Here is a 108,786-nt window from a genome sequence, read left to right on the forward strand (position 1 = left end):
AGGTAGCTGGGGGCAGCAGGAGGCATTCGATCTTTGAGGGATATGGCTCTTTTGTACATTAAGAGAGCCAAATCTGATGAATTACATCTCCTTTGTGCCTTGCAGTGCGTGAGGCTGGATGCTCAGCGGGAAGCCAGCCCAGCGCTGCGTGCGTCGGCCGTCGCCGTGGACTTGGAGCCAGATCACCAGCTGCGATACCTGGAAAGAGAAAAGCTGTTTCTCTTCAAGGTCAGTGGATTAATGATATCGCTGGTCACAAGAAGAGGGGAGAAAAGAGACAGTCCAAGATTATAGAAATGGGCTCAGCATGTGGAAGTCCCAGTGAGATTCCCCTGAACTACCTCATAATCCAGATCAAATTAGTAAAGGAACATAAAATACATTAAAAAAACATGAGATTAGAGTCTAGAAATACAGAGGGCCATTGCTGTGCAGTAATGAAAAATGGGCAACTTTGATTTTTATGTTTTTAATGATAAGGATACTGACAGTATGCTTGAAGGCCAGGCTGGGTTTGTCATTTCTTCTGTCAGGAGCATCCCTGGGGATGTCGTTGCCCGGCTTGGCTGCCGAGCGCTGGTGGGCTGAACGGGAGCAGAGTGCCAAGAGTTTCAAACCAGCTCCTGTTGTTCACTTATGTCAGTCCCTTCTGTCTTTTCAAAATAGCATCCTCCCCTCTGACTCACTGCTCCCCCTGGGGCAGCCGAATCTCGGGTGCAGGGGCAGCCGGGGGAAGGCAAAGCAGCGTGTCCAGCACTGCTTTTCTGCCCCCACCACCCTCTGAGGAGCAAGCGAGAACTCTTCTTGCTCCAGGCTCTGAGAGGATTCATTAGATAGTGCAGGTGGGGGAACACAGTACAGCGGAGGGGCGTTAGCAGTCCCCGGGATCCACGCTTTCTCTTGTGCTTTGGTGCTTAATTTCTAAACCAAATGCAAGATCTACAAGCGGAGGATTTTTCAGCGCTGACTTTCACCTGCCCTTGTTGGACCAGCCAGGACGTATAAAGCAGGAGCCGGTTCCCTACGGATACCCCAGATTTAGCTCTGATCCCGATTGTCTGGTGCGCCAGTGGCGGGTGAGACTAATAACTCGTGCAGGGAGGGTTCTGGTTACAAAATGCCTGGAATTAAACGAGCAGGTGCTGGGAAGGTTATCTGAGGAGAGCACTGCGTTAATTCCCTGTCGCTTCTCGCTCCCCCTTGCCTTCTCAGACACAGTGCGGATGGCGTTTTCCACAGGTGAGGCTGTGTCTCGCACATGAGGGGCTGCTGGGTTCCCTGGTGAGCCACCATCACCGCACTGAGCAGTGGCAGTAGCTTGGCTTTCAGTTCCTGAGGCTTGTGCCCGGCCGGAGCAGGAACCCCCACAAAGTGGAGATGGGTCTAAGTCACAGTGGTGAGTGCCGGGTTCCCAGGGTGCTCCCATGGAGGGTGCTCCAGCTGGAGCAGTGCATGGATAAACCTGACTCAAGGTGGGCACACAACAGTCCGCAAGTTACAATAATCGGTGCAACTTTGGCTGCAGGCAAGCTCCTGGGGCTCAGATTTCAGAGCAGGAGGCTCGCTTTGGGCCAGCTGTGATGGTTCCTTATCCTGCTGCAGGAAGGCTCAGCTGTTTGCACAGTCACCGCCACAGTTTGCAGCTCAGGGTATTAAGGTCACCTGAAATGGCAACTGCTTTACCTTACCACAGTGAGCTGTGACTTGCGGTCACAGTGAGCTGTGACTACGGGAGCAGCTGATCTGCCCTCTAAAAAAAGACAGAGGGGACACTGTAAGGGACAGAAGCCGCTCCAGCTGCTCCAAGGTGAGCCGTGCCCGCTGGTGAATACAAACCTGAGGAGCTTTCCTACTTGCACAACCCACACTATTGTAAATTATGCAAAAAATTACAAGAAAACGTGTTCTTTTGCTGTGGCAGCATTTTATTTGAGTGTATTTAGGCGTATTTCCCACTGGTGTAAGCTCAGGCAGGGAGCCCTCTGGTTGAATCCGAAGAGGTGTATAAAACCTTTAAATTAAATGTGGGTGACAAACTGGTGAGCCCTGCTCATCCCAGCTGGCTTGCACCTAGAAATTAAGGCTTACGCTGGCTGGTGTTGGACTGGCCTAACTAAACCAGTTCAAATTTAAGCTGGGGAAAGCCTGTTTTCGTGTGAGAGAAGCCTGGATGTCACCAGAACATCTCACGCTGTGGCGGTTGGTGGCCCGCCCTTGCCTTAGGGCATGTGCAGCACCGGTGCTGTGTTGTACGCGTCTCACCACAGACAGGAGCAGTGCTGCTGCTGCGGCCCCCGTGCTGGTCACTCAGTCTGTAGGAAGCAGTCGGCCAGCGCAGCAGGGGGGGCGCTTGGTTTTGCTGCATAAATAAAAAAGCAAGAGCTACTGGAGATGTGAGGAGAAGGAGCTGCAGCAACGGGCGAGCACCTCCAGCTTCTGCGAGAAAGCAAAAGGCACACACAATTTGAAACGGGATTACCAGGCCCACTGCACGCACCTTACCTCTTCTTCCTGGTGGATCCGAAATACTGTTTTTCTTTGAAAAGTAACTCGGCGGATGTGAGTATTCGACGGTAAGACACTGCAGAGTTGGCTATGACTGTTTATTAACATCACATGGAAATCTGTACTCCAGAGAAGACAAACACCAGGCTGTGAACATACCTACAGAGTCCAGGGAAACGACCCAAGCTCCTTTGCAGCAGTTGAGTGTCTGATGTTCCTCTTCAGGTTCTCTCCAACATAAGATCATCTCAAGTTTCAACATGTTAACAATTTAACTGAATGATCCCAAATAATAAAAAAAAACCCAACACCCTCAGGTTGTACTTAATGCTCTTCTTGATCCGGATTGACCGTAAAAAGGCAAAAGACAACCTCCTGGTTTTGACTTGCAAAAGTAGATATTTGATGTGTTACGCCGACACCTTTCACCGGTGGCTGGAACACCAGCCGTCCCCCTCTCCTGAACCGGCACAGGATACGCCTTGTTTACTTAAACAATAACAAGCGAAATTCAAACCATCTGCATAAACCAGTCGTTCTTACAAGCACAGGCAAGGGTATCACAGTAAAAGAAGGTCACGGTTTCTAGAGAGACCTTTAAAAGCCTCAGTGAAAGAGCAGCGTTAAATACAGTGATAGGAAGAGCGCTGAAGTGCCGGGTGTGAGGGCGGAGGAGACAGCGATAACCTGTCTAACCAGAGACGCATCTTTTTTCAGGTGAACCTGCAGAGCACAGCAGTACTGTCTGAGAAGAGGCACGAGGAGGGGACCACTCAGGCCCGCAACAGCATTTTTTCCTGTTTAATTCTTCCTTGGATGCTGGAAAACTTCGGTTGACACTCCCATTCACCCACAGAACAGGGCATCATAATGACAGAGTAAGGACTTAAATAACCTGCTAATACTGTCACGGTTTTAAGACTAAAGACAACAAATAATACTGTGAGTTGAGGCAAGTTTTATTTAGACTGTACAAAGAGGGCACTGGGAAAAAAAAAAAAATCAGTGGCTTGATGTTGGGACCAGTTCTATGAAATAAGTGGAGTAAGAAATTAAAAAGGCACTAATCTTAAGAAAGAACACTCCGTATATTCTAAGAATATAATTCATTTAATACTGTTAATCTTATAGCACAAAAAATAAAACGAGCTATGATCCCCAAAATAAACTTTAAATGCTTACACTCAATATTATTGCCTGAAGATCATGGTCTTTAAATTACATATTGTGTTTTAAAGTTTACACAGTGAAGACTGTCTCAAATACAAGGCCACCTTTCCCACTGCAATAATTGTATCCTTGTCCCAAAAAACACACTTTCATTTAACACAAGTAAACAGAAAATGACAACTATACAAGAATGCTTTCACTGGTCCCAAAAGGCAGTCTTTTAGGCAGGTCTCACTTTCAAATGCAGGTTATTGAGGAAAATGCTTGAAAACTTGACTAGAAAACAAAGGCAGCCCACTCGTTCCCAGGATGTTAATACAATATAAAAAGTTATTTTACAGGCACATGAAATGGCACAAAGAATGGTGTTTTTCCCTTTACAAAAATAATGCTCAGGCTCTTCAGAGCCCCAACCCAAACAGGATATTCCCTTTTGTTTATTCTTTCCCAATTTGTAAACAATCATGAATTAAATTAGCGCTTATCCAGTGATGGACACTGATTAAAACAGTTTTCATTTAAACTTTCAGACCGGTCAGAGGCTTCAATGTCTATATACACATGTACACGGCAGGAGGAAGTCGAACAGTAAGCCTTTCATGCTAGTTAACTATTGTGGCACCAGGTAATTACACCAGCTCCTAGTTCAAAGGCATGGACAATTTTTAATGGTGCATAGATTGAAGCCATCACTTGTAGGCTCTCACGCTTCACGTTCAGCGTACCTGACACACCCAAGAACACTTACGCTGGTAGGTCATCACTCAAATTTAAGAGGCTTCATAAAGCAACAGACAGCACACGTGTAAGCAAGCAACAAGCGATTGAGAATCCAGAGTCCTTCAAAGAGAAACACAAACTGATCAAATGCAGTCTTTATATGAAAATACTTGTCTTGTAGTAAAATAGCAAAGACACGTTTTGAAGCAAGGTTACAATCGGCTGGGGCTGGTCAGTATGCTACATTTAAACCACGTTTCACATACCTGAACCGCACCACTGCTACTCAGAGAAACACTGTTCATCCGTGGCCCAAAACCAGGTTCACAGAAATTTAAGAATTCTTGTCTTTGCATCAGATGCCACTACACACAAATTTTGCATAGTTTTGAAGGTAAAATATTTTGCTTTCCTGCAGTATCGGAACATAATTAAACATAAAACAATGCTTGTGTTCAAAGTGTATACCTTATTCAATGAGGGGATGAGTCAAGATGTTTATTTCAGTGAAAAAAAAAAAAAAAGAAAATCAAGGTCAAAAGCTGTGCTCAAGATCTCAAATCTCACAGTATTTATTTACCATGCAAAGGAAGAATTCTACAATCAGTCTTCTGAAGAGCCGCCTGTAACTAGGTCAGGTCTGAAATCAGATTTCTCTGCAGCAGACTGAGTTTAGTGCAGTTTCTGTATTCAAAAGATGACTTTCAGTAGTACAATCTATGTAGTAAACTTACAGGTAAGGTTGGGGCACAGGAAAAAACGTGACCTTCTTTAGTTAAGAGAGCTGCATAGCTTTTCTTCGCAAGACAAAATGTCAATGCCTATTGTCAAGAATTACTCTTACAGCACCAAACACTTCAGTCAATGCTACTCTACTTCACAGTTAATTTGGTAGTAAAATGCTCTACAAGAACGTCTAGACTGTCAGCCATTTGATCAATACTACAGAAAATAGCTAATAGATGAACGGAGAGACTTCTTTAAAAACCCCGGCATTTTTCATGTCTCGTTGCAAATGCCATTTTTGCATTTCTTCAGTGCCTTCCAATTAAGGATCTCACGGCACTTTCACATGAGCTAAGAACAACGTGCTTTTATTAGGATCAAGCGACACAAATCAACAAGAAAACATGCTGGAACTTAAGACAACAACTTTTATATAATTTGACATTTATAAGAACTGGTGAGATTCTCGGGTGTCTGAAGTTTCTCATTTTGCTACAATGGACAGCCTTCAAAAGCTGAAAAATGGGGGCTGCTGTTTTCCTGTCAGCTCCCACAACAGGCATTTTTCTTCAACCAGGCTGTCTGAAACAGGAGGGTTTGTAGTTGCAGTCTTTGCAGACGTATATTCTGTTAATTCAGTGTTCCATTATTTTTTAAAAGAGCATTCCAGTTCACCTACAAAACACATTTCAAGAAGGCAGCACAGGATACCACTGTACCCAAGCTCTCATATCCTGTACACAGGCTAAGGCCTTAACCTGCATGGCGTGAATTGTACTTATTTAGCTGCAGCCGTATAGTTCCCTACTGTAAGTACAATTACAGCAGTATAGCTTATGTACAGAAAAAGGGAAAGAAGCTATACTGATAATAGACACCTTTGTGGCCTCCTCCAGCCTGAGCATTAATTTATCACATGGGGAACCCAGGCAGGTGACCCCAATTAACCATTTTCTAGAGGATACTGGGAGGGGGAAGGATCTGGGACACATATAAACCAGAGCCAACTCATTTGGAAGGGTAAAAAAAGATGGCAGCATGCAAAGGGCTTAGAATGCAAGCAAGGAAAAAGAGAGAGGAATAAAAAGAAGGTGAAAGCAACTCTGGAAAAGAAGCACAGCAACGTGGAGACACCCTAGAAAAAAGGTACTGTGTTTGAAAAGGAGCTTTCAACGAGCTGGGGCTGGCGTAGCTAGGAAACTTTGGAGAGATAAGGGAGCCTGCAGAGAAATGGGTATAAAGGGTGTATGTTTAAATAAGAGGATTTTATGAGTATTTATCAAGTTCTTCTGTCCCACTCCTCTCCTACCTCTCCACACAATGGCTATCTGATCAGTCTACCAAGTAACAGCTTGGTGACAAGCACTTCTATACTAGTAAAACTACACTTTAAACACTGCAGAAGAGCTGTGTATAGACCAGGCCAAAGTGTTTCCCTTTAAAGCTCATTTCTACAGTTAGTGCTTGCAAAAATCAACAGAAATGCCTTAAGTATGTCAAAACAGATTACAAGTATCAACCCCTCCTAAGTTTCCTTATAAATAAATGTTTCGGCTTCAATGCAGCTCATTCAATGGTTATTTGCATTTAACACACACTGTTTCAGGAAGGTCAACAACAAGCTTAAGAGTTAACAGAAAAGAGCAGCTTCTAATACAACTGCTTAGAATATATAAGCTTCAATTATTGTCCTTTAAAGAGACCATCATTTTAAATGTACTACCTTAGGACAGGTTCTCTTAAAACTAAGTTGTATTCAGTCCTAAAATTGCATTTTTGTTGTTGCTTTTTGTTGGACAGTAATGCACAAGTTGCATGTTTGATCTAAGATTAGGGCTCTTCCTACCGAGCAAGCCAGAAAAAGTCCATGGAAGTCCCAACAGGAAAGGTTTTCTTCCCATACTTCTCTGCTATGTACTGGTTCAGTCTTCTCCAGCTTAAGGCCCAAGAGAGTTTTAAAAGTGAAACTAAATTCTGGATGACGCAACTATGGTATGAAGGTCAGGCAGTGACTTCAGTTGTATGTATTCCAAATGTATATTAAAAGAACCGTCAAACTGCAGCAAGCTGGAAACTGGGCAATGCTAGCAATGTGCCATTAAGTCATCATCCCACCTCAAACGATGCTAATGATAGCCAGGAAAACGAAGCAGCAGTGTAAATTGGGCAGAGGGAATCATTCATTCTCATCTGGGTTTTGAGGGTCAAATATTTTGACATGTGTGAACGGGAAGAGCCCTTTTCGACCATTGACTTCTCCTTCCCACTGACCGTTGATATTCATCCTTGTAACCTTCACGATATCTCCAACCTGCATAATTAAAAAAAAAAAAGAAAAAAGTTATCACGCATGGGAATCTCACTTCTGATACAAATAAAATCAAATGAAGAGGAACAACAAATACAAATCCATCATAGGTAAGAAAGCCCCACACTCTTCTTGGCATAAGGTTCAATTGAAAAGAAAAGTTACTTTCACTTAACTAAAATACCAACATTTTGCTGCTAAACGTGATGATGTTGTTTGCAGTCTTTTTCAGACTCTTAACTAAATGTGTATTTACATATTGAGACAAATTGCTGAACTACACCTTTTCCTGTAGAAAGCTTACAACTTAATGCAGCAATTTATTTCACTTAGATATAAATTAACACCACTAAAGCTACCGTCAGTAATGAGATGCAACATCCATTCAAAAGAGCACAGCCCTCACACTGGTCTTAGCATCAGCTGGCTTACTTCAAAGGAAATTCAGTTTTTCAAAGAGAGATTCCTATGGCAAAGAAAGCATTACTTGAAGTTCTAGTTCTGACTATCACAGTCTAAGAAGCTTCTGTAGTTTCTAAAGTAATGGTATGCTTCTGAAGCAGGCAAAAGCAATCTCAAACCTCTTTGTTTTTTTTAAAGCATTAGATGTACAGATTCTAGCTTTATTTGTTGTTTTCACCTCTGCTTCCTGTCAAAGAATTTGAAACAGGAACAATGACATGTCAGGCCTTTCCTACCATAACTGAGTCTCTTCCTATTTGGTGGTGAAAGATGAGAAGAGCTAAACTATGATCAAACAAGAAACATCATCCTTTGGGCTGATAAGTTACACTCTTATCATTGTTCAATGCCTGTATTTAATTAGAATTAGCAAAATACCCAATGTGACAAGTAGCATTTAAGACTAACTAAATAGTCATTTCTCCCTTAAATTTTTCAGAATAGCTGAACGTGTGGTTCTGTTGCAGCAGCTCTAACTTTACACCTCCCTTCCTGTTTATTTCATTTACTCTATGTTGTAACTGTAGTAAATATTAGAAAAGTGACATTAGCAGCTAATAACTAATTTCACAAAAAGCAGAACCAGCCTATGACCAATGGCAAACAGTTAATAAGTTTCTTCCCTAACCTAGGTCCCAAGCTCTTTGTAGTTGAGTCTCAGCTGACCAAGCCACTTCTGTGAAATCCAAAGGCAACTAGCACTGATCTTCTTATTTAAGGAAAAACTAGATTTTGGTCCTGATAGACAAACTGTTACACATACTGTATGTTATTTAAATAGTATTAAAATTTAGAACTGATGCAGATAGTTTAAGAACCTTGGCCAAGGGCCTTAGATTAAAACTTTTCAGGTAAGACCTCTATATTTTTCCTTTAAGGAAAGAAACCCCGAGTTTACAAAAGAGTGTACATGTCACTAGATGATCTGAAGCCTGTTTAAACCAGTTACCATTGCTCCAATAGGTATTTTTTGAAGATAATTCAGAAGCAAGAATCCTTAAGTGAAGTTCAAGATACTATAATAAACTCATTGGCGGTCACTCAGTGTTATATCTCTTAAAATAAAATTTCTCAAACTTTTAAATTCTTTTTAGAGATTTAAGTTTTATGTTGCATATTAGAATGAAATGAGATATTTAAGCAAAATGTGTTGCTTTCCCCACCCCAAATTCGAGACTGTCACACTTGTACCGATTGTAACCTTGTGTTTTTGAGAGAGGACAAAACCTTCTGATCTCCCATAAGCTCTTGGGATGTAACTGAGACTATAGCACCTTCTTAAATGGACATCTTTACTTGTGCTGTTCCTAAACTCAAACAGGAAGCCAGCATATCCATTAAGTAGTTATACACTGCCCATGATAGTTAGGACATATAGAAAGCATTAATTTGACTGGTTTTCACCTCCTCACAGACTACTGCAGCACGCTTTAGTCGCTTATTTGCTAAAAAGCACAGTTTGCCAGACTTTTCACTGAAGAGAAAGGCTAGGGAAAGCTTTAAATAGTAACAAGATGACCTAAAGAGGAACCTAACAAATGTCTCTTTAGGAAAAGGCTGATAACATCTATAAATACTCAGAGTTACATCGCTAGATTTAAATAGCCCTTGAAGATAGATCCAAGTTCCGTTTTAGACCCAAATTCAAGAAGACACAACCAACGTTGCCAACAGTTAAAACTTAACAAGAAACTGCATTTGCACCACACCCTAAAACTAATCCACTCTCAAGCACTTCACTCTTAGTCATGGAAGAAAAAAATCACTATCTGTACTACACTGGATCAAAAACAGAGACTTGCATTTTCTGAGAGTCTGACAATTTAATTTTGCTCACGTGCAGCAGAGATCAATCCATTATTCATTTTGATGCTCTAGAAAAAGATATCCTTCAATTTGACTCCAAATGATCTCTACAATATGAATAGGTTTGGAAGTCTTGCTTCAGCAGAGTGGAAAAAAAAATATTTACAATGTAAGTCTATTGCATTGCAACAAACTTCCACCTAGATCAACAATGTAAAGTGTTCTTTAGACTGCTGGGTGGACAAAATTGCTACAAATCAGTATCCGCCATTCAAGAGTGCTAGCTGCCAAAAGCTACGCAAAAAATACTCTCACATGCCAAAAACCATTAGAATAGTAAATTGATTTGCAATAACTGTATTTTTCTTCAGTTTTTTTTTTTAATGAATGTTTCTGAATATCCTCTTATGCTATATTATGAAAAATGTAGTTCCCGTGAAAAGATTAAATGAAACAGCATGTTGAAACAAGATTTTTGGAGAAGATATTTGATGTCATGATAGAGTAATTCACGGATCTTATGTTAAAGGCCCCCATTTTGACAATGTCTGGAAGAATGTGGTCAAGAAGTCCCTCTCTCTATTTTTCCTCAAAGTACTAAAAGCAGTATTTGGTAAAAGCATCTATGATGTGGTCAGCTGAGGTGTGATCTCCCACTAAAATTATTTAACACAGTTTTTTTCAGACAGTTTTAAGCCGGTCAGAAGAAGGACTGTCTTATGATTAGGCACAGGACAGAGTCAGGAGACCTGGTTCTATTCTCATCTCTGCCACAAGCTTCCTGTGTGACTCTGGACAGCTCATGGCCCTTATCTATAAGTTAGGATGATGCTTCCTTAGTCTCAGCATCTCTCAGATAACGTAATTCCCTTGTAAAGCATGCCAGCATGGCTGGATGGAAGTATCAACTGCTGAAGTGAGTAATACTTCTGAAATGCAGCCATTTGGTTCCACCCAAATGATAAAAATCAAAATGTATTTTAGATAGCATCCTTTCATTATGTCCCTGTTACAGCATGAATTCAAAGCCCTGGGGCAACACAAGTTGTGGAACATGCCAGTCAGAAGGGTTACTTCATTCACTCTAGACTCTTCCATACCTGTCTCCCACTTGAAGCTGATTCATACACTGCAAAGGTTTCCTGGGTGCCATTTTAGTCACACAGTCAACCAATTCAACATGTTTTAGAGATATTCCAACAAGTTTATATTAATAGTTCTATGGTTGATAGAGTCCTGTGATATAAGTTTAAGGAGATGAAAATGCATCAAAACTCTAAATTACCATTTTAGCCCACTGGGTCAACAGCTGTCGAAAACGTAACGCGCTCTGGAATTTATGGGGTGTTGAATCTCAGTCATTATCCTAATTAGTGTCACAACTCGCCTTCTTTGGTAACAGTAGCATTAGTACCAAAAATGAAACAACTGTTCAGATGAGCTGCCTGTTCTGGAGAAGAATAAACAAGGCTCAACTGTAAGAAATTACTTGATATCCCATTGTCCCCAAAAGCTATAAAGCTGAGCTACACAAAAGAGGCTGAGTTCAGCGGCACTGCGCACAGGACAAAGTGACACTGAAGCAGCTGGTGCTTGTGTATTGGAAGATTCAAGAAACCAACAGGTTAATTATCCTTAATTTCTGATGTTGTTGCCCAGAATAATGGTTGATATCCAAACCACAGAATCAAGTAGTTCGAGGAAAGATCTTCAACTGTTCTTGAGACATGGAAGCACGTCAAAGGGCAGCAAAGAATGTTGAAGTCCTAGATGCAATTAATCTAGCCTCATCTAGGAACAGAGTAGAACAATAGAAGTTTGCATTTCAAATACAGCTAGGACAATCGCCAGAGTTCGGGTAGCAGCATTACAGATAAAATGCTGCTTTTCATTAAATGATAGTAGCCTGTCTCCATCTGATTAAGCATGCTGTCCTGATTGTACAGAATTTAGAGCTCAAAACTCCCACAGAGTTCTTGAACCACACTGACTCTGGCTGTAGCACAGGATTTCCTCTAGGCGATCCATGTCACTTTCAGTTTCATCTGAAAAACTCTGCATATAGTTCTGAGGGTGAATGTGTATTAAATCGTGAGGCACTCAGCACTATCATGATGGGAAACATCAATAACTTTGACTGGAAAAGGAAATTACAAAGATTAAGATTGCACACAAAAATCTCTGAAGTAATTGTGAATTGTATTTTCCAAGGTAGCATACTGAAAAGTTGATGCATGTCAGCACAGACACGAGTCCTACTGCTAGTGTCACTTTCAATTCGATAGTCATCGGAACTAAAGCTCCCTGATCCACACTTCACAAATATAGGCTCAATATTTTGCTTAACATCTGGATCTTGTGGCTTAGATGCATTTTAATGCTTAACACAGCAATACTAAGTTGGCTTAAGAAAAGCAAAATGCTTGTTGTCTAGTGAAAGAAGTAGCCTAATTTCCTAATTAAGAAAGTTCTATTACTAGCACATTTTGGCCTACTTGTCTCAACTTTCTGTTGAAGAGGAAAAAAGTTAACTGTAACCTAATTGTAACAAGCTCAAGAGAAATACTGTAAGTCAGTTATACAATTATGGTGAGTAGCTATTTACTTCACCAAAACATTGCAGTGACAAGTTAACTCTGTACTAGCAAACACGCACGGATATGTCTGATCTATCATGAACAGATAAACTACTTCATACTATAATGCTGGCACAGAGCTAGAAGAAGCCATCATTAGTATAAAAAATTTGCTATATAATGAAACTTTTGTATCTTCAGAGTCCGTAATACTGTCATGTTAAGTCTGGAGATGAACTCTAGGACTACTACTGCCTTCAGAATGGTCTATGATGCTTATTAGTGTTTGCAAGATACTAAAGGACTGTTTCTAAACACATGGCAGACGTAAGTCTAGTGGCTGCTGCCGGTCCCATTTTCTGGTTCCTTACGCCATTTCATTCAATTTTATAATTGAATTTAAAATTTGTTGTTCATGTCTTGAATCAACCTTCAAACAGTTCACTAATTTTTAAGGAAATTACCAACCATTAGTTTATCTACTGCCTATGCTGGACATAAAGAACTTTTGTTGTGTAGAAGAGATAAGCTCCTTTAAAGTAAAACATACCAGGACTTACCCTACTGGGCACTGCCTACATGTCACGTGGTGGTTTGAGCATGCCAGCTTAAAACAAGGCTTCATTAGCGTATTATTGCTGGCTATAAAACTACAGGTTATTAAATGCCGAGAAATTTTAAGGTAGACTTTGATGCTCTTTCTCATAGTAATAGCACCAAAGAACCTCTGCTCTTACAAAATTCATCACCTTCTTGAAGTTCTATCCTGTATAACCTTTGAATACAGAACTGCCCTCCTAGTTTTCCCAAAGAAAAGCAGGATTGAAGAACAGCAGTACATAACCCTGCAATGTAGACTTCTAGTCCCAGTAAATACATGACACCATATCCCTGTCCTTCATATTCCTTCCTCTAGAGCACCAGAAAGGAAGGAAATGCTTCTTGGCTAAAAGCACACAAGTAAAGAAACAGATCTGGGTCGTTGGTTTTTTGGGGTTTTTTTTGGTGTGGTTTTGTTTTTGGTTGTTGTTTTGTTTTTTTAAATGCAGTACCCATGAAAATACTACACACATTAGTAGCAAAGTTAGTTGTAGTGAGAAACTGCAGGCTTCAATCATGTCATTAAAAACATTAAGTCTGAACTGCCAAGGTAACTAACTCAACTGACAACAGTGTATGTAAATCTTAGAAATGCGTATCATTTATCATAGGCTTTACTAATTGTTCACTGGTGCAGGGAGATGTCCAAAGTTATATGTATACCAGCTGTACGCTCTGAGATAGTAGCTATACTTAAAACTTTTATTTTAGCTTATAAGCAGATTACTAATTACTTGTTTATTTTAGAGCATAAACGTAAGGCATATAATGCAGTAGGACCAAGTCAACCTTTAGATGTTTGTCACTTCAATAATACTGACATGAATGCTAAATAGTTTTAGCCCAGCAAGGTCCAAATTGTAATAAATGCTGTATTTACTAGTATCCTTACAGGAACAACATTGTAGTTGCCCTTAAATCGTCACATTTCAAATACTGTTTAAAAGTTAAACAATCCATCGTTATCCAACCAAACAGATCCTGTTTCAGATTTTCAGTAGAATATTCACTTGTTTCACAAATTACATTTTTCATGTGAGAAATTTTTAAAAAATAGTTACACCTTTCTTACAAAAACTTATCTGTAACAGGCTATGAATCTGTATCTTTTCTTAAAGAAAACTTCTGACAGCTTATGTAAACAATAGCATGACACAGAAAAACTGGACCTGCAAGCAAAGAGCTTGTCCCATTTTCAAGCTGAACCCAGGAGAATGACATCCCTCCACTTAAAAGGAAGTCAAGCAGATTACTACGCAATAGCTTTATTTACTCCAGATGGTGTTCTCTTCCTTTTAAGTACTGTGTGCTGACCACACAAAGCTAGAGCCAGCAAACAGATATTTTGCTCTCATAATGTTTTATCAACTTAAATGAGATTACATGATCAGACATCAGAGTACACCTATACTAAGGTGGAGTACTGTTGAATATTATTATTCTGAAAAAACACCATTAACTTTCTTTCCCAAAATATTCCCATAGCCTGTTCTTTCTCTACCACTAGCTACTTTCAGTGCTCTTACAAAAACAGAAGCTTCAAATGGTCCACGTTATTTAGTGACATGTAGAGCCCTGACAAGGTCAGGATTAAATACATCATCAGGGCCCAGCAGGTGTTAGGCAATCTAAAGGAAGATCATGAAAAAAAGCTGGATTTTTTTTCTTTGAGTAGTACATGTGACAAAAAATGTATTGCTATAATGAGGTTGCTAAAGTTCCCTGTGCATGGATAGGTATGGAGAAGCTGTAATCGCTGATTTTAATGAAAATCTAGATCAGTTCCCAGAATTCTGCTTCTGAAGCCTCTTGAGAAGCCACATTGTGGCTCAGGTGCATTTGCAAAGAAAACAGACTACATAGGAAGACAAAATATGCCAGTGGTGGGAGACCCAAAGACATCAAGGCAATAAGTGATTAGAACTCAGTGGAGGAAAAGAGTCTCTCAAACAAAACTTCTGCAATTTGAAGGTTCAAAACAATTCAAACCTACATGTTGGTCACAAAATGAATCCTACAGGTACAGTATACTAGCTGAAATAACGGAATTAACTAGGTCACTTAAGAGCAAGTCAGAAAAATCTGTTTGTAAGGGCCATCCTTCCAAGTGGTTCTGCTACCCTGCAGCAAAGCAAGTTCTCTGAAGTAATTCCATGACACATTGATAACATAATAAAATCAATTGCTTGCCTTGCTTTGTTTTCAGAAGCATGAGTAATTTTGGCAGGAATCTTCTGTACAGTGCAGTTGGCAGTGAATTTACACTTTGCTCTACGATAATTTTCACACACTGTTCACAAATAACAAGCTGCTAGATTTCATAACACTCAAGGAAAATCCAGTGATACATTTAACTTTTACCCCTGTAAGAGTAATCACCTGTAGAGGTTTTACAAATGCAGGAGGAAAAACACTTAGGGCAACTATTATGAATAACAAAGTCACAAAAAAACCCTTTCAAATTTCAGTCAAAAGTATCAGCAATAGGTAACAGCTCTGACTTGAAAAGTAATTGAGCAAAAGCAACAGGAAAAGTTCAAAAGTATTTTTGAAACTACTATTATTTTACTTGCTAAAATCCTGTTGCTTCCTTTTCTTGTTTCCTTGCATTTGCTCCTTGAAGTATTGTAGCATGCTCAAATTTCATCTTTGAGACTACCACTTTTTCCAGACACTTTTGAACTATAGGTTAACAAGTCTTCAGCGTAAATGTAAAAGTAACAGTCTCGGTGTTCTGGATATAGCTTTAAACACTTCATCCAATCCATCATTTATGCTAATTGAACTAGAACTGTAACATGAATTCTTTACCATTTACAGAATAAAGCTCTAAAGTCTCAAAGACATCCCTAATAAAAATAAAATAAAAAAATGCTTTGGCAGGCACAGGAACTTATTAAAGGTTTAACACAGGTTTAGAGGCTACACAACAGCCTTTCATCTAACCCCTTACCCCCGATTTAAGTCTTAAGATTTCTCAAATTGCACTTCTAAAAACTAAAGTAAAAGGGACTAGAGTACTTCTGATGTATTTCTGCCCAGATACTCAAATGTATCTTACACTACAGTTGAGGATCAGAAAGCCCATGTTTATCAGCAATCCTTACCTTTCTCTGAAGGATGCTACTGCCAGTTCTCAACCTGGAATACTGCCATGATTAATGAAACATCTCTTTCTTTCCCCAAGATTAAGGGGAGAAGCAAAGTCACCCTCTTGCTAGCACTTATTTCCAGAGCAGGATGTATACACTCCACTACCCTTGTAACATATTTGCCATGTTGAACAGGCAAGAAGAGAGGGTAAACACAGGTCCTGAAGTAACTTGGTCACTTAAAGGAAGTGGTATAGATGAAGCAATTTTTGTAGATCTTTCTTCAGAATGTAACCTAACTTCTTCACAGTCCTTTGACGTAGATAAGTAGACTCCACATGAAGTCATCCACACCAACTTTGCCGCTAACAATTTTTAGTTTCTTATTTTATGAAACAATTGAAAATCATAAGACCTGAGAGGAACAACTTACCTCTAATGCCAGCGCAGTCTTGTCGTAAGCACAGGGTACTCTCTTTTGGATAGCTTTGGCATAGACTGGTCCATTCTGTGTTGATGGCAGAGGATTGATCACTGCTCCAGGTGTACTGGATACTGAGGGAAGGGGACTTGCGGTTTGAGGCTGAGCATAGGCATGGGCAGGTTCTGGAATACCGTAACTGTTGGAATTCCTGTTTCCATGCTTCCCATGAGTTGATCTGACTAGCTTTTCTACATAAGGAACAGGAATCATGCCAATCCGACCATCCTTGTTTCTGGCACTCCACCACTGTTCTTCAGGCTTCTCTACAATTAGCAGTATCTCGCCCTTTTTAAATGGAAGATCCTCAGCATCGTTGCCAGGAAAGTCATAGAGAGTCCGAACATACTCCACATTTTCTTCTGCAGTGGACATAGCAGGGGCAGATCCAGATCCCATTGGTGGACTCGGATACCTAAGTTTAAAAATGATTTAGTATAATCAATAGCTATTGTTTTCTATTTCCAGTAACAAAGCTAAGTACCAGTTTTACAGTAGGAACACCAATTAGAAGAGAATTACTTATTCAGCTTTGTAACAAAAGTATTAGCTTGGTAGCACTGTGAGGCATTTAGCAAGTAACTCATGCTCTCAAGCAATTACCTAAATACCCAAATCAAACCAAATAAAGCACAATAAAAAAAAACAGAAATCCAATAAAAATCTATCATGGATGCAGAAAACTGGGGGAAATAATGCAAAATCTTCATCCACCTCATCATTCTTGTGAGGATCTCAGGTTAAAATAAAATTAATTATATAGCTTAAGTTATGAGAGTCATGATACATAAAGTAAAATTATTTGGGTGACTTAGGGTGGAAGGGCTCTCGGAGAGCTAAATAATCCTCTTCAGTTCATCACATCTACATTAACTTCAGCACCCACTTCTAAAGAATTCAGTAATTCTAAATGCCAGACTTGAGGGAGCATAGTGGAAAAAGGGGAAAAAAAGTAAGAGGAGGGTATGATAAAAACTTACAGTTTTCTAACTAAAAGCTAGAAGTCTCATGTTGTATTTCTGATTAGTAGTACAGCATCCTTCTAACTGAATCCTAACATGCAGGATTTTGGGGACAGCCAGTCACGTTTATACAGAAACTCCTTTCTTTAAGAAAAGAGGCAGATCCTGTGTTTTTAGGAGACAACACTTTTCCCCTCTTCTCTGGAGAATAATATGGAATTGAGCTCCCTAATCTTATTTTTGCAACTTCAACTCTCAAGGGGTTGTTACAACATAACAGAAAAAATATTAGCCTCAAAGTACTTATCTTTACTGCATATTTAAATACCTAATAACCTAAAGGTGACATCTTCATAAAAGACAACATGAAATAAATCCACTGGTAAGAATGGAGTAAGAAATGAAAAAGCAAACCATCTAGAAACATCCCTTTGCCTTATTAATCATAGTATTACCTTTAATTTATTCACATCATTATTTATTACTTTGCCCATCATCTGTCCAATACAGTCACATCAGTGTCTGTGACAACATGTAAGATTGTTCATCAAATGAGACTACTTTCACTGCAATCTATTTTTACCATAAACTTTATAAATTTTATTCAAAGCAGCTGTCACAAATCTTAACATATATAGGCCATAGCACATACTTATTATCTGAGCTATGATAGCAAGAATGCATGTCATTAGCCTACTTCAATTCTCTTTCGCTACTTGAAAAATAAGATGGAAGTCAAATCCCCGTGATTTTTGTAAGGTATGCCAGAAGCCCTAAACTGAACGATATGCATGTCTTCAAGACACCCTGTGGCAACTAAAGCCTGGGGAGAGGGGGAACCCTTTAGAGAGCAGCGACTCTGCATAAGCAAGAACTCAGGAACATCTGCAATGATGGTCAGAGCTCAGTATTGGCACAAAACTAACAGAAAGCTTAAAACAGTCAGTTTTCAACTGTTTTATGAGTTTAAAGTGTCATCTCCAAGGGCTAAAAGTATTGTATGGCTAGATACACAAATTACTTAATCCTACCACAAAAACCACCTCTTTATACTGTACTTTATGAAATTAAAAGAATCAACAGCCTTCAAAAGCTCAAGCACCTGTGCATGATGTTCCCCTCAAAACGCCAGGGAAACAAGAATTGGTAATAACAGTCCTGAAGCACATACCTGTCCACCCCTATTCTAAATCTAGTTCATTAACTAAAAATAAATTAAAAAAAAATATCCAGAAATGCCTTCTCTCATCCTCCCTCTTGCAGCAGTAAGTCTCCTTTAAACGGAATTTCAAACCATCAACCATGTAATTGATTTTTAAAAAAAGAGCTTAGAATAAACATCTTGCTAAGGAAAACCACCTAGTTGATCTCATTTGTTGCTTTATAGAAAAGCTTGTCATTTCATGGTAGGCTAGGTCCCATCTGTCTCTGTACGCTGAGAGAACAATATGCAATCAAAACCCTGAAAATAAAGTGATACTGTAAAACATTCATAAAACGTTTCACACAAAATTCCTAACAAATACCAAGTAAGCAAGTGGAATCAGCTAAGTTTTCAAGTGTTTTGAGAAAGCCAAATCAGTCATTACCATAAATGATTAAGTTTTTACATCCAGAAAGGCACAACAATATCCAGGTTAAGGAGAACAGAGATAAGCATAAAGATTGCTTCAGTGTAGACTTTGTTTCCCTCCCAACTGTTCAGAAGTTTAAGCATGCACATAACACTGGGCACCTCCATTTAAGCGTTCCTGCAATGGTGATTTTTTTTCACCTACCTATCTCTCTAGCCATAGCACAATCATTATGCAGAAGACTTCTCAGCAACTGTAATGAGTTCTTGAAGATAGTGCTTTCTATCACATCCCTCCCATCACCTGACAGCTTTACAGAAAGACTTTTTTTGACCACTTGAGTTTTTCAACTTGACAAGCTATTGTCAACCTTTGACAAGTTGCTGATTGTCATTAAGAACTGGCCTATGCCAAGGTTAAATTGTGCCTATAAACCTTATTCTTCCCCACTAAGAACTTGCTAATCTGCAAAACATAGTTGTATTCTATGCAAAACATAGCATGCTTTTAAACTGCAGAATTTAGAAGAAAACCAATCTGAATTTCTTTTTTAATGTGTCACTACTTTTTTAGCTTTTATTTCACTTCATTCTATCCAGGAAGACCAAAAGGTTTGAAATAAGACACTGGAAAAGGCTTTCTTAATTAAAAATAAGGAATGTGTTCTAGAGTTCTTGATAAGCAGTTTACTGATGCAAGTTGCAGGTATGTCCCACGCTGGGAACAGGACAAAGAATGAGCTCATAGCCAAGTCACATTTTCCCATCCTCCTAGAATAGCATTTCTCAGTGTAGTGTATGCAGATACAGATGAACAGTTCCGTAACCAAACTGTGACAAATAGATGTTTTACATTTTTTTGGGGGTGGAAATGCCACTCTGGAAGTTTGGAAAATGCTGTCCTAGAATGTATTAAAGCTGACTTAACATGGTGAAGCAGTCTAATCACATAAAGGCCTGTTCTGTTGTAATCAGTGTGGATGCAGCGGTAGACAGCAACTTAAGCTCAGCAGCTACACTTCAATCACTGAGGAGAAGACTTGTGTACCAGCTTCTCAACCATCCTAGGAACAGAAGGACAATACCAGAAGAAAAGGTTGACACAAAGCACGACCACACCCTCTTGCAAGGCAATTACAGCCAGTGGTAGAGATGCACAAGGTAACTTTAAATATGTGTACATGCACTGTACGGACAGGCCCCATGCATGATTTGACTGAAAGCAAGCCATAATGGTCACTGAGATCCAGAGGGCTAAGGACCACCATCAGAAAGAGCTTCAAACAAGGGCCATAACCAAATGTTTCCTTAGTCTATATAGTGTGGCTCTACATCCAATGTTAAGATCCTGGAGCTACTAGGTTGGACCAAGACACCCTCCCTCCTTGCGCCACCTCGAGCAAAGATGGCAGTGGGTGGGGCGGAGGGAGGGTGGCACTCACCTGGGCGCAGGCTCGATGAGGGTGGTGGTGTCCAGGTAGTGGATCTTGTAGAACTCCAGCAGGGCGGGCAGGTGCTCAAACTCCTGGTCGCCGATCTTAAAGCGGCGGTTGGGCAAGGAGTTAATGATGTAGTGGGAAACCCGGGAGTTCTCGGACACCGAGAGCACGTAGTCCCCCGGGCAGGTGGACGAGTCCCGCACCAGGAACATGCCATGCCGCTGCCCTTGCAACCTCGTCTGCGCCTCCGCCCGAGACACCGGGCCCACGTACCAGCTGGAGCGGTCCGACGAATCGAAACGAGCGGCGGAGGACATGGCTCCGGGCGGGGAAGGGGAAGGGAGGGGGGGAAGGAAGGTGAAAAGCCCGAAGGCCCAGGCAGAGGAAGAGACCCGGAGAAGGGAAGGCCTGGGCAAGGAGGCCTGGGAGGCGGAGCGGGCTGGGGGCTAGGAAGAAGCGGCTAGCGCTCAGCCCAGCGGGTAGGAAGCCCAGGGAAAGGGGAATAAGGGAGAAGGAAGCTCTGTGCCTCTGGAAGCGGAGGACCGAGGAGCGGCTGGGGTGGGGCTGGCCAGACGCGGCGGTCAGGGCCCCCGAGTCTCCCTCAGCGGCGGGGTGTGCAGGGCATCCTTCCCGCCTCTCTCTCAGGCCTGCGGCGGGCCCGGCTGGGCGGGTGGCGAAGAGCAGCGGCGGCTGACAAGGACAGGCGGCCCGGGAAGGTGGCGAGGGTAGCCTGCTACGGTGCTTCAGCGCCGGAGCCAGACGGGGAGGGAGGGGGGGCGGGGGAGGCAGAAGCGCCGGGCTCCCGCTTTCTCCTACGGGTTCCCTCCCCTCTCGGAGCCGAGCACCAAAATGGCGGCGGCGCCGGGCGGTAGGAGTTCTCCGGAGACACCGCCCCGCGCACGCGCGCTGCGGCTCGCGCCGGCGGCCGGCGCGGGGGGCGGCCGCGGGGCGGCTGGGGGCTGTGCCCGCCTCAGGGAGAGGGCGGCCGCGCTGAGGGGGGCGCCGGGCCGGGCCGGGCCGGGGGGATAGCAGTGGCACGGTGCCTAGAGGCAGCGCTCTCTCCTTCCCCTAGTCCCTGCGGTCTGGAGTCGTTCAAACCTTCCGCAGGGCAGTCCTGGCTGAGGGGAGAATGAAGGTGAAGGGCTCCGGTGGCGAGTTGAGTTAGGCGGGGTGTGAGACCCCCGCGCCTTCTGCAGCTCCTCAGACCGCAGGGCTGTCCTTCCTGCGCGCCGCTTCCCTGACGTGATGCAGGCGCGCTTTACCACAGGTCGCCCCCAAAAACCTCTGCCCGGTCCTTGGGCTGAAGCATCTGAGGATGACCCTCCTCCATCTTCACCTCATCTTTCAGCACATTCTCCCTCCTCTGTGTAGCCCGGCCACAGGCTTTGCCACGGCGCCCTGAGGTACACTCACCTTCCCTCCAGCGTCCCTCCTGCCCTGCCTTGGGCCTCCTTCCCCTCCTCACATCTAGCTCGGTGGGCTGCCCTGCAGCGAGGCACCCTGGTTTGGAAGCAGAGGTCACCTTCCCTGAGGTTTTCTCGTTTTATTAGTTGATTATTTTTTTAAGGAACGGAATGGACCACTGCGATAATCTCCTCTGATCTTGAGGTAACTTCCTACATGCTCTAAGAGAGGGTTTCCTGTCTCATACAGCCCTGTTCCCAGATAAGGGGTGTCAAAGCCCTGTGTGTCAGGGCGAGGGCGGGAGGGAAGATGGTGTTGCAGCTGCTGAAGAGGAAGGAAACCCCGGAAAGGACTCAGCAGGCCTCAGGGGCTGGGCGAGTGCTTGGCGGGTGGTGCAGCATGAGCCGTTTGAATTTTAGAGGGAGGCTGGCGCGGGGTGACCTCAGCGTGGGCCTTTGCCTGGTCTGACTCACGTTTGGGAGGGCTGGCGGTGGCAGTCAGCGTATCCAGCTGCAGTAGGCAAGGGCGCGACAAAATAACTGCACTCATTCCCCAGATATGCTAGGAACCTTTGCAAATAGTGTGATTTTTAGCTCAGTCTCATGACTTTGTTTAATTTGTGCTTTTGTTTTTTCATTTTGCGTTGGGGCTGGCACTGAAGCAGCGCTTGAAAGCAAAAAACGTTTTAAATGGAGAAATAAATTTAAGATGACTGCCGTGAAGTGCCTAACTGGACTGTTGTGCAGTCTTGTTCCAGCTCTGCTGTCTTTCTTTCATGCTCTGCCTTTTCTGAAAGCTCAGTCACAACATGGTCATTTTTTTTCTCTTTGTTCTTCCTACATTGGTAACTACTGCCAGCTGAGGTGTTTGGATTGGAACATATGGGCTGTGTCTTTGTAGATGTTTAGCAGAGTTCACATGGAAGACTCATCCAGTGTCATTCTTATGTTTTAGACAAAATCATCCAGGAAAGTCTCGTAACATCAATAACACAAAAGGATCTTACAGTAAGCCCTGAATACGTGTACAGGTATCACTTTACCAGCCTTTGAAGTACAGCCATCTCCTGGGTAGAAAACAACAGCTGTTCAATCACGTACAGCAATACTAGCAAAACAGTAGACCCAGAGATGAATAATACCATGTGAAAATTCACATCCATGCAAAAATATTTCATCCATTGCTAGGGAAGCTTACTTAGTAGCTATACCTTTGATCCATTCCTACTGGTTTACATGCTTGCATCTGCCAACGAGAGTCAGTTTCAAACACATGTAGATAGGCTACAATAGATATGAAGGTTACAATGTTTTCTTCTGTCATTTGAACAGACCTGGATCGCTTTCTGTTTAGCCATGGCCAAAATATGTATTAAAAGATAGTACTTGGACTTGCAATAACAGGCTAAATAATGTTTAAAAATAGTTACAAAAGCCACAAGTTAGCAGCAGAATTAGTAACCCATACTATATTAAAAGGAAATAAAAATTCCTATTGCTGCATTTTATTGAATTATAATTTTTGTTATAATAAAAATAAAATGTAGTAGGTCAAATGCATAGTGATTTTGCTTCCATTTTGTATGGATAGTACTAAAATCTCAAAAGAGTTGAAACAGGTCAGGAATAAATAGTATTTAATTATAAAGCAGTTTTTGTGCAGTACTTCATGGGGCTGGACTGATGCTGGAGGACCAGCAAACCCACCCGCCCATCCAGAGAGGATTCTAAGGCATGGAGAGGCTTTCATTTGGAAGGAACTGCCACAATTAGCTGTTCTGAACTTGTATTCGTGCAGGGTGTGTGCATCCTTCCAGTAATTCCCCCCTCGGTTTCAGTAACTGTGGTTGAACTAGGCCAGATCTTCTAGGTAAAAGATTCCATGTTCTACTTACATATAAGAAAAAGGTGACTTGTTCGAGATCATTAATGTTGTCTGATAAGACTGGCCTTCAACTTCCTAGACTACAACCATCTCAGGTGTATTACATCCCTACAACTGCATTTGGTTTAGGAAGAATGGAGACGTGGTACCACTTTACCTTTTTATTACATATAAACACATTTATGTTCTTTGTCTTACCTGTTGGCAGCTTCCACCCTCAAAGCATGGCCAAATAGTTGTAGCACAACTGAGGAGGTGGGGAACTCTTAAAGTGCATCATCTGCTGGTGAAATAAAAACTCAGTTGGCAGAATATTCCCTTGAGAAGATCCTGTCCCTCTTTCTCCATGCCCAGCTGCTCCTTCTTCCTTTTGCCAGAAGCTTCTGACCCCATCAGTTGGGCTGAATGCCAAATAAATTGTACATGTGGCTGGTTTCTAAGTAAGGAGAAGTACATTTCTGTTAAGGGTTTAGAATGAGAATCCTTTTTTATTTCAAATCAAGTACTGGGTATGCTTCCAATGCAAAATGAATGACCCTAATTTAAACCATGAGGAAATGGGAAAGGATATGTTGGATTTGGAGGTAGACAGCTGGAGAAGAAATACAGTAGTGAAAGCAGTTATGAAACAAAACCTGAAGCAATTATAATCACTTCTCCAAATGTGGAAGCCTGAAATACTTTAGGATACAATTGCACTAATTACAAGTCTAGCAAATATGCCTATACAGCTTTACCTCTGTGCTGGCAGGAAATAGGAAAATAGATCACCAAGAAACCTAGTTATTATTCTTCTGGACTTCCTAATATATCAGCAGTTTAAGTGTTGGTATTTTGATCATTCAGTTCTGGAAGAGTTGTTTGGCTATTCAGTTAGAGACCAGAAATAACTTAAAGCTTTCTTAGTTGATTGTCCATCTGTCCACAATGTCTCGTGCTATATTGTCTCTGAGGACTCGCTGTAAAAAATGAATGCTTTTTACTGTAAGATGCAAGACCGACATATTTAGGAGGTCAGATAATGTATAAATCAAAAAATACGGAATCAGTCTAGAATCCCTTTGAGTACAAGTTTTTCTTAAGATAACACTAAGTTTAAGCGGGCTCTTGAAGGCTGAGTTCCTGAAGCATCATTCCTGATACCCACTTTTAGGTTTTAGTTCATGTAACTTAGGGGTTTTATACCAGTAACTAAAAAAAAAAAAAATATAGAAAAAATAATGCAGCACTTCTCGCTAAGGTAGATGATCTGCTTTAAGGACAAGTAATGTCCTTGTAACTGCATTCTAAGCCTTATATTGATATGCTTTGCACAGCATCCAACTGCAACATTTAATAAATAATGCAATCACAACATTGCTTATACTGATAAATGGAAAAACGGATCACCTGACTCTAAAAATCAGTATTCAAACACAGAAGAAGTGATAGGGTAGAAGCTGGGGAAAAAAAACCAAGCCAGGAGTTTTCTCAAGATGTTTCTTAAGCTTAATAATTACTCATGAATGTCTTATATTCTCCTATGTAATCTAAGAATTAGCCTATCAGCTTGGTTATTTGTAATAGTAAGTAATACCCTCTAGTGGTATACATAGGAAAAAGAAAAGAAGCCAAAAAAATTTTATTTTTTTTTTTATCGTGAAAGAGGCTAAATAACATTTTCAGTTGTAAAACATAGAGTATCACTGGTTTGTTGAGAGGTGCTAGTTAAAATGGAAAATGCACTGCAAGCATTAGACTTGTGTTAGATTTCTGGGTTGCATTAGAACAGCTGGGTCTAGCATACGACCTGGACCACTAGAAGTCTTGTATTGCTTGTTGTTTGCAGACAAACCAAATTGCCGTTGCAACGCTTGCAGTCTGGAAGGAGTGGTTCTAGTGATGTCCAGGTCAGAGAGATCTGTCCTTACATCTGAGGACCACATTTAATTTCTACACATTAAAACTAACTTTCTAGGCAAAATAGGAGTACTCATCAGTCTCCAATATTGCAGTGTAATGAAGTCTGTATTTCCAGACTCCACGTGCAGTTCAGAGTTCATTATAAAAAAAAGATTTTCTGAAGAAGCTCATATACAGGGTTTCCTGCAGTTACCAGGTCTTTTGGTTTATTTGCCAACTGGCAAATATTCAGAGATTGAGGTGAAAACTGACAGTGCTGGAGAAAAAAAATCTAACAAACGCCCCTCTTGCCAAGAAAAAGCTGTTGAGCTTATTAAAGGAAGTGTGCAAATACTCTTGCATCTTTTCCAGAAGCCCAGTGTACTAGAGTCATTTAGGTCCATTTTGATATCATCTTTGTTTCCATAAACAAAATATCCCTAAGTAATGGTAATATCCAGGATCCTCTTCCATTTCTTTAAAGTCACTGTGCAAGGTATTTGTAATGATGTGATGATACTTGACTGGTATCGTATCATTCTGATGGTCACTTCAGTTTTACTCTTCTCTTACAACCCCATTATTGCTACAAGATTTAAAAGCTTTTGGTAGTTTGTTGTGATTTTCTGGTGGCACTGATTACTTCCCACCCTTCCAAGAGGAAGGTTCCCATACTATTCAGGTATCCCAGTGGTTCAGAATTTAAATCAGCTTCTAAACTAATGTTAAGCAAGATGGTAGTCAGAAGCCAATTATTTTAAGGCCTCATGAAGGAAGGATTTACTATGCCTTATCTTTCTGAGTTGCAGTAATTCTGTATTATGTTCCTGGCATTAATTCAGCTGCTGCAGTGTAATTTTCAATACCTCTAGTCATTTTTTTTTCTTATGCTGTAGCAAACCAATCTCTGCTCTCTTTATCTTCTTCTAAAGCATATAATCATAGAATAAAAAAACTGCCCATCTCCCAAGCTGGTGTAACTTCACTGATATTAATGTACTATTATAGGATCTAATTAAACTCATTAACTTTCAGACTCCACATCATGGTTAATAAAACTGAGACAGTAGTTAAAAAGAAAAAAGTTCTGACAAGGGTTTATTGATTATGCTTGTGAACAAATATGTCTGACAGTTGAACAACAGGATTGCCATACTCTGTACAGAGTTTTTTCTAGAAATCTCCTTTCCACTGTGTTGACAGAACTTGCTGTATAGAAGTTCAGGAGTGGGTGTCAGTTCACAGACTCTAACCCAGTTAAAAAGATGGCTGCATGCCCAGATGAGATGAAGGTTCAGACTTTCTTGCTACTGTTCCTGTTTCTGTATGTTCAATCTTGCTGAAAAATCAATCAAGCTGTCTGACACCTGGCACAGGAGGGAGACACTAGGTGTTACCTTCCTGCGTTAAGCTGGCTAGGAAGTTTTATTACCAAAAAGAAAAGGAAAAAAAAAAATCTCAAAAAGCTCTTTCAAGCTAAAAGCTGGAAGGGAAGAAGCTAGTAAAGCAGAGCCTTCTTTGCCTTTTTTTCTCTCCATGCTGAAGGTTGAGAAAAGTCTCCTTCAAAGCGATAGAACCTCTATACTTTAACTGGGGTAAAATGGCAGTTCTGTGGTTACTTTAAAAACACTGCTTTCTGGCAGGTGAGCAGATACTGACTGAAAGTGGCATTTTGCGCAGAAGACTTGCAGATGGGCAGATGTTGACTGTGAATGGCATTTTGTGCAGAACACTTGTTTTTCAAACCTTTAAATACTGATTTATGTATATAAGAAAGACATATAAAATATCTAAGTATTTTCTCGAAGCCTTAATTTCCTCATCCACTGGCAAAAAATAAATATTAAAGTTCTCTAATCTTCACTTGAATTGTCAAATTCCTCCCAGTCTGATACGCTCATAACTTCCGATGGAAAGTCAAGGTGATACTTCACGCGGTCTGCATGCCATTCTGAGAACCATTTCTCTGTTTCCATTAAAATAGCCCTGGGCAAAGTGAGGACACAGGCAGCCATCCCAGAAATATCATCCTCCAGCTGGGGTCCTTCCTCCCAACAGTCTCTCTCTGCATCATAAATGTGGACGTAGTCCATGCGGATTCCTCTGTTGTGGGATCTGCCTCCCAAGACATAGATCCTGTTGTCTAAGACCGCAATACCTGGCTCTCCATGTCCTGCAGGAAGTGGACATACATTTGTCCACTGATCAGTGCTTGGCCTATAGCAGGCAACCTGTGAAAAAAAAAAAAAAAAAAGAAAGATTAGCCAAAATCGAACTTGTATCTTAGTGACAGAGCCTGGCCATATGGAAAACTATTTAGGAAGCCATGCAATATCATCAGTCTTCTGACAGGGTGTTGATAATGGAGAGAGCATGTGACTATGTAGTAGAAGTACAGTAAGTACAGTGCTCAGCAGAAAACTGTGCATAGTTACCATATAGTGAATCTGACCCTGCTGCTGGATGACAGCTGTATGTCATTCAAAACATGTATACAAAAGTGAAAGAGATGGGGACACATGCTAATATAAGTTCAGACATAATGCATCTGTTTGCATTAGGAAAAAATATGCTGGAACATACAAATGTGACAAATCTGCTAAGCTGTCTCTGCACCATAAACATACGGGAAGTTCTAGATTTCATTGGGTACCTGCTTGGGTAACTGCCTTTATTTGTAAGCACCTTTTTATCATTCATATACATTTTTCAACTAGATTTAATTCTGCCATCTTCATTTGCTTTGTAAAAGCAGTAACTTTTTGTGTCTTCTTTTCATGTCTCTAGCAGTTCTAGAAGCTGGAATAAGACTCGAGAGAATTCTCTCCAGCCATCGCTTATCATCAGGTACTGTATATTTAATTGCATTATACAATTGCCACCCAACCTGTCCTTAGCAACTCTGTCCTGCAACTAAACATTGCTAAGTCAAAAGTCCTCAACTTAGAAAAAAATGCACATGAGAAGACAACACAAAATAAATTTAGTTGATGTGCTACTTATTTGGTATGTGCATCCCAATGAATGTTATCCTTCAAAGATGATTTAAAATTGGTAGGAATTCCAAGTGCTAGAGCTTTAATGCTTTATGAGTTAGACAATGCATTCAAGACAGACAGCAGTAAATAAATCATTGTAAATTCTGCAATTGGGTGGGGGAGAGCTGGTGCAGTAGCTGTTGCTGGGCAGACAGTTTTATTTGCATACTTAGTAGGAGGAAGACATTACCTCAGAGTGCAAGCATCCATAAAAAAAAAAGACTTCCAGGAAAGATACAGGTATGACATGCTCTCACCTGGTGAACATCCCTTCTGTAGCCAGAATCATTGTTGCTTCCTCCAATTACATAGAGCTTTCCTAGCAGTGCAGCCATCCCATGCCAAGCACGTCTCACTGGGCCATCTGCTAAAACATCCCAGCGGTCAGTCTTTGGGTCATAACATTGTAGCTCCTTCAAATAGTCTTCTCCTCTCCTCCCACAAGTAATATACATCTTCCCATCCAGTGCTGCTCCAGCGTGTGCGTATACCTGTATCACCACATGGGAAAGCAAGAGGTTGAGGTCTGGATTTATGTATTTTTCACAGTTTCAAAGTATGGAATAGACAATAAGAGAGTGACATTCTTCACAAGTTACGCAGCTATCAACATCTGGAAGGATTTTCTTAGAGACAACTCCTTTCGAGGTGATTATGCTGTAAGTGTGAATTTCTGAATGAAATACACTAGTATTTATAAAAATTCCAGAACTGCAGTGCGTTCTCATTCTTTATTGTTGCTTGATTAGAAGATCATTCCTACTATTACTTTTCTCCCTAGTCTACTTAGAAGACTTTCTGTTGGAGATTATTCTTATACAAACAATGTTATCAAGAATGCAAGACATCCTACTTAGCACTCAACTAGATCTTTAGGCTTTTTATTTTCTCAGCATTGACACACATTTATTATTTGTGACCTCGTGCAAGCTGTTTATCCTCTTCTGCCTCTGCATCCCTTTTGTAAAATGGCAGTAATATTTATATTTTTAAGGTGTTCTGAGATTTTCAATTGAGAGGCATTATGAAATCACAAATATTTTATGCTGGCCACTTGACCGTAGCTTTGAAAAGGTGTAATAAAAATCAGCATAGTTTCTTGAAAGGAAATTCAGGATTTTAGTTTTCTTCCCAAACCAAGATTCATCAAGTGGTTGTTTTTATTTATCTTTCTCCTTTGCAATGCTTTTAACCCAAAAATGGAAAATCTTGCCTTTTTTAGCAGTATTAGAACTTTGAATAAACTTTTCCACTCATAACCCCAATTCCCATGTCACTACACCATTTCCTGGTTCCTGGGGTCACAACTGCTGTTCTAGAAGGGCAAGTGGTACTGATGACAAAAGATAGCCATTCACTCACATATTTCAAATGAGTAATGGTCTTACGTTAGCTGACTGAGACGTGATTCTGCATCACATCAGCTATTGTCACTGGAACTTGTTACCCAATCTCAGTTCTCTGTGCAGGAACTAAGTAGTCTAAAGAAACTGATGTACCTTCTTACTGAGGCATTATCTCTTCTGATCAGGAGTAAAGCACGTTGTCAGGATTGTAAATGAGAAGCTTGTACTACCGTGGCTCATAGTTTACCTGCCTAGGAGAAATGGGAACTTCCTGTTCAATTTTTTTCAATTATAAATGGTTTTAAGGATTAACACGATAAAGGTGCAGGGGAAAACAACAAGAAAACAGGGAAAAACAAGCATTTTACCTCAAAATGGAATTTACATATGTTATTATTCTCCTTTCTTGATATTTATTTATCCCATATACAGAGACTACTTTTTCCCATCTGAATATCAGTAAATTAAAAGCTACACATGAAAAAAACCATCTAAAAAGATGAAATCAGGAATTGGGTAACTGTAGTAGTGTGTGTGGCTAATGTACTCCTTACCTCCTTCTTCAGAGGTGTCACATATTCCCAAGTGTTGCTTTTAGGGTCATACCTCTCCACTTCCCTCAGGTCTTCATGGTAATCTCGGCCTGCGACGGCATATATATAGTTGTCCACAACACAAACACTGAGGTCAGCATGCTCTTGCTGTAGGGATTGGATCTGGAACCATTTGTTGTGTCGTGGGTCATACCTTATAAAAGAATGGGATCAAAGTAAGCTATTCGTACAGCCACAGAATCATTGCTGGAATACCAGACAGCACCACAGATGTGGGTTACTGTACTGTCTTTGGTTGAAATTGAGCTCAGCTGTAAGTTTGGCCTTGTCAGCATTTTATTATTAGCAAAGTTGTTTTATGCTATTTTTAGAAGATGTATTTTAGCTGATATAATCATGCTATGAAAGCCTAGGTTTTCCATTATCTTACACACTGCTGTCAGGTTATACATCAACATCTCTGCTTGCACAAAGCCATTCTACAAGGTAAAACAGTCTAAAAATAGCACAAAGACTGAGTATGGATCTTCGAGAGGCCAAGAAGAGCATAAATATGTGGTGGGTTCTTTGATCCTTTTCCCCAAATATCTGCTGCTCAAAGTGAACCTCATGATTCATTTTCAGATCAAAATATCTATGTGGTCTGGAACTTTTAGTTACAGAGGAAACTGGTTGTGAAGTGAAACTATGCATGCCATAAAACAAGGGCAACTCAGTTAAAACTAGTAAAAACGACCACAATATAAAGGCAAAAGGGTTTATATCTGTTTTTGCAACATAATGAGCATTAAGATCTAAAATTGATCCTTCCTCCTGCTCTTTTCCCTGGCACAGAAGCATATAAGGGGACCCTGGAAAGCTGCTACTGTACACATGAATTCTTAATAATCAACCAGTAAAAGCATTTTATTTAAAAATCCTTTTTGTTAGCTAAATCCCTTTTCATTGGGACCAAAACTACACACAGAAGACTTCTTGAAAATCCTAGTTCAACAGCATCTAGACAATCTAGGGAATTCTGGTTCATTATTGCTTCCCACACCTTTAATACTTGCCCCCTCCAACAAGGCAGAAAGGAACTGCTTAGTTCCTAATTGTTTGGCTGGCAAGCGTGCAGACTGCACTACTGGTGTACTGACTCAGAGATGGGCAACAGGGTGGTAATAAAAATAATAGCAGGATTATCCTTATCTTACCTCCAACACCTTGACTCTGCTCGAAAACCACTTACATTGTTGTCTCCACCAATTAAATACACAAAATTATTGAGAACAGCAATCCCTTGGTTGGACATTCTGGGGGCTAGTGCAGCTGTAAAATGCCTCCACTCTCCCAACAACGGGTTCAGATACTTGGCTTGATCACTGAGGACAATGGATGGAGTAGAATGCATCCCTCCAAATCCCACTACACACTGGAACTCGGATCTCAGCTGTGTCTGGGAGCTCTGAAGCATTGGCTGAAGACATTCATTCTTGTGGTACATTAATGCATCGGCAACCGTATCTTTTAAAGGACATGGACTTAATTTGTCATGAAGCCTTTGCAGGATCTGGGGTTCCATCAGAGGAAAACGAACTGTCTCAAGTAGCTTAAGGGGCTCCATCAAGGAGACCTGATCTGTCTCCAGTTGCTCTGGAGAATAATGATAAAAAAGTGCCCCTTCATAAACTTCAAACTCATAGTTAACCTCCAAACGGTTGCTGCTGAGAAGGGAGTAGACCTTCTGCAAGGGCAGCTGTCGGTACACTTGTGTCCTTGAGAAAGCTGCAAAGTTCTTCAAAATGTAGGAGTCCAGTTGATCACTCAAATGTCTCAAGTCATAATGGTCTGCTAGTCTGTATACGTCGAGGATGTTCTCTTCGTCTACCCAGGACATGAGAAAATCACAACAGAACTTAATGACTTCCGGAATCTGCAAGAGAGAGATATTTTTCATTTCCGACACCACTTGCCTCACAATCAGGAGACAGAAGCCTGGGATGACTGTAAGAAAGTTGTCCACAAGACGACTGCTCTCCTCACAGTCTGATCACCATGTTCACTTGCGCCCAATTCACCTTTCTCCAGAGGAAAAGAACAACTCATCATGGGTATGTAGATGAACAGAATATAGATCTTATAGCTACATTATACTGCAAGCCCCTAAGTTTGGCTTCAGGTGCAGCAGCAATGTGTCTTCCAAGACCCATGGGACACTGGACAGCCAGGCTGCCTGCTTTGTTAGCATAGCACCAAGCTGCAGGCTACCCGGCAGGCAGTCATGTCAATGGAAGGCATAAAGGACATGGTGAAAGCCAGGTTTACAGCCACTCTGTAATTGTTCTTTCAGAGTATCAAAGACTGTTATCTGTAACAAATATATCTGCATCACTCAAGAGCACAGGAAGCCATTTGAAAGGAAAATTAGTATTTAGTGTTGTCTTCTGAATATGATTTGAAGTTGTATCTGGCAGGAGGGACTACTGGCAAATAACTAACTAACTGCTGTCCAAGAGCCCCTCTGCTAATAAAGTGGTGCTAAGTGTATAGAAACCAACCAAAGCAAGCACCCAGAAAGTTTAGGATTTAGCACCAAAGCCTTGTGCAGCAATTAGCTGCAGAGGAAATTAGAGAAAAAAACCCCTTGTCTTAAAGGCACATGAACTCTACATTTAGTGCAAAAACCATAGTGGTAGGATTTCCTGTAGTGACGGGGTCAGGGAAGGTTATGTGCCTGTAGATTCAATCTGGGGAAGTTCTTGGCAGGCTCGAGCAGCACAGCAATTTCTCAGCAGCAAGCCCTGTCCTTTACCATAGGCCAGAGTTATTCTGTTCTAGGGAAGCTTTCATAAGCAGATCACTGTAAGCTGTACTGTATAAGACAGTCCTCTAGATGAAATGGTAAATTTTTGTAAGTAATAAAACCATCGGCACAAATGAGATATGCATGCACTCATTCATTGTTCCTACCCTTCCATAGTTAGTTCCAGTGGATACAGCATCCCAAATAAATTCTTCTCATCAGACCCATGCTCTTTTTCACCCCCTAACCCTCCATCTAACCAAATATCCATGTTTTCTTTTTCTTTCATTGTTGCTTTTGCTTCTTGCTTCTTTTTTGTCACATCTCCCAGTACCTCACCTGAAGCTGACAGGCTGCGGCTAAGGTTTCCTGTACACTGTTCACACTGAGTTCCAGCTCAGAAGTGTAAATGAAGTTCAAGATTTTACACATTGCATTGTAGGAGATGCCATGAATATGAACTTCTTCTTGTTCCATCTCTCTCAGTCCTCCTGCAAACATTCCTCTGTAAAAAAGACAATGGCACATGCTGTGGCAGATTTGCATTGAAGCTATATTCAGTTTGCTTATCTTATGTTGTCCTGGGAACATAAAAAATATTCAGAGAGACAAAAACTAGCCAGACACTTCTATGGGATTACCTCTTCTCTAAGCCAAGGATAGAAAGAGTACAGGCATTAGGACCTAAGAAAGTAACACTCTTCATTGTGCAGGAAAACAGTAGGGGCCATCTGAAAGATATGTTTCACAGCTGAAGAAGGACTTAAATACAGACCCAATACATATGGATAGTCAATGGGTGGAGGCAGATACTCTGGGTGTCGGGGAGGAGGAACACAGGAACCTGGGACTGTAGGAATTTTTCTAAACTAGAACAGTTCCTCCAGTTAGAAGTTTGGCTGGATTGCCTTGGGATTTGTTTGTTTGCTCTATGAAAATAAAGCCAGTTCAAGAAACTGCTAGTCAAATTGACCAGGGAGTGCCTGATTTAATGGACAAGTCACACTATAGGCATGTAACAGAGGAGTGACCCACTTCCAGTGTCTTTTTGTGTATTATGAGGTGGTCACCACAATGGACAAAGTCTTACAATGCTGAGAATATATTAAAAGCCACCCAGAGTGCATTTACACAGAAGACACCTGTTTAGATAGTCTCTTCTCTTTATACACCTCCAAGTACCACAGGCAGTGAATTTAGTGGAGGTAAGCTCAGTGTGCAGGAACAAGAGCTTTATTTCTGTAGAGACATAACAGAGAGATGAATAAAGCCATACTTAGTATTTTGAAACCCATTCAGCTCCATCTTACGGGTCTAATTTTACATCCAGAAGCAGTGTGCCAAGACAGAAGATTTGGATGTTGCAGGTTTGAGTAACATTCAGACACATGCTTGTTACTGCTGTACTGAAGTGTACCTGAAATAGTCACAGGATGCAGCTAGAAGTATGCGATGAGCCTCAATAGGTTTCTCTTCCACTACCAGAACTACATCGAAGAGGATGCTGCTGTCTCGGAGAGATACCAAGCCACTGAGCAGGGCCTGAGAGTGCTCTGCACTGCGGTATGTGTTGCTGGTGCGCTGCTGAAGGGAGGGCTCGAGTTGAGCTTTGTGTGGCTGAGTCAGCTCCTGATCCTCCGCCATCCCAGGCAGAAATGCTCAGCCACCAGCTGTAGCAGAATGAAATCTGTGAGACAACAGAATCAGCAAAGGTTTGTACCTTTTGCTTTATGAATGATCCTCTGACCCCTGCCTGTCACAGTTAATAAATCAAACCAACTCTTCAGTCAATGGAGAGACAGTTCTACCCTGAAAAATTTATTCTGAATGATGATACTGGAAATAGACAGGTCTATATCAGCACACCAAACTGGCAGAACATGTTTTTTCAAGCAAGTATTCTGACTCTTGGGTTTTCAGTCTAAGAATATGTGGGGATATTCTTTTTCTTAGTAAGAGTTTCACTTCCCAATCCATTACCAGAAACTAGTTTGCTTTGCATTTCTGCATAATTTATAACAAAGAACAAAACTGACAATTTTTGCCAAATTCCAAGTTGCTTAATACCTGCTTAATACCAAAGCTGGTAATTTTGCTGCAATATAAACTGCACCTTCACTCTTTCTCTTGATATTTTACCCCAGAATCTGAAAGCTCTCCTCCCTCCCTGTCTCGTTTTTCATTTTCCTTAGCTGAGCACATTTCCATCTATCATTGTGTAAAATACTATATGAAACTGTAGGCTTCAAAGTGAGTTTCTTTATTGTGACAGCTTCCAGCTGGCATGCACATCTGCTTTTCAGTTCACTAAGATTCCATGCAGAGAGAGGGTATTTCCTCCAGCGTAGGCCCTGTAGAGGGCTATCCTGTACCTTTTTCTAGGGCTGCCAATGACACTGTAGAAGGGTCCCCTACGGCACATGGGGAAACACCTGTAAAAATCTAGCTGGAAATGATTGTGTTTCATGTCTATGGTTTAAGCTCTCAAAATCTCATGAGTCCTCTTCTACCATCCTGTAATTTATCCTTTCCATTGTCTTTGAAGAATGTCAGAAGTTGTAGCATTTAGAGCTCATAGGCTCTATCCAGTTGTCAGAGCGCATTAAAAAAAAACCACATTAGCAAATGGAAATAGCTGATATGGCTGCTTAAGACACAGTTATGTGGCCTGGGAAATAGCTTAGTGGCACAAGTGGTAGTGACAAGGGGTTATCAGAGTCAGTCAGAGAAGCAAAAGCAGAACAAACCCAGCAAATCCAAACAAAGAATAAAGAAAAGGAACCATTGTTTAGTTTTGCCAGCCATAAACAGTGAATGCAGCATTGGAAATCTCTCAAAGTACTGCAAGGTATTCTGTGTATGGTCAGTGAGGAGCTATCTGGATACCACTGAGAAATATGAAAATGTTTATTGTTCTGCCTGAGGGAAGTTACCCCACACTGTCCAAAACAAAAGGAAGCTAGATGGCATTGCATGGTAAATGGGATGGAAAAAAACCTGAAAAAGCATATTAATGGTTGTCTGCTCTTTGCCAGAAAAACCAAGACAACCAGCTCAGAAGAGGAGCCCTGATGAGACAGCCTTCTAGAAAGCACACTCAGGTCGATTACACGAGGGGAACTATCCATCATCAGCTGAAGAGATGAGTAATGGATTATTTTTTGTGACAGGTAGATGGTTTCCTAGAAATAAGATGACTGCTTTTGAAGCAGACAAAACATTACTGTATCATTTGATTTGCTCCTGGAGAATACTGAAACGGATTGATTGAGGCAAGGGAGATAATATAGTAAGAAAGGCAAGCCAAGTGCTACTAGATGTTGATCAGAAATTTCCCATTTCACTAGAAGAGAATAAATGTACCAAAACCAAAGTAGGGTGAGATATGATGCAAATGAGGAACAGATTCAGATAAAACACATTAACTCTGTTAGTGTGGTTAACACTCCAGAGTTAATGTGGTTAATGCCCTAAAAAAGGTTTCGTCTTTTCAGCTACTTAGAGAACTATATGAAAAGAAGCCTCTATGAAAAGTACAATCACTGCATCAAAAAGCAGAAGCACATGTGACAAATGAACTATGTTCTGAATTCAAAGACTTTTGTCGGGTAGGGTAAACAGCATGACCTTTGATACCATGATACGGCGTGTCGTATCATGGTGCCAGTGGGGGAAGAGAGGCTAGAGAGAAATAAGTGAGATATATCAAACTAGACAGGTCATTGAACCCCTGTAACAAGTGTTAGCAAAGAACTGTATTGTAGAAGTGGATTCCTGAGAGAGAAAGAGGGATACATGCAGAGTGGAGTGGGAAATCTGTATAATCACGCCAGGCCTTTATTTAAATCTACCTTTAATTAATATAACTGCAGAAAATTACTATTCAGAATACATTCTGTATCCAAATAACCTTAAAAAGGAACAGAAAGGGGGTGAAGCTTTCAGCAAGTAAAGCTCCAAAAGGGATCCTATCTTACAAATATGGTAACTGGAACCAGGAAGATCAAATAGTACTATGAAAGAGAGTAAATTAAAAAAAAAAAAAACCTTAGAAATAATTCAGGGATTCTGAAGCCTGTATGAACATTAGTATCGACAGAGCTTTCAGTGGCAAATGGGGCTATCTTGGAGATCTGCAGGGAGTTTCTCTCACTGCTCGTTCTACTAGATATGGACTTGAATTATCCCCCAACGGTTAGCAATAGCTGAACAAGCCAGCCCTTCTAGCAGACCTGTGGTAAGCCCGATGTGGTCAAACTTAGATGCTGGGAGTGCAGCTGAACCATTCTCCACAGCTGATTTTTCGCTAGTCAACAGGTATTTTGCTATGCTCTATTTTAAGAATTTTGGCAGTCCTTACTTCTTGTTCTTAACTTCAGCCCCTGGATTGTATCTTGGCTATCACTATTGTGCTGGACTGTCCTCAGGGTGGTCACTCAGGCACATACATCAACACAAGTGCTGTACTGTGTGTTTGGAGTGCAGAGCCACTATGGATATAGAAATTCACCACTCTCTGTAGCTACCTGTGAGTACTTTGCCATCTGCAGCTAGTTGCTGCCAACCAGTTAGATGTAGGTTTAATACTAATGCTGCTGTGGAAAAATGGTAGACTACTACTGAGCAGGTACAGTGCATGTGGTCTAAAACTTGCCAGCATTCATAAGCTCTTTTTGTACACAGATACATGAAGTTTCTTAATAACACTGTCGCTGCTCAGAGAACCTATATCCTGTCATGTGTATCTCCCTGTTCTCCTAAATCAGGCTTCAAGGCTCAAAAATAAGTATAAATGCCTATTGTCATAGTTTTAACCAGTGATAACACACTAGAAAAATTCTCACTGCTGATTTTTATGAATTGTTGCCTACTTATAAAATGAAAGGTGACCATTTATGGTATGAATCTACGATGTCTGACTGCCACAGGTGGTTGTCTTCTTTGAGCCAAAAGCCAAGGAAGGTCCTAGATAGCCTTAGGAGCTGGTAGACAAGACCTTTAAGACAAGAAAGGCTTTGGGGGGGGTGATCAGCAAGCTTAGCTGATTACTGAGTGCCCTCAGCTTTGTAATAGGTGTACAAGGAGCAGCTGGGGTTGGGTGGGTTGCTGAACCACAAAGAGTGGTTGTTGAAGAAGGGTTAGTGGAGTTGTGTTGTGGGCTTCTTTGAAAGAAAAGTGTGGTGGTTTTGGCACTGAAGTTTTCTGGATTAAATGCAGAATGCTTGGTGAGCTGATAGTTCAGTGTATTTCTCTGAATATTGCTCTAAATGCGGACTACAAATTTGCTGGGGAGGGCTACAAGCACAGCACCTTGGTTCTCAGGTTGTGTTGTCTAATTATGGCCTTTCTCCTGTGGGCTTTGTGGCTGTCTGGTACCCTGAACAGTGGAAGTGTGCTATTTTATGTGTGGTGTACCAGCTGGGTGGGGGGGAATGACTGTTAATGTACCTAGGAATTGTTATGCCTTTTAAGTATCCATCAATCTTAAAAATATAAGGAACTTTACTGAATAACCTCTGTATATTTTTAGCTGAAAATAATTTAACTCATCTCCTCAAACTTGTATTTTGCTTAATATTTATTGTCCTTTAAAAAAAAAAAAAGCTAAATGTAGTACAAGCAGTACAGCTCTGGATGGAGACACTGAACAGGTTCGTTCAGCTTCTTGCATGCTGTAGAAATCCTTCTGTTTACTGTCTTTCCTTCCTGACCACTCACAAACTTTGCTGGCTTTTAGGGCTTGAGACAGTATTTTCACAGACTGGCATACCTGTCCCTGTAGATGAAGGAGCTGTAGGCAGGCCCTTGCCAGCTAATCTAAATGAAAGGTCACTTGAACAACGCAGCGAAGTTCCCTCTGTCCTGATCCTCTCAACCAGAAGGGGGCTTGGAGGATGCTCTCGAGGCCTCTGTTCTCTTGCTTCTGTTATCGAGAAACTTGCTCTGTGCCTAAGCCAAGTTCCTAGAAATCTGAGGAATGCTTCCCCCCCCTCCTCTTGTGCAAGTTTTTCAGTGCTGGTCAGCTGTTAAGTCCTTGTTCTCACCACTTTGAAACCATACGGAAAATCAGACTAGAGATTTTCTTAGCTGGCTGCACAAGGTACTTGAGACTGCAGTTACGTGTGTTTGCATTTGTCTTTTAGAGGACATGGGTTAACATAGTGATTAATTTTAGGGTTTTACAATTGAGTGCCCAGTACATTAAGAGGAACAAGGCACATGAGGCCAGTAATTGTATGTGCATTTCTATAGGCAATGCTAATTTAGGAAGACATGCACTGTTTAGTCACTTCATATCAAGGGGTTAAAACAACAAGATAAACAAAAAAAATCCCCCCTAAACAGCAAAACCCTCAGAGGTATGTAGAAAGACATGACTGCTCTTTTTCAATGGACTGAAATTTTCTATATTCTGTACCTGGATTCCATTTAGGAAGCGGGAGAAAGCAGCCATGCCTTGCACTGGTAGGCATGGGGGGAGCATGAAGGATATCTAGGATTTCCTTCTATTTCCTGTACTATATTCAAAGTTTGTGTCTCTTGTAATAAACTATGGACAAAGTGGAAGTTATGGAAGCGGCTTGCCAGTAGCTCTGTGTGATTGTCTTGTATTCAACTTCCATTGCCACAACATGCTTCTGCAGATTACTTGTATGAAAAAGTACAAGTCTCAGTGAGGCTTCCGATTATTCAACTGAGATAATTGCTTCTCCGTACATGAAAAGACTTGTGATTCATACTTATATATATTTTAACAAAATCCCCCCTCTGATCAATGACAGAACACTGGCTTTCGCAGCAAAGGTATGTGGTTTATGCTTGAGGAAACCTCCTGGGACTGGGCACTGGGACAGGAGGAATGGACTGTGGCTTGATCATTCAAATGGCAAAATAGCAAGAGACTAGTATGCTGGCTTTCCCTTGTGCTCACTGAAAATCCTCATCCTTTTAAGAGCACAGGGTACAGGAATGGAGTAGCTGAACTAGAATGGGGAAAGGAGAAGTTAAAGGCATGGTAAAATAGATGCGGTGGAAGAGAATGCAGTGGCAGTCCTACCTGAGTGTTTAGGTGCAGAGCAATTGTTACACCAAGGTATTTGTGTGCTGCTCCTGTAAAGAACGTTCTGGGGAGTGGGAATTCAGATGGCTAACAGCATATGCTTCCTGAGATTGAGAACAGTCCTGCTTCCCTAAGAATATACCTGTGTTGTACCTGCTGGGGGCACTTTCCAGCAGCTGGGTCAGGGCATATGTCCTGGATGCAATCTGCTGCCACTATAGAAATACTCAGCCTTTATTGCCTGGTGAGATACGCTGTGCACTGATCCTGTGCTTTAAACAGTGTAGATAATTTACAGTCCTGAAAGCTGTTATTGGTGTCGCCTGGTATGATATACACCTAGGCAAGTATTCACCCCTTCTATGACTAGCATGTGTGTCATACAGTGATGCTTACTAGTGTGTGGGTGGTTTGGGGGATTTTTTTTGTACAGTTGTGCTGACAGCCTTGATTCTCTACTGTAGAGAAATGGCTGGGTACAGGAAGGATTATCCAAGTTAGTTTCTATGGAAACTCAGACATTTTTGTGTTGAAGAGCTCATGGCTGTCAGTTACATCTCTACAAAGAGATGTTTTATGCAGATAGTGGTATTTTCTTATGCATCAGCTTGTGCCCAAAATAAACTAGAGCTTGCTGGTGTCGGGTATCCAAATCTGTTTAGCTCATTTAATACGTATAATGGCAAAACTCCCATGAAATGTATCTATGTTTAAATATACAAATATTTAAAAAATCTTTTCCCCCATGAACAGTAGCATAACCTAAAGAGTATGAGCTTTCTAACTTGAATAAATCTGCCTTATCCATGAGTAATTTGCGACTTACCCAAATTCATAGAATTGTTAAGTTTTCTGTGGTGCATTTTTGGGAAGTGGCCTGCGGCTCAAATGCTACTAAGGAAAACAAAAATTCAATACAGTCCTGAAATCCTTTCTCTTATGGCTTCTTCATCTTTTTAAGAGTTTGATTATCTTACTACTTTTTTTTTTTTTCTCTCTCTCTCTTTGTTCCTAATCTTGTTTCAATATTTGCTTTTCATCTGGGTCTTTCAATAGTCATGTTCTGGTTTGGATGGAGCAGCTGCTTGTCTCTGAAGGAAGGAGTGTTAACCAAGTATATCCAGGCAGGGTGTACCTGCCTACCCTAAAAAAAAAGTGGCTACATTAAGGCTCCATCTTTTTCCAGAATCAGGAGATGGTATTTAGTTCTGTGTCCAGATAGATCTGCTTAACTGTGAGGAATGTGTTCTTTTGACAGAATTGCTTTAATTATCCCAAGAACTCTTAGAAAGCCCTTCAAAAATACTAAAGTCTTTTCCACAGTAGGAACAAACCCACTTTTTAAAATGTAGCTTCTACAGGATCAAGCTCTCTAAGTAATAACTATGCCAAAATTGACATTTTATAAATTAGCCACTAGTATATGTTCTATAAATCTTGAGAGGTGCAGCTAGTTGGCAAGACTTTAACCTGCTTTGTTAAACTGGTTAAACCACATGATGAATTTTTCATAGTCTAAAACACAAGGACGAAAAACATTAGAAAGTAATTACTTCTGTGCCAAATACAACAATTAAGTCACTTGGAAGAGAGCAAACGGCTCTTCCAGCATGTTTCAGCTCCCGTTTCTGTATCAAACATGAATTCATCCATATTGTTCACCATGTTAAATTCATTCCTGAAGGGATCTGTGGGGTCATGTCATCGGGCCACCCTCCAACCCCCCCCCCAGTAATTTATACTTTTCCCCATCAGGAGCACATAACGAGGAGTGTTTCTCTGCAGGGGATGGGCTGCCTGGAGTTGCACATCACTACAAGAGCCAGCAGACCCCAGGCTAACCCCGTGACAGAACTGAACGCCAGTGCAAGCACGCTTAGGCTTTTACTTTCCCTTCCCCTGCGGAAAATGCCTTTGCAGGCCCTGAGACCCAGCATCCCCCCCTCCCCGTGCGGGCAGCCCCAGCCGGGCAGTTTTGCGCAGGGACGGGGTCTTGGCGTCGGCCTCGCCGGGACAACCCTCAGGGGCTCCGTGCAGGCAGCAGGGCCTTGGCAAGGGGCGGCTTTGGCCGGCCGGTGAGGCGGGGAGACCCTGCTCTGCTGCCCGCCGCGCTGCCCCCAGACCCGTTCTGGCCGTCGCACCGGGCAGCCCTTCGCCCGTGCTACCCCCCCTCCCCCCGCGTCCCGGGGTATCCCCGCGGCGGGACAGCGCCTCGCCCGCCGGGCCGAGCCGGGACAGGCTCCCGCCGGCAGCCCCAGGGCTCGCTCGGTTCGCCCGGGGGGAACGGGTAACGCCGGGGCCGGCTGCGGGGCACCGCCTACTCGGGAGCAGCGGGCGGCCCAGCGCTCCCTCTCCCCCCTCCGCCGCCGCCCCAGCCACCTACCGACAGCGGCGGCGGCTTCCGCCTTCATGTGCGACCCGGAAACAGCGGCGACGGCGCGTGACGCGCCCGCCCGGCGAGGGAGGAGCGGCGGAGGCCGGAACCGGGGCGGGCGGCGGGGGCGAGGGTTCCCAGCGTCACCCGGGCATCCGCCAGCCCGAGGGGCCCCGGTGGCGCTGCGGTGTCCCTGGGCGCGGGTGCGCCCGATCGTGCGGCAGGGGCTGGGGCTGCGGGCGACCACACCGCCCCGGTACCGGTGTCGGTGCCTCAGGTGGTGTGCCCGAAGCGGGACTACATTTCCCAGCGAACCCCGCGCCGAGCCGGCAGCTCTCGCGGGAGTTGGCGGGCCTCCGCGCCGGGACTCCATTTCCCTCAAGCCTTCAGCGCGCCGGAAGTGGGTGCGCGACGCTTCCGGGGTGGCTTGCGACAGGGTGGCGGCGGGGAGCAAGGTGGTGGCGGGCGGCAGCGGCGGGCGGCGCTCACGGTGGAGGCAGAGATGGACGTGACCGGGCCTGAGACCGACTGGCGCAGCACCAACTTCCGGCAGAAGCTCGTCAGCCAGATGTGAGTGCGGGCTGCGGCCTCAGCGCTGAGTAGGCCGCAGGCGGGCCTCCGCCGCTGCCAGAGGGGCTTCAGGGGCTCCCGCTTTCCCCGGGGCCGCCAGCGCCCGGGTGGCTCTGTCTCTCCCGTCTACGAGTCCTTCCCGGTCCTTCCCTTGCTGCCCGGGTTCGTCCGTGGTCCCCGGTGTTTCCTCTCCCCCGGGCCCTTTCGCCGTCCACCGGTGAGGGGCCCTCGTTAGCAGGACGTGCTCAGACCCTGTGCGTGGGGTAGCCGGGCCTGTTCTTTGACTTCGATTTGCCCCTTCTCCTTCCCTTTCGCTTTCGTCGTCCCCTGGAACACCGGCTTCCCATCCCGCTTGACGGCATCTGCTTTAGGGTCGATTCTGCAGTGTCCGTTGTGTTGCCAAGTTTGACATGAATTATGACATTTTCCTATGAAAACTCCTGTGTTATCTTGTATCTGACTTTTTTAGGGCAAAAATGACATAAAAAGCTTTTTGTTATTTTGGACAGGGATTTGCTTCTAGAGCAAGCATCATCGTAATTGGTATCTGCCTGATGCTTCATAGGCCGTTAAAAAAAAACCACGTTCAGCTTGTTGCCTTTTCAGTTGTTGTTTGTGAAACAATCACTTTACTTGAATGACTTTGCTGCTCTGCATGCTTTTTCTATTTTATGGAAGGCTCTTTTACCCTACGAAAGGTGAAAGCACTGTTCAATGCTTCTAAAGTAATGTTGAAATCTTTATGTATGCTTGAAAAGCTTGATCTTGCCGTGTTGCTTATGAGAATCAATATTTAAAAACAGATTGTCTTTTTTTAAAAAACGATATGTGAACAGTGTGCTGTTTGACTGCATGTAGTTTTGCTGCCTACCTGTGGGCTTAAGGTGCTGTCTCAGAATTAAACTGTTATGGTATTCATTAAAGAAATACAATTATGTGCATCTGTCAAAGCTGTGCAAACATTCTTGGTGCTCAGAACTGGTGTTTTACTTTCTGCAAAGTCATTCATCTCGTTAGATTAATCCCTTGCTTTTTCTTCTCCTCTTCTACTCCTTCATCAAAACAAGCAAACAAGAGTGCCCTCAAATGCTGTGTAACTTTGAGGAAATACATATGAGTAAGCGGAGAGAAACCTTAACATAATAAACATTTGGTTTTCTGTTTGCTTGACAAACTTTTTTTTTTTTTTTCCCCCTGAGCTGGAAACAATACTGATAAATGTTTCAATGGAAGCATACAGCAAGAGATAAAAAAAATTACTGCTACTGTCCAGGAAAATCTTTGTACTTAATGCCATATGAAGAAATGACAGTAATCTTAAACTTTCAATTCTTGTTGTGCAAAAGCAGAAATAAAATGTCCTCGGTTTATTGTCTTTCACATATGTGCGCAGATGTCTGTATATGATCTGTGTGCTTTTTGTTACAGATGTATTGACACAGTCTTCTTATTTTTTAAGATTGTGCCTGTAAGTGATGTTTCTTCCTTGTGCTCTATCCAGTTTTATAGTATACATCATATGTTTGTATTCACTGTCTTGTTTGAAAAGCAGACAAGCTTGTTACTGAGATAAGTGTACAATGACTGCAGTGGATACTTTTTTTTTTTAGAGATTAATACGTGCCAGATATCTGAAAACAACTTGGCGTGGTTTCATGTTGGTACTTGGTATAAAGTGAAGCCAGCCAGATGTAAAGTTCATGAGAAATGGAAGCAATATATTGCCTAAAAAGACTGGAGCTCTGTATGCAACAAATTCATATTTCTTTCCATAAGTTTCCAGTTTTACCATTAGTGAGGTTTATGTAGTAGGTATAAGAGGGAGGTAATTAAAATAAAAATCTGGTGAATCATAGAATCATCTGCAAGTTTTCTTAATTTGTGGGAAGGTTGTTCCTAACAGTTATGAAAATACACTGTCTTATACCTATGTATATCTTCCAGTTCATCATGCAAATACCAAGTGATATTTGTCAAGACAAATATTAACACTTGATCTTAAAAGTTAACTTAAATGTATGGAACCATTCACATTTTGAGCACCTTGTTATAGCTTCTGGATACAGAATCTTAATGTGTTGCTATTTCACACTTGTGTTTCCTTTACAACACTGAATTTAAGTTTTGGGGTTTTTTATGTTTGGTTGTTTTTTTTTTAAAGAGTGACATTATGTGGATGAGCATTTCAGGGATGCTGTGCGGAATAGGTGTCCTAGTGAATGTGTCAGTGGTCAGTGTGTATGATTTGGTTATCATCATATGAGGCCATAACTTCATTTGATGACCTAAGAAGCCCCCTTCAGTGATAGGCTCTTGTGACTGCAGGCCCAGGCAGGACTTTCATACTGTTGCTCGATGAGCTCAGATGACTGAGGCCAGGGAGCAGCTTTGGCTTGTCCCAGGATGTTCCAGGAGACAGCGATTATGTAGAAGTGTGATTATATACTTGTGCTTACCTTTATTCTGGTCCTTATAGGTAGCAGGCACATAGTGGTGCCTTGGGAGTCTCCTTTCTAAAAGCCTTTCCTTAATATGGTTTTAAATGTTGGCATTGCCTAAAGGACAAATCTGAACTGGGTTGTGTGGTGGTAAACTCAGTATGCAGTTGTGTACTGTTCCTGCCCTGAGCTGCTTGTAGGCTATGTTAAAAGGGACGTAACTTAAGTTGTGTCTTAAGTCTATTAATTCTTAAGTGTGTAACTTAAGTCTATTAAGTTTGTGTTCAGTATTTTGCTTGAGATTTTGATATGTATATTTTCACTTAAGACTGAATAGGTTTTAGCTAATGGTTCAGCTAGATGAGAAGAGTGTGCGTGAACAGAAATAAGGATGGGAATGTGAAGACTGGCTGAAACTTTCAGGCATCACTACCCTGACAGGAGCTTAGTGTAGGGTAGCTGCTCGTGCAACTGCAGATAGTGAGAAAGAAGTTGCTGAGATGTTAATTACAAGGTGAAAGTATTTCCTGGTAACTTGTTTGTGGAATTTAGACTGTAGCTGCCAGGCTGCTTTAAAACAGAACAGGTTTTGCAGTGAAGTGAAATGTTTCCAAGGATGAGAATGCCCAGAGGATTTGAATAGGGCTGTTCACCTGACCGAGCTCCTTGTTTTAAGACATCTTTATCTTGTTGCACGTTTCACAGTTGAATTGCTTGCTATTTCTTGACGTACTGAGAATGCCCCTTCTTTTCTACCCATGACCTTAGCAACATGTCGTTTCGTGTGGGTTTTTTTCTTTTTTGCCTTTTCATCTTGCACGTTCAATATCCCATCCAGAGGGCAGATCGAGATCCAATTTACTAGAGGTGTGATGGAGAAAGGACAGCAAGTCCCCGTGATTCTGGCTGGTAAATGGGAAAGAACAGGAAGGGAACTGAAAGCTTGTATTACCAAACCTGTTATTTTTCTTACTCTCAACTTTCCATCAACAGGGCCTTCTTTTCATCTTATTGCTTCATCTGCTGCTTTCATGTTGGTTCTTCCCTCCCTTGCTGCACCTCTGCTCTTCTCTGCCCCTGATCAGTGCTCCCACTCATTTTTCTCACTCATTGCTCAAAACTCTATGCCTTCAGGCAATCTTTTTTTTTTTTTTTTTTTTTTTAATTCTTCCACCTTATGTTTAGAGGATTCTTTTGAAAATGCCTGAAGCTAGGCAGGCCGAAGCCCATTGTTTGCCAAACACGGATTACATTAATCCTGTCATTCAGCTTTCCTCAAATGAACAGGTCCTGGTATTTGGTCAAAATAATACATCAGTTGGTAAAATGACGACTTGTTTAGCAGTTATTCTTGAATTTCTGCAAAGAATATTTGTGTTGCCTTTTGAAATTAGTTGGCTTTTTTCTTCATTATCTGAAGAAATTTTAAAGGATGGCAATTTTAAATAATGTATGTGGTGGTTGGGTGGGGTTTGTTTGCCTTTAAATCTGTAAACGAGAGAGGGGTAAAAAGCTGTTTTACGGACCTTCCCAACTACAGAAGGTATTTTCTGATGTCCTCAATTAATACCCAGTGTTGTATTTTCCCTTTTTTTTCCAGTGATGATGCTATGAGGAAGGCTGGTGTTGCCCATAATAAATCCAGCAAAGATATGGAGAGTCATGTGTTTATGAAGGCCAAAACAAGGGTAAAGTATCTCTCTTTGTTCCAGAAGTTACTGGGGTATTAAAAAAAGTTTGGAACAACCCGCAGAAATTGCAAACTCAATGCACTTAGTTAACTGTCTCTGCTTAACAGTACATAGTTATGCAAAATTTTTGATTTCTATGTGCTTCTTTTACCCTGAGGGGAAGTGAGGTATTTTCCATCCAATTTATGCATCAAACTGGATTTCAGTCCAAGACAACTGCGACACTTAATGCGTATGTGGGACCGCACTTAACTCTTACCCAAAGACTTGCATGTAGTGAATTGCATAGAATTTCCTTTATCTATGGTGTAGCACAGTTCCTTACGATCCGTGTGGTGGTCGGGAGAGAGTAAGATACCAATGAAAAGGCTGTGTCAGGAGTAAGACCAAGGGAAGTGCTGTGGTCTCTGTGAAAGTTTGATTATCAAGTACCATTCTAGACTCTACCCAAATGTAAACTTCTTTCCTGGAGCTGTGTTATAAGAAACTGGATACTGTTGCTGTCTCCAAATAAGCCATGTTTGAGATAAAACTTCTCTTGGTCAAAGTTTTGTAGTGATGTCACAAATTTATGCTTGTTGACGGCATCCTCACTGGTGAGTTGGTAGTTCCATGGACAGGAAGGCTGTCTCAGCCCTGTGCAGTTTCTCTTACACATTATGAAGCACACTAATAAAGTACTGCAAAGAATACTTGTCTTTTCACTTCTAATGTTTCTATTATATCTTAGTCTTTAAAGTTGTTAACTTGTATTTGTAATACTAACTTAGCTTAAAAAAAGTTCTTGTGGGAATGAGACATAGTTCAAGAACTAAAGTAAGTCCATGTACCATGTAGGCAGGTTCTATCCTTAAGAAAAAAGGAATTAGTGTGGGTAAGAAGTGGAAAATGGATGTGTTGGTTTGTAATTATGTTCACGTATTGTGTGAGTGTCACAGAGGCTTTTTCCAGTGAATTTTGTGGTTTCTTGGCCGCCTTTTACCATCAACTACAATGACCTATGAGTAAAAATATTCTCACTTAATTAATGAAGAGACTGTTCCTTGCAACTGCACTGAAAAGCCCATGGAAATTGTGAAGTAAAATCTGTTATGTTGAGGAAGAATACCGAAGAACCAGAAAGTCACAGTTGCAATGTTTTTTTTTTTTCCTATGCTAAAATACTATTTTTTTCACCTTTAGGAAGAATATCTTTCTCTTGTGGCCAGACTTATTATCCATTTTCGAGATATTCGTAAGTAATTGTTTGGGTTTTTTTTTTTCTTCAGTAATGGGATTGCTCATCCCATCCTCACAAAAAAAGTAAATTTTAGGGGTTTTGGGTGTGGTTCTGCATGTGACAAGTTGCTTTAAAATATCTTTCCTGTAATATACATGCTTAATTTGTAAATACTGTTTCTTTCACGCATCCATCTATAATTGAAAAGTCTTTGAGGAATTATTTAAACTTACTGCTTTTTCCACCTTCCTAAATTTTTTCCTGTATTAATTGTTCTTCCTTTGCAGACAATAAGAAATCTCAAGCCTCAGTCAGTGGTAAGAGCTCCTTTTTTTTTTTTTTTCCCCTTCTTTTTTTTGCCTCCCTCCATTTCTAACCAGAACAGCTTAGAAACCAGGGCTTTGGCATGCTAAGAGTAAGAAGGCTGTGGATTCCCTAGCTGGAACATTAAATGCTGCTGGAGGAGAGGAAAGGTAGCGTGGTAGTCTTGGAGTTGTTCAGTGATGAGGGTGACAGGCTTGGACAGTCAGTGTTTTGGAGTCTTGTTTGTTTCCCTGTTTGTGCTTTTGTTAGCTCGCAACTCTAATGCAGTTGAAAGAACAGGAGTGATTGAAAATAATCTCCTGCTGAGCAGTCCAGATTTCTCCTTGTTACCAGCTTTGGGTGCCTCATTGTGTTGCATCAGAGGGAAGCATGTTTGTGGGGCATACACACTCTGCCATTTGACTGAGGTTAAATCTGATCATGTTCTCTGCCTCTGTGCTAATTCCTACAGCAGTGTATGTTAGGGACATAGTATGATTCTCTATTTTTATCCCCCTATAGGCTAAATATGCAGTGTCTGTGACTGATTAACATCCAGCCTAGACACTTGGAAATTATTTTATAAATATTCTTAAGAGAGATGGGGTGTTGTGTTCTGTACCTGATTGACATTGCTTCTGGGCCCCATGTTGTCTTTTGCCCTCTTGAATTGCCATTGACTTCACTTTTCTGTGTGCCCAGGATTCAGATTATGACAGTTGTCTTGAAAGGCACTGAATTTGTCCACTGCGTAATAAATACCCACTGTACTTCCTCTGGCCTGAGCACTATTTCTTTATGTTGACCTCAGGAGGAAGAGGCTAATTGGATCCGCAGTGGGACTTTCTTCTTGGTTTTTGAGGTTATGAGCTATATATCCTCCTGGAGTTTTGTTGGCAGCTGATTTTGACTTGGATATACATTCAGGGGTGGCTAATAAGTTCCTTTTCTCTGATGTATTTAGAATCTATTTGGAACTTTGCCAATCTGAAGCACTTTAAATAATCTCCACTCTATTTACAGAGAGGCAAAGGCATGCCGGAAGCCTGTTGTGGCCTCACAGGCAGAGCAGTGAATGTTAGATTCTCAGGGTGTTGGATCTACTGATGGTCTGAAGCTGACAGATCAGATAGTGGATGATGGAGAACTGAGGATTTTGGGGAGGCAATTGCATGGCTGGCTACATATTGGTAACTATTTTCTTTCTAGATCCAATGAACGCACTGCAGAATCTAACTGGGGGTCCCCCAGCAGGGGCACCTGGAATGGGCATGGCTTCCCGAGCTCAAGGAGCACCAATGAGTGGGATGAGTGGCCTTGGTCCAATGGGACAACAGATGAGTCTCCCAGGGCAGCAGCAACCTCCTGGAACATCGGGAATGGCCCCTCATGGTATGCCTGGTGTCTCTACAGCTACTCAGCCGAGTAAGTGTTCAGTTTGCGTCAACCACCGAAATTGCTAGATCAGCTTTTCAGCGCATAAATCTTTTCCACAAGGAAGGGGTGCTGAAGAGATTTCATACTTCTGGCTAAATCAGCCAAGTGAACTGCAGGAAGAATTGATTTCAAATACTGCTACGTAATGGGATAAATGTCTTCCTTAGTATAGCGAGGAACAGTCTAGCTGTTATATGAGCAAATGCTTCATTCATCCTACAAGATGTCAAATTTGGAACTTCATTTTTGTAGAGCTCACCTGTGTTGTCTATGGGTATGGTGCTTCCCAGTGGTGACCTCTGTGCCTATTTCCTCCTGCACATTTTCATATTCTTTACCTAGGTTGCTGACTTATTATAGGTGGTGAGAATTAGAGACTGGTAGTAGGAAGTGTCATTAATTCTGCTGCTAATGTGCCTCATCCATTTGGAGAAGCAAAAATATATGCTGCTAACGAAGAACATTAATGTACTTTAGGGATTATTTTAAATTATTATGAATTATACTAGGTAACAGTCTCTCGCACCGTTTGGTTCTCGTGTTTTAAGTACAGTCTACTTTCTTTTTAGCCCAACTTCAGCTTCAGCAGATAGCTCAGCAGCAACAGCAGCAGCAGCAACAATTCCAGCAGCAGCAGGTGGCTTTGCAGCAGCAGCAGTTCCAGGTCCAGCAGTCAGCCATGCAACAGCAGTTTCAGGTCCAGCAGCAGCAGGCAGCAGCAGCTGCAGCAGCCCAGCAGCAGCAGCAGCAACAGCAGCAGTTGCAAGCCGTCCAGCAGCAGCAACAGCACATGCTGAAACTGCAGATGCAGCAGCAGCAAAACCAACAGCAGGTGATAACAAACAACTACAATGGCAATTGAGGTGATCTGCAGTCAGTTACTTGTCAAGTGAAGCTTGGCTTGCGTGGAAGTACTTAATATCAGCTCTGCCAGTTATTGATGTGTTTCCACTTTAGGACGGGGCTTCAGTTTAGACTGACAAGTTAATTGGCAATAATATATTACATCCCAGAGGAAAGGCATAACAGTCATTTCATTGCTTTCTTCTGTCATAGCAGTAGAGAATTAAAACCTTTGTCTCTTTATCTTTATAAACATCACGATAATCTTTCATTCTGAGAAGAACAGGGATGTGCGAAGGAACCAAAAGCCCTTGGGTTACTCTAGAAATAGTGGCTGTTGGAAATTATACATTTCCACTTTAAAAACGTGTGCCAAGCACATCATGTATCCGTATCATCTTTAGGCACAAAAGCAGAAGAGGAAACCAGCTGTCATGCTCTTGTGCAGTTTTTGGTAAATAGTGGTGCTGATGCAGGCTGCTTACATTTGAAGAAGTGCTTCTGAGCCCATTTGTACAGGGAAAGCTGATGGACTTCATCTTTGCTTTTGAGAACTGTTACAGTAGCAAGACAAGCTTGTAATATTGAAAACCGGGATGTGTGCTATGTAGAGTTGAGATATATGAAAAGTGAGTGGATAAAAAGTTTGGACTTTCCCTTTGGTCTTAAAACCTCAGCCTGATGTATTAGGATTCTGTTTGCTCTTAGTTTATGCTATAAAAATAAGGCTGCTATCGCACTGCTTGCAACTTTAGCATTCTGGCTTTTCCTGCTTTTCAGATGCAGCAGCAACAGCAGCAGCAGCAACTACAGCGAATTGCCCAAATGCAGCAGCTGCAGGCAGCACAGGCTATGCAGGCACAACAGCAGCAGCAACAGCAGCAGCAGCAACAACAGCAACAAATACCACAACAACAGATACAGCAACAGCCACCTCAACAAGTAATGCAACAGCAGATGCAACAGATGCAGCAGCAACAACAGCAGCAACAGCAACAGCAGCAACAACAGCAGCAGCAGGTTGCTCAGGCACAACAGTCTCAGCTTCCACCACAATCCCAACCTCAACCCCAGCCCATGGTATCTCAGCCACAGGCAATTTCAGGACAAATTCCTAGTCAGGTTATGCCTGTTACTCTTACGCCCCAGCAATTAAAAGCAATGCAGGTAAGGGCTAGTGACCAGTTGACTGTTGGTTCATTATGATTCTCTAGAGAAATAAAAAAAAAAAAATCTTTAACTTTTGCTAATAATAAAGTAGGAAAAAACGTAACTTATTAAGAGATCTGTAGTTAACATGGTATGAATATGGAGATTTTAAAGGTTTATGTCTGGGCCTGGCAGTAGAGAACAGTTTTGTGTCAAAGAGTAGGACTTCTGTAAATCTGTGAAAATCATTTATGAAGCTAATATTTAAAAATAATTTCCTGTCTTACTCTTGAATGGACAAAAAAAAAAAAAGAAAAAAGAAAAAGAAACAAACTGGTTAAAGGAAAAATCACCTCCTCGATGTTTGCTGTTCTAGGACATGAGCAAGTGCTTTGAAGTGCCTGGTACATGTGGCTGGAGCCAGTTTTGGCTCTCTAGCATCCTGGCTTTTCTTCTGCTGCCGTGTTTAGAGTTTTTGGTCAAAGTTTAAGATACCGGTAGTCCATGCCTTGAAGAGAATAGGAACAAGACAATAGTTTTACTCTGAACCTCTTGCTAGGTCGTCCTCTTAATGGTGCAGCTTTTTGAACTTTTGCATTACAGTCAGTATTTTCTGTGCTGTTGAGCGAAAACTCAGATGTAATCCCAAGACCTGCTTTTCTTTGGGCCTTTCTGGGGAGGAGTGGAGTGTCAGCCACACTTGAGAAATTATTGACCCCACATGCATGAGCTGATACATCAGTGTGTCCCTACTAGCTAAACTAGGAGTAGTAAGATGTCATCTTCATCACACTGACAGTCATAATGAATGTATAAAGATTTGAAGTGTTGATCATTGGTAGGTTCTTAATACAGTGTGCTTGAGAGAAGTCAACATGTATGTGGTTAACTATGTTTGCCAGGAAGTTGAAATATCTAGTATTGTCATAGGGAGACCTAATAGTACAGGGAAGAAGTTGCAAGGAGTAATCAAGTCTTGGGTGCACGGTACCTGTTTCAAATGTTAGAAACATGAAAACTTAACAGAAAGCTCTTTAGAAAGAGTATGAATGTGAGGCTGATCTTGTCTCCACACCCCTTTTGAGTGTAGTCAATGTAGTTGTACAGAAGTGTCATGCCCTAATCAGGTACATATGTTTACTTTTTTCTTTCTTTTCATACTCAAGGTAAGAGCTCAGCTGGTTCAGCAGCAGCAGGCAGCGGCAGCAGTGCAAGCAGCTCAGGCCCAAGCTGCTCAGATGGGTGCTTCAGGGCAGGTAAGGGGCCAGGAGCCAGTGTCACTAATTACAGGCCTGTAGCAAGTGCATGCTAGAGACTAGCATGGAGATGGGTTTCTGGTGGCTTTCCGGTGAGGGGGTCTAACATTGGTCATCCCCTTTATAAAGGGTATATGGGCTTTTATGCTGTTTCTCCTTTGCCTGGAGTCAGAGGCAGGATTTCGTTGATGACCTCTCTGTGCATGCTCTCTGTCCTGAGTAGGTAAGATTGTTGCCTGTACTGACACAGGAAAGCACAATCAATAAGATGGCCTACTGCAGTTACATTGCAGTCTGACTGCTGGTATCCAGAGTATATCACCTCTTCTTTCGTTAAACTTCCTTAGGTGACTGCTTTGTTGTGTAAACTGATTTCTGTACTGTGAATCTTTGCCTGCTATCTTTACTCACGTGTGGTTTACCTTCCATCTCCATGTATAGACCGTAAAAAATAGTATATAGATAGTGAAATCTCTCTGCACTCCCCTTTCATTCCTTTCATCTTTTGTTCTTCTTCTGAGTGAAATGGGCAGTAGATATAGATTGCTCTTGTTCTGGATGTGAATTGTAAAGAAAAAATGGCATGTGTCACAAGTGCAGTTACATTGAAAAAAAAAAAAAAAAAAGGAAGTGCTGGGTGAAAGCTTATTGTCTAACACAGTTTTTTTATCCTGCAATACACTTGTAGCCCCAGTGATTGTTCCTTGATGTGTGTCTGGTATGAAGGAGACATGGGGGAAAAAAATTGGGAATGGCTTGAGCTGAACCTGTCATCCCATTTTCCACAAGAATATGAAATAGTCTTTCGTGGCTTACCTCTGTAGTGTTTCATATTGAGGCATTTTACAGACATGGGTAAGTACAATTGTCACCACTTTGTAGATGAAGAGACTGAAGCAGACAGATGAAATGAGGTTGACTAGGATTAATGGCAGAGTTCTTTTTATATACCCAGACATTCCATGTCTGCATGCACCATTCCCCCTTCAGCACACAAGTAATCTTATAGATTCAATGAGACGTTTGGAAGCTTTTTACATGGACCGTGATAACAATTGGTTCTCCAATGTGCATCTCCCAGACCTGTATCGGGAATAATGCCTTGTACCATCATTGTACATCTTTGTTGGTGGCTTAAGCTCTGTTTCTGTATTGGTCCTTTGCTTGTGTTAATGTAACACAGGATGTAAAAGTTGAGCAGTGGTAAGTACAGTTGGTACAATACTGGCAGCAATGCAGAATTCTCTTTCTACAGTTGAAATGTGAATTAAAACTTCTGTTTATTTCTTAAATAATTTCCAGGTGGGAGCTGCAGGGGCTTAGGCTCACTGGAAGGAGACTCTGACTTTTTTCTTTTTACTAACTGAATGGTGCTCTTTCAACTCCAAAGCAGATGGATTGTGCTTATGTAGAGTCGACTTAATTCTTGCCCCATTTAGTGAATTCATATGCCAGTGCCTTAACAGCACGGTGCATTTGAAAAGTTTTGGGTGATAAGGTGGTTGACAGTGGGTTTTATATTGCAGCTTTATTCAGACATGTAGTAAACTCAGGGATTGCTTATTATCTAACATGGGTGAGTTTAGAAAATTCCACATACAGGCTTTACTACATTTGTGTTCATGCCATTGCAATATGAGTCTACTAAAATTCATTTAACACTGTTAAGTCCAATAATTAAGCAGGTTTCTTGTACTTGCGTAAATATTATCTGTATATAATATTTAATTTTAAGATTGTGGCTGTGTACCGTATTACAATGCAGCTTTGGTGTTGAGAGTGTATATGAAATTTCTTTAATTTAGAAGAAGTTTCTTTTAGGAGTAGATTTTGCTTTGTATTTAGTACATTTTTCACTAGCAGCAGCATTTTTAATAAATCTGCCTTGATTTCTTCATTTGGTTCAGGGAAACTTTTGTTATAAACAACCCTATCCCAATCTTTGCTTGTTACATCTAAACTTAGTCTCTAGGGGCTTTCAAACTGGGAATTTCGGTTGATGTGGCTGTGTTTTTCCTTTTCTGCAAAGTTTCTGTTCATCCTTCCTAAATAAAAGTAAAAGCAATCCCAGGTTTAAACATGGATCCACGTGGGTTTTGAAGTTCTTCTCTGAAGTCGTAAAGACACCGTGCAGGTCAATGTTTCCCTGCTTGGGTGAATAGTCCTTGTGAGCATGTAACTCACAGGTGAAGCTGATAAATAAAGTAAGTAGTGTCCTAGTGACCACGGAGTGCTATGCTAGTGCTTGCAGCACTAGGAGAAAATCTGTAATGAACTGGAGTTAAATTTTAAATCACTGTTCTGGTGCAACTCCTTCAGGTGCTCACAATGCAGATTGGCTAACGCTCTTCAAAAATCAGAGCTGCCTTTAGTGGAGTGACAGTAGCACAGTACTTACAAGAAGTAGCTCATGAGAAGCTGCATATTTTTTGAATTCTGAATATTTGGATTTTAGATGAAAGAAAATTACAGGTTCAGGATTCTAATTGTCATATTCCACTTCATTTTTATCAAATAATTGGTTTTGTATTTTACAGTGGGTGTGTTCTCTCTTCCTCTGCTCGCTGTGTTTTTATGGGGTAAAATTCTCAATTCTGTAAATTGAGATAAATCAGTTTCACTTGTGGAGGAGTCTTTTCCAAAGTACTTGAACCCTTCTGGTTGTTTTCTGTTTTTAGACAGACAAAACCAGCTCTTTCATTAATTTATTGCTTTGCATAAAACAGATGCAATCTTGGGAACCCCCTTTCCCAACTCCTTTGTCAAAGGGTCACAGGTTTCATAAATGTAAATCAGCTGGAGAAGAGGGAAAATAGACGACTTTTGTTAAGAGAGTGGAATTGGTGTCATTTTATATATACACTTCCTTTCTGAAGCACACATCTCAAAATACAAAAAAATCAAAACCAAAACTGTATGCATGTGCATATGTGTTTGATCAACCACAAAACAACAAACAGCTGAAAGCCTTTGAATTGGAGTTTGTCGTGCTGGTGTTCAGTGATTTGCCAGACACTTAGACTCTGAATATGCTTCTAATTTCCTTGACCTTGGAGGAAAAAAATCTAAATCTTCACACTTTGGTGGTGTGGCGTGAGAAAGAGGACCAAGATGGGACACGTGGGTCACCATAACATCCCTGGGATTTCACACACTCCAGAGATCCATGTGTGTTCACGAGGGTCTAAGATGGGGTGATTGTGCCTGGAAGGATATGTTTATTTTTTTTCTAGCAATGTCCCTTTTTTTTTTTTCTTTTTCTTTTTTGTTAGGGTTGTGTTGCTTCACCAGCTCTCATGTTGATACTGTAGCTCTTCACTGCACTTTTGTAGCATCCACCTGTGCTTTGTGCCAGTGCTGGGTTGTTGTGTTTGCTTGTGGTGGCTGTTGCATGCTGTGTGTGTACCTGTGCACGTGTGTGTGATGTCTGAAGCGCTCTCATTTGTTTTTCTTTTGAAATCCTGTCTCTGACCATCCCTCTTTGCCTGGATGGAAAGGGACTGCATTGCTCTGATGTTGTGAACTAACAGCTGTGCTGAATTTGACACAATTTTCTTTATCAGTTATTCCTTTCCTTTTTCAGTCTTGCTATGTTGTATTTAATTTTATTTATTTTTAACAATTGTAAGCACATGCATTCTCTGACTGTCTAGAGACATGTTGCTGGCTGCTTCAGTCCATTTACATAGAACACTAAGCAAGAATGCCCCAAACCATTTACTGAAAGGAGACTTCATTAACTTGTAGGTTAGTTAGAGCCTGTGTAGGTTCCTTGGTAATATGTATGCTGGAAAAAAAAGTAGCCCAGAGAACTTTACTGTAGATCTTTGAAGTACCACACAGAAGCTCTTTTACTGATAAGTGAATCTGCCAAAGTTACCCAAATACTATCTCAAAAATATGCTATATTTGCTGTAAATTCTCAGCCTATATGGTGCAATATCAAATTTTAAGTAACAGAGAGCTCCACAGATATGTATGATTAAATCTGTGTGGCTCATGCAGGCCAATGGTTCTGAAAGGCACTTCTAGATACTGCAGCATAGCGTAGTCCTAATACTATTTTAAAATACAAATCGATTCTAACGCTCACCTTCATCATTTGTCCTAAATGATTGTACTTTAGAGTGTGTTCGGTCTATACATCGGGAGAATCAAATAGTGCACGAATAAGCTAGAGGCAGATTGTGGACTCATAATTTCAGCACAGCTTAGTAATAGAAGAATAGGTCAGTGGTGGAAATTACAAGGATGTATTTGACTTATTCTGTGGGTTATAAAAGGAAGGACATTGCTTTTTCAAACCCAGAAGTCCTTTTTGTTGTCTTTGGCATTGTTATACTGTCATAGTTTAGGTTGGTCTGAAATTTGCTCACGTGGAGCATTCCTACTGGCCATTGCTGTTGAACTGTTTCCCAAATTCTTTTGGAATGCAATATGCAGAAATATGCAAATACTGCTAAATTTGTTGAGTCCACAGTGGGGGAAAGCACATCAGAAACCTATGGCATTATATAGCTTCTTATATGGAGCGTTCTTGACAACAATCTTAGAGTACTTATTTCCAAGAATTCTAGAAATTCAAGACATCAGGCAATATTTAGGAAAAGCCCTTCATGCAAATGATAGCACAGTCAGCCCTTGACCCATGAATGTGAATCTACATATTAGCTCTCTGGAGATACCTAGAATTCATTAGATGCTTTCTAAAAATGGATAGAAAGAGTATAAAAAGGAGTTTGATTTATAAGCTAGTATGTTAGGTTAACCTTTAGAGAAAAGCTCACTAACCTTCCCTTCATGCTCTCCCTCCCCCTAATTCCTGGAGGTTGCATGTGCTTCTCATCCTGCCAGTGCACTGCATTTCTTGTTTTGCGATTACTTTTGTCTGTTGTCCCTCTGTCCTCAAAGATGATCACCGCACCTATGGCCCGAGGTGGGATGCAAATAAGACCACGGTTCCCGCCTACCACCGCTGTGTCTGCTACGCCGCCAAGCTCCATTCCTTTGGGCGGACAGCAAATGCCACAGGTATTTACTGAGTAGAAGCACATTGTGTCAGGAATTGTGCAAAGCGTTCAATACATGATTGTATGGCACTTGCTTTCAAGCAAGGGGAAGTTCACTTTTTCATCAAACAACTAACTTGCTGGTGTTACTCACGGTATTGGGCTGTTAAGGTTTTTTATGGATCCTTTTTCATTTTAAATAATAGGTTTTCTGAGACCTTGGGATATCAAATAAAGTATTTTTAAAGTGGCATAGATCTTTATTATAACATTTAAAACATTCATAATTGATTAAAGTCTTATGTTAGAACTCTGGTTTCTGTTTAGTCTTTGTCCGTACTCCACGAGCGTGTTGCAAGTCAATGCTGCAGTGCACTGGCTGAGTTGTATCTGGGACCTTACTTACCATGTGTTCGTACTCTGTACAGGTGCTTCTTTCGTTAATAGTAAACTTGGCTCATTTCAGTTTGTGTGGCTTCTTGGGGTGGTATCAAGGGCCAAGAAAAATGGAGCTGTTCCCTTCTTTCACGGTCACGTAGGAGGAGCTGCCGGAAGGATTCCACTCGTACCTGCGTCAGAGAAGAACCTGTGTAGGCAGCCTGGCACCTGCCTGGCTTTTGCTGGGAGTTCCGTGAGGTCAGAGTGCTGCATCTGCCTGGTGCAGGTCCAGATCTGCTAAAGACATCACAGTCATGTTTTGCAAGCAAAATATGTAATTTGGGGGGAGCAGAATGAGATAGAACTGAGTTTTTACCAGTAAGTTTTACCAGTAAGACAAGGCACTGGTCTGCTCTGAGAAGTTTGCTGAGCCTCATGTGATTGGTGTTGGTTTAAATATGTGTTCATATCACGATGGTGGAATAGCGTTCAACTGCATTTTTTCTGTCTGTTATTCGTGAACCTTATGTCTTGTTCTTTTAGATGCTGATTTTCAAATTAATTACCAGGTGCAGTTTTAGTTCTTAATACCGCTGCATTTTGTTCATAGGTTTAATTAAAGTTTCTTCACTTTGTGCATTTTGTTGCCTTTACAAGCTTGTTGTGGGGCTGTGGAATGTCTGCAACTCTGCTTCCTAGTGCTGCTGCATCAAGTTTAGTAGGCACAGCCTTTTCTTCTCAGGAATTTGCTAAGGTAGATACAGTTGCCAGAAAGGTTCTGCAGACCTAGGCAAAAACATCTGTTGTTTCTGGATGGTCATTTCAGTCCTGGTCATTGTTTATATGTTAACTGAAATAAAACCCAGGCATAGCTGTTGAGTCAAAGAATTTACTTTGAGTGTTATTCGCTGTAGCAGTTTATATATACTGAGGGAATCATCTCCCATATGAAGTATTCACAATGTTTATTTTGATGAGGAGGCCTTCCAATAGATATTTAAGTATTAGATTGGCTTATATTTAATATTTGAGTCACAACAAAAGACCTCTAGTTTGAGCATTCATTGCCACAGGCTGGTCTTTTAGTGCTGTCATGTCTGCGGTTATTGAGGAGCTTTGATTTCTGACACCAAGTGAATTGGTCATCAAGGAGCACTCTCAGTAGCATGCCAAGGATTGTGAAAATGATGTAGGAGACTGAACAACTAGAGAAAGCAGAAGAAGAAAAGAAATTTCTCAATGAACAAAATTATTGGAGTGAAAACGGCTCCGAAGCAGGTGGTAGGATGAGTCCTACTTTAACGGTGATGGGAGGCATGTTTTTAAAGCCAGTCTGACATGCCATAGACTTGACAGCTCTGGATCAGGATGAATATCTAGTGCTGTCTGCCAAAACATTTTGTTCAGGTTCTAGGTGGATTAGAAATTAGAAATGTTGTAATTTGCGCCTCAATGTCATAAAATGCTTAAATAATATTGCCTGTTTGATATAACTACCTTGTCATAAGAGCCGTTGCAGCTGTTCCCAAAAGGAGTAAAGGGCTGTAGCGTGTATCTGGTTATTAATTACTCATTTAAGAGTCTTTCATCTCCTTGACTACAGGATCAAAAGTATTTTAGAGTTGGTGATAGGTAGTTCAGAGTGTTTTTTCTTTTTAGAAAAGAATCTTGATATTGCATTGGAGAATCTCTTTCAACAAAAGGGCCAGATGCGTTAGCAATACTGTGTGGCTATTTATTATTACCTCATATGACACAAATGTCAGTCTGTCTTTTTATCACTAGGCTCAGTTGATTCTGCAGTGGGATTTTTTTTGGTTGGGCTTTTTTTGCTATTACTGTCTCTTCAATCAAAAGAATATATTTACTGATATGGCATTGTATTCCACAATCTCTGGGTCTTTTGAATTCCCAGAGAATTAGAACTGACTTTTTTTTTTTCTTAGCTGAAATTCGTTTGTGCCTGAATAGTTACCAAATGTGAACTATAATCAATGTTATATGTGCTTTTTGAACAACTAAGAATGTGCTTTTTGAACAACTAAGTTTTGTATACTTTTTGTATACTTTTTTTGAGTTCTGCAGAATTTCATTTTGTCACATAAAGCAGGGTAGTGGTAAGCTTTAAACCCAGTTTGCAACAGAGTAGGCAAGGCTGTGCTTACTGGCTTACCATTGAAACTGAAAGTACAGTAGTCTAAACGCTTTCTAGAATTTTCATTTAAACTGAAAGTGTTTCTACTATTCCTCATTATTACCCATCGCTTCCTTGTTGCAGTCTCCTTTTCCTTGCCATTAGCTTCTGCATATTGTACACCCTTGCTACCGGGAGCTGAAAAACTCTTCCTAGCCTTATCTACTCAGTTCCTTGCTTGAGACTCAGCAAACTGGAGGGGGGCCTCATGGCTAAGTTTATCTTCCAGCATGGTGTGCTCTGAACACTTAAGAATAGCTTTCATTTAGTGGATATTAAGTGCAAATTTTTGTCCTGCAAGCCTATATATCTTTTGGGCAAAACTTCAGAAAATGAGGGCTTGCTGTCATGATCGGGTCACTGCAGAGTCACAGAGTAAATTCACTTTCTGTGGGCTGTAATAGCTGTCCGTGAATATGCTTGTAGATGCAGAAACTCTCATCCTTCAGTGAAAAAATGTGTAGTTGCTTTTCCTTATGTATGGTGAAGATGAAGGGTATGCAAATGGTCGGTAACCATGGCTTAGCTCTGGAATTAAATGAGGAGCTAAATTAGTTTAATGGAGTTAAAGCTCCAGGGGAGGGTTTTTTGTCTTTTGGGTTTATTGAGTATTTTTGGCTTTTGTTTGTTTTGTTTTTTAAGCCTTCTTTTTAGTGGGAGTCCATTGGAAGGAGTATTTCCTAGAAGTTGAAATTTCGTTAAATTTATATAATCTTAATCCATATCCTGCAAGCAGTGTAGAAATCTAAAGCTGAAAGCGTCTTTAGATCTGTTTTATAGAAAGTAATCTGAAATTATTACGTTGCAAATTAACTGCTTTCAAAGAAAAGTAAGGCAGTAAGTTTAGAATTATATACTTCTGAGTGTATGTTTTTGAAAATGTCTCTATTTTGCTGAAGTTTAGATATCAGACTTAGGTATTTTGGAATGAAGCTGGCAGAGAGCAATCCTGTTGCAAGAAGGAAAGCTGTTTGTCTATGCACATATTTAAATGAGAAGGAGTAACACAAAAAGAATCTAATTCATTCTATGCTTATGTGTGCAGTAGGTGCTGCATGTTCTTTTCTTTGCTGCTCTGCACCATTTGTAGACGTATGTGAAGGGACCTTGGTGTTGAAGTAGGTACAGAAGCTTAAATTGGGCAAAAAACCTTCCTTCGCAGAACACAAGGATTTGAGTTTTCACTGAATTCCACTGAATTTTTAGAGTTGGAAGGGACCATAAAGATCATGTAGCCCAACTCCCAGAAGTAATTTTCAGAAGTAATTTTATGTAACCAACTTGAAACACTTTAAAGGGGCCTGATTTTCAGAAGTGATGAACCACTCAGAAGCGGTCTTAGTTTGACTTGATGAAAAATAGGCGCAGCATTCATATGAGTGAGTTCTAAATCACTTGTTTAACAGAACGTTAAATAGAATTGTGAAAAAGTCAAGGAGTGCTTTTTGCAGTGTTCATCCCTAGCTGCCTTCCAAACAGTGGTGAATGCTTGGTTTCTTTGGGAGGCAGATCATGTTTTTCATTCTCAGAAATGCTGTTCCAGCTGTTGAGGAGACATGCTGTTAAAGAATCCACCTCCTGTGAAAAACAGCAAGCAGAGTCTCAGTATTTGTTGATTGTGGAGAAAAGGAGGATGTAATGGCTGATTTAAAACATCATTTCAGCCTCACTTGTTCTAGATACTATCTTTGTAGGAGAGGCTGTGAAGGTAATGGGGTTATTGAAGATTGAGAAAAAAAAAATCGTATGTCAGGCTGCATTTGATTTTTAACCTGTACTTAAATGGATGATAAATTAGTAAATTAGTATCTTCAAGTTTAGTAGTTTTACATCTGCACCTCGCTGGGGATTGTTTGGGCACTCTTTTTTTTTTTTCCCCTCTAGTGGAGTGTGACCTCTTGCATTGCTGTAATGTGATATTCCAAGCAAAGCATTTCCTGTCATATTCAGTGTGTACACGCAAAAGCAGACCTTGCAATACTTACTTTTTAATGTGCTAGATATCATGTCCTCTGGAAACAGTTGGATGATTTAGATGGATATTTAAGGAGTGAGTGAAGGACAACACCAAATTGCAGTGCCCATGAAGTGTCTGGGACTTGTGGATTTACTGGGACCTTTGCTTAAAAATGGTTTAGACTGAGGGAAACAGAGTTGTTAATTTATAAAGGTGCTAGTTAGTGACTTACAGATTGAAGGCATGGGTTACTGCCCTCTGTGGGCTAATTCAACTTATCTTTGTATGTACTTTTATTTATAGACTCAGGTCATAAGAATTCTGCATGTGCCTTAAACAAGCATGATCACTTAATATCTGCATTACTATACCATGCTTCTGGCCATGATATATTTTTTTTTGGTTGGTTGGTTTTAAGTGATCAAGGGGAAAAATGTTCATTAGAACAAATGTGAGAAGTTGCTCTAGTTTGAGCATCACCTGGTTCTGGCACTTTAGAGTGTACAAAATAAATTTAGTTGTTACCCAGAGTTTGATGCTGTTCTGGAAATGTTCTTCTCCGTCTCTTTGTCCTTTAGGCACAGCTCATCATTCTCCAAAGGTCAGAAAGCTACTTTTTTTTTTTTTTTTTACCCAGCCATTCAGTTTGGAGTGTTTCTGTCTCCACCCAGATTTTCAAAGCTGAATATTCAACAAGATGTTGGTGGTTTGGCTTACTTTTTTTTTTCTTTTTTTTTCTTCCTTCTTCCTAAAGAAAGCCAGTTGGGAGGCTACAGTCAAGTCTGACAGACCTTTGAAGACTGTAATTAAATTGTCAAAATAAGGAGGGTTTTTTTACGGCTGTTAATTTTCCAGTTAGAACTGTCTTTTTTTCCTGCTCTTCTTTACTCTAGTTCTAATAAAGTACAGGTTTTTCAGATGGCACTTCTGACATTTTGATTGCAACGTGATGGTTTGGGAAATGAAAAACAATTATTACAGAGTTATTCAAATTATGTGCAGTTTTAATGGTTATTTCTAATAAAGCTGATATGAAGTATTGCTGTGAGAGCCTCAAGAGTGATACAGGTGGGACTATCATTATGAGGGAGAACAGGAAACTAACACTTTCATTTCTTGTAGGCCTGAGGATACACATCTCTCCATAGATAAAGCCTTCTACTTAAGTTCCCTTCCTGTACTCCCTTTTGTTGTTGTTGATCTTTTTTTTCCCCCCACATTTCAGGTCAGCCAGAACAATATTACCATGATGTCATCCCCATCTCCTGTCCAACAAGCTCAAACGCCCCAATCAATGCCTCCGCCACCACAGCCACAGCCATCTCCTCAGCCAGGCCAGCCAACTTCTCAGCCAAATTCAAATGTCAGGTGAGCTAGACTGCAACTTTTGAGGATTCTTGTCAATGCTCTAAGGGTGAGGTTTTCAGAAGCATTCAGTATATCTTACTCTATTTCTGTTGAAGTGAACTAATTTTTAACTTGGACTTCAGTGAAAGCACAGGTGGGATTGTGCTGAAGACACCCTGAAACCCCCCCATTTTAAATAAAGTCTACTGGCAGAGCTGTGGAGTGCCATAGCAGTGCTTACTAAAAGCATATCTGCTCACAGGCTGATCATGCTTTCTTGTCAGATACTGACAGTTTGATTTTATGCTTATTTTTCAGCTCTGGCCCAGCTCCGTCACCCAGCAGCTTTCTCCCCAGTCCATCTCCACAACCATCCCAGAGCCCAGCAGCTGCACGAACACCTCAGAACTTTAGTGTCCCATCCCCAGGTCCTTTAAACACTCCAGGTAAGTGATGTGAGAACTATACTGCAAAGCATGAGTTGGGGTATGTGTTGGTAACTTTAATAGTTCCCAGGAAACCTGTTAACGTTTCACATGATGTAAACTTTAAAGAGCTCTACAAAGCAGCCAGCTTGCAATAGTGAACGTCACATGCACCACATAACACAACAACATGGATATCTCAAATCAAAATCAACTGAAACCTCTTTTCTCATCACTGAACTATGTAATGGGTTTTTCTGACTTTCCCAGTGTTTTGAAAAAAAAGAATGATACTTAATTTAATGGAGCAAGTTTATAGAGGCGTGATGTTTCCTTGGTTCCATGCAGGAAGGAACCCTTAGCAACAGCATGCAACTGTAAAGGATGTAACCACTTAATCCCGGGTGGCAGGCTGCTTTGCTCCAGAACACCTTCCCAGGTGTACTCTGACACTTGTGCTCTTCTCTCTCCCAGATGTAATAAGCAGTTTCTGATACTGCAAATGGAAGTAACATACTGGCTCCTTCTCATACCAGTGTTGTGTGCTTTGCATTTTGGAAAGCACCGACTTAAGGAAAACTGCAGGAAATTCAGTGTGTTGATTTAGTGTTTAGTGCACCAGAGTGAAGGCAAAATGAGGACCTAGAAAATGGGTATATGAAACTTCGGACCTTTTCAGAAAAAAATTGTATTAAATGGGAATTGCTGTTCTGCCCACAGAACATCTTATTTCTACACAAAGATTAGGGGATTGGACAAGCACATAAACTGAGGAGGGCATCCAATTGTGGATTTGGATATTTGATGTGAGCTACACTTTGAGAGTGCTAGACTTCAGATCTAGATTCTGAAATGCAAGAATGCTGTTTTGCAGTATCTTTTATCATCCCTGTGACATGCAGTCTTTACTTCTTGCCAGGAAATCCAAATTCTGTCATGAGTCCAGCCAGTTCTAGCCAGTCAGAGGAGCAACAGTATCTGGAGAAACTCAAACAGCTGTCAAAATACATTGAGCCACTCCGGAGGATGATCAATAAAATAGATAAAAATGAAGGTGAGATTCCCTATATTTAGTCATGCATTTCTCTCTGTCAGCTATCTCTTCTGATGAAAGAAGCAGTACCTTGCCTTTTGGGATGGTTTCTATTCCAGGGATTAAACAATGAAAATCAGTTGCTCTTTTTTTGCCTGTAACTAAAGATTTTACTGTGAAGTAAAATTCTTAAATTCTCATCAGTTTTCCTTTACTTCTGATGTTTTTGAAACATATCAAGCTTACGCGATGGATGTACTTAAGATTAGATGAAAGGTCTTTGATGCTCACTACTTTCTTCAGGGTTAGCTCATGTTTTCACTTTTAGCAGTATACTGTATTTCTGTCTGCAAGTATGGAAGCTATTCTTGTAGTCAGTGTTTGTGTCTGATGTTATTTCAGATAGGAAGAAGGACCTGAGTAAAATGAAGAGTCTCTTGGATATCCTGACTGACCCTTCCAAACGGTAACTCTTTTTCCTTTTGGCTGAACATCAGATTCGCCAGCTCTTCCAGGAATTTGTTGTTTAGCATCCATCCATGTTGGCATTGAAGCTGTCTGTGGCGCTCAGGCAGCAGAAACACTTCAGCCAAGGAGACCATTTTGTGGTGATGAAATTTCTCCTCTTCTGCAGGTGCCCTCTAAAGACACTGCAGAAATGTGAAATTGCTCTGGAGAAGCTGAAAAATGATATGGCTGTGGTATGTAATGCTTTGTGCTAGCAAGAGATAAGCAATTAATTCCAAAAGGTCTTATGATTTGGCAAGATAATTTTTTGCATTTCTTGTTGTTCATCTGTTAAGACTTCAGGTAAGGTTGGACAAAATTAAAAAACAGGAAAAAATGGGCAAGCATTTACTTCATGAAAGTCACCTGTATGTATCTTTTTACTGAACTTCCAAATTTTTGTGCTTTGTGCAAAGACTTGAGTAATTCTTTCCATGAACTTTAGCAGCTGATTTCAGGACAGACTTCCTAAATGAAAGCTGCAGACTGCTCTTTTTTTTTTTTTCAGTTTTGAGAATCCTTTGTATTTCATGTATTGGAAGTTTACTGCTGTAAAATTTTGCAGAATCAATAGATCAATAGTAGAGACTTCATTTTTGTTGATGATTAAAAGCAAAGGGGCTTCTCTTGTTTTTAGCCTACTCCACCGCCTCCCCCAGTGCCCCCCACCAAACAGCAGTACTTGTGTCAACCACTTTTGGATGCTGTTTTGGCCAATATCCGTTCACCAGTCTTCAACCATTCCCTTTACCGTACGTTTATGCCAGCTATGACTGCAATTCACGGACCACCTATCACGTATGTATCATTGACCTGCTGTCTGTCTTAAATGTTCATTATTTAATGAAAAAAATACTGATTTGTAGAAACTATTAAAAGAACAGATGTGTTTATGGATGGGTGTGAGTTATATCTTTTTCTTTCTACGACTGTAAGATACTTGACAAATGCAGTGTTGGCGTAACATTTTCACCTAATTCTTTTGTGGACTGTATTTTTGATAGTGCCCCAGTTGTTTCCCCTCGAAAACGGAAGTATGAAGAGGATGAAAGACAGACCATACCGAATGTCTTACAAGGGGAAGTTGCAAGGTTAAATCCTAAATTCCTGGTGAACCTGGACCCTTCCCACTGCAGTAATAATGGCACAGTTCATCTTATATGCAAGCTAGGTAAGCAAGAAACTAAGGGCTGAATTCAGAAAGAAGTGCTGAGCTTGACTGTAGAAATTGAAGAGGTTTTTGATAACAGTCTTCAGTCTTGCCAGCCTGTGACTTCTGCATGAAGTCTGTACTTACCGAATTCATAGCACTGCTTAATCATGCTGTTCTGCACCGCCTGCTTCGGGGTGCACCTGGAGATTTTGTTCACACTGACTGATCCTTTCTTGTGCTGAAGTTGCAATTGGTAATCTCGTTTAGCATCTAGAAAATTACTTGTTGCTAGCAGTAATCTTGCTTCCTGATTTGATCCCTGTAAGAATCATTCTGTCTCCAACAACTAGGACAGAGCTAGAGAAACGTTCAGTTAATTTTTGGGTCTATTTCAGTTTGTACTAATGATCAATGACAATGATGTCTGTTCAAGATAGAAATTCAAATTGCATCTCTTTTTCATCTCAGCTGAATAAGCATAAAGTGTTATAGTCTATTAGCTTGTTTTGTTCTTGGATTCCAACAGGGAAAATAGATTATTTCCTCTTCCCCTTTGTTTAAAAATCTGAACTGTTTTCGTCCTGAGCATTAGTACATAAGGCACTTAATTTTGAAAAATGAAGTGTCTAACTTAGTCAAGTTCAGCTGATGAATGTTGAGATTGGCAAGGTGCAGAAATGTGTAAGAGATGGAGCTGTGTTTGCCAGGCTTTTCTTCCAAGAATTTAAGAATGTTGTTAAAATGAGGGATGAGGGCTCCTTCCAATAAAAATGGAGATTACGGCCTCGCTTCTCCTTGGGGTTCAGAGGCTAGAAACCAAACTGAATTATGCACATAAAAACCCGCTCCATCCAGCAAGGAGTGATTTGCTCTAATGGGAAGTGTGTTTGCATTCTAGATGACAAGAATCTTCCAAATGTCCCACCACTACAGCTCAGCGTTCCAGCGGACTACCCAGATCAGAGCCCTCTGTGGATAAAAAACCCTAGACAGTATGGTATGAGAATGTTTGCATGACATTTGTTGGGCATGAGTATGTGGCAATAGTGGGGAAATGTGAACACCTAATGTTACTCTATTTTTTAATTTTTATTTTTATTATAACTCCATTTATCTGTTATCTTTTTTTTTTTTCCAGCAGCCAATCCCTTTTTGCAGTCAGTGTATCGGTACATGACTTCAAAACTATTGCAACTTCCAGACAAGCATTCAGTCACAGCACTCTTAAACACCTGGGCACAAAGTATTCGTCAGGCCTGCCTCTCTGCTGCATAACATCTCGCTTTCTAAATCCTGAAGCAAGAAATAAGGTCTCAACAGCTGGCCTCTTCCACATGCCACTGGAAGATCACATTTTGGGGAGGGTACTACAGAAGAAAGAAGCCCTATGTTGTTTTGTTTCTAGGTGTCAGGTTCAGTAGAGAACCTGATGTTAGACTTAGCTTTCATGCTTTTTATCTTCTGCCTCTGTGGACTTTTGCCAGCATTTTCAAATATACAAAAAGTGTATATATGGTTCTTGAGACTGTATTAGGATGAGTTTTTATTGTCTTCTTAGAGAAGAAACTATTTGTGGACTTCCATCAGGGAGTCTGGTATAAGAGGGAGTAGGGAGAGAATGTCCTAATTTGCTTCAAAGTTTGCTCAGTGCCAGTATTCCTTTCACTGTATGTTTTGTGATCTGATACTGCCCCAGAAATAAATTAGCTGCAACTGGAACGAGCTTGCAAATTTCTCAGTGGTTGCAGGAATCTTTTTTGCCTCTTAGCTTTGCCCAGAGCTGGGATAAATTACAGCCTTTTAAGGCATCCCTCAAATATGTGAGATAAATGTGGATAATTACACTTGGGGGTAATGGGAAACCAAATAGAGAGAAAAATGTATTTTATAGCTTATTTTAAACACTACTTTGTATAAGAGGTTTTTGGTTGGCATGGGCCACGTTTCTCACTCCAGAAGAGTGAGGTGATTGAAAAAAGAGCTATTAAGTGCACACTGACTTCCTCTATAAAGCAGTAAATGTGTACCTAAGAGTGGGATGGGGAAACCCAACAGTATAAAGCCCTAGTAACACAAATCAATCCAGAGGGCTCGTATTTCTTCTTTTACTAAGAGTCTCTCTGAGGTGTCTGGCTTCCTTTGGAAGTTGATGCTGTTCAGTGAAAATGCTTCTATGCTACATCAGTTTGTTTAAAAGCAAAAGGAAAAAACAACATAGCTCAGGAGTAGAACTGACAACTCATATTTTGTGCCTTGAGCAATGGTGGGCACTCAATTCAGTCATCAGCTGCCTTACTGTTGGGCACTTCTAATGAAAACATTTGCCACGAGTAACTCTAATTTCATGCATAGTGTGATTGTTTTATAAGTTGCTTACTCTTAATTTCCTGGTGCAGAATAATTTCAAATTTCACATGTTCCCATTATATCCTGCTCCATCTCCCTGTATTGCACAGCAAACCTTAAAGAGTAGCTGGGCTCTCTTACAGTAGTGTCAAGAAATTGCTATGCCTTTGTAAATCTGTGTGGTGTCATCAGTTTTAGGATGTTTATAAATGTGGGTACTTAGTAAGCACTGACTGAGGCGGCAGAATGCGATCAGTATTTTGTACAAGAACTAATGCATTATCTGTTTGTTTCTATTGTAATAAATTTATTATTATTCCTGTGTTGGATGCTAACATTGTACTGCTCTTCCCATGTTGATCCTCAGATACCAGTTCTGTTGTGTCCATTGGATGATGGGTACTTTGTTCTATGGTAAGTGAAAACTCATAGGCTTGGAAGGTCAGAGGAAGAAGTCATAAATGGCTCTTCATCCCATGCGACGCTGTCTTCACTGATCTCAAAGTGAATTGGAAGACCTGCTCGAGAGTTTAGTCACGGTATCTACAAATGAAAGATGCAATTTTCTAACCAGTTACACGGCTGACTCTTTCCTTAGGGCAAAAGAACCACCAGCACCATTACAGTTTGTAATCCATAACCTAAGAAATGAGGATAGAAATGGGGTGGGTGTGTGTGTTAAACACACTCTTGAGATATTTATAGCATTTATAGCATTTATTTCTTAACAATTTGGTTAAAACATATCTGGAAATAGATGCAAAACATGTGCATCCCTCAGATTTACAGTAACTTCCCTAGTGCGGTTTTCAGAGCTATCACTGCAGGACCTTTCAGTTTTCTTTCAAACAAGATGTAACGAGGTGTTAGACTAAGGGGGTAGGGTAGGCTTCCTGACATACAGCAACTTCTTGGCTGGGAAATAAATTGTGAAAGCTGGAAGTGGGTCATGTACCCACGTGTCACATTAGTAGCTGTGTATCATGTAGCTGCCTTCCTTTTCTGTTGATGGGCAAACTGTCATAAGCTGCTTATAGATCTTGCTAAAAGAAAAAGTAGAAGCTTATTCCCAGATCCTTGGAAAGATGCACTGAGGTGTCAGCAAATTAGTATTAAAGTTTGGGTACTTTACCAGATGTTTGGGGCATAATAAGGAATTCAGAAAATGCCCCCATTATGAAAAATTCAGGGCTTCGTATCTTTCAGAAATGCACAAATCTCTTTTGAAATCAGAAATACACAAGTCTGATCCTTTTCCTCAACAAATGGCATACAAAATTAATTCATAATTCAGCTTTTACTTGAAGTGAGGTGACAGAAGCAGCTGAAGAATCTAACGTGAAACTTCAGCGTACATGTTCAAAGCAGTAATAGGGAAATGAGAATGAAGAGTAAGAGTACTGAATTAAAGTGCAGTTTAGTGAAATGGCTTCTTTGAATAGTCCAAATTCTCTGTCTCTCAACAAAGCTGTTCACTATTGTTGGTTTCAGTGGTGGCAAACCTGGCTTTTTTATAGCAGGCACTGATGTGGCAATCAGACTGCAGAGAGGAATGCAGCAAATCACTGTTACTGTGATTACCTGAAACCATTTCATTTTTTTTTAATTAGGGAAGATAATGGGTTAGGGTGACGGCTCTACTGGTGAGGTCAGTGATTGTGTGATGGACTGGCCTGTCTGGCTGTTGAGACTTTAAACTTCAGTGAGAACTTTTTTCCCCAAAGTTTTGTTGTTTTAAATGAACTACTGTTTTTCTTCATGGAACAAGGATGCTGTGTGATTGGCTGTTCTTCTGTTTTTCCAAACTTGTTATCTGAGGCATGGCTTTTCTGTGTTAAAAGTCTAGCTTTATGTCTTTGTGATAGGAGCTGCCCTGACATTGTCTGGCACAGCCAGGCAGCAGGTGCTTCGGTACCTGCCGAGCCCTGCACAGCTCATCCTGCCTCCCAGGGCTGCTTGCTCTTCCAAGGCTCTCGAGACTGGGTGCTTAAGGGCAGAACATGGGGAATACGTTCTGGCAGGCACCTCTTTTGGGAATTATTGTGCTAATGAATACATCTTCCTGTTTTGAAGCACTGCGTATTTTTTTTCTGGACTCGTCCTTTTTCAAGTACACTACTGAAAAGATTTATGCTTTAATATTAATGTGCTATAGTTATCTTACAGGATATAGTGATGCTTACATTTAGGAAAGTGTATTTTTCTCCATTTTCCAAAACTATTGACTCCCAGTAGAATGTAATGTTAAAACTGCTCTGGTCTGGTTCATTCTGTGTAAAGGAAAAGGGATTTTTCACTCATAGATCACTTTTATGGACCAAATTTTACCACAAAAGGCATGAAATGTACTAGAGAGTCAATACAGCTAATACTGATGAGATGAGCTAATATAACTGATTTGTGTTATCAGTGGACTAAATTAAAAGAATTCTTTCATTCTAGATCAAACAGAGTTTTGTAAATGACTCTCAGCAATTCTGTTTTTCTGTATAAGCTGAGTGGAGTCCTCTTGATTAAAGGAGCAAGTATGGCTCTGAGCCAGAGTGCAGGTCATCAACAGCCCTTGGGTCAAGACCCGCCACAAGGAAAGGTGACTGGTTTTCAAGATTTCCTTGCAGTGCATTCTTCTGTTTGTGAGTATTGATGACAAGGCAATGGGTGATCACTGTCACAGCTTTGAATTCATCCTGTCTGCAGCAACAGGAACACGTGTCATTCCTTTTAGTAGCAATCCCTGGTTCACAATGAGTTTAATGAATAATGAGGTTAATGAAGATCTGTAATAAAGTGGGAAAATACATGTAATTTTTTTAAACTGCTGCCATTCAAGGAAGCGCAAGACAGTGAGAGATGCTGCTGAGGAGCAGCTGTTGCTGTCCCCCTCCCCAGTACCACCATTACGTTCCTGTTGTCTCTTGCAAGGAGGCAGAGCTCTGTGCTCACCCACCACTGCAGGGCCCCTGTGGCAGCTGTAATTTTCGGGAGGTGGGTGCAAGGGGTCTGGGCAGCTCCCTCAGCCTGTCTCAGTGCTATCTTGGTGCACTGCACTTTCTGTTGCCCTTGTTAACTTCTCTAGTGTGTAAGTAAGTCCTACAGCTAACTCTTGTTTTAGAACAGTGTAAGAGGTTTCAATGCTGTTATTGCAGAAACAAAAATGTTTCTACATATGGCACAGTTCATTTCAGTATTACAAATACTGATGGCTCATTTTTCCCCTCTCAAATAAAAAGGCATTCACTACATTCCATAGGAACACTTTTATAAAAATAAAATTTACATTGATTATATTCACTCCACAAGACTACATCATTGTTTATAAAACTCAATTAACTTTAATATTAAAAAATACTTTAGGAAGATCTGATATGATAATTCAAACATTTTAGTCATTGAATCCCAGGCTCATCCTTAAGACAGTTATTTTTACAGGTGTAAGCTGAGAGAAGGAAATTAGTGTTCATGTGGTTTCCATCCTTCAGAGAAAAAAGTCATTATTACAGCATAAAGAAAATACCCAATCAGGATAATGAATGTGCAGCCCACTGGCCCAATGCAAAACCAGGATGCAATGAAGTAGACCATCAGCAAAGAAAGGAGAGTCCTGTAGCTAGCCAGGAACCGCAGACTGATTCTTGGTCCCCAGTTCTGGGTTGTTCTGTCCTTCACCACAGGACTATACCTGATTTTCTGTACGAGGTAAGGGTTGGTAAGATGATAGCGACAAAGTCTACCAACAAAGTCTTCCCTGGAGCAAAGCGCATCCATCTGATCAGCAAACTGAGGTATGAAAAGGTTAAACATTAGTATTCTGCTGCAACTACTGTCATAAAGTAAGCATGAGTTATTTTACAATTTTCTTTGTTTATAGGATAAGGATTATAAGAAATAGTATCAAAATGCACTTTTAAATAGTAGAACTGCTTTAGTGCAGATTTGCCTTTTATCTGTTATACCTCTAGGAAAAAAAGGATTTCCTTTTCCTGTTTTAGAAACATTCATTCTGAATGATATTCCCTTTGTTCATCAAGCATAAAGAATACATTAAAAATGTTATTTATTAATGTTTTGTATAAGAAAAGCAGAACTACAGGTAGAGAAGCTGATTCTATTAGAAAATACCCACCTAGACCACAATAAAGGAGACAGAACAAGAACAAACATAGTGTCATATATGTGTAGGTGCAGTGAAGAACAGGAATTTGCAATGGAAAATATAAAAGGAGGCAGTGCTGTACTTACCCTTTCGTTAAGTGCTGAGGATAAACGAAATAAGAGGCGGACAAGAGTGGCATTTTCGTAGCTTCGGATGGGCTGAAGTTCAGTATCTCCTTGATACTGCACCTCAAATCTGCGTAAGCCATTTATGATCTAGAAACAAGAAAATAAATCCCTTGTCTTGTAGCTCCCATTTGAAATGCCTTTATACAGGCACTTCTCTTTACGTAGAACAGCTTGTTTTTTCAAGATCAATCTAGGGTAGCTATATGGAATGTTTCTTCTCTCACCTGGTACCTGCCAAGGGGTGTAAGAATGAGGCCATCCTCGCTTTCCACACAGTCCGGAAGCTGTTTTTTTCCATTCTCATCTTGAGCTGTCCCACACTTCATCATCATCTGGGTCAGCTGGGCTTCACTCAGCTACTCAAGAATAAAATGGTTCTAAAGCATGTGTTTGATCTACTCCCTCCTTCTATTTCATTTCTCCCTTCACAAACTCCTTAACACTGGAACCCTTTGACAGCCAGCACAGATACCATAAACTGCTTAACAGCACCTCGGTTAGACATTAAAAGGAGATAGAAGTTTCCAGAGTCCTTGTCTGTGCTTGTCAAAGCCAAGAGAGATGTTCTGTTTTATACGTCACTCCTGGAGGCTGTCAAATAACTGTCCTCTCCTAGGTCAGTTGTGTGGCTGACAGAAAAATGAACCTAGTCTTTTAAGTTTAACCAAAGAAACATCCTACTTCTACTTCATCCACTCATCTATAGCTGCAGTTATATGTTGTATTTTCATAGCTCTTTCCATTTAGAAGATACTGGACTGTTTTTAAAATTTAAATCATGTCTTGCCTGTTTGTAAAGATAAGAAAAGGCACAAGTAAAGAGACAGGTTTGATTATAAATTATAGTCCAGAAGAGTGGTCACTTGAAATAAAGTGGGCTCAATATTTAAAAATTAAGAGCATCTAGTTCTATCTATATTGAAAGCGGTTTTGAAGTGGCCAGGTAAAGTCAAGCCTGGAAGATGTTTACAACAAAATCTGCTGGTAGGGTCTCTAGATGTCTTTGTGACCCCACAAAAGTACAAGAGTGACAGAAGTACCTTTGAGGAATCCTGACTTTTGGTCACACTGATGTTACTTACGTACCTTAAAGATTTGGCACAAGTATTCCAGTGCCTTCTCTAAATATTCATCTGTTTTTTTGATGCTGTCATGCCCGATTTCATCGAGGTCATTGCCTGTGTAGGAACCATTCATCTCCGATGGTGTAAATCTAAACCATGAAAAGAAGGACTGGCTAGCTGTTGTCTCCGCAGAATGGTCTGATATGGATTTTGCCGTCTGCTGCGCCTGACAAATTAACTGAGCCAGTTTTAACACCTAAACAAAAAAAAAAAAAAAGAATTGTGTGGGACAAAGATAAAGGACCACTAAGCATCAACACATGGATAAACTGTGCCTTGATACCTGGCAGTGAGAGCAACCCCAGCAAACTCGCTCTCTTAGCTCCTATGCGCTTGTGCTAAGACTGTTGTAGTTGCATTTCCAATAGGGTAAAGGTAGTTCTTTGCTATTGAAGCTTTTAAAAAACTTGAGTGCTGCTTAGGTTTTTCAGCTGCATTTTTTTTCCCCTCCTGCTATTTTTATCTGATTTCCTGATGGATACTAATCAATACAATGAATCAGCAGTTCACAGTAAGCATGTTTGAGACGAAATACTTGCAATCTACTACTCCAAGGCAGCAAGCTGTTACGTTAGCTTCTTATTTAGCAAAAAGCAGGCAGATTTTTATAGCTATGCTGGCTTGAGACCCCTCAGGTTCCAGAAGTCACCATCAGTAAACTTAACTATACAGTAGTGCACGGTGCAAAGTTTTCCACTCTTAACTTCTCATAATACGGATGCTCAGCATTGAGGAAACACCTGTCAAAGTAGAAAGACGTGTGACAAGCAGCTTGTTGCTTACCAAATTTCTAACTTCTGTGCCAAACATCTGCTTATACTGGAAGTCCTGTCCTTCCAGGCTGTAAACATGACTCTTCACCTTAAAGGAGGCATCTGTAATAGTTGGAGGCCACGATAAGAAGCTCCCACCAAGTGTGGGAGTCATAAAAAGTCGGTGTTGACGATGTGGAATAACAAGTTCTGGCTCCAGGAATAACTGCTCTCCTAGAATTTGAGAAAAGTAGTGAAGATGGTTAGGTATTATTCCTGTTTCTGCCTGCAGGAGGTCTAGCTACACAGCATCTTAAGTCTGCTGGGCAACTTGCCTTTAGGTAGGCAGGTAGTTCTATGGGGAAAGAGGCATTAATTGCCTTTTTTTCATTTAATCCTCTCCACCCACAGCAGAAAATGTCAGGGTGCATTTAAATACAGACAGCATTTTAAGCCACTAACTTTTTTTCAACAAAGACAGTGAAGAATCATGCCACTTAAGACATTGATACTTGTTAAATTGGCTGTATCCTGATTATCCTGAAGTACATACATGATTAGCTATTTTGCTAAATATAGATACCTGTAGAGATACATGAAGTTTTAATCCTGAGGTAAATAATCAAGTAAGAAAAGTGTAAGAAAAACTGACTTTATTGTAAACACCCAGTATTGCGTTCTTTAAAGAAAAGTTGTGGAATGACATCTAAATGATGGTGGTTAGAAAAGAACTATAGACATATTAAACCAATATGACAAACATTAGTGAAGACACACAAACTTTTGAATGGCAAAATAGCATGGGAAATGGGAGTAAGTCTATTCATCTTCTGAGGTAAGATGTAGCCATTGTGAAGAAAGACTGAGACAGGACAGCATAAGGTGTCAAAATAACCATTTACCTTTCAGGATCATTTCAGCTAGATTGGGCTGAGCAAAGACCTTGGCTACTCGGAACACCATGAGAGCATTTTTTGGACTGACCAAGTCTGTTCGAAGAGCTCTGTTCAGAAATCCTACAAACAGCTTTGTGTACATGAGTAGGTTTTCTTGAATGAAGGCAGCCCTGTCAAAGTGAGTACAGGATTTGTGAGTACAGCTATTTAAATAATTGTTACTTAGTCTTCTGCCAAATGAGTCATCAGGGGAATGTTTTATACTGTCTCTGGAAAGATGGTTTATTTGCACCGAGACAAAAGAATATTCCTCTCAAAACAAAAACTTGTTAGAAATTATCTCTAATCGTGTACAGGAAAATAATTCAGGTTGGTGGATGGTTCTTGAAATCCTGCTATTTTACTCAGGATCTGCATAAACTTGAGGTTTGGTTCAGGTTGCTCACAGCTGTTTTCCTCCTTACCATTTCTCTGACACGCTGCGAGGCAAAGACTCTGCACTTTGTGGTGGCTTTTCCGGAGCGTACCTCCAAGGCTGCAAGTAACTTAACCACATCTCAAGAACCTAAGCAAAATCACACATAAAAACACGTATCAATACTTTTTGGAAATGAAGACAGAAAGGCTTTTTTGTTTGTTTCTTTTAAAACTAGTGAATACTATCTTAATGACACCTAGAAGTCTTTTAGGAATAAAGTGCGTCCTAGTAATCTGAGTATCTTTGAAAAAGAACTGAAAAAAATTAAGTGCATGTTCATTAGGACCAATCTGGATTTTCTGTAATACCCAAATGAGGCAGCACTCAGCTACTACAAAAAAAGAAAACTTAGTTGGTGGTTACATTTAAGGTGCATTTAACAACTCTGTTAGTGCTCACTGAATCGCTGTTGAACTATGTAAACAAGATGCTACATTAATATAATTTCAGCTCTTGTCTTCTGCATAGACTTACCTATCACCCTGAAGTGGAGTTCTGAGCACAGTGAAGCCAAGAATAGATTTGCCATGGCTTCATGGCCTTACATGTGTACCTCAAACACTGCGATACAGCCAACTATAAGTCTAGTGAGCAAGATCTGGCCCTGTTACATTCTGCACTCGTAAACTACATTAACTGCCAAGAGTCATGGTCTGATGTATTTCTTTTCCTGCTTGCAGGACGTAATATTTGCAGTATCTATTGCAAAATAATATTGTACTACTTTTGTTTATGACCTGTTGTATTAGATCAGACATTAAGAAATTAGGACCTATAAGAATGTATCTGTTTTAAAAAGTAACACCTACTTCTTTTCAATCAATAGCCATTTTCAGTGTCAGGAAAATCAGCCATTAGCCTATAGTAATTCTCACTTCCTTCTTATGTCTAATTGGCACTCTAACATTAAATGGACATATTATATAAAGAATTTCACTGCTCTAGAAAAAAGATTTAAAGACCAAGAAATAGCTGCTAAGCAGCAATAACTAATTACTAGTTACGTTGAGTGCAGACTTAGAAAGAGAAGCAGGTACGTACTGCTCTGAAAGAGGCATCCAGAGGCCAGTGACCAAAACAGTGTTGCAGAAAGATATAAAGTTTCTCCTGGACAAACCGAGGAATTACAACCCTGCAAACAGATTCAAAGACACTCACATGTCGAAACCAGCAGCAAATTTTTAAAACAAAAAACTCCAGCCCCACAAACCAACAACCCAACATACAAATGCAAATACAGAAAGGACTGACCCAAATTTGTTCTTTCTTAACTGAAGCTAGTTCTGGCTACTGAATTTCCACTCAAATACATAAATATAAAATTCTCCACTAAACTTGGCCAGAACTCTCTGGTGGCATTTCCTTTTCTCTGTCTTGTGCCAAGATGTAGAGTAATAGCAAGACATCCCCCCTCCTGAGGCTGCTCTCCCATGTAGTAGATGAGAGAAACACCATCCATTAGCTGTCACGTACTTTAATAATGTAGTTCTGTATTTAGCAATCAAAACAACGTAATTTAACCTCTTGGTGAAAGCAGAGCTTTTCAGGGAGAAGCTCTGTGTTTCAGAGACAGGCTGCTCATGTACCTACCTTTTAAACTCCTCCAGTGGGCTGGCTGTGTGGGAGTGGGCTGAAGGGGAGAGAGGCTCTGGTTTCAGGCTGTTGCTGAAAGCATGCAGATGTTTCACAAGCAGTCTTACCACTAGCACATGCTCTTCTGTGGGCTTAAATGACTCCTAGATCCAAAGCAAAAGATAGGAAGATAACGAGTATCATGTTAAATGTCCAGGAGATAATTCAGGAAAATTATATTCTCAGATCAGAAATCAAAGTACAAGAAATGCTCTCTTCCGTCTAGGTTCTTCACTGTAGTTTGGAGCCACCTGATTTTAGACAGACTTTTTCCCCAGGACAAGCTGCATCAATCTTCTGCCACCAGTTCACTAAGAAACAGTAGCGTATTTTTGATAATGGAATTGTAAGAAAAAGTATCTACAGTACTCTAATGAATTGAATTTCAGGCTACCATTAAAGAGCTTGTAGATTTCAACTTACCCCTTTCTGAAATAAAGAATATTCAGCCTTTCATTACGGTTCTAAGTTCATTGCTGTGGACAGCACAACAGATCCTTTGTTTATGCTCTTGGCTGGCTCTACTGAGTTCTCCTTCCTATGCTGGCACTCATCTGCCTTATAAGAAAGAATAATTCTACAAAGAGTTATGGTAAGAATAAAAACTGCTTCAAGTCCTGTGTGATCCTGTTGCTTCTAGCATCATTATGGGTAGAAGTAGCCTGGGTGGGAGTAGCAGAAGGAGCGATGGTGAGCCACAGTGATGTTACTAATAAATGAGTGAGTGTATGATTGAGGAGGGAGATGGATGAGGTAAAAAAAGAGCTAGTTCTTCTGGGTGCCCAGCATCAGAGCTGGTCTGCTGCAGAATCTGGGAACAAAGCGCTAACTCCTTTGCTACTGTAATCGGCTTTAAGAGTAGTGAACTAATCTCAGTCCACCACTGAAGGCAGATTTTAAGATATAATTTGTATTCTAAGTTTCACAGCTCTCGTGTTTCTCAAAAATTGGGAAGAATGTACATGAAACAAATGTTACAGCTGCAAGTATAACAGAAGATGATGGAAGAGTGTAGTAGACAATAGCTACAAGATGTTTCCAGGGTGCCGCATGCAGCCGTGCTGAGGTAAGGCGCCGAATATGACAGCAGGGGACTGACAGGCATTTTTATAGAAAAAGCTTCCACTTAAATCCATTCAACAGTATTTCCACTGCTGGGGGCGTGTGTGTGCGTGTCTTTTCTCTGCAATGCCTGAGACAAAGCAGATGTGTTTTTACAATCTCTTAACATTTTTAATACACCCTAAAGTGCGCTCCAGGAAAAGATTCAAGGCTTGATGATAGATACAGTTATGTCGTACAGCCAGATCCAAGCCTCTTCTAAGAGAGAAGATACCCTGTTACCAGTTCTAATGAAGGCTAGTTTTGTGTTCTTGACAGCTCCTGGTAAGTCAGCCCATTTTGTACAGTCCTGAGGAGAGTTTTTATATGAGGGTAGAACTCTGAGAAGTTACTTAGTCCTAGGAGTTTAGATCAGGATCTCCAAAAGCAATTAGAGAGGTTAAGTACTCTGCTATAGGCCTTGAAAGGCTGGAATTGCAAAAAATTCTAGGCTCCCCTAGATGGTACTTTTTGAATTTACAGAACCACCAGTTCCACTATATCTATACATCATTTCAGGTGACACTAGTAGTTTTTCCACTTAGCAATTCTTATAATTTCCTCTTAGCCTGGATCAGCACCATTATAAACATTACTGGTTTAAAAAGTATTTTTCCTCACAAATGTTTTTGTTGTCAATCCTTAGCTTACAGGATGGATGTACACCAGTCTTTTCTTAACACATTAATTAGATAAATGTAATAGTAAAACAGATTTAAAGACGAATAGTAGTTCCTGTTTTCCTTTCTAAACAGTACCTTGAGGTATCATAGCACTTAGTTTGAAAAAAAAAAAAAAAAGGATTAAAAAGCAGGAAAATTCTATGTAGTGCTAAAGAGCTTTATAGTATAATAAAAGCTTTATAGTACATATGCTCAGCCCTCCCCTTTCCCAGAATGAAGACCCAATGAATAAAGGGCTGAAGTAGGGAAAGAGGAACAGATTGCTGATTCCAACAGGAATGTTTTTACATGCACATTTCCTGAACAATCTGCAAATGTACCACTCGTGTGCTTTTGCAAAACTGGACAGTCAAGTTCAGATTGCCACTACAAATTTAGTACTATCCAATGACATGTCACTGGCTAAAATAATCCTAGATGTTACCTACCTTAATTTTAGGAGACAGCCATGCAAATTCTGATCTTCTCTTCAATGCAAGGTTTGCTTAAACAACTACTGTGTGAGGGGCAGAAATCTGCCATCGGTGAAACGAGTTTTGGTGTCAAAAAATATCAGCATAGCTGATAAACCTCTTTCTACAATGCATTACAAGAATGCATCCCTAAAAATGCAGTTCCCAATTAGACCTCATAATATACTAGATTTTACCTATACTCTCCATGACCTCTCAAGTATCCGTTTTCACTAAAAATTTAGCAAATCTCAATGCAGTGCTGTTAATCGAGTTGTAAACCCACACCTTAGCAGAAAAAGCTGCTGTACAGCTAGCACCAGTACACTTTGCAGATTATATGATGGAACAAGATTTCTAAAAAGGAAACAAAATGAAAAGATGATAATACTTGGTATGCGTGGAGGGCCTGGTAGCCGGATTGGGCAGGACTACCGTGGTGTTTACTGGAGATACTGAGTCGGTAGTGGAGAACCTCCAGCTGAGACAACGGAAACAAAAAGGAAGGGGAGGAGGGAAAAAAGGAGAGAAGAGAGCAAGAGAAAAAAAAAGTGAGAATGAGCCCAAGGAAGAAGGGTGGGGGGGGAAAAATGAACATCACAAATACAGTCAGGGACAACATATCACAATAACAACTGCAGCCACAGTATCCTCTTCTTTCTGGTGTTCAGTAGATTGATCCCAGAGTATTTCATACCGTTTATCAGCTTGGAAATAAAACTAACAACAGATATCAAAAAAGTATAGCTCTAAGTGGCTGTGGCTGTTCTCTTTGCTGACCACAGAGCAAGTACTGGTAGGGCATATGGAGATTTTGCCAAATAAACTCCCCATTTCAGAAGTTACTGAACTGCAGCAACAAGGTTTTACACACTGTTACAGTGTTTCATTAAATAATGGAATAAAAGCGTTCAATATTCTGCAAGCTTTTTTAATACTATTTTGAAAACTGTCATTTCTTCCTGTGCTGCTGGAGAAGCAGGGTTTGTATACTGGTAAGAAACTCAAAGTGATCCTTTCTTCTTCCAAGGAACAGGAAGAAAAAAAGTTTGGCTTTTTGTAATCCCTGTGAACCTATCCAGTAAGTTTCCAATTTGGAGAGATCCTCTGTCTTCTCTTTACAGTTAAAGGCCATTTGGGAAGGCTGCAGGTCTTGTGTATTTCCTCAAAATAGGAAATTACTGTTGCTACTAGGGAAACATCACATGTATAAAAAAGCAAAAGACATACATAACGTCAGTGTTACACGCTCATGCAAAAGGCATCCTGCCTTAACACTGAGATCTCTGCAAGTCTCAGCTAGATCCCTTCTTGGATGAATAAGGTATTTTTTGACAATGTGATGGTGAAGAGGATACTGTAGCGACAGTGACATACATGTATGAAATTAATGAAAAAACATAAAACAAAAAAGTACACTACACAGATCCCAATGACTATTGTCAGGCATCTAAACTAACTCTCCAGATCACACCTCTGCTGTCTTTGTACAGCCCCTACCCAATCTCCTCTAGCATCAATTTGGTATATTTTGTTTTTACTCTCTTCTAAAAGAGTGGTAGGATTGTTACTGCAAGCTCCCCAGCAGCTCAAACACATCATCTGCTTCACAATCAACTCCCCTGCCCCAGGAATCAGCAAGAACCCATAGTCTAATGGCTGTTCCACAGGCAGTGCTGGGGTCTGTGGCACCTGGCATCGGAAGGTCAGGAAGCATTGCATAAAGTTTTATCAAACAACCTCTTTTTAAGGGTTCATTGTGATTACAGCAGAAGAGAATAGGGAAAGAGATGCTGCACGCTTGGGCCCTGGATGATGTGAGAAAGAGAAAGCGTATAGACAGCGTAAAAGAATGGGAAAATAGTTAATGGGGAAAACAGTGAAACTCAGCATAGCAAATAGTGTCAACCTCAGGTTCACACCAGACCCAAAAAGAATTCAAAGCAATAAAGTAGAAAAGAAGTACATCTTCTCAAAATAAATTATTTACTAGTTATTCCCATTCCACCCCCTTCTACTTGTAAATGGAAGACTGTGATGATGTTAACGAGTTATGTTATCTATCATTCCTTGAGGCCCTTCACAGGCAAGTTACATATCTGGAATCTGGCCCATCAAAGCAAACAAGTCTGGCTGCCGGACAAAGAAAAAGCAAGTTCTATGGAACCTCATCCCACCTTCCAATACAGGTATGTAGCCATTTCAAGTCACTGATAGGCAAACAGGTCTAGTTCCAGGGATTAATGGTCACTAATTACCCCTCCTTCCAAACATACAGAAGGCTAAATGGAATCAAGTGAACCTGCATAACTATTAATAATTCTAAGAATAAGGTTTAGGGTGATCTCGGGTTTCCAGTCAAGCCCTTTAACCTTTATGTTAAAACAAAACTTGCATTTCTGCATACTCTACTTCCTCATTTGAGGAACTATGATGCAGACTATTCTTCAGCCCACTCTGAGACCAGTTTACAAAGTTTAATTTAAGCAACACAGGTTTATGAATAGTCCTGTCCCCAACTGATCTGGAACCTTTTCTCAGTCCTGCAGGAGGGATCCTTCATCCATTTTATGCATGTCATGGGGAATTCCAGTTGCCTATTCAGGTGTTCTAACTCCCAAAGAGCAATGGCATCCTATTTTACATGCTTCCCATCAAAGATGAAACTAAAAATATCATCAGGGAGTTATGGCCTCAAGTTGTGCCTCAACACACCTTGTGGAGAATCCTGAAGTGATGATTTTAGCTCTACCTATGCCCTATTCCACCATAACATTCATAGTCATCATCTAAATTGTTGCTCCCTAGTGTTAGAAGAGAGGATCTGAAATACAGAGGGTGAACAAAGGAGAGAAGTTTAAAGCGATCATTATTTCTGGCCTAAGCACAGCGCTTGATGCACAGGGACTGGACAGACAGACAGACCAAAGGTAGTTCAAGCAAAGCCTTTCCATCACAGGTGCACAGCCATGCTGCTGGGAGTTCCAAGTGGAGACTTTGCAACATTACTGAGTTTGCATTTTGACCTCAACTTTAAAAATAAAAGACAAAACCCATCACACTTCAGCACTCCAGTGTTTTTCCCTAGCAAAATATAAATATGCTTGTTATTTTATAGCCTGTGGAGCAAAGGATCAGAATTTCTGAGTCAATCAACTCTCATGTTACTCTTTCACACAGGAATAAATCCCGAGTAGCTTTTATATTTCTCTTCCCCTTCTATCAAAGTCCCACTGTGACCCAGAGGGAATTCAGAGGATCAACATTTTCTCCTTCCAATTCCCTTTACATTTATAGTGCCTTTGATCTTAGCCTCCCCAACACTTACTTAGTTTTTACATGCAGTAGTTTGTTAGTGAACAGGTCACCACAAACTGCTTAAAACAGTGCATTATCCGAGCAAGAGCTTGTAAGATATTCTGAACTCTGTAGCTACCAAAGTGCTTATTAAGTACCATTATGGTGAAAAGCGTATTATGGGATATGAAATGAAAATGGTTTATTCAGTTAAAATTGAAGGACAGTTCGGTAAGATTTCCTTATACTAAAAAAAAATGCTTACCAATCTTAGAAATTACTAATTTGTGTTTCAGTAACAGTTGCTATCACTGCTGGAAATCAATTTAGATAATTTTTAGCAGCCATATTACCCCAGTGGGATTTAACACTATGGTTTTATAGTGGCATCTTCCCCGTCATTAGTACTTTGATTATTGGTGTTCAGATTGTTGTGACCATTCCACAAACTCATCTTTTACAAAAAAAAAACCAAAAAACAAAAAACAAACGAAACAAAACCAACACAACTTCTGCAATGAAGGCAAATTTGGATGACACACTTATTCGCAACACTCTTCATAACTGGATTAGCAATTCTGACCCTCTCATGTAGATAATCTGATAAGTTATTTCTTTCCTTTGCACCAGTATACAAAAAAAATTCTCCACAGAATAAGAGATTTACCCCAAAGTAAGAGGTCAACCATCAGATGATGCTCATGAATGAAGTACAAACTATTACCTTGACATGAGGGGACTGCATTTTCTGATACATTTCCAGTGAATAATGATGAAGCCACATTTCAACAAAGATCTGCAAAACAAATATTTGCTCAGCTAGGGAAAAAGAAATAATCCAGGACTTGTCAGTCACAAGCTAGATATAAGGGAAAGCCACGGTATATAATTTGAAAACTAAGCTGTACTTGTAAATTCACAGGCACCAATTCAGAGATGTTACAGGCTATCACCGTGTCAGCGTAAATGACTGTGTTGCCATACCCTTAGCACCTGCTAAGCACCAATAATTCAGTTCAACAATAGAGTAGGAACTTGTTTCAGAACAACTGTTAAGTCCAGATTCTCCTTTCCCTTCTCTTGGTGTTGAACAAAACCAATTTCTCTGTGCTCAACCTTTGCTTAGAGCATAGAATTGATCTAAGATCCAAGGCAGGGAAAAGAAATCATGCTTAGAAACTTTTCTGGAAAAAATTACTCAAATGCTTGCGATCAATTGTTAGATATGCAGTCTAATAAAAGATATTACGTGCCTTTCTAAACTAGAACTTAACAGTTTCACAGTGCTGCTTTGTTTCACTAACAGAAAACAACAATTGCACTGCTCAGTTCCAAAACCAATCTAAAGCAAATGGCATAACTGTCTCTGGTTTAAAAAGAAGAAATTCCTCAGCAGCAAGAAACGTTGTGGGGTTTTTCCTTCCTTAAATCCAACTGACCTGAAGCAGCGTTTCTGACCTCCAGATCTCCTGGGAAGCTGGGTCAGCATTCACGGAAGGCTGATGGGCGATGTGCCGTTTCAGCAGGCTGGTGTGATGCATGCCGTAGGAAGTAAAAGGCACTGGTGGAGACCTTTAAAGACAAATGAATGGAAATGCTGAGGTCAGTAAGTCTCAGTACAGGGAAATCCATCATTGCTTTAATCACTGGTTTATAAACTGGAAAACAGTCTTTGAGAAGTAAAACTGCGTAACTGATTACACATCTTAAACTTCTGCAAGATGTTATAATTACTAGTCACTTTAACTATAAACAAACACTACATCACTATCCATACTGCACTGAACCAGCCTAACGCAGACCTGATGTTCAGTAATGCATGTTTTATACTTTCTCTTTTTCAGTTTATTTTGATGCACTTGTCCTTCCATACTCATAATTAATTTGATCTGTATTTTTCTAGGTACATGCTAGGGCTCAACAGACCATGGAAGTTGATATATGAAATGTATTTTAAATAGAATGGCTACTTATTTTTACATTAGTATGAAATTGCTAGTATTGCTAACATTTTATTAATTTGAGTAGCAAAACCAATTTTGAAAATGCCGACTTTCACACAGCCATTACAAAGGACAAAATACTGGGTTCTTGTATTGGAGAACTTTCACTTCTGCTTTGTGAGTTTGTTTGTATGCCATTATCACATACACATATAGAACTTCAGTAAGCGGTCAAAAATCTTTCGTCCTCTTCCTTCCAGTTGTGGGTAAATAGCTTGACCTATTACCATGCAAAAAGTCACCTGAAATGCAGTCACTCATTATACGATTTGGTTACAAATGTGTGTCTTGGCTTTTTATATCAGGACGTTATAAATTAAGAAACCCATGAGCACTATCAGTGTGCAACAAAGCCACAGACATGGTACTGGCACAGCAGTTTCAAAGAACTGCAAAATAGGTAATAAAAGCATTAAACAATTAAGGATGGCAAGCTCGGGACTGAAACAAAATGACCAACTGCCAAGTCATCTGGCTTTATAGCAACATTAATGAAAGATGCAAGTTCCCTTGTAGCAGCGGTTATCACCAGTGCCATCTTTACACATACCGTATGTATCTGAAAAATAGTAAAGACTACTGTCAAGTTACAGTCAGACCTGTCCTACTCCAGTTGCAGGGCACAAAACACAACTGGAGCTGCTGAAACGATGAATTTTTGTTGCTTTGTGTGCGCCTTTTCTGTTCCAATAATAGCTACCTTTCAGACTTTCAAATGAAACCTTTATGGTAAAATTAAGTGAACATAAATCTATTTAATTTTTGTAATTATATAATAAGTACAGATGAATCATAAAGAGCAGTGGTGCCTTCTACTTGTTAGGTATTCCATTCAAACAAGCTGTATTTTGTAAGCACTATTCCCACTTTGCCTCTGGCACCACAGTCATTACCTGGGAGTTGGGGAAGGGATGGCTCCCCCAGGATTTGAGTATGGTGGAGGAAGGACACTTCCTTCTGTGGGTAGGAAACACTTCAGGTATGTGTCCACCAAGATGAAATAAGCACTGTTGGAAGGGCTGACATGGTGGGTGACGGGTGAGTTCTGAAACAGACACAAGGATATACTTGGAGTTACATATGGTTACTTTAAGGCGCTGCCAGGGAGTGTCTGCTACACAGCCAGACCCATTTAGTACACGTAAGCAGAAGCCCTGAGGCTACAACTGCAACCAAAGACACTTTGGAGCAAAGGTTAAGTAACTAACTGTAAGAGAACTGTTGATATAGTAGCGAATGTAACCAATTAGGAGAAGACTTGTCATGGTTTGGGCCAGACTGGCCACTGCCTCCACCTCTCAAGGAGTTATACAGCACAGGTAACAACAGGAAGAGGAACCAGTAACCAGACACCACAGTACAAAGCTGGGGTTATGAATGTCTAAATGGTGTTATTGGACAGAGGGGTAGGAAACCCATTTGGAATCCATTGGCTGCTCTGTGTTGGCATGGTGTTGGACAAACTGCTTACTGGTACATCTAAGGTGGGTATTCTGTTTATTATCCAGTCTTACATCATCAACTGAACCAAAGCAGTAACAAATTCTAGAAGTACAGATAGAACTGCTGTTAATTTAGCTGGACAGCATCTCAGCAGGCTCTTAAAGCATTGTGAAGAAAGACTAATACTATTTTAAGGGAAAAATTGTGAATGGTACTTACCTTCTGTGTAATCAAACTAATTGCAAAGTAGAACATATAATATTCAAATGGATCTGGGAGAACAGAGTCAAGGATCAGGTAATAAAAATCAGGTATAGCTGTTAGATATCTAGGGATGCTAACTAGACATTACATTTTTATTTTGTCAACGCTAAATTAATTTGCTAGAGCTTAACAGTAAATTCAGCTTTGCCTTCTTGCTTTCCACCTGACTCAAACACTGGTAACAGGTTTTCTCTATGTGCAAAGTTGTGTTTGCATTACTCTTCTTAGCACATTTGACTATCTCAAACTGAAATCAATGCAGCTGCTTCCAACAGCTACACTAGCTGCAAAGTTAACATGCCCTTTTTCTGTCATATTATATAAACTATGACTAGTTACGAAAACATGAATTGTGAAATACAAGATCTACTGAAACTCCTGGGAATTTTGTTGTTGACTTGAATAAGGCCACAGAATTCCCCACAAGAGTTTATAAGAGGAGGACAAATTTATTTTTTCATTGGAATCTAAACATTTCTAATCAGCCCGAACTCTTTAGCATGGCCGTGATTCATCATGGGCACACAATAAATATACAACAGAAATGCTCATAATCTCTCACTTTTAGATATTTAAAAGAAATTGAATATCCAACTGTTCAAAGGATACTAAGAGCCAAATTCAAACCTAAACCACCAGATGAAGGAAACTGTACTTTGTTGTGGTATAAAGAGCATTCAGGTAGGACTTGCTCTTGTATTGAAGCCTTCACGGGGCCCTGAAAGACAGAGTAATGAAATATTAAATCAGGCTACTCAGCTTACTTGCTGAGTATGTTTTCAGATTGTGAAGTTCTTCTGCATTCTAGCATTCTGGGATGATTCTACATTCAGCTTAGTGGGAATTTACTGCATTGCAGTAGGTCCTTGTGCAAATGCATACTCTTCAGAGAACTGCCACCTTCCTCACTTAAAATGAGTATTCAGTATAAGAAAAAAAAAAAAAAAAAAAAAAGAGAGCCTTCACCAAGACTTTTCCATTTGGAGTGGGAGCAGCAGAAGACCGGTGTTTGCCTGATGGCTGATGGTTTTGTTAGGGTAACTGAGCTGTAGGCCAGCAATTCCTATATACTTCAATGATGTTTCCTTTCGTTAAAGACTGTAGAACTACCTGAATCAATTTCTATATAGCAGGTAGGTGGCAGCAATAGAAAACATAATGAAAGTTTATCAACTCTGCAGATAAAACACTTCCGTTTGAAATGTCGTACTTCATATCTACAGTAGCAGCCAGTCCTCAAACTCATGGGCACAAAACACTGCCAGGGAAGGCACCGCTCTGTGACAAGCTTGGAAAATGATTTTCAGTCCTGCAACTAGCAGTAACCAAGATAAAGCACACAACTTTGCCAGGAATGGGATAAGAATCACAATGCAGCTTCCTTGGCTGAACAGCACAAGTATCTAGCTGCTAACAATCACCATCTCCTACAAAGTTTGTGGCTGGGAACTCTCCTCCTTTAGCAACTGTTTAAAGAAATGAGTATGCTCTAAACCCAGAGCACTGAGGATATACCTTGGCCTATATTGATCTGTACGTATGAAGTGTGTGCAAAGTTCCAATAGCTGCCACAACAACTACATTGTCTTCTTACAATTTTTTTCAGTTACTCACTGGAAGATACGAGACTGGGAAATCATATCTATACTCTTCTGCTTGGAGTTTGTAAACCAGCTTCATCATTGGGCCACTGAAAGCAAGCATCAGAAAGAAAATCCGTGGTAAGTACTCTCTCCTGTTTGACTTTTGTGAATATATGTTTGCACAATGGAAAAAGATCAAACACTGCTTCTTTGTTCCCTGTACACTTTTTAAATCTGTGCTGAAATGAATGAGTTTACCTGGGATCCAGGAAATCCAAAGCCACAGGATATTCAATAGGATTTGTTTTCCCTTGCAAACAGCGAAGATTCCAGCCTACAATGATGCCATCCAGGCTACCAAAAATGCTCTCCACCAGCCATGGGAAGATGCCATGTAGTTCCTTTAGGGAAAAGACGCAAATAGTTAATGTGCACAATTCCTCATTTGAGCAATCTCTACTGCAGATAACGAGTGCACAAAGCTGTCTGCCAGCTATTAACAGCACAGAATTAGTTATGGCTGTTGCTAGATTCTCACGGGCTGGGCAGAGTTGTATTCAAAGAATGTATTATAATATGGCAATTACAGGAAATCTATCCTGATTTCTGATCCCACTAAATTTGCAAGGATATTGATCAGCATTGCACACAACTATTTGTCATATTTTCAAAACTAGTTTTCCTCATAAATTGAGGCTGAAAGTTAAAAATGAAGTGCAGTCAACGGAAACAATCTTTTAATGACTAGAACAGGTTTGTAACTCTTGGGAAGTACTGGGTTCCCCCTGTTTCACCTGGGGTCCTCAAACGTCTTGATAAGAGAAATAGCGATGAAGAAAACAGTGATATGAAAAAAAGCGAATTCCCCTGAAAGAGGCCGGGCAGCGAGTGCTCACCTTGGCGGGGAACTCCTCAATGTACCTCTCCAGATCGTGGCACCTCTGAACAAACGGTTTGTTTACACAGTCTGCCTTCAGCGTGGCCTGTTACAAACCGAAAGGGAAATCCGATCAACGCTGCCAGAAAGGACAATACTCATCACGGCCACGGCGTAAAGAATTCCCTAATTACGCCGCTCCTCCGCTGCAGCATTTCTGTTAACACGGCTGAGGTTACACCGACCGACTTCAACAGAGCTGGCCGTTAACCAGAAATTCGTAATCCCCGCCCGCCCGCCCGCCCCGGCCCCGCGGCTCGGTGCGCCGCCTCCCCGCTGCCCACCCACCAACAGGAAGCTGGGCTGCTGCAGGTGAGGGCCGGCCATGCCGCCTCTCCCCACGACCGCGGGGCCGCGCCTCGCCGGGCCGCGCTGCGGGAAGAGGAGCGGAAGCGGCCGTTAATGCTTCAGGGCAGAACGGCGGCACCGGCTCCCTCACGGCCGTCGGCGCGACCCTTTCCCGTCACCACTCGCGTCCGGCGCGCCGCCGTGACGCCACCGCGCCGGGGGGGGGGGGGGGGCGTGGGGCATGGAGCTGTTGCCATGGTGACGGGTCCGGCGCTGTTCCTCCTCCAACATGGCGGCGCTGAGGGAAGGCCCTACCCGCGGCCCGGGTGGTTTCAGCCCCTTCCCGAGAATCTGTGTGGGGGATTTATTTTGCGGACATATCTGGAGAGCTGTTAAAAATGAACGGTATCTCCAGGCAAAAGGGACGGCGGTCAGACAAGCCCACGGCAGCTTGGGGTTGGGTGGCGGTGGAGCTGAAGCCATCATTCGCTCAGATACTGGTGTTTGGAGAGAGCGTCTTGTGAGCAAATTAAAAGCAGTGTGGGCACAGACAGAACTCGTTGATAGTACGTATTTCCGGACTGTTCAAAAGGACATTTTCATCCAAACTATGGGTGAATTTGAAAACACAGTATGTATTAGAGGAGCATCACAATACTATGGAGGAAAAGTAGGAGGTTTTAAATAGAAGTGTATTAAATGGCCAGAAAACTACATCAGAAAATGAGGCAGCTATGACATGAGACTTAGAAATGAGAACTGCATACATCAGTTGAGCCATAGGAAACACTAACGACATGTTTCAAGTTAAGAGTATTGATAAGGGAAGCTGAACTCACCAGGAAAAATACATGGTCACAGAGGTAAGGATAATCACTTCTCACTGTATGAGGAGAGCGAAAGAAATCCTTATGATGGTAATATCCCACTGGTAAATACACAAAATAAAATTAAAATTGCTAATAATGCAAAAGAGTGTTTGGTACATGCCTATAATTCATATTTAGAAGGAAGCAAGATGATACATTTAATTGCAAAGTCCCAGTAATTTGTGTGCAAGAAAAATAGATGGGCAGAAAAACTATGTGCTGCTCATTTTTTTAAAAATTGGGAATTTTGGGGAAATTCCATAAAACCGGAGGAATGCTTATGTTGTGCCAGTATTCAGAGAATTCCAGGCAGAGGTCTAGAAAAGAGTAATTAATTTTATAAAATAAAAAACACAGCTATGTAATTAACACCAGTAAACATGATTACGGAAAATAATCTTGCTCAGACAAATTTGGTTTTGTGACAAGATCTACCGATTTGTCAGAAAAGATCAGTGTAGGTAAAATGTAGATTTTCTTGATCATTTTGATTGTTTTATGCAAGGAGGTGCAGGAAAAGTTGAGTGAAATGATCTGGTTTAGACTCGGTAGGAGGTCAAACAAAATGATGTAGCCTTATACTCCACTGCTGTCATTAACATTGAAACAAAGCATAAAAAACTGTGTTAGAATGACAAAGATCCTTTTGTAACATCAGCTCTGACACTGCCAGGTGACTTTATTCACCCAGCTCAATAGGATTATTTACCAGTGTAAAATGATTCAATACTTACATAAAAGTTTACAGGATCAGAATTAAAAATGGTACATTATTTCTTGGTATTGACATTTGCTTCCACTCCAGTCTGCTTTTCCCAAACTAGATCTCAAAACTGCTTTTTGATCTCAGTGGTGAGGAGGGAAGCAGCAGCTCCAGTGGCAGTAGAGCAGTCCAGTTCCTGACTGCTGAAAAGACAAATTAACAGGATTCAGACAGCCCCATTTGGAATTCTGCCAGTAAATTAATTTGCTTATTCCTTTCCTTTTTTATATTACATATGATTTTTTTAAAAACAAATGTCCAGTATTTTGAATGTAGCAAGCTGGTAACGGATGACAGAAGAGTTCTTTGACATCTATAAACGTATGATTGAATAGAACTATTTGAGCTGTATTTGCTGTGATGCATATACGTATTTGAAATGCATATCCTGGGTGGGATGCTGGCCATGTTTTAAAAGTGCATTTTCAGATGGAGACTGTCTCTGACAGTGAACACTTTTCTTTGAAGGGTCGGTCCCTCCTCCAGGTGGGGATAAAGAGCTATTTTAGCTCCAGAAAAAGCTGTTGGGACTTGATGGGAAAGCTTCTGCAATGTATTATTTAGCTATAAAAGTTATGGATTTGTTTTCCTGAAGTTAAGAAAACAGTAGACCTGATGTATTTTCCGTGGGTCATAGAATTGGAGAAAGAAAACAGCAAGAAATAAGTGACTGTGTGAAGAAGTGGAAACAGAACAATGGAGGTGCTCAGTAGGGATGGCTCAGTAACACTTGTGCACGTTAATAAAATGGCTGCATGGGAGAAATTTATCAAATTATTTTAAGAACTATGGGAACTGCTGAGGACAACTGTGGAATGACAGTCTATTTATATTTATAGGTCTGTTCTGGAACCTACTGAAATCAAGGGTATAGGTCCATTATCGCTTGTACATATAGCATTTTCAAATGTATCTATCAGGGTTGTATATGTATTTTTTCTCATTTTGCAGATGGAGAGATAGGGGCCAACTTACCTAGGTTTCCTTTTTCCCTTTCTCCCAAATTATATCTGTCTTTTAAGTCATGGCAACAAGAAGGGTTTTTTTTGGTTTGTTGGTATGTTTTTCCCGAGAGGAATATTCCTGAGACAGTGGGAGATTGAGCTGTTTTCTGAAAGTATGAATTCCATTCAGTAACCTGCTTTGGTGCTTGCTCTGTGTTTTTATCATTCATTGTGAGAGAGGTTTCTGTTTGGCAAAGAAGTACACAGCTGAAGTGACTAAGTTCTGCCATACTATCACTTCTCCTAGGTAGCTTCGAAGGTAAGCCAGCATTTTGTCACCTTGGTGTAGTCACTACAGCATTACAGTTTCACTCAAGCTCTACAGAGGTGATTAAGTTCATACAATTGCCATAAAGATGAATGACGCAGTAGAGCACAAAGTGATTTGCGCATAGTAGAGGGAACTAATGCAACATTCAGCACCAGAAAATCCACTTGGAAAAGAGACTCACTAAATGCTCTGATGGCAGCTTGCACCGTTACTGCTCCTCAGGTTAAACATCTGGGATATGTAAGAAAACAGACTTCCGTGATTCTGGTGCTCGCAATATTGTCTCTGGAGCTTATACAGCCTCCTTTTCTGAAAGTAGTACTAAAAAACTTTGAATTAAATCCTATGGGGCCTCCACTGCATTTTACAGACTTCAGTGGGAAGTTTGGGTACAGGAAGAGTTTTATATGAATGCTTTAGTAAGTGGCTTACCCACTCTAAAATGAAACAGTGTTTGTAGTGAAAGATGCCATCTTTTATAAAGCCAGCGGATATCAGAGGGAGAAACAGACAACCTTTTGGGCACTCTGGCTTCTCTTCGAGTCTGACTCAGATGCAGCAAACAACTCCAAGCTGGGAACAGTTGCTGTAACTTTAACCTGGTTATGTTAATCAATGAATCTGAGAGAAAAAGATAAATTAGAAATAATCTAATTTAACAGCATAGGTTTCTGATAAATTCTGATAAATTAGATAGAGCTTGTTGCCTGTGCAGGATTAATTTAATCTCTTCATGTAAGAACAGGTTAGAGTGTCGTAAAACTGAAGAACTCCGTCAAATGTTTTCTTTTGGCTGGAGAATTGTTTGGGTGCTGATATGTCAGGGATGGATGAAATAATTAGAAAACATATAGTCCGTTCAGCTGTGATGGGAGCAAAACCAGTCTACCAGTTAATGAGAATTCAGCTGGAGCAGAGTCTGGAGTAATGTAGGTGAGAAGAAAAGGGGATTTTCGGAACTGTGATTATTTTTCTGGTCCAACTGAAGCAACTTCTCTTTCCAAAGCTCATGCAGACATCAACATTATACTGTCCCTAACATGCGCAGACCTGCTAAGAAACTATCCAAGTTTCACATGGATAAAGATGAGACTTCCTTTGTAGTCTGAGAAAACATTAACCCACTCATTGTGTGTAACGGCTTCTCTTCTGATATGTTTAACCATTACAGGGCAATGTATCCACATGTCTGCCTACTTTTAGTGTACTGCTCTTTGAGCAGTCTATTGTACGTTTAATTTACTTAGCCAGGACAAAAATTTTAAATATTTAAACTTCTCTCTCAGGGTAAATAAATACATATCTAGTAGCAGGATCTTACAGAAAACTAATAGATTCTCAAGGTATGGGACTTTCTGTGGAGTCCTTTTTGGATTATAAAAATTCATCCGTAAGAAATATGAGACTACTGCACTTGTGCACTACTGATGCCGGGACACTCTCAGACAGAAATGGAAGGCTTCATAGAAATATTGCTCTTATGTTGCAGCTCTTTTATTAGATCAGAGAGTATTTTCTTTGTCTTTTAATAGAAAGTAAAAATTGCAGTAACACTTGGTTTGAAAAGACCCAGAAGCAGGGGACAGTGGTGCATTGGAATGGCTACCTGCTGAGATGTGTAATCTCCAGGGTTGATGGAAAGCAATAGGACAGCTCTGCAGGGGAAAGTGTTCTTCGAAGTCTTGCATCATATACAAGCGGGAGAGAAAGAAGACACAGGTTTTTTACATATCAATTAATTTCTATTGGGTATATGCATTAATTTCTCCTAATAATTTCTGCAAATCTGTTACATTTTTGCCTAGCTTCTGCAAAGAGAGATTTCTTAAGATGCTGCATGGCAGCATGGTATCAGTAGTCCCAACTCCAGCTTGCCTCCCACAGTCTTGTCTGATTTAATAAGCAGTGTATTTTGTGCCTTTTTATGTGCACTTTGAGTTTTGCAACTTTACCAGTCCCATTTTGAAGATTTTCTTCTCAATATGAAGTGCTGGAAATTTGTTTTTAATTAAAACTGGCTTTCTTGCATAAGTACATGAATCCAGGAGCTTGAGGCAACATTTCAACACTTGGGATAAAATACAAGTACTGGTGGCAGAGTATATAAACATAATGCATTACGCAGGGAGCTAAAGCAACTCTTGAATCCAGTGTCTGAGGAAGTTTGAATACGGTGAGCGTTACTACTGAGGTTTGCTTTATTAATATAGGCGTTGATGTCTGGGGTTTGGGCTTCAAGAAGTGAAGCAACGTTTAATGTACCATTTTCCTTTCTAGTTGCTGATCCATATCCTGATTTTTAATTTAGCAAAGTTAGTCTGGGGGGAAAAACACTTTGTTCCATTTGCAGGAAGATTTTCTTGTTGATTTGGAAGGAAATGGCACTTCAACCTGGTAACTATGGTTTCATTTTGTTTCTAGATACTTCCTCATGTTTCTAAAGCAAGATCTTGATGCAGTAAGATAAGCATGAATTACTCGGCATTGACTAATACCTGAAGCGTGCAGTTAGAGCTCTGCTTGCTACTTATACTTTGCCAAATTGACATTCCTGTTTCTCAGGTCACCAGGTTTCTGCAAAATGCCATTGACCACAATGTGACCTTTTCTTATTTGAGTTGCAGTTCTATACTCAGGGCTAGACGTGGGCTCTGTGAAGAAGGAGGATTGCCTTTGGCTGCACCTCTGCCATACAACTGGATGTGCATAGTGCACCATGTAACACTAAGGGAGGAGTGGGTTCCCTGTGAAATGCTCCTCTGACTGGGGATTTTGTTACAGAGCCCCATATTGGCCTTTAAATTCTGTGCGTTTCCAGCTGTAGAATCTCGGCCTTACAGAGACAATCTGACGTATGTCAGGTAGTCATTGTCCTCATTAGAACAAATGTCTCTTTGTGTTCCCACACATTTTGTAGTGTCTTCCGTAACTGCATGATATTCAACAGTGTGGTGGATAAGCATCTGTCCCTCAACACAGGAGACAGTGCTATTCCTTGCTGTGCTGTGCTGGGTATCTACAAATGTGATTGCTCTGTGTGTCTGAAAAGCAGCTTCTCTATGTACAGGATGTGTTGTAGGTGAATTTTCCCAAGGATCGTATATAGCCATCACCATGGCAAGAAGTCCTTGGATTGGTTTAACATCCAGGTCCTTTTATAACCCCAGGACTCCAAAAAACCCTAAACAAGAGAATGCAGCTCTAAGCTGCTTAATAAAGTGAAATATAATAAAGAATAAATAAGAGTCTTAGAAAGGGAGGCAGTTCAGAGCCGTAATATGGATGGAGTAAGCTGTAGCTGGTTGGTTTTGTGACAGATACAGTATTTCATGTTATTTTTATCCTTCCAGTTAGAACCAGATACTGCCGTTCTTAAAGAGCAGTGAATATATTTAATGGTACCTTTAATAATCTCCTCTTTCCTTTTGAAAGCAGTATTGAGGAAGCAGAATGTCTTTCCCACTAATGGCTGTCTGCCAACAGACTTTTATCTTTATCCTTTCTGATTCTGCAGTCATTTACCCATGTGAAGCATTTGCTCTTAGAACATGCAGTTTTTAGCTCCTGGCAGTCAAGATGAAAGAAATCAATGTAAATTGCTGGGGTGAGTGACCAGGAGGTGACATTCAAAATCTTTGGGTGTTGGGTGCTTCAGCCTGACAAGCAAGATGAAGTATGCATGAATGGGAAATTGCAGAGAGCTCATGAAGGAGGATCAGTTATAGAACCTCGGAAAACAATAGAAAAAAAAAAACAAATAAAAAAGGTCCCCTGAGGTAGAAAGAAATTATTTCTTGAGACTCATGTAAGAAGCTTCTGCAAATACCGGACAGGGCTTTGCGTCTGCAGAAGTCAGTGGAAGAACCTGAGTTGACCTCAGTAGGGGGAGATCATTGTCTTCAAAACTATTTGCCTGTGAAGCTTTCAAGATAAGGAATAAGGAAGCTAAGTATTCTCTGACAGAAGTTTCATTAAGTAAAAGCATCTGCTATTGAGCAGCTTCAGGAAGGGGAGCCTTGAAATTCCTCCTGGAATGTGTTTGCTTACACCGATCTATACCACTGTGATTTGGGTCTAGGCTCCCCGATATCTGAAGGAGAGACACTTTTGACTCTGATTTGGTACTAGCCGATCTGAGTGCTCCAAGTCAGGTGAGCGTTTATGAGGTCTTTTTAAGAAGCTGTTGATTCTGGATTTTTCTTAAATTATGAGCAGCATCCCTTAGAGAAAGTTTATGTTGCACATCTTGCAATAAAATCATGGAAGTTGGCATTACTGCTGATCAGTTGGAAGGATGCACGGACAGGACTCTGCATCCTGAGACATCTTTCTACTAGAAGAATACAGATTCAGTTACTATGAGAATTCCAGTGAAATATTGGGCGTATATGTGTATTTGACCTAGAAATGAACACCTGTCATAGATAATTGCTTGGTAAGTTTGAGTATTACCTTTGAGCTTGGACTCTCAATCCTTTTGAGTTTGTGAGATGGATGCTGTTGATTTGACTCTGTCTCCCCTCAGCTGCTCCTCTAGAAAACTCAGCACTGCATTTCAGAACTGGTATTGATTCACCTTTCAAAGCTTTACACAGGTTTATTCCTCACTCTCTTTTATTTATTTGACATAACTATCTGTGTGGGAGACCACATATTTGCATGAAGATGTTTATAGAAATGGCCTGGACATTTGTATTCAGCCAAATACATTTCTGAAGATAGTTTGGATTGATATGATCTTTAATTTCTTTTCAGAAGCTGACACTTTCTTGTTCCCTGAAAATGGAAGATGGATGTGTTTCATTGCACTACAAGAGAAATTACATTTTGAAGCTGCTTTTCTAATGGTGGTCATGTAACACCACTTTGGATGCATCAGATTTCCCATTATCCATTATTTGCCTTTTTTTCCCCCAAGTGCCCAAGTCTCTCAGCAAAATGTTCATGATAAAATTTCATAGTCATATGAGACTGGTACTTTCATAACGTTAGAATGGAATTAAGAGTTTCTGCTTTGGATGCAGAGCCAAGCATTCAAGAGCATTTGAAATGTTGAGATGAGAGAAACTGTCTTGGAACAGGCTGTTCTTATCTTGAACTAAATTTCTTGGTGTATTTCCAGCAGTACTGAACATAACTGTGAAATGAGACCCAGAAGAAAAATTTGGGACCCAGTAGGACGTGACCTGTTCTTCTATTGCTTTGCGCCCTTTGGTGTTAGAGCCAACCTAAAGGAAACTGTCTGCCAGGGACACCAGGCTCATGCCTGCCATGTGTGAAAGCAATGACACAGAGGTAGCTGGAACAGGTAACCAACAATTCATCTTATCCACATGTAGTTCTCAATTGCCAGATTTCCCAGGCTGAATTTTATTTTGTAGCATGAGACAGGATTTAAAATAAACCCTGCAGTTCTTCATTGAGTGTCAACCTGTACTAAATGTAGGGAAGCCAGTGGGATCATATCAGATGCAGGTTGGTATCTAAGGGCTTACAGGAATATTATAAAAATGGAACATCACATTGTTCTGTTCTGTATCTTGCATCTGAATATGAAATATCAGATAGTGAATGTCACAAAAGGTGCCTTCAAAATCATTCAAGTTTGGAGAATAAGTAAAATGTTTGCCTGAGGGGAAACATAAATTTTTATTCCTACTTTGATGGGAAATGAATGTAATTTGTAGGATCACTGTTGGTTAAAATAAAATACAGTTTATTGCATAAAGAAGGGACTCAGATGAGTGCCACGTGCAGTGTTATTTCTGTTGTGCAGTATAAATATATGGCTGTTAGCTCTTGACAGCTCCTGTTCTAGGAAGCTCAGAGACAGAGTGAGAGTAGGAATTGTGCCTGGACTGGGCTATCATTCTAGGAGGATAGAGTTCAGGTTGTGTGGGCAAGTACCTCGTGTCCTCATATCCTGTTCTTGTATCCTTCATATTCAGAAGTTCAGGAATTGCTGAACAAGCCATAATAGAGGAGAAACAGACGTTGGCAACCTTAGGTATCAAAGGTAACGTTAGTTTAAAGTTATTGAAATGCTGTTCCTCAAAGCTATAGAGGACTTGTAGACAAAACGGTCCTGTTGGACCAGCTCCTGTTGGCTGGATGCAGTGTCCAGGATCACTTACTTTGTGCAATTCTTTGTACACAGAAAGGCATAGCCAGAACAATGCACAGGTTTCTGAGTGTTGGTCAGCAGCAGGAGTTAAAAAATCAACACCATCAGTTCCAGAAGAGCTATGGCTGGACCTAGAGCGGTATCAGTCATCTTCTCCAGACCTACCAGCTGTTCTCTGCAGAACAAGGAGAAGACGATGTAATGTCAACAATGTTATTGAAGCAATGCTTACAAACAGCCTAGGGAAGATCTCTTAGCCCTCTTCCTGTAGGTGTCCTCATCTCACAATCAATTAACTAAATTGAATTTTGGTTTCTAAATACACTGAGGCACTGAAGGATCTTGCATAGATTTTTCTCATAATACATCCCGCTTGATAGTGCAGAGTACTCATCAAACCATTACTAAAGAACAGAAGTAGCCCTGCCGTTGGCGACTGTTGGGTCCATCTCCACCTAAACTTTACCAAGTTTTGTGGTGTATGCCATTGCATAAGACTTGGTACAGGCACAGAGTCAGAGTTAGGAATCTAAGAAAGAGAAATCCTAGATGTACAGTGAGAGAGAGGCACTCAAAAGTGGTTGCCAAAATACTTGGAAGGCTGTTAGTAGGGTTCCCTCAACACTATGTGACCTGGGGATCTGGCTGAGATCCTGGCTTAGAGCCCAGTCTAGGTTTAGAGTCAAGAGTAGAGCTCTGAGAATGAGAATTCAAGCCATGTAGTAAGTGTGGAGTTCAAAGGGGATGCCAAAGTAAAGCAAGGGCTTCTACTAGGGCTCTCCCCTGAGTGGTCCTTTGCCTGGGGGACTGGAGTGCCCCAAGGATAAGTGCCAGCCTAGGGAGGTGAGGGGTAGGCCCAAGTGGCTTTTAGGCTGGGACAGTGGAGACCTTCTCAACCAGAGCTTTATGGTTCCTTCTAAGTTGTATTTCCTGCGCTAAGTGTGGATGGTGTGCACACCAGCACCAAGCTGGGCACCACAGTAGACTGGAAGTGTAACTAGAACCAGAGGTATACTGTGCCTGCACAGTAGCCCCCAATGCCCTGGGGGGGAACCATCCAAGTCAAAAGGATTAGGGCTATCACTGCCAGAGAGGAAAGAACACACCATGAGTATTTTCCCCTAGCACAACCAGGGTTAACACAACATAACCTCAACACCCACTCATTTTTCTTGTGACAGAGCTACTCTCCTATGTAAACAGAGATTAAGTTCATTGCATTCTTATAAAGGACCTTGCTATCAAATTGCATTTAGAATTGCACAGAGGTCCAGGGAGAGGGCAGTGTTCCCAGTTTCACGAATGAACTTTGTTTTCAAGGCTGTATCTTTTCTTTTTTTTTTTAAACTCCTCTCTGTTTCCCAGAAATGTGTTCTGCTTTTCAACCTTTAGTATTCATGTCTCATGTCTCTCACCGTGTCTAGCATGGTGAGAGACTCAGTTTATGCTTCTGTACTTCCTGTCCTTGGTAGTTTAACCTCTAGGCATTCGCAGTGCTTTATCGCCATCCTCGAACTGTAGTTTTGCAATTCCTTACCTATTGCATATTGTTCTCTGCTGTTCTCAGAGTATTTGGATTTGACATTCTTGTTACTTCTAGTAAAAGGAAGTAAGTAAACACCAAGGAACACAGAAGAGGTGACTGATGTCAGATTGCATGAATGTTGCTGTATATTGCAGAGCTGCTGGAGTGCTAGTTCTTCAGCATATGTAAAGCTGTGGTCATATGCATTTCTCCTTGCTATGGAACTCCTGGTAGTGTCTTGAAAAATCAGTGCCTTGATAAGAATCCCTTTGCTTTGTCTGCATTCTGGCTAGAGCATAGTTAAATCAGCCCTGAAGAAAATCCCAAGTTCAATAGTTATCTTTTAAATACTTCAATTTCTTTTATATCATTTTATTATTACTGATGCTTTATGGATGATCAGAGATGCCAAATTACAACCCAAAGAAAAACAAAGCTTCTCTTCTCTTACAAGAACAATATTTGGAGGATGAGAAATCGTGCTGGGCTGTCACAAATGAATAGGCACCAGCTCAGGGCAAGGAGGAGACTGAGGCTAGTTCCAACTTTCCGCCTTGTTACTGAGGATACTGCTGTGGTAGCAGTTTTAAAGATGTAGACACCTGTCCTCTGCAGCAAGTAGTCACCATTAATCCTCACTTTGCTGAATCAGTGAAGAACCACCAATGGAACCGCTTGGACTCAAAAGCAAGTTTCATGTCTTTACTTTCATGTGGAAGCTGGCTATTATGGATAGTGGCTCTTAACTATAGTCTGACCTAAATTTTATTCTCTGTTATGTTCTCTGTTGGAAATGATTTCCAGTCCATCATGTGTTTTCAGTGAGACAGATATGTTGTCACTGCCTCTGTTGTGATTGGCAGTTCAGCAGTTAGCACCTTTAACCTCAGTTGACTTCAAGTATCAACATAAATATAACTGCGATAGGAATTTGCTTTTAGGTTTCTAGTGAGTCATAGGAAACAAAGTTCATCATTTGTAAACTGTGAGTTGAGATAGTTCTGAGTTTATCAGGAGACCCCATTTAACTGGCCAACACATCTATGAAGCGTAAATTAAACACTGACTGTAGGTGCAGGGTTATGGTTGAACAGATAAAGCCTCTGTTTTTGGATGAGTAAGCCATTACTCAAACCTCCCTTTTTCTTTCTTCTTATCAATGCCTTTTTAGTTGATATTCCAGGACTCGTGCCGGGCTGTGACTGCACTTCCACTTGTTTCTCAGAAAAGCCCCTAAAAGTTGGCTCAGTTGCCTAAAGGGTCCTTCACAGTACAGGCAGCTCTTTCAGTCTCAGGGGGTTTCTTTCTCTCTGATTGTTCATTTAGAGTAACATTCCCAAAGCCTTTATTCCAGGTCCGTGCATGGGCTTCTCCCTTCAAGATGCTGCAGACAGGAGGGTGTTAAAGGGGAGATGATTAGCAGTGGGTTTCAGCAGAAGTATTAGTGCTGCTTTGAGAGTGGCTTTTTCCTGGTAACTTTATTGCCCTGTATTTGCAGGAGGTGCAGCAGTAGGTGACAGGCCTGACAGCACAGAGTCCTCTCAAATGGTGAAGAGACAGTGTTTCTTTCAGGTTAAATACAGCTACTTTGACAAGTCCTGTTTTTCTGAAGTGGAAACTCACTGCTGTTATTCCGCTGCTGGAATAACAGCAGCCTAAGGGCCCAAGGGTGAAGAGCCTGAAGGGATACAGCACAGTGAAGATGTGGACTGTTTCTCTGTAGATTCAAGCATAACCAGGTGGGTTCACAGGCACTGGAACATGACCATTGGTGCTGGCAAACTCACCAACACATTCCTAATAGTAAATAGTGGAAACCTTCAGCATCCAGTAAATCAGAAGGGGGGTGAAATTAGAGAAATTCATGAAACTAAATTATCAAGTTATCAAATTATCAAAGACCGCAGTTGTGGCTCAGGAAGTTTCTGAGTTGCAAGTATTTGGAGGCTGGAAGAGCATTTAAGGGAAAAATCACTACATTTATTGCTATATTCTTCCTGCTATAGTCTTCCATGAGCATCCACTGCTGGCTGCTGCCAGAGGTGAGATACTGAGCTATGGGGCACTCAGTTTGACCCACCTGTCTGTTTTTGTGCTCTTATATAAATACAGTGAACATCTAAGCCTATTGTATAGAAATGGTGGAAACAATGCAAGCAAACGAGACAAATATTCTTCAGACAAAACAGTATATGTGACCATGAAACGAGGACAGTGCCACACTAAATGTCTTTACACTTGAATGTTGAACTCTTTCAGTTGTTTTTTTTAAATATTTTTTCTCTTTCTAAGCGATGTCTGGAGAGCAGAGAAGTTTCCTGAAATAAGCACTTTTGCTTTTACTGAATTTATATTTTCAAAATGGGTGTTTGTTTGGCCTTGAATAAACAAGCCTCCAAAACACTGTGTTGGGCAATCTTGGCCACTAATGTTTGTGTGTTTATCTGTGTGTCCAACCCTGTTCAAGCTGACTGAATTTCAGTGTCAAGCAAGGAAATATAAAACATGTGCAGTCTGCCGAGAGACTGGGCTTGCTCTGCAGAAAATGTCAGACCTTGAGGAGGAAGTAGAAGAGGGGAAGTCCGACTTGGCTCTGAGACTAGTAAGTGGCACCATTTTAGCACTTGACATGAAAATAGACACTGACATCCAGGAACTGAGTATCACTTGTCTCTTCTTAGTCACCCCAGGCTGTGGAGAGTGGGAACAGGCAAAGGAAGGAAAGAAAAGTGATGATTGCCTTTTTGCAGGAGCAAAAGGCCTGCTGGGGGTTGAGTCCAGAAATGTTTCTTTTGGACTTGGGGTACCCCTTGCTGATGGCTACCTGGGTTTGAAGGACTATGTTTCCTCATTCCAGGAGGCGATGGATGCTGGGCAGAGCTGCTGAAATAAGGGAAATGCCCCGGTGGCAGAGGCATGGCCAGGAGTGAGTTACCAGGGAGAGAGTGGCCCCAGGCACCAACTGGCCAAGAAAAAAGAGAGATGAAATTTTAATAATAAGGCACTAGCCATGCTTTTGGGCAACCCAGAGGATGTCCATAACCAATTATGGATTCCACATGGTTTTGGGGACTGTATGCTTTATGGTGGTGTTATTGCTATGCAGCACTCAAGAGGCTGTACCAAGGATTGCCAGCTGGGAAGGTTGTGTGTACATGATGTGGATCTCAGGAAAGCAGCATGGAGGAGGACAGATGCTGCCTATGTGATGGGAGCACTGGCAGTCACCTGATTGGAGAACTGTGGATCTCAACCCCCTGTAATTAATCGGTTGGACTAGATGATCTTAAAAGGTCCCTTCCAACCTAGGTGATTCTGTGATTCTGTAATTCATCCTGGGGCCTGAAGTGACAGAAAGGTTGATCACTACTTGTGTACAGCATCCAAAACACTGCCTGAACTAAGTACTGAAAGTGGAAATATTGTGAAAGCTGCTGGTGCAGCCAGAAAAGCAGAAGAGGGCCAGAAAGGAAGCCAAGATGCAATTAGCCTTATGGCCATGGCATCTGGAGTTGGGTTTTGTCTTCTTCATTTCCAGAGAGGATATATGAGGCTGAAGGACCAAGTCCATTTCCTTTTTGTTTCAGCACCATTCTGGCTGCTAGCATGAAGCTCTGGAGATACACTCCGAGATCTGGAAGTCTTTAAATCTGTAGCAGACAAAACGCAGATGTTCCTGTGTGCATTATTTACTTTACGGCCTTTCTACACTGACCCTGATGCACCATGTAGAAACTGGTTTGTTTTTCTTTGTTAAATGCTGCTGCTCCCATCTGCCAGTAGCTCTACTTTTTATGGGAGAAAAAGAAAGAGAACATCTCAAGGTTTTCTTGATTCAGCCTTTTCCCACCTTTCTTTTGATGACTTCTGTGGAAGTCTGTGCATTACTAGCTTAGGATTTGAATCTAGAGAAGGCTTATGGTCAATAAAGCAGAAGTAAATTAAAGCAAAGATGAAATATATAGTGCTTGTACAGCTACTGCCACATGATTTGGAAAGGGACTATGTCGTTGTTGGGACTTTGACAAGGCTTCTTTTCCCAGTAGGAGCCTTGCTCAGGACTGTGGTTTTTAATGTTTGCTGTTGCACTGTCCCATTTCCCAAGAGCTCTCACAGGATTTGCAGGAGGTGGCAAGCACCAAGCTGTATTATTTTACTGCTCTAAATATTTCTGTTTTCCATGTCTCTGCTTTTTCCATTGGTACTACCTGTGGTTAACAGGTGTATAGCTTCTTGCACATATTTATCAGCTCAGATATTTTTGGGCATGTGCCAGCATTGTCTTGGCAATTGTGTAGTACTATGCATAGCATTCCATCCGGTATTCACCAGCCTAAGTGCTGGTATGAGTAGCCAATCCAGATTTTGGATGTAAAAAAAGGGAGGGAAAAAAAAAAAAAGACTTGCTCATGAAAATTGCAACTGTCTAGAATTTATTGCTGATAATAATTTAGTTGCATTTTCCAATTTGATAAGCTGAAAATACCTTACTCCAATATGGCAAGAAACCTAACCAGCTGTTGTGCAAATAAAGGTCTTAACATTAAATATGCAATTTAGAAAAGAAAGGAAGGACATGCATGAAATTCTGAAGACAGCTTATTCTCTTGAAAGTATGTAGCACTCATCCAGCTCAGCTCAGATATTCTTACACTACATATTTAACATCAACAAAGATTAATATTCCAATTCTGAATGTGGGGACGCAGGGGTTTTTTCCATTCCCATTCCATTTCCATTCCCATTCCTCATGAGAATGAGCAACAGTTGAATATTTGCAATTTTTACCCCACATTGCAGCTGAATAAATTCTGGGACTACAATATCATCATGTCCCTAGAGGAAAGGGTGTAAAATTTTGGAGGAAGAAAGGAGCCATTTACAGTGATCACTGTGTGGGAAAGTGGTTAAGGATAAATACAGAATAGCTCCAAAGGGAATTGTGCAAGAGCCTGGAAACACCATTTCTTGAAAGGATTTGAACACTGGGGAATTTCCAAAGTAAACCAGCAGTGAACGATGAGCAGGGAAAAAGAAAAGGACAGAAAAAAGAAAGCGTCCAGAAGACTGAATTTCTTCCTCCCTGCATGCTGCTCCTCCACTTTCTGGTGAGGAAAGCAAACACTTTCTTGTATTCTTGCACAAGAAAAGGGTTGTTTCACATGAGCTTCCAGGGCCATTCAGAAGGAAGAGAAGTCATTATGAAGAAATACTGTTATCCCTGAGACCAAGACAGATCTATGAGCCTACTTCTGTAGTTGCACAATCAGCAATGACCCTCTTTTTTTTTTGCGCCAGGACATGGCAAGGGCTGTTTGTCGAGCTGCTTTTCCTCCTTTTGTCAGCCTCTCCATTCCTTCGGTTATGAAGTACATGAGGATCATAAGGGTGGTTAAGAACCTGCTCTTCCCGCCTTCCCATGCAGAGAAACTCAGCTTGCACTGTTTGCTTATGCACTGGTTCTCATGAGATCCTTATTGACTTGCAGCACTCACACATCTGGCTTGTATTTCCAGGACTTATCCTTCCTGAAGAGCTGGAAGTGCAGCAGGGAGAGGGCAGCGGTGCCGAGTGCTAAAGCTGTGTTTAAGCAGGGACTCATGAGAGGGGAGTCTATGGCAAGTGTGAGTCTCTCCAGCAGCTTGTGGCTTCCCAGAGGCATGTCCTGGTCCTTTCCTACCCTTTCTGCACCAGCTGCATGTGTTCTTCCTCCCTTTCAGCACCAGCTCTGATGCTGGTGGATGTCACTGGATTCAAATGAGATGGTAGGAAACTGCAAAACTCCAGTGGGGATGCTGTGTGTATGCTCTTGTTTCTCAGAAAGCGCTGCAGGGATAGGCAGAGAAGGGGCCTTCTCTCTCCAGAGGAAAGTGGGATCTGTTTGGCTCTGGTTTTTCTCTGATTGAGAATTCCTGCTCATTTTGGGGAGGAGATGAAATCCAGATGCTAGTCCTGGTCTTTATTCTTGACTCAAAGATTTCAGTGTGATTAAGCACTTTGGAAAAGCTCGCTGTGTGCAGCAGTACAGCTCTGTCATCTACCTGGGAATCCCAGAAAAGCCTGGTTTCATTTTCTTTTCAGTTCTTGTTTAGGGGATTTTTAAAAAAATATTTCCCCTCCTTGCTCCTCTTACTGAGAGGATGAGGTTGTTTTCAGATGGTCTCGTAAGACAAAAGCCCCTATTGTTTCTATATATCAAGAACTTAAAAAAAAAAAGGGAAAAAATTGTACTAGCTGCACAAACACCCTCATGCAGACATAAGATCACAGTTGCTTGAGGGTCAGTATGTGCAGTTTGTGGAGTGTTTGCCCTCTGTCTCTTGCCTGTTGTTAGCATGTATAGCTGACTGTGTGAGACGGGAGCACGGACCAGGGACCCAGAGCGCGTGGGGATGGCAGGGGGTGGGAGATGGGGGGATGTTTGGTGGGGAGAGTCCCTGCTTTGTGGAGGTGCAATTAGGAACTAGGGTGACAGGGGCTGGAGAAGCAGGTAGAGGACTTGGGAGAGGACACACAGGCAAGCTTGTGGGTTTTGCCAGTGTTTAGTCGTTTATATGTATCCCTCTCCACCATGAAGGACAGCCCAGCCCAGCTCCAAGCCCAGGTCTCTCAGCCTCCCCCGGCAATGTGTGTATTGAAACCAGAGGAGTTAATAAAACCTCTGTGAGAGGTTAAAGAGGACAGCTCAAGCTGACCTAAGGATTTACCACTGCCCAGGCTGGGAGGTCCCTCTGTATTTCCCCTCTGCACTTGTTGCACCTCCTCTCACCAGGAATTTGATTTTTAACAAGCTCCTTTTTTCAGCTCCTCCTCAGTTCCCAGGGCTCAGCTCTCATGGCAGATCACAGTATTTCAGGTGCTGCCTGATAAAGAGGAAGATAACTTCCTTTGATCTGCTGACCATACTCCTGAAGGAGTCCAGCATCTGCTGGCCAGGTTTGCAGCGTGAACATGTGGCACATGGTCAGCCTGGCTCCTGTTGCAAGCCCAGGCCCTTCACAAGAGAGCCTGTGCT

The 108,786-nt window shown here is 41.0% G+C and overlaps 4 protein-coding genes across 12 annotated transcripts; 1 reads left to right on the top strand and 3 right to left on the bottom strand.

Moving 5' to 3' along the window:
* Positions 1 to 3,451: 3,451 nt before the first annotated feature.
* On the bottom strand, positions 3,452 to 21,259 carry CRKL (CRK like proto-oncogene, adaptor protein). The gene is made up of 3 exons (XM_074159589.1): positions 20,424 to 21,259; positions 16,399 to 16,861; positions 3,452 to 7,432 (listed from the first exon to the last, which is right to left on the bottom strand). The coding sequence occupies exons 1-3, from the start codon at positions 20,735 to 20,737 to the stop codon at positions 7,298 to 7,300; spliced, it is 912 nt and encodes a 303-aa protein (XP_074015690.1). The 5' UTR covers positions 20,738 to 21,259; the 3' UTR covers positions 3,452 to 7,297.
* Positions 21,260 to 26,661: 5,402 nt separating this feature from the next.
* On the bottom strand, positions 26,662 to 42,798 carry KLHL22 (kelch like family member 22). The gene is made up of 7 exons (XM_074159669.1): positions 42,756 to 42,798; positions 34,730 to 34,999; positions 33,652 to 33,817; positions 31,724 to 32,442; positions 30,528 to 30,720; positions 28,885 to 29,118; positions 26,662 to 27,820 (listed from the first exon to the last, which is right to left on the bottom strand). The coding sequence occupies exons 2-7, from the start codon at positions 34,954 to 34,956 to the stop codon at positions 27,443 to 27,445; spliced, it is 1,917 nt and encodes a 638-aa protein (XP_074015770.1). The 5' UTR covers positions 34,957 to 34,999; positions 42,756 to 42,798; the 3' UTR covers positions 26,662 to 27,442.
* Positions 42,799 to 43,154: 356 nt separating this feature from the next.
* Positions 43,155 to 70,334, top strand: MED15 (mediator complex subunit 15). 7 transcript variants are annotated; one of them, XM_074159291.1, is made up of 19 exons: positions 43,166 to 43,316; positions 47,355 to 47,442; positions 48,628 to 48,679; positions 48,952 to 48,981; positions 50,177 to 50,392; positions 50,974 to 51,101; positions 51,141 to 51,236; positions 52,034 to 52,414; positions 53,575 to 53,652; positions 58,564 to 58,683; positions 64,416 to 64,558; positions 64,856 to 64,983; positions 65,882 to 66,016; positions 66,398 to 66,461; positions 66,630 to 66,696; positions 67,140 to 67,300; positions 67,507 to 67,673; positions 68,554 to 68,652; positions 68,794 to 70,328. In XM_074159291.1, the coding sequence occupies exons 1-19, from the start codon at positions 43,249 to 43,251 to the stop codon at positions 68,928 to 68,930; spliced, it is 2,358 nt and encodes a 785-aa protein (XP_074015392.1). In that variant the 5' UTR covers positions 43,166 to 43,248; the 3' UTR covers positions 68,931 to 70,328. The 7 variants fall into 7 exon arrangements, with proteins under 7 accessions (XP_074015391.1, XP_074015393.1, XP_074015392.1 ...); XM_074159290.1 differs by having other exon boundaries at positions 43,155 to 43,316; positions 50,974 to 51,236; positions 52,028 to 52,414; positions 53,563 to 53,652; positions 68,794 to 70,334; XM_074159294.1 differs by lacking the exon at positions 58,564 to 58,683 and having other exon boundaries at positions 53,575 to 53,659; positions 64,468 to 64,558.
* Positions 70,335 to 73,245: 2,911 nt separating this feature from the next.
* Positions 73,246 to 91,395, bottom strand: SMPD4 (sphingomyelin phosphodiesterase 4). Of its 3 annotated transcripts, XM_074159414.1 has the most exons (19): positions 91,216 to 91,395; positions 90,887 to 90,973; positions 90,249 to 90,391; positions 90,022 to 90,097; positions 89,017 to 89,125; positions 88,363 to 88,415; positions 87,594 to 87,745; positions 86,137 to 86,269; positions 85,422 to 85,493; positions 81,792 to 81,881; positions 79,123 to 79,268; positions 78,574 to 78,664; positions 77,519 to 77,619; positions 77,061 to 77,224; positions 76,190 to 76,392; positions 75,369 to 75,602; positions 74,507 to 74,638; positions 74,241 to 74,369; positions 73,246 to 73,778 (listed from the first exon to the last, which is right to left on the bottom strand). In XM_074159414.1, the coding sequence occupies exons 1-19, from the start codon at positions 91,252 to 91,254 to the stop codon at positions 73,452 to 73,454; spliced, it is 2,481 nt and encodes an 826-aa protein (XP_074015515.1). In that variant the 5' UTR covers positions 91,255 to 91,395; the 3' UTR covers positions 73,246 to 73,451. The 3 variants fall into 3 exon arrangements, with proteins under 3 accessions (XP_074015515.1, XP_074015516.1, XP_074015518.1); XM_074159415.1 differs by lacking the exon at positions 81,792 to 81,881 and having other exon boundaries at positions 91,216 to 91,254; XM_074159417.1 differs by lacking the exons at positions 81,792 to 81,881; positions 90,022 to 90,097; positions 90,249 to 90,391 and having other exon boundaries at positions 91,216 to 91,254.
* Between the last annotated feature and the right edge of the window lie 17,391 nt (positions 91,396 to 108,786).

Source organism: Numenius arquata, chromosome 16 (assembly GCF_964106895.1).
Source record: "Numenius arquata chromosome 16, bNumArq3.hap1.1, whole genome shotgun sequence".
NCBI lineage: Eukaryota > Metazoa > Chordata > Aves > Charadriiformes > Scolopacidae > Numenius > Numenius arquata.

Coding starts and splice junctions, on each gene's coding strand:
- CRKL (XM_074159589.1), bottom strand. CDS start 20,737: ATGTCCTCCGCCGCTCGTTTCGATTCGTCGGACCGCTCCAGCTGGTAC. Junction 16,862..20,423: donor CTCATCGAGCCTGCGCCCAG/GTGAGTGCCACC, acceptor TTTTAAACTTAG/GTATCCGAGTCCACCAATGG. Junction 7,433..16,398: donor AGACTGCGCTGGCATTAGAG/GTAAGTTGTTCC, acceptor TTAATTATGCAG/GTTGGAGATATCGTGAAGGT.
- KLHL22 (XM_074159669.1), bottom strand. CDS start 34,956: ATGGCGGAGGATCAGGAGCTGACTCAGCCACACAAAGCTCAACTCGAG. Junction 33,818..34,729: donor GCATCCTGTGACTATTTCAG/GTACACTTCAGT, acceptor TCTTTTTTACAG/AGGAATGTTTGCAGGAGGAC. Junction 27,821..28,884: donor ACAGAAGGGATGTTCACCAG/GTGAGAGCATGT, acceptor TTTTTTTCACAG/GTTGCCTGCTATAGGCCAAG.
- MED15 (XM_074159290.1), top strand. CDS start 43,249: ATGGACGTGACCGGGCCTGAGACCGACTGGCGCAGCACCAACTTCCGG. Junction 53,653..58,563: donor AGATGGGTGCTTCAGGGCAG/GTAAGGGGCCAG, acceptor CTGTCCTCAAAG/ATGATCACCGCACCTATGGC. Junction 66,462..66,629: donor CTGACTGACCCTTCCAAACG/GTAACTCTTTTT, acceptor CCTCTTCTGCAG/GTGCCCTCTAAAGACACTGC.
- SMPD4 (XM_074159414.1), bottom strand. CDS start 91,254: ATGGCCGGCCCTCACCTGCAGCAGCCCAGCTTCCTGTTG. Junction 89,126..90,021: donor TCCCAGTCTCGTATCTTCCA/GTGAGTAACTGA, acceptor TCTGTCTTTCAG/GGCCCCGTGAAGGCTTCAAT. Junction 73,779..74,240: donor CCTCAGCACTTAACGAAAGG/GTAAGTACAGCA, acceptor TTCATACCTCAG/TTTGCTGATCAGATGGATGC.